Source organism: Clarias gariepinus, chromosome 27, assembly GCF_024256425.1.
Source record: "Clarias gariepinus isolate MV-2021 ecotype Netherlands chromosome 27, CGAR_prim_01v2, whole genome shotgun sequence".
In the NCBI taxonomy this organism is placed as follows: domain Eukaryota; kingdom Metazoa; phylum Chordata; class Actinopteri; order Siluriformes; family Clariidae; genus Clarias; species Clarias gariepinus.
In genome coordinates, this window is record NC_071126.1 from 1,338,945 (window position 1) to 1,483,123 (window position 144,179).

The 144,179-nt window shown below is 38.0% G+C and overlaps 9 protein-coding genes across 10 annotated transcripts in view; 5 read left to right on the forward strand and 4 right to left on the reverse strand.

The window, feature by feature from the left end:
- The first annotated feature begins 946 nt into the window (after positions 1-946).
- On the forward strand, positions 947-14,760 carry stmn4 (stathmin-like 4). 2 transcript variants are annotated; one of them, XM_053489542.1, is made up of 7 exons: positions 947-1,048; positions 8,468-8,629; positions 11,044-11,073; positions 11,195-11,290; positions 11,584-11,789; positions 11,900-12,091; positions 13,650-14,760. In XM_053489542.1, exons 2-7 carry the CDS (start codon positions 8,536-8,538, stop codon positions 13,707-13,709), a joined length of 678 nt encoding a protein of 225 aa, XP_053345517.1. In that variant the 5' UTR covers positions 947-1,048; positions 8,468-8,535; the 3' UTR covers positions 13,710-14,760. The 2 variants fall into 2 exon arrangements, with proteins under 2 accessions (XP_053345517.1, XP_053345518.1); XM_053489543.1 differs by lacking the exon at positions 947-1,048 and adding an exon at positions 1,056-1,077.
- A 123-nt stretch (positions 14,761-14,883) lies between these two features.
- il17a/f3 (interleukin 17a/f3) lies at positions 14,884-18,984 on the reverse strand. Its single transcript, XM_053489544.1, has 3 exons — positions 18,928-18,984; positions 18,542-18,765; positions 14,884-15,206 (listed from the first exon to the last, which is right to left on the reverse strand). The coding sequence occupies exons 1-3, from the start codon at positions 18,940-18,942 to the stop codon at positions 14,966-14,968; spliced, it is 480 nt and encodes a 159-aa protein (XP_053345519.1). The 5' UTR covers positions 18,943-18,984; the 3' UTR covers positions 14,884-14,965.
- Positions 18,985-23,678: 4,694 nt separating this feature from the next.
- mcm3 (minichromosome maintenance complex component 3) lies at positions 23,679-32,228 on the reverse strand. The gene is made up of 17 exons (XM_053489516.1): positions 32,059-32,228; positions 31,609-31,721; positions 29,855-30,063; positions 29,616-29,746; positions 28,946-29,184; positions 28,667-28,775; positions 28,152-28,305; positions 27,834-27,965; positions 27,544-27,752; positions 27,242-27,416; positions 26,916-27,042; positions 26,534-26,684; positions 26,240-26,380; positions 24,776-24,885; positions 24,600-24,688; positions 24,424-24,508; positions 23,679-24,152 (listed from the first exon to the last, which is right to left on the reverse strand). The coding sequence occupies exons 1-17, from the start codon at positions 32,131-32,133 to the stop codon at positions 23,954-23,956; spliced, it is 2,448 nt and encodes an 815-aa protein (XP_053345491.1). The 5' UTR covers positions 32,134-32,228; the 3' UTR covers positions 23,679-23,953.
- Positions 32,229-40,786: 8,558 nt separating this feature from the next.
- Positions 40,787-42,728, forward strand: paqr8 (progestin and adipoQ receptor family member VIII). Its single transcript, XM_053489360.1, has 2 exons — positions 40,787-40,922; positions 41,528-42,728. The coding sequence occupies exon 2, from the start codon at positions 41,537-41,539 to the stop codon at positions 42,605-42,607; it is 1,071 nt and encodes a 356-aa protein (XP_053345335.1). The 5' UTR covers positions 40,787-40,922; positions 41,528-41,536; the 3' UTR covers positions 42,608-42,728.
- Positions 42,729-45,097: 2,369 nt separating this feature from the next.
- Positions 45,098-54,569, forward strand: LOC128515291 (uncharacterized). The gene is made up of 6 exons (XM_053489412.1): positions 45,098-45,167; positions 48,048-48,192; positions 50,094-50,148; positions 50,884-50,935; positions 52,833-52,943; positions 53,592-54,569. Exons 2-6 carry the CDS (start codon positions 48,074-48,076, stop codon positions 54,197-54,199), a joined length of 945 nt encoding a protein of 314 aa, XP_053345387.1. The 5' UTR covers positions 45,098-45,167; positions 48,048-48,073; the 3' UTR covers positions 54,200-54,569.
- A 9,754-nt stretch (positions 54,570-64,323) lies between these two features.
- Positions 64,324-71,541, forward strand: znf395b (zinc finger protein 395b). Its single transcript, XM_053488590.1, has 10 exons — positions 64,324-64,644; positions 64,857-64,999; positions 65,127-65,269; positions 67,773-67,879; positions 68,136-68,344; positions 68,438-68,538; positions 68,643-68,874; positions 69,136-69,222; positions 70,337-70,455; positions 70,693-71,541. Exons 2-10 carry the CDS (start codon positions 64,964-64,966, stop codon positions 70,802-70,804), a joined length of 1,146 nt encoding a protein of 381 aa, XP_053344565.1. The 5' UTR covers positions 64,324-64,644; positions 64,857-64,963; the 3' UTR covers positions 70,805-71,541.
- Positions 71,542-71,877: 336 nt separating this feature from the next.
- Positions 71,878-80,669, reverse strand: pnocb (prepronociceptin b). The gene is made up of 3 exons (XM_053489295.1): positions 80,584-80,669; positions 74,451-74,643; positions 71,878-73,609 (listed from the first exon to the last, which is right to left on the reverse strand). The coding sequence occupies exons 2-3, from the start codon at positions 74,571-74,573 to the stop codon at positions 72,992-72,994; spliced, it is 741 nt and encodes a 246-aa protein (XP_053345270.1). The 5' UTR covers positions 74,574-74,643; positions 80,584-80,669; the 3' UTR covers positions 71,878-72,991.
- A 15,451-nt stretch (positions 80,670-96,120) lies between these two features.
- Positions 96,121-112,534, forward strand: si:ch211-63o20.7 (Serine/threonine-protein kinase pdik1l-B-like). Its single transcript, XM_053489154.1, has 4 exons — positions 96,121-96,281; positions 99,517-100,207; positions 110,821-111,046; positions 112,109-112,534. The coding sequence occupies exons 2-4, from the start codon at positions 99,593-99,595 to the stop codon at positions 112,339-112,341; spliced, it is 1,074 nt and encodes a 357-aa protein (XP_053345129.1). The 5' UTR covers positions 96,121-96,281; positions 99,517-99,592; the 3' UTR covers positions 112,342-112,534.
- A 4,354-nt stretch (positions 112,535-116,888) lies between these two features.
- The window catches only part of elp3 (elongator acetyltransferase complex subunit 3), a 29,259-nt gene continuing 1,968 nt past the window's right edge, over positions 116,889-144,179 (reverse strand). Inside the window, exons 3-15 of the mRNA XM_053489413.1 lie at positions 143,266-143,404; positions 137,982-138,052; positions 137,605-137,668; positions 137,447-137,515; positions 134,895-135,049; positions 128,248-128,409; positions 128,022-128,148; positions 121,193-121,386; positions 119,564-119,654; positions 119,407-119,472; positions 119,096-119,323; positions 117,512-117,593; positions 116,889-117,199 (exon numbers count right to left, since the gene is read on the reverse strand). Of these exons, the coding sequence (XP_053345388.1) occupies positions 117,123-117,199; positions 117,512-117,593; positions 119,096-119,323; positions 119,407-119,472; positions 119,564-119,654; positions 121,193-121,386; positions 128,022-128,148; positions 128,248-128,409; positions 134,895-135,049; positions 137,447-137,515; positions 137,605-137,668; positions 137,982-138,052; positions 143,266-143,404 (1,525 nt within the window). The 3' untranslated portion in view covers positions 116,889-117,122. The remainder of the gene's footprint in view (positions 117,200-117,511; positions 117,594-119,095; positions 119,324-119,406; positions 119,473-119,563; positions 119,655-121,192; positions 121,387-128,021; positions 128,149-128,247; positions 128,410-134,894; positions 135,050-137,446; positions 137,516-137,604; positions 137,669-137,981; positions 138,053-143,265; positions 143,405-144,179) is intronic.

Here is a 144,179-nt window from a genome sequence, read left to right on the forward strand (position 1 = left end):
AACACTGAGCTGCTCCTGTTTGTCTGAGGGACAGGGGTCTTTCTGAAAATCATAGCAACACTGCTGTAGCTGAGGAATAAATAAAGCAACATTACAGCACCACTTGTGTTCTAATGTACTGTATAAATAACGTCTATTTTAGCTTCCTCTCTATTAAAACCTCTAAGCTTAAGGCTCTGACTAAATAAACAGTTTGATGTGCAAAATCTGTATTCAGCTTCATCCATAAAGTTAAATGCATGTGCAGTTCACCTGGCGTCCTTGTCCTTTACTCTCTGAAATATTCAGTTTTATAACACTTTACATAATTCTATGCATAGTTGTGTATGTTTCCTGTTAATTTATTGAACCACTGAATCTTACCTGGATATAATGACATGAGAGTTTTTTCATTGTACACGTCTCTCAAAGGGGACATTGTACAACAACGTCATCTTCACTTTATCGTTCTCTAGGACTCTGACATTGTCCCGAAAGTGTTCACATTTTCGAAATAATTTTGAAGCTGTCTCCTTTTACTAGCATTTGAAAATCTGTAAGAGGGCAATAAGATTTATTGTGTTTCATTTGACTGTGTTTTGAATTAATATAAAGATCTAACAGAATATATATACATTAAGACTGAACAGAGTTTTTCTATAGAGAAGAGAGTCTTTTCTCTGTGTAACTCTGTTTATGGTTGTCAAGCTCTGACTTATATGTGACTTGACTGCTTACATGTGTCTTCACATTTGTAATCTGAGTTCAGGTAATAGCCTTGTTAAATTTGGGAATAGCTGGTTTAGACAATTAGAAGCACATGTTCACCACAAGGGGGAGTACACAACAAACACCTGGGGGTTTAAGTAATGCTCACTGCAGAGGCTCTGGTGATTTATAAAAAGGCAGGTTTTCTCTAGTAGCAGATTGTATCTCACCTCCCAGGCTGCGAGGAGAAGTCACATCCAGCTCAGAGGCAGTGACTCAGACTGCCTCAGTGGAGCATAACCATGCTGGACATGAGGGAGAAGGAAGCCAGCTGGGGGAGACGGAGACGGATGGAGGGGATGTGGGTTTAAAAACAAAAATAGCTGTAAAGTACGTAATGAATTTAAAATAATTGAATGTGACACCAATAATCTGGTATTACATAAGAATAATGTTTGCCCAGTAAGCAGTAAGCCCCTACATTAATAATATGAAGCCTGTTGTAATATAGTTTTAAATAGCTATGAAGTCAGTGTGCAACATATTGGTTTGTTTAATATTGTAAAATTGAAAAGAAAGCAAGGCAGTTCAGCAGAACAGTTGATGTTAATTGATGTTAATATGGAGTCCAGTTAGTTATTGAAAACTTAGGCAGACTCGTATGAAGTTCCAGTCCTGAACTATCGAACAGTCAAGTCCTCAGAGAAACAGCTGCCAACACCAGTCGCGACACGAAACGCATCCCAAAGAGACACACAGGGCATCCATGTGACGAGATCTCCTACCAGAAGCGGGGCACCAGGATGGGTCAGACAGGTCCGGAGGGCAGAGGGAGTCTGGATCACTGGCAGCTCAGGAACGACATGTGTAGCTCGACAGAGAGAGAGAAAGAACGAGAGAGAGGGAGAGAGAGGGAAGAGAAAGAGCAGGAGAGAGAGCAGAAGAGAAGAGATAACAGTTAGGTCTGGTCACTTTCACATAATGTATTATAATACTACAGAGCATTATTAATTAAATATGTTAATGCCATTATGACACAATGAAAGCAAACATTAATGAAAAAAGTTTATAATCGAGCAGATCTGTGTTTATGTTTTTAGACACAGAACAGTACAAATAAAAACATCTATATACATGCCATTTCTATGCCATTTCTGGATGTAATATTTAGTTATTGTGTTTATTAAAGATTTTAAGATGACATCTTAGTTATTTTTCACTACAAACCACTGTTTTTATTTCCGTAAGGACATAAATTATACTTAATTATACTCTGACAAAGACCAAAAAGTTCCCACTGTGTCCTAAAAGTATTTAAAAATGCAGTGGGAATGGAGTAAAAATGGAAAAATGTTTGTTTATTTAACTGGTACAACTTCTTAGCCAGGTCCCTGTCAGGTTCTTGATGCAACTATCATGTTGTCAGTAATTTATTATCACATGTCCAAAAAAGCGCGGCCGCTCCACAACAAGGTTGCTGCTAGAATTTTTTTTTTTTTTAGCATTCCCACTAGCGCTATCATTACCCCTATCATTGTTGATAGTGATGATGCGTCGTTCATCAACGATTCATTCTTTAACATGACTCAGAAGAACAAGTAGGCTCAGAGAGTGATTTGTTAGTTTTCTTCTGGACAAAGCATTGCAAAACATCTTTAGGTCTTTTTCTGTACAAGAAACAGAAAAGAGTAGTTACCTTTAAGTCTTCAAGTCCGAATCATTTGTTTTTTGTCACATGAGTGGAATTGAGAGGCTCTTTTCATGAGTCTTCTAGTCCGAGTTGTTCATTCTTTTGTCACGTGACTCCCATAGACTCTATGCAGTGCAATAGATTCAAAAGAACGAACGACTCGTACCACAAGATATGAGAGGTGAGATGCTCATTCTGTTTATCATAATATGTCCTTAACTGCATTGTAATATTTTAATTACCGGAGCTACAGTATAGCTAACATGTGTGTACTGTATGTGGACATGTTGGGGGTCTGTTCATTAAAAATTTTATGTTTTATTTTATTTTTGATCAAAAGAACAAAATGAACTAAATGACTCAAAAAAGATTCATTCATTTTGATGAAAAAGCTTCAAAGAACTTAATCACTAAAGTGATCCAAACTTAATAGCACTGCCACTTACATTATTGAGAACGAAGCGACTTACACAGACGGACTCTCCAGTCCATGGAAGGTCATGTTCTTAGGAGGTCATGTTATTAACTGACCCTGAATCAGCACTATAGCACCAGACATGAACTAGCACCTGGTTTGCTTTGGTGGAAAAGGGGACAGGAGGGTGTTTTCCCTTACCCCCATTTGGTCCTACTTCTCCTTGACTGTTATTAACAATAACCTACAACTATCTTTAGTGGCCCTGATCTACTGTATAAAAACTTTCCCAAGATTAAAAGATCTTGTTTTTTGTCTACCCGCTGAACCAGAGCATTATATATAACACAAATTGGCATCTTTGCTGTGAGAGAGACAGTGTTGCTCTCTTTGAGATGCAGTGTGATACAAGCAAAGTACACTTGTTTTTTATAAGTGAAAAAAAAAGGAATACACTGACATGCTTGTGAAAGTCAAAACAAACAAACTCTTTTATTTATAGTTTCATAGATTTAAAAAGAATTAACCTTAAACATAGCATAGCTAATCTGAGAACAGTGTGTTCCGTCACCAGAAACACTAGGCCGCCTTAATGCATGGACTTACCTGCGCTAAAGCCCCAGTGCCAACGCAGACCAGAAGCCTATTACTGTATGGGCCAATAAAAAAAAAAAACAGTATGTTTTATATGTTTTGTACTTTGTCAAAATTTTTGTCCATCAAAATCTGTCCATCACTTGACATTCATGTCTGTAGCTGCTGATTGGTCCAAGTGACCCACATGAGCACCATACTGCAGAAAGGAGAGGAATAGTTTTGGAATGTGGTGTATCCAAATGCGACAACCGAAGCTTGCGGATAGCTAGGTTAAAAATTCAGACAAAAGGAAGTTTAAGAATGATGCTCATAAAAGAACAAAAAAATGTTACCAGAGATGTTACAAAAGCTTTCTGATAAGACTCTGATGAGTGATTGCAAAATGGATTCTAAAGCGTACAAGATTACAGAGGCAAGATATAATCAAAGAGCAGAGGCAGAGCAATAAATAGCATCGTCAACCTGTTACCTTAGGGTCTGAGTGTGCATGTGCATGTGTGTGTGAGTGTGTGTGTGAGTGTGTGTGTTTGTGAGAGAGAAAGAGGCCCTGCTAAGGACAAAAAATAAGCTATTACTTTGATTTGTTGTTTGCATGCTGTAATTATTGATGTTTCTGCAGACAGGATTTTTTCTGTAGCTAATATGGAGTTTCACACATCTTGGTTTTATATTCACTTTACCATGGTTATTATATGGAATGTTACTTAGCTAGTTAGTTTTTGTTAATTTATGTTGTAATTTATGTTAGGTCTCTCTGCTAGCCAGCAAACTAGGCCTCTTGGTTAGCTAGTTTAGTGTCTATGGTAATTTATATTGTAAATTTATGTTGCATGTAGCACCTTGGTCCTGGAGGAACGTTGTTTCGTTTCACTGTGTACTAACTGTATATGGTTGTAATGACAATAAAGCCTACTTAAACTTGAACTTGAACTTGGAAGTGCACTACATAATAATAATAATAATAATAATAATAATAATAAAATCTTTTATAACAAAAACTTTTTATATAAAAGTATATATATATATATATATAGTTTTATTCTTTTATATCACCATTCTAATCACTGAGCTTTACTGAAACCTACCTCATATCATATTCCTGGTTTTCTTCTGTTCTGCAAGTGCTTTCATAAATCAATAGTGTTTCATGTTAGTGCATGTTTAGTGCCTATAATCTATGCAAGCATTTTATTAAATTTATTCCTGAACTGTTCTTCATCAGGTGCAGTTCATTTTTCTGTTGCTGTGCAAGTGACCTGTTTCTCCTGGGTGGATGGATGGACAGATGGATGTTGTTCAGTGCAATCAATTATTTTTCCTTGATTTATTATAATATTATAACATTATGTTTTATTTATGGACTATGAAAAGATGAAGTGAGTCATGAGGCTCCATGTGAGAGATTTATTATTAATAACTCACTGTGGTTAAGGGATGCATAATACTATCATAATGAAGAAATATTATTACAATGATGGGGCATGGTGGCTCAGTGGCTAGCATTGCTTCTCCAGGGTTGGTGATCAAATCTTTCTTTGGGTGTGTGGAGTTTGCATGTTCTTACTGTGCTTAGTGGGATTTCTGTTCTTTCGTGGATCCATTCACATCTTATTGGTTTACAATATACCACTGGACTCCACTAAACAGAAGAGTCATTCTGTGATTTCAAAGGCAGTTTCTCATTAGGGTCGATTTGGCAGCTTGATGCCAGATTGTATCTGAGCATTTGAGGTTAAAGGACCTTGCTCAAGTGCTCAACAGTGGCAGCTCGGCAGCATTCGGGCCAACCAGGGACCTTCTGATCAGTAAACATCTTTACCACTGCCCCAAAGTGAGAAACAGGTTAACTCTGAGATTAGTGTAAAATGTGACTGTGGAGTGCAGCGTTAAGTTTGCAGTCCTGAGACTTGGTTGCTCTTCCTGTGGGGTCGAGGACATCAGTCGATGGGTTGTGTCAATTCTATAGGGTTTTTAACGAGGCGGGATTACTCACCCAACATCAAACCCTCCACTCCTAATGAGAATAAGATCATTGTCTCCAATTACAACCGTGTATGAAAAAAAGTATAAAAAGTAAATATAAACAGCAGTGAATCAGCAGTAACTGTCTAGGGTTAAAAAAGCTGAATATGCTGATTAAAGCTGATTTCGTCTGATTATACTCGCATTCAAAACATTTGTTCTTGGACTAGGAAAGCTATTAGTTACCTAATGAATATTAATGAAGGATTAGAGGCAGAAGGAGTGATAAGAAATAAATTGCTCAAAGTGTTAGTATAAATCAAGTATTATAATAAATCAGGAATAATACCAAAATTCATGAAAATAAATAAATAAATAAATACGGAAAGAAACACTGAGCATTCTTTAAAATGCCTTGAATTAATTACAAATCTCACTGGAATAGAAATCCATTTTCTGCCCTTTAGTCCCCTCATTCTCATTCTTAATCTTCTCTCTCTCTCTGTCTCTCTCTCTCTCTCTCTCTGTCTCTCTCTCTCTCTCTCTGTCTCTCTGTCTTTCTCTCTCTGTCTCTTTCTCTGTCTCTGTCTCTCTCTTTTTGTCTCTCTCTCTGTCTCTCTCTCTCTTTCTCTCTCTTTATGATCTGACCCAATAATAATTTGTAAATAGGGATAGGAAGCAAATGATTTATTTACCATGTGGTTTCAATAAAACTGAGGACAGTGTCACCTTTTAATGCATGACTTGAGCATAATTTTAATCGAATTGAAATCTGCAATGCAATTTGCTCCAGCGAATCGATAATGCAAGAGAGTGAAGTCATTGTAAAGAGGGAGTTGATGTCAGATTGCACTTCCTCCCTCTCACTACCTGAGTGAGTCATGTTTGGCATCTGTGCAAACCATCATCTGAGCATCCTGAAGAAGATTTTCAGTTTTAAGTCTCAGGCATGGGGGAGACTACAGCTGTGAGCCAGTACTGTAAATAATGAAGCTTGACACAGGCCTTGTGTGGATGATGTCATGGAACATCATTTATTCAAGTCTTTCTCACTTTGAGGATGTCAGTATGAGTTATTGTCTCTGACTCTTTCCTGTAAGGGAGGGATTATTATCAGGAATCTAAAGCATCTATGTGGAAAGTGGAGAAACAACACTGTCAGTATGGTAACCCCAGCACACATTCTTTTTTATTTCCTTTTTTTTTATTCTACACCATCGTTTATGATTCTCTCTCCATCTTTCTCTCTCTCTCTTTTCTCGCTCTCATCGCTACTGATAAAAGACATTTGGATGACATCATCTAGATTATGGGAATATAACTGCTGTAATATATCAGATTAACAGGGCTGGGTTTCTAATCTGCATGCATGTACTGCAAAAGGATCATGTCAAATTTTATTTAATATTTCTCTTTATTAGGCCATTAACTTACAGCTTTTTATTTTTTTTTACTAATTTCTTGCTTTACGTTGTTTTATTATTAAATCATTTTGCTTTTTTATAGAAATAAAAGGTAAAATGACAGGGTTTTAAAAACTTGAACATAAGAGGAAAAGATAGATTTATTAGATTTATTTGCCGATATTTTTGCAGTATAGATCAGTCACATGAAAAAGTGACATCTTGTCAGATGAACGCTGTCATTGTGAATGACGATCCCGGCCAAAACCCACTGCAGGCATTCTCGAGAATATTCAGTTCCCATGAACATTGAGTGGACCACCTGATCCTTAAAAATCGATGGATAGCTTGTCAACACCACTTGCACATTACATTAACTCAGTTGGGAGTTATTCCCACATCCCCTGTACAGTCCTGACCTCACTCCAAGACAGTTCCACATGTTTGTGCCATTAAATGAGTTCCTGGAAGACCCGCATTTCAGACGTGAAGTAGTCCAATGGTTCTGGTTTACTGGGAAAACGTTCTACCTTGATGGTATCCAAGCACTAATGAACTATAATTCTGATGATTCTCCCCATGCTCAATGGATTTAACTGAGCATGATATTGCATACATACAGTACAGTATACAGTAACAGTCAAAAGTTTGGACACACCTTCCACCTACCTTTTTGTTTTTACTAACTTATTTTTCGACATTCTAGAACAGTACTGAAGATGTCAAAACTAACACTTATGACATTAGTTAATTAGGTTACAACAACAACAGTCAGTTGTTATTTTAAGAAACGAAGGTCAGCTGTTCTGGAATAGTTCTTGCAAGAACAGTATTGTTATGTTCTTTTGCAAAACCCATCAAATACCATGACGTGACTGGCTCTCATAAAGACCGTACCAGGAAATCAAGACGAAAAATTACGTCTGCTGCAGAGAGGTTCATTTAGAGTTACCAGTCTCAAAAATCACCATTTAACAGCACCTTGGATTAGAGCTGTTATGAAGACTTTACAGATAATAAGTAGCAGATACATCTCAATATCAACTGTTTAAAGGAGATTATTGCATGTTTTAGATCAGACCTCAGTATTGTTTTACAATGTAGAAAAATCAGGTAAGTTATGGAATTAGAAGGTGTCCAAATTTTTTTTTTGTAGTGTATATTTCGTCTGGATGCGTCATAATCTCATAGAATTACTGAAAATTTGAGAAGTTTTTTTTTTTTACTTTAGAATTGTATCTTAGAAATTTAATATGCAATTTATTTAATTGACATGAAAAGTATCCAAAACTGAATAGTGGACATTTGGTCTATTTGAGTCAATGGTTTAAAACTGGATTTTCTAAAAAAAAAAAAATAATAATAATAATACATTTAAAAAAAAAAAAAAAAAGATTGGCATGAATTCTCATTTTCTTACATAAATGAGAAATGCCTAATTTATTCTGTGCATTGTTAAGCAGGTATATGAAAACAACAGTGTTTAGAGGCATTTTCCATCACTCCACTAGTAAGGCATTTCTGGTATTTTTTATCAATAAACCAAGTGGTTTGGAAAGCTTTCTGCTCATCTGAATCTCACTAAATAGCATAGAAAAATACACATCACATTTATCTTTTCCATACATACTTATACATGGATTCCATACATGGATTTATATATCCATCTCTGGCTTATATTGCTGCCCCTCCTTTTTCTCCATCCTCTGACAGCCCTGTGCTCCTCAGCCAATAGCAGCGTTGGCAGGTGATGTCATGCATTAAGAGTGGTAGTGCTGCTGATGCTGCTGAGCTCTTGTATCCGAGGACGTGCAAACTCTGAGAAAAAGCAGGAGAGAGGGAGACGACCAACGCGGATATTATCAAAAAGAGGGGGTGAGTGTGCACTGTACCAAAACAAAGCCCTAGTGACATAGACAAGCGTTTACATAAAGGTGTTTTATAATGTTTTAAAATGTTCAGCTTTGAATGACCTCGGATCATAGACTGATGGGTGTGCTCCATCAGACATTGCTAAGGAAGATTATTCACTAATGTCTTTGCTAGTGTATGTTGTTAATAGCCCATACAGTGCAGCTTGTGTGTCTATATAAAAGCCGATGCCGATGTTTATTGCTGGGTGAGGACGTTTATTCTTTTGTTGTACCTACTGATTGATATTTTATGGTCTAGGATGGGCATGATACGAACTACAGCAACTGACATTGAAATTGTGCCTGTGTGCCATTTTGGCCAGTAATCATGCTATATGTATAAAGTGAAATTTACAGGTATGTAACCTCAGTGTATGCTGTGAGGAGGAGATATCAGGCTAATACCAGCAGTACATGGTGGATTGGATAGGAGGTCATGAAACAAATGATTGAATTTGGATTTGTAAGAAAAATGGTAAAAATTATAAATTTATTTTTCAAAATAGTGTAAAAGTAGTTTAAAAGCACTTCAAAACAAAAAAAATAATAAGTATGTTTTAAATATTTTGCCATTGGAAATAATCTTATGTCTTGTATGTAACAAGAAAAGTGATTCCCTATGTCATATACAGACACCGTCTGCATTTACATTCTACTTTAAAAAAATATTTTTGATTCGTTAATGGTATCTTAAAAAAAGAAAAAAGAAAAAGTGGTGCTGTGACATGTCTAGTGTCCAGTGTTGTATTTCATTGACACCATTAACCTCCCAGACGTGGCTCATCAAAATAAACAGCAACGTCTGCAAGAAGCGGAGATATTAATCAGCGTTCTGTGTGTGGGGGCAGTTAAACAAGGTTAGCATCTGTATTAGCGTGTGTGGTTCAAAATCACAGTGTAATCAGGAATTCTTAAATTCAGCTTCATTTGTAATGGGGTACTGCTTTAGCAGTTATGCATCTGTTTGGGTAAAATATTTAGATGTTTTCAGATACAGTGCCTTTTAATCAAGTCAGTTATTTTACTAAGATACCAAATGTACACAGTGGTTATAGACATTTGTTTTAATGTAGCTATATTTTTTGTCCCCAAAGAATTTTTCACATATTCTGTATATCAGCTATTTCCAACCTTAACAAAGCTGAGGCCCAATTTGAAATGTTCGGCCCACCCAAACCTTTAACCCCTGAAACTCAAGCTGCCCAAATCCATTTCAAAGGCATGGTGAATTACTGTTGTTTTTTTATTATTCTCATCATTATTTATTTATTTTTAACTCATAACATGAAGGCTTTACGCATCAAACTGTGCATTTGGGGTCGTGCATATGTATAACCCAAGTTAACATGACTTTTAAAATTGGACAAATTATGCTCCTGGAATATGGGAATGACATCGCAAAAATGTTGAACTCACCAAATGGTTGTATTATTATTATTATTATTATTATTATTATGTTTATTATTATGATGATTATTATTATTAGTCATATAAATAATGGAAAACAAATATAAAAACACATGATCATGTGTATCTGTGCTATTTCTTTGCCTGTGTGACCCATTTTTTGCTCAATCATGTTTAAATAGTTAAAATAGGGAATAAAATTATTTTCCTCCATATTGCCTAGGTAGTTCTGAAAAAAAGGAATATTTTACTGTTTTTACTATGGACATTATATTTATGAGACTTAGAGAAATGAAGAATAATGTGTTTTTTACATCATGCGGCTTTGGTTTATTAGTTCTAGTTATGTTTTAAGTATAAAATACTGAAAGATTTTTTAAACCAATTAAAAACATTTTATTTATTTATCATAACTGACCATTAGGGGACGTGGCCCACTCTTTGGGAAACATTGCAATACAGTATACAATTATAATATTTAGCTGTAAGCCTTCATGCAGGGCTAAGACGTTTTGTGGGATCTAAATTCCAAGAATAAAAAGATGGAAATGGAAAGAACTTGAATTGTAGATCTTAGAAGCATTGTGAAGTTTTGTGTATGGTACATTTTGGATGTTCTGTTAGCATGGCTTACAATGAGATACATTTTGTCCTTTAAAAAAATTGACACTTAGTGTAACTAAGACTGATTGATCCCCTGGTTCATTGATTTATTGGCACCAGTTTTAGTCAGTGTGTTGATAAATAAAATAAAAGTAGAAAAACTATTAATAATGTATTATATAGAAAACATATACAGTATATACAGTATATATAATCAGTAGTGTTAATGGGAAAAATCTATTAAAAGAAAGCGGGCTCAAGAATCTCAATGTCAAAAATCTTTCTTTAAGGTTACTTGATACTTTAAAGCATCTGTAGAGAGTGATGTAATCCTTGTCTCTCTCTCTCTCTCCTTGCTACATGAAGTAAAGAAAACAAGCAGTATGACCCTAGCAGGTATGTAAACTAATTGGATTATTCTGCAGGTCTAGTTGTTCTGTATGCTCTGTAAAGATCCTTTAAAGAGAAGAAACCACTTTGTAGATGTTCTCTGTTTTGACGTCTCTTCTCTCTTAAGCATATCGGGACAAATTGAAGGAGCTCCCTCTGGTGTCACTATTCTGCTCCTGCATCAAGGCAGACATTACAGACAAGCCAACCTACAAAGCTGAAGGTAAACATCAGAACGCACAATAGCAGAGGCACAATAGTGTAATAGTGTAATACTCTTGTGTAGCAGTCAACCCATAAACACAAACTTTTCATCTTTCCACAGTCACTATAAGTCAGCATTGTGAACTGCTTCATGCTTTAAATTGCTCAAGAGTGCATTTTTATAATTACTGAATTAAAGTTACTTATCTGCTATCAGGCAGTAACTTCCTTCTAATCTGGGATATATGGTGGGGAGCTTTTCCCTTTTTCATTTGTAATATTGTAAAATAATTTTGAACCGTTCTTTATAAGATGCAGTGGATCTGAATTGGTGTGAGATCAAGGATGTGGAAGTGATTGAGCTGAACAAGCGTACATCTGGCCAGGCGTTTAAAGTTATCCTCAAGCCCCCTTCATTTGATGGCGTGCCTGAGCTGAATGCCTCCATGCCGCACCGCAAAGATCCCTCATTGGAGGAGATCCAGAAGAAATTGGAAGCTGCTGAGGAGAGACGGAAGGTTAGAATTCACAGACACACATTCTCTCCCTCTGTCTTTTGGAGTAATCAACTTTTTAAATCAGTTCTGAAAAGACTATAAAATACTAAAAGTCATAAGTCTTCGCTCAGTTCCAGGAGGCAGAGCTGCTGAAGCACCTAGCTGGGAAAAGAGAGCATGAAAAGGAGGTCATCCAGAAGGCCTTCGAGGAGAACAACAATTTCATCAAAAATGCAAAGGAGAAGCTTGAACAGAAGATGGAGACCAACAAGGAGAACCGTGAGGCCTTGCTGGCTGCTATGCTGGAGAGACTTCAGGAAAAGGTATTATGTATAAAATTTGTCTTGTTTTAATCCATAGTCACCACCCATCCGTCCAGAAACTTCTGTATGATCAATGTGATAACCATTGTATTTATTGTAAATATAACCAGAGGCAGAAATCAAAACCAGACCCTGGAGGTGCAAGGCCACAGTGCTAACCACTAAGCCACTGTGCCACCATATACAGTAGTGCACTATTTGTGATTTGGCCATTTTGTAGTGCTGTAAAGTGTTTATATAGGACAGGGGTAGCTTTATGGTTAAGGAGCACAATAATGCGTCAGAAAGCAATATCAGACACAGTAAATGATTAGACTCACACTCAGTGACGGTGCAGTTAGGGTTGGGTTTGGGCATTGGATGACTGAAAGTGTATGAGTCTGAATCATGACATCACAAAGCTGTCGCATTTAGACTCAGCGCTACCATTTGTATAAGCCATTCATAAAGCCTTTATTCACGAAAAAAAAAACTCAGGTGAAATACTATACATACTTTTAATGTAGTTATTTGACAGACATTTTGTTGATTTCTCGTTTGACGTTTCTTGATGTGCCGCTATCACAAGGCCGCATGCTCACTGCCCAACTTAGCTTATTTCTAGTGGTTAAAATAGGAACAAGAGGGAAATGAAGTAAATGACAGGTTTGCCAGTTTGAACTAGTTAAAAAGAACTTCACTCTTGTAAAAATATTTTATAAGAAATCTCTTCTGCAAAATGTCAACATATAAATGCAGAATGTGTATCTATGATCGATGAATAATATCTCATTATATTCAATTTTCTAATGACAAAATGCTTTGGGATAATTTTAGGTCTTTTGTTTGGTTTTTGGAAAGTTGGGAAGGAAATTCTATAGGAATTTAGTTTGAGGCTGTGTAGTCATTAATATCAGTATAGCCTAATAAAACATCAGTTCCCTGGCCAATTAATTCTGTTAAATTTTATTTGCATAGCACTTATAACAATGTCGCAAAGATTTGTTTACAGAATTAAAGCTAGAAAAATGTAAGAAAAAGAAAAAAATATAAATATTAATTAATGACCAATCCAGGGGGCGATAGTGGCAAGTAAAAACTCCCTGAGATGACAATAGAAAGAACCTTCAGAGGAACCAGACTCAACAGGGAACCCATCCTCATTTGGCTGATACTAGTCACTGCTGGTGGGTCTGATGAACAAGACCCTGTTCATTTAAATGTAAAAAGATGCAGTAGCAGAGACAGACTCTATAGTTCTTATAAATATGGTTTTTAAAAGGGTTTTACTTGTAGTCCAGAATGACTGAGTAACACCATGTTGTAGAACTTTGTTTAAAGAACAAATTATCCCAAATGACTTTAAAACAATAGCAGAAATGTTTTATTATTTTCATATTTTATCTCATTAATGCGTATTATTATTCCCCCCATTAGCAGTGGTATACTGTAACTGTTTTATTACCTAGAAAAGTTTTCTTAGTAGTTTCTTGGCTATGATGGTTTTTGGAGCCAAAATTGCCTTATTATGTCAGCTGCCCTTAATTGCTCTAATCAAGATTGTTTTTGATGTTTTTAGGACAAGCACGCAGAGGAAGTGAGGAAGAATAAAGAGTTGAAAGAGGAAGCATGCCGATAAAGTGATGGAGGAAAAGTGGACTGTGTTGGGTATGATTTACAGAAAAGGGGATGAGTGGGAGGTATATAAAAGAAGACAAGCAAGAAGTAGTGGACATTGCTAATGGCAAGTTAAAACACAACAAACCTTTTTTTTTTTTGTTCATGTGGTATAAAATGGCAAAACAAATTACTGTTTGGACAACCATGCAAGATTCAGTGAAGTTCTAGTGACAGTGGTTCAGGTGGAAGATATTACCAATTTTTCGTAAAACATTCATTTAACCTATCACAATCATTTGTACATACACAGGTGGTGATGTGGAGTATAGGAGAAAAAGAAGAAATAACTACTAAATAATACAGAATTACAGAGAATGGAGAATTACATTGAAACTTAAGATCAGTGATATTGGGGCAAGATCTTACGTAAATGTCTACACACATTGCAAAAATAAAATAAAAAAAGCAGCTTTTTCTTAAATTTATGCTGTCTAGCAAAGTGCAAGCTATGCATGTTTATTCACTTAACATTTCTTTATTATAGAGACACGAGTTTTCTCAAATAAAAATATTTACTCACATTGCAATTGTTCTCTAAGAAGTATTAAATTCCGGATGATGCATTTTAATGGATTTAATGATAAAAATATTCTAAGCTCATAACTTTTAGCTTTTGTCAGAACAATATTCCTTAGTAACTTAAATACAATTCAAAGCACATATAAGCTAATAAAAAAAATCTTTTTTATGATTAAGAGAGATGTCAGCAAAATGCAGAGCAGGGACATAAAAAAAACTAAACAGAGAGAGAGAATTAAGAAACACTGAGAAGCTGTGCTGATCTTTTAATGACGTGGCAATCACTTGTTTTGGTATGTCTCTGTGATTTTCTTTGTGGTGTTAATGTCGGTTTGGCCAAGATGACTTTACAAAATGACCAAACGTGCAGTGATGAGCGTTGTTGTGAACCGTTCAGGAAACCCCATTGGCTGTTTTTGTGGTTGTCATGAAGATGGTCCTGTTTCTGATTTTCTCTTTATTAAATGACAAAACATCTCTTTATTAAATCACTAATGTGTGCTTTGTTTTTATTGGTATTTGATTTGTTAACTAAGATTTAGAACTAAAAACTGCAAAGACTTAAAAAGACTCTTTTTGAGTTCAAATGTAAGGCTCTTGATAATGCTCTTCAAGTCAAACCCTTTATGTTTTATCATTTCCTGTGTTACAAAGAATGTGTGAAGCCGTATGCACATCAACTATAGCACTGCGGCGCTACACGTGGGAGATAACATTAGGTAAAACGCATGTGCAGCCCACGCTGGTGGTATGTCTCTCCAGTCGAAAGGAATAGTCTTTCTTTTTACCCTTCACTCTTCTGAGCACCAGGATTTGATAGAAGATGGGTTTCGATTCCAGACCAAGGTCTTCAATTCCATCTTTGTTCAAGCAGCCCATCCTCTCACACTTTGCCTCGAACATGTGGCTTGGAATGCGGGATTCATCGTAAGAGACCCTGGGATGAGGCAGGACTCAAAGATGTTAATTTACATTGTAGACATTAACCAAAAACATTCCTTATCTGCTGTTTGCTATGATATTTTATCAAATAATAACTTAAACTCTGCAAGCATGACATCTACTGTAGTTAATAAGCAGGTGTAGAATATATACACAAATATTCATATAAAAATAATTAATACAAAATATAAAGTAAAAAAATTAAAAATTTGCCTGCACTTTACCTATAAAAAGAATCCAGACATAGTGGTGTGTGTGTGCGTGTGTGTGTCTTTAACAAGAAACCTCTCTATTGACACTTGACTGTGCATGGGAGACAATTACCCAGAATCCCACAGCTCACAAGAGAGAAGAAACATTGGCTTTCAAATTTATTTGCTAATAAATGCAATTGAAAATTTAAGCAGACTGAATAATCGTATTTTATACTACTACTACTACTCATAATAATAATAATAATAATAATAATAATAATAATAAGTATTATTATTATTATTATTATTATTATTATTAAAATATTATCAACAATCATAGAATTACAACAGTATACTATATAGTTTTAAATTCTCAACTACTAAGTGACAAGAATAGGCCTCAGGGTAGGAAGTGGATGTGCATGATGTAACAGAGATTTTTATAGATTTTACAAGTGAAAATGGAGAGAAACAGGGCCCTGTTAATACAAAGTTGGTGTGCTATGGACCAGCTATAAGACAAGATTGTTACAGCAGTACTTCTGGAAAAACTAATCTGTATTCTACATGACTTTGTGAAATGCTCTTTTTTAAAACATGCACACACCAAAAAGTGGTTCTCTGATCCCTGGCATGATCATAGGACCACAATTTTTAGAGCATTCCCTGTAAACCTAGGCCACTCCTAACTCAATCAGGTCATTTTATAACAGGATGAATACTTTAAGAAATACTGTACAGTATAAGTGTTAACGTTGCATAAAAATCCATCAAGTTAACCTGACATGAAGCAATCCTGTTAAAGGTATTTAAAAAGCTTCCTGAACTTCTTTGAGACATCATTATAAATAAATAAATAAATAAATACAATAGCAAAGCACTCCAAACACCCCTGTGTGTACAGCAAGTCCAATAATATGCAGGTGAAAGTTTATGACATGATATCAGTGAATGTGGTCACTGACAAGGAAAAGGAAGGAAGGAAGGAAGGAAGGAAGGAAGGAAGGAAGGAAGACCTGAAATCAGCAGATCACACAGAAGACAATAAACTCCTCATCACAGTCATCTCCGTTTCTACCTCCCATACACAACCCATAAACAACAAGATAAGAAACAAGTACAAAAAATACATGAGTTATACAGTACTTATGATCTTAAGAAAACCAGAAACACAGTGAAGGCCAGTGTTCAGAGCTTTTTAATATGAACCTGCTTCACTGCAAACGGTTCTGGAGAATCTCATACTATTGAAGGAATTTAAAAAGCAATTTAACGGTAATGTACTGTCGAAGAAACTCAATCAGAGCAGAAGCTGAGTGTTTTAATGAGACTATTACACCCGAACATACAGTGCAACCTAAATATCTCGAAGGCTTCACATGGACTCTCCTAATCTCCTTAAATCTTGTGAAATTGAAGAAGATTTCTCAAGAGAAATGGGCCTGGACTGAACCGCAATGCAATAAAAAAAAGCTAATTCCAAAACAAGGAAGTAAAAATATCAAGACAAAATATATTACACCTTATTCTAGACATTTTATTAGCATTATTGTTTGAGTTTACACACACACACACACACACGCACACACACACACACACACACACACACACACACACACCCTCAAGATGATCATAATACCAAAAAAAACACGATTCCATATATGGACTTAAAACACTAATAAACTACAGAGTTTTGTATTTTGTATATTAAAGTGTATTTAAATATTTTATGCTGTAAGTAAAAATATCTTAAACTAAAACTAAAATTAAAACAAACATAAAAGCATGTGCTCTATTTTAAGTTATACGACACCTTCAGGTAGGGCTGCCCGATTTGATTAAACCACAGGTGATTTCGACACATATTGTGATTGCTTGAGAAGTGTGATACGTATCTATTAAATGTACAATTTTGTATAGAAAGTTTTTATCAAGACTAACAGAAAATAATAAGGCAAATGATCTCATTAAAAAGATGTTGGCCAGTATTTATTTATTACTAACTCACTCATCATCTACACCGCTTTATCCTGTGTACATGGTCGCTGGGGGCCTAAAGCCTATCCCAGGACACCTAGGCCATGAGGCAGGGTACACCCTCGACAGGGTGCCAAATCACTGCAGGGCACAAACATACATTCACACTAAGGGCACTTTGGCAGCGCCAATGAAACTAATCTGCATGTCTTTGGACTGTGGAAGGAAACCACAGTATCTGGAGGAAATGCACCAAGCAGCGGGAGAACATGCAAACTCCATGCACACAGACCCAATGTGACAGTGACAGTGCCTAACCACTAAACCACCGTGCCATCTTATTTATTTATTACTTCAAAGTTATTTTAATTGTTTACCATTATTGACTGGACTATATTACCTGTAATTAATTGCAGCCTTTTGCAATTAAGTAATTGTACAAGTCCATTGCAGTTTTGATTTTATTTTAGGTAATTAATTATCATTTAAATAGATTAGCTTGAGAGCATCAATAAGAATGCAAAGTATTAAGTGTTTTACGTTGAGTAATGTGCTGATTTTGATTTTAGATTTAATAGCAGGATTTTTAAAAGATAAACGAAATTGTAAATAAACTGTAAAACAAGCTACAGTTTGCTAAAAAATTTTACTAATTTCAACCTAAAATTATCTCTTTCTATTAATAAATGCTTTTTAGTAATGTCAATAAAGCAAGAACAATTAAAACTTGCAATTACTGAAAGAATGCAAAAAAAAATCTTTTAAAATGCTATTAATAAGCTTATATTAGTAATATTGTAAACTTAAAGCAGGAAATATAAGTTAAACTTGACCACTGGTAAGGATATTGTCTATATTTGCAGCATACCCCTTACATATAACTCATTATACTCTTGATATATACAGTACATAAATGTCTCAATGCTTTCGGAATACATTTTTCACTATTAGCTTTATTTTTTAACCATATCTTTTTGTTTATACTCATGAATACAAACTCTACATACATACTCATGTTATTGTGTAGAAAGTCAAAAGATTTAATGTGTATAAATATTCACTGGAAGTGCATTAAATAACAAGAATAAGTGTCTGTAAAATTATTTCTCAGTGCTGTATTAATATTACATACTGTATATACATTATTAATCAGACTCACTCATATGTCCATGGTGATGTTGACTGACTTGGAGATACTTGGTAGGTATCTGGTTGCTTTTCTACTGCAGGATCAACACCCAGCCAGAGTTTTATGGCTTTTCTTTGAGAGCTCTTTTTAGCTGGACTTCTTTTCCGTTCCTTCTTTCCTCTGCGTCCTGCAGGAGAATTATCAGCTCCGAGCAACAGTACACACAATGCTAACAACAGTAACACCCTGAGAAGCTTGTAGGACAGGAGAGAAGAACAGAGGAGATGAGATTTAATTTAACAAATAAATCCCTTTAATGCTTGTGATCAAAGTTTCCGGGAAACACACCTGTGTCTATGTATATCAGTTAACACTTCTGATGATTAAAATGATTAAAATTAGGTTCAATGACTAACCACTGAGATGTGCATCTTGAGAAAAACACATGCGTAGTCTGTCCTCAGTGTGGAACCGATCCATTCAGCGATTGGTGAGCGTTTGTGAATTCCCCATCTTTATATAGCTAGACATATCATGCTTTGCTTGGGTTATTTCTTTCCATTGACACACTTTTTTTTTTTTTTTTTAAATGTAGGTGAGCGGTTGAATATGTTCCAGTCAAACAACCAAATCAAAAGAGATGTTTCAGTTTTATTTCTAAATATTTTTTGTTTAACCCAATTCATTATTTTTGAATAAACTGTCTAAGGATAATTTATCTGTCTGTGTCTTTGCCAAAATACAAGAATATAATTTTAACCTGCTGGAACCTACAGTACTGTTTAAACCTTCTCATCAGAGACATTTGCAATTTCACTATGATGAAGATGTCAGGTGACTTAAACCCTTAGACTACAAAGGGATACTTTGCATTTGTTACATTTGGAGTAAAATATCAAAGTGAACAAAAAGACCAGTCAAAGAGTTCACTAAACTAATCACATTTAACCACAGTTAGAAGGGCTATTTCTGAAACTTCAGAGGATTTAAGTGTCTATTTTCAACTGAGAACATCCATCCCACTCTCCTCTCAAAATCCAGATTCTAAATTCCACATTTTTCCAAATAAAATAAAAATTGGAAGCAGTTACAGCACTGACCAAAAATGATTTTGTTTCTCTTCACATTAGCATTTCGTTTTTCATCTAACTTTACTAGCACTAGTAACCTTTAAAAGTTCTTTTTAAATCAACCATTCAGAGATATTTGCATTTTGTTTGTCACTATTATTTTAAAAGAATCTTATATAACATCAGTTTCATTTAACTGATTTAATTGTGTTTATTAAAAATGGCTGGAATGTTGGACCTGAGCACTAAGCATGTAAACTGTTCATGAGTTTAGTAAGAAGGATTCAGTTTTAGTAAATCCATGTCAGTAAGATTAATTTGCAATACTTAAAAGTCTCTTGCAGAGATTAAGGCTTAATGTTGAATGTCACTTATTAGCATATTAATAAAAGTCACAATTTAAAAAAAACACCACCAACAACAATAATAATAATAATAAGAAGAAGAATATTCATCATCATCGTCGTCATTTAAAAGGAATCATGGTCCACCTTTTTAAATGTGCAATACTATTATTGAAAAGTATTAAGTCATAATTTTCTTATCCTGTAAATGGTTAACCAGATTCCTGTTCTGAGCTGTTCACGTATGTCTGAGTCATGAGAGTCATCACTTGTATAATGAACACCATGTGTTAATCACATACTAAAGGCTAAACACATACATCATGAAAAGAAAGAACAATTTAATCTCCCAGACCAAGAAATTGAATCTTATGTGAAGCTGGGAGGTTTTTGTCTACAACAATTAATTAAATAAATAATAATAATAATAAAAAATTTGGGGTCATGCTATCCAAAAAACTCCTGTTTTCTCTTTAAAAGTGTTTCTTCAACCAGACAACTCAACAGGCAAAATAAATCTGCTGATGATCCCCTACTCTTGCACAAAATGCAAAAAAAAACAAAAAAAAACACACACACACACAAATGCAAGATTGTGAACATGTAGATCTACAGCAGACATGATGTCGCCCACTTTGCAGATATGTAGGTCACTGAAATGCTGACTGACTTCTTATAAGAACTAGCAAAGAATGAAACTACAACAGGGGATACAATCTCATGAGTCATTATCAGATATACTGTATAATAATAATAATAATAATAATAATAATAACAATAATAATAATAATAATAATAACAATAACAATAACAATAATATTAATAATTAAATGACCTTTTTTGCTATCTAAGTACAAACATTAGCAATCCATAATGGCAACACAAAAACAAATATATTAAAATCAAAAAGCAAAAAGTAAAATTTCGCATTTTAATGAATTATATAAATAAATAAGTAAATAAATAAATACAGTTATACTCTTGATCTATGAGCAAAGTCAATTGATTGCACACAAACACTTATTTTTAAGTATTTTTAAGATGACATCACTTATTTCAAGATGACATAACTTTATCAGATGTGTTTTCTTGCTGAAAGTGCTTCTGTGGCTGTATTTTTTTTAAAGTGGGTTTTGGCTCCGTAAACCCCGTAATTGATTCCAAAAGTATTTATTTAGTGATGTTAATTAGAAAAAACATTTAATTTTCCTAAGCACTCTGACTGAGTATGTTTTATACAGTACACTTGTGTCCATATGAAATCCATCTGTGTCTAATTGTATGCTTGCTCAGTAAATATCTTTTGTTTAGTTTTTTTTACTTAAAGTCTCATAATTAAAACGGCAGATCAGATCAGACCAAGGCACTCCATGTGAAGCTTCAGGATGAAGTTCCTAGGAGGGATAAAACCTGGAGAAGGTTCTTAAAACATCAGCAGAGCTTTAAACGTTTCTAAGAGAACTGTGAAATCCATTATACTGAAGTAGAAAAAATGTGGCACAACCCAGACACTATTGAGATCAGGCCAAACCGCCCAGGCACGGCAAGAAGAGCCATTGTCAGAGAAGTGCTAAAGAGACCAGCCACAATGCTAAAGGTGTTACAGATCTCACTGGCTGAAACACTAGAACCTGTCCAGACCTCAGTAACGTCCTCATGATTCTCTATGAGAGAGTGATATTTAGTGTGTGTTTTAGGAAAAGATTTTGTGGTCTAGTGAGACATGAGTTAAACTGTTTGGTCTAAAGCCAAAACACAAAGTAAATATGGCCCAATACATGAGTAACACTGTTATGCACGGTGGTGGTAGCATCATGTCCTGGGGTTGCTTTTCAGCTGGATATTTTTTAAAGCTTGTTGGCGTTCAAGCAAACTATAAAATATATGTTCCAAAGAAGTGTCTCGAACAATAAGAAATGATTTGGAATGGCTGAAAAGCCCAGATTTAAATCAGGTTTAAAATCTGTTGTATGACCTAAAATTGGCGTCCACCATATTTCTTTAAAATAGGAAGTAAAGATCATGCAAAAATGTAAATATACGAATGAAATAAGTCATTAAGATGGATTATGGACTAAAAACAGTTTAATCTCTGAAACAGCAGGGGGGAAATCCCACTCTGATCTGCTTAAATCTGATGACACATGAAAAAGAGGAATGATCGGGGAAGGTGTACATACTTTCTGATATATCAGAGAGTACATACATCAGAGTGTACATAGTTTCTGATATATAATAAGAGAGTGGACCATTTCTGATCTTTAGGTAACCCTGCATAAAAACTGTGTGTGTGTGTGTGTGTGTGTGTGTGTGTGTGTGTGTGTGTGTGTGTGATACGCATTAGCTACACTTTCACTATGAACAACATGACAAGTCATGTCAGTTTCTACCCACTTTGCTTTACCGCTTCAGTATGAGGTCAGTGGAGAGAAGGTGACATTGGGTGATTTTTGTGAGAACCTGCCGTCGGGAAGTCAAGTTACGTGACGATGCTTGTGTATCGCAGGCTTTCATGATGTACACTGCAGAGGAATAGTATGCAAATTTTAAGATTTTTTTGAAAAATGCATATGATGCAAACCCCATAGTTCTTTTTCTTTCAGGGTAAATTCTGTGTGACTGTTCGAGAATGTTGAGATAAGTTGTGTTAATAAACCTGTGTACCTAAAGTGATGTGAAAAAATATTTATACCCTGCTCATTTCTTCTGTGTATGTTAAAATAAACTTGTTTAACCTGAATAAACACAAAACACAAGCTTTAAATATTAACTGTATTGATTGACATAAAAGAGGTTATGCAATACCTAAATCAGCAAAATGTGAAAAAGTAATCACCCCCTCACTGCAGGCGAGGGCTTCCGATAACTGGAGATTATGACATCACATTGGCACTGTGGAGGAGGATTTTAGCCCACTCTGCTTTGCAGAACTGCTTGAGTACAGCCACATCGCATGCTCCTTTCATCTACAACCACAGCATCTTGGACTAGGCCACTCCAAAACCTTTATTTCATTTCTTTTGAGTGGTTCCAAAGTTGACTTGGAATGATTATGCTTAGGATTATTATCTCGCTGCATAACCCAGTTGTGCTGGAGTTTTAGCTCACAGACTGTTAATATTACATTTGGCAGACGCCCTTATTCAGAGCGACCTTCAGAAACTGTAGTCCAATGCCTTAACCACTGAGCTACTTGTTGTTATAACATTCACTTATAGCAACACGGTTCAACATTTCAATCATCAGTTCATAGAACATTTTTCATAGAGGACGTGTTGGTCAAGAAGTGTTGTGGCAAAATTGACCAGATCCTTAATGTGCTTTTAGGTTAGTAGTGGCTTTAGCATTGAACACAGACCTTTATCAAAATGAGAAAGAGTTCTCTTAGGATCTTGGTCCAGTCTTGTTCCAGGTCATATCCATTTATCTATGATGTCTCTCGCTGTGAATCTGTTGATCTCCCAGAGTACTTGTAACCATTCCCAGACCCATTTACTTTAATCACCTTCTTCCAAATCTCTAGTGGAATTTCTGCACAGTCGGAATTTTGGCTCAGTGTGCTACTGGTGAGACGTTTCAGACAACTATCAGACATGCTTCTCAAAATGCTCTGTTTATCTGATGATTTGATTAAACATAACTGGCAGCAATCAGGCCTGGCTGTCTCTAATGCAATTCAGCTGCAACCAGTTAGCAATGTAGTGTGGTGTTTTTGTATTTGGTTATATTAAGGGAGGGGCGGGGGATCAGGTGACAACTAAATAATTTTTATTGCATTGAAATGAAACATACACGCACGCACGCACACAACTTTTTTCTTTTAACCTGTCAAACAAACAGTAACAGAAAAAGCAACTCTATGAATAATACACAATGCCACCCAAGGGGTACAATTAAAGAAAAATTTTTAACATGTACATAAAAAAAGAACTTGCACGTCCAAATGTGCATCGGCAACAAAAGTCCACACTCTGCAGTGATATCGCTTTCTCTGTTTCCTCTCTCCATCTTTTGTTTTTTTGTCCATTTTAGATGAGGAAAATTATATCATCAGCCACCATGACCTGGTTGTCGTCCTGCATGCGCGCCAGAGCAGCTCGGACCTCGGCCTGCTCGAACGGAGTGGAGCGGTCCTTGTTGATGTCTCCCATTAGCGCGTTCATGCCCACCGACTGAGCGTGTGCGGCACGGAAGACCTCCAGCAACGCCGATTTAAACTCCTTCAGCCTATTAAACACACATCAGGGATAACACTGCATAAGACGATGTTATTCAATTCAATTTTATTTGTATAGCGCTTTTTACTATTGTCATTGTCGCAAAGCAGCTTTACACAATTAAAAGAATTATTTAAGTTTGTATGGAATGTGAATGTGTATGAATCAGAATGATCAGATTGTCATTCAGTCATCCTCTATACTGCTTATCCTATGCAGGGTCACTGGAGCCTTCGGTACTGTTTATTCGTGTGTTTACTCTGACTTTGCTTTACACCTACCTGTCCTCTGACAGCTCTGTGTGGCCATTCTGCTCAGGTGTCTCCATGGGCTCCTCATCGAGTCTTGCAGGAGCTGGAGATTGAACTAGATACAAGAACACAAGCAGGTTTTTTTAATAACAATCATGAGATGTGTACTGGTCACTATGATAATCAGATGGTGTAACTCTGCTCACTCTGAGGGACGTCTGCCTCGGTGGTGAAGTCATATGGGTCGTAGGGTTCGCTGCTCTGTGACGGCCTGCGCTCAGTCGAACGTCGCCTCCTGGAGGACAGAAAGAACATTCAAATTTCAATGGTAAAAAAAATCTGCTTTCTTTCTACAGATGATTATTATTGTAAATATCCGGACCTCTTCCTTTGTTGTTTGGGGGTGCCCTGATCTTCCTCCTCTTCCTCTTCCTCATTCTCAGAGGCTTCATCATGGTCTTCCTGCCTGGTGCGCTTCTTCTTTTCCAGAACCTAGAACATCAGAAGGAATGATTATTATCTATGGACACATATATACAATATAAAGATGAAGTATATAGAATCAGGCTTTTACAGTGGAGCAAAAAAGTATTTAGACAGCCAGCAATTGTGCAAGTTCTCCCACTTTAAAGATGAGAGAGGCCTGTGATTTTCATCATAGGTATACCTCAACTATGAGAGACAAAATAAGAAAGAAAAAAATCCAGAAAATCACATTGTTGAATTTTTTAAGAATTTATTTGTAAAGTATGGTGGAAAATAAGTATTTGTTTACCTACAAACAAGCAAGATGTCTGTCTCTCACAGACCTGTAACGTCTTCTTTAAGAGTCTCTTATTTCTTATCTATGAACTTGTTATCAGTATAAAAGACACCTGTCCACAACCTCAAACAGTCACACTCCAAACTCCACTATGGCCAAGACCAAAGAGCTGTCAAAGGACACCAGAAACTAAATTGTAGACCTGCACCAGGCTGGGAAGATGAAAGACGAAATCAACTGTGGGAGCAATTATTAGAAAATGGAAGACATACAAGACCACTGATAATCTCCCTCGATCTGGGGCTCCACGCAAGATCTCACCCCGTCGGGTCAAAAAGATCACAAGAACTGTGAGCAAAAATCCCAGAACCACATGAAGAGACCTAGTGAATGACCTGCAGAGAGCTGGAACCAAAGTAACAAAGACTACCATCAGTAACACACTGCGCCGCCAGGGACTAAAATCCTGCAGTGCCAGACGTGTCCCCCTGCTTAAGCCAGTACACGTCCAGCCCCGTCTAAAGTTTGCTAGAGAGCATCTGGATAATCCAGAAGAGGATTGGGAGAATGTCATATGGTCAGATGAAACCAAAATAGAACTTTGTGTTTGGAGGAGGAAGAATGCTGAGTTGCATCCAAAGAACAGCATACCTACTGTGAAGCATGGGGGTGGAAACATCACGCTTTGGGGCTGTTTTTCTGCAAAGGGACCAGGATGACTGATCCGTGTAAAGGAAAGAATGAATGGGGCCATGTATCGTGAGATTTTAAGTGAAAACCTCCTTCCATCAGCAAGGGCATTGAAGATAAAACGTGGCTGGATCTTTCAGCATGACAATGATCCCAAACACATAATTATTTTCTACCAAAATTTGCAAATAAATCCTACAATGTGATTTTTCTGGATTTTTAATTTTTTTTATTTCGTCTCTCATAGTTGAGGTATACCTATGATGAAAATCTCTTCTTTTTAAGTGGGAGAAGTTGCACAATTGGTGGCTGTTTAAATACTTTTTTGCCCTACTGTAAATTGTAGACATTGCAGTAGGTGGGTATACAGTAAGGAAGGTGCTCCGATCTGACCTTTTTAAAGTAGGCGAACTGAACGAGCTCCACAGCCACTTCTGTGTCCTCCAGCTCCACGGATTTGCTCATGCGAGCTTTGGCATGGGCCGTGGCCAGACGGATCAGAGTCTCCAGGGTCCTGACTGTCACCGGGGAGGTCTAGCAGAGGGAGAGAATGGGTCGCTTATTAAACTCTGTTAGCAATTCAACAGTGTTAATGTTACTTTCAGGTGAATAAACATGCAATGATCAATTTAAAGATCCTATGACTAACTAAGAACTAACAAGCAAGAAAGTGTGTGTTTTCCTCACCCGAGCAATGTCTGTGCCGAGCTGCTCCTGGTTGCGCAGTCGTGTGTACTCCTCTGCAATGTGATTGGCTGCTTCTTGGGTCAATACAGGAGAAATCGCCTTGGCAACGTGGATGTACTTCCTCATGAACTGTTTGCTCACCACGCGCTCCCTTAAAACAAGACAAAAACAACAATTTATTACACCTCTTCTTCTTCTTTACAATCATAAAAAATAAAAGGTCATGCACGTTGAGTAATTTTGATCAGCCTGCAAACTCTAAACATATCAACACACATTAAAATGGGAGGAGAAACCTTAATGCTAAACTAACACAATAACACACCTAAACTCCTGTGTGATGTTGAACAGGTCTTACTGCTGGGTTATTTTAAGAGTTTACCTCTGTTTCCGGTTGCCATGCAGAAGATGGTTGTGTTTCTCATACACCTGTAGCTCCTGCTCCTCTTCCTGTGCCACATCAGGGTCATCGGTTGCCAAAACATCCACCGTACCACCCAGAGGCAATGCTGGAACACAGAAAAGGGGAGATGGTGTAAGTATACAAAGCTGGCAGTCAAAGACCTGCAGGCGTCTGATATACTGCACGTCATGACAAACATCATAGTGTTTAAAACAGCAGAGGTAGTTCCTGACCGATTCGGGCCTCAGTTTGAAGCTAGGTTTTTCACAAGTTTCAACTGAACAGTTTAAGTGACGCGAGAGTACCTGCTCCGTCTTGTTCACGAGGGTCGCGGTAGCGGTGCATGCGCAGAACATGGTCAGAGATCTCACGATCCTGCTCGGGGTCCATCTGATCCAACATGATGAAGAGCAAATCGAAACGAGACAAGAGGGAGTCCTGCAGCCCGATGTTCTCCATGGGAGTCTTATACTGGTCGTACTGCAGAGAGAGAGAAAGAGAGAGAGAGACTCAACTGTTGTGGATTCATAAGCAATCACTATATTTATGATCATTACACAAATCGTAGTTGTGCTTGTTGGAGCAGAGTATTTAATAAAGCGCTCACCCGGCCGTAGACGGGGTTGGCTGCTGCCAGGACGCTGCAGCGGGCGTTCAGGCGGGCATGGATACCAGCTTTGGCAATAGTGACACGCCCCTGCTCCATGACTTCGTGGATGGCGGTGCGGTCCATGTCTGACATTTTGTCGAATTCATCAATGCAGACCACGCCCCGATCAGCCAGCACCATGGCACCTGCCTCCAGACGCCGCTCACCTACGACGCAGAGCGCATCACACAGGGTGAGACTTCTGAGATACAAGGCACAAGTTTAAGTTAACATTCACACCGCAGTACCTGTCTCCTGATCAGTGGTGACCGCTGCGGTGAGACCGACACCTGACGAGCCGCGGCCTGTGGTGGGGATGGCACGCGGCGCTGTATACAGCACATAGCGCAGCAGCTGTGACTTCGCAACAGAGGGATCCCCTGACAAAAGAAAGAACACAGGAAATCTTCACCTAATCAGCAGTCGCTCCAAACCACCAAACATTTTTTCTGGCCGGGATCAGTCTGCATGTGCAACCTTTATTTAACAGTATCTACACTTTTACAATTTAGAAGTTTTTATAATATACATTTCTGTAAATGTATTGAGCCATTTGTGACACACACCTATGAGGAGGACGTTGATGTCTCCACGGAGGCGTGATCCATTTTCTAGAACCTTCTCTACTCCTCCGAGCAGCATACACAAGATGGCTTTCTTAATGTAATCATGACCGTGGATACTAGGAGCCAAGGATCGTGCCAACTGGTCAAACACGTTCTGTAGAAACACATGAGAGAGAGAGATGTGAATCTATGATGTCACAAACAAGTTTAACAGCGAAGAGTAGTGACAAGCCTGTGTTATCGGATAAGACGTTAAATCCCAATAAATCTATGCACACTGTATAGACAAATATCAAAAAGATACTCGCAAAAAATACATTTTGCTTAAAGATAAATCATAACGAGAGCTAAAATAATACGGATCATGACTCAATGACTGGGTGTCACAGGAATATACGAGTCCGAATCCTGAAAATCAGAATGTTATGCAGTGATGTTATGCAGAATGTTATGCTATTTGAACCCCAGAGATCCCAATCTGACCCCCACATGAACATCACCATCCACATCCTCACCTTGGTGCGAGACTTGCTGAAGTTCTTGATCTTCGCCACATCATCAGCAGAGAAGTATGGCGTGACTTCCTTGCTCATCTGCTTCACTTGGCAAGCTATCATAATGGTCCTAAATGTAGGAGGAACGAAGAAAGAACCGAGCATGCTCAGGGACTAGAAGCACAGTCATTTCATATCAGCTCTACTAAATCTGATGATAATAATTCTCTAATCAGTGGATTAGCCAGTGCCCCACATCCCCAAATGTTCAAATAAAGTGCTTTCGAGTGCTAGTCATACCTGAAGGTCCCTGAGGTGAAGCCTCCCTTCTTGCCTGGCAGGCAGCGGTAGGTGCCAATGAGCTGCACGCGATCTCCTGGCTTGGCAGCATCCACCAAGTCGTTGTCCAGGATGATGTCCACTGAGCGGGGCAGCTGGCCAGCCGGAGCCTTCTCAGGCATCTCCTGCACTGTGATGGTCTGATGGTCTTTATAAATAGACAGACCAAACTCGGTCTCCAAGGGGTTGTTCTCCTCATCCTGGAATGAAAATGAAGGAAATGTCACACCAAGCACGACTGATTTAGTACGACTGCTCCCTGCCTCATACTGCTGCTGTCATACCCACATGTCTTTACCCTTTTATAGTTTATTATTTTTTAAATATATTTCTCAGCAGACAAAAAATAATTTGAATACATTGAATACAAACTTTTAAAACTTGACATTCTTATTTTTTTTTGTTATTAGACTTCTTTACATTTGATCTAATCTTTATCTTTTAGGTCACACACAGTTGTATAAATAATATATATATACATAAATGGTGTATGTACGGTGGCGAAGTGCTTAGCACTGTCGTCTTGCACCTCCAGGGTCCAGGTTTGATTGGAAGGTTGAAGTTTCATTTTTTTTACTTTTTCTGTAGAAAAAAATTAGCAAAATGTAGCAAGTACACAAATGAGGTATACCTTGGTTGGGTAGATGGCACTAGAAGGGAAAGCTTCCAGCGAGGTCATGTCTGTGTATTTGCGTTCCAAAGTCTTCTTGGTGGCCGGGCAATAATGGACACTTCGTACCACCTTAGGGCGCACAAGAGAGCCTTGAATATAAACAACAAAATAGTTAGTATTTTTGTAATTATACTGTTATAACATCTTCCCAACCTTACTGCTTAAGTCTTGTTTCTGTTTAACAAACAGTGACCTACATTTGGTAACGATGCCCTCCACACACACCATGGAGCCCAGCAGACGGGAAGTAAGAGTCCGAGGAGTGACGTGCTTGCTCCCGAAGCTGCCCTCTAGCCCAATGAAAAACTCCTCGTACTGCTTGGCGTAGGTGGCATCAACGGAGGCAACCATATCCTTCAGAGCACGCTGGAACGCCAGGAGCTCCATGAAAGCATTGTTCAACAGCCTGTAAACAGAGTGTTTGGGCACCTTAATGAAGTAAGACATTATGCATTCGAACAAAACAGAACCTTGAACAAAATGCGGTCCATCATGTCCAACACCAGCTCTGTATGGAGCTTCTGCCAACAATAAGAGTGGCAGATTTCTATCACAGAGCTGCCCTACTGACAGACTCCTTTGTTCCCAGGGCCATACGCTGGAATTCACACATTATTACCAATGCCTGGGATTGTGATTGGTCGTGATCGTCCCTCAGCTTATCCTCAGTTATAAATGCAGTTCTCCTTCATAACAGACTGTTCACCAGAGATGGGGGGAAATCGAGTCAGTTATTTACCTGTGATTCTTTTGTGTGGTGATTCGGGTATCGAAAAGCGATTATTCGCTTATAAAAAAAGTGATTTACATTATCAAAAATTACACGATCAATGGTTTGATGAGTTTTGTGTCAAGCTGGCTCGCACAGATGAACCTTTGGAGGGAACTGGAATAGAGATCCAGGCCGTCTTATCCAACATCAGTGCCTGACCTCATAAATGCTCTACAGACCGAGTGGGCAGAAACACTCCAAAATCCTGTGGACAGCCTTCCAAGAAGATTTGAAGAGTTATATAAGTAAAAACAAAAATTTCTTTTAAGTAAATAATTTCTTATTCTAAGTAAAACGTCAGCTGCATAAGTGTTTTTAGATGTTTTGTCAGATGTCAGCGCTTAGACTTTGTAAAAATTTGTGGATTTTTGTTTGCCCACCGGCCTGTTGAGGACTGACCACAAGTTCTCAATGGGAACTTTCAGTTTCCTGGTCATGGACCCAAAATTTCGATGTCGTGTTTCTCAAGCCACTTAGTTATCCCTTTCGCCTTATGGCAAGGAGCTCCAATATGCTGGAAAAGGCATTGTTCATCAGCAAACTGTTCTTGGACGATGGGGGCAGGTTGATGTTTTGAGAATGTTTTGTACCATTCTTTATTCATGGCTGTACTCTTAGACATGTGTAAGCCTTGGCTGAGAAGCAACCCACACATGAATGCTCTCAGGATCCTTTCTTCATGGCGTGACATAGGACGGACAGAAGCCTTCATTATCAGTCCTGTCACAGCATGCCAGGGTGAATTGCAGGGGCCTCGATAAAGACGGGTCAACACTTCAAATATTGACTCTTTACACAAATGTAATTGTCAAAAAAGCCACTGATACTTATGACGTTCTTGTAATTATACTTCAGTATACCATAGTAACATCTGACAAAAAGATCTCAAAAACACTGAAGCAGCAGACTTTGTAAAAAATTAATACAGTATTCGTGTCAGTCTTAAAACCCTTGGCCACAGCTGGATGTACCTGAATGTACACTTGTGTCCATACAGTGTAGTGTATGTTCTAATAGTATTTACCCTGAACCAATCAATAAGCACGTAATCGGTATATGACGTCATCTGGTGCCTGTCTATCACTGCTCCTGAGTATCCACAGGATAAAGTTCACACTTTGCATGTGTCTGTGAGATTAAAAAAAAAAAAAAGGAAAAAAAAAATAAAGATGGACCTACTTGGCAGCGCGAGCCTCGTTCCGGCGGCGCAGGTCGTTAATGTTGACGATGAGGCGGAATTTGTTCTCACTGATCATGTCCCGCACTTTACTCTGATAGATCCCCTGATCCTGCTGCAAAACAGTAGATAACAACAAAACATTACACACAGAATACACGTGGAAAAATGGGGCCATGTATCCTGAAAGTGCACGTGGGGAAAAAAGTATAAATTCTAGACCTGGAATACATAGAACTGTTCTGCGATCAAAGTTCTACTGGTTTTAAAAAAAACTGATCTGAGAACGGTTTCCGTTTGCGCTTCTATAAATTTAAGTTTCTACAAATGAATTCCACGAGCCTCATCTGTTTAACAGTGAACTGGATCATTAGAACCAACTTCCTCCATCTTGACTTCAACAGCTACAGCAGGAACAATAGGGTGGACCACTGGTGTGGAGAACTACTTACATCGTCATCCAGAAAATCCAGGTAATCTCTCTGAGCTTCCCTGATCTCGTGATCATCCACAACTTCAGTAGCCATTTTAATACAATAATTAAAGTGGTTAAAATAAGAATAATAAAAGTTAAACAGTGAACAGAAGAGAACGTGTCTGCTCTCCTGCGCGCGGTGCTGACTCTGGGAGATTTTTCGCGCCACACGGAGTTCTGACGCTGCACCGCTCTGCACTTTGATTGGTTGAGACCTCGTCGACTCATTTTAATATTCCTAGGTCTGGGTCAGGCGTCCAATCAAAAGCAGCGCGCGCCGCCAAACTCTCCCTGCCCCTTTCAGGATTTCGCGCGAAAAGTTGAGAGCGCTGCGCATGCGCGTAGCTTTGCGACAAACGTAACGACTTTACAGGCGGTGTTTAGCTATACTCTCCGCTGAAGAGATTTTTACTTGTTTGTATGCAATAAAACGATTTTTAAAAAATCAACACTGATCACGCTACACCCACAATACGCTAGATGGAGTATCATAGATATATGGGCGGGGCGGGTAGGACAAATGTACAGTATAAAACACCGGCCCAAAAGTCTTAGCACTCCTACTGATCCTCACTCAGACACAACACAAAACATGAGACTCTGGGACAAACAGTGCCACCATTAGGAAGAAGTTGGACATAACAGTTATACCCCCTTATACATTGTTTATGCTGCTGTGGAAAGAGGTAGAAGTGTTAGGTTATTCAATTTTACTACAATGTATTGTAATGTTTTTCTCTCACTCACTCATTTACTCACTGTCTATACTGTTTTAGACTGTGGGAGGAAATCCACCAAGCACGATGAGAACATGCAAACTTCATGCACAGACGCTCGGTGGAATATAACCAGGACCATAGAGGTGCAAGGTGACAGCCACCAGGCCAACATTTTTTATAATGTAGAAATTAGCAAAAAAAATAAAAATTAGCAAAAAGCTTGAATGAGTAGGTGTGTCTAAACCTTTATCAGGTACGATACATGACCTACAGCAGAGGTGTCCAATATTATCCAGAAAGGGTCAGTGTTGGTGCGGGCTCGCATTCCAACCAAGCAGAAGTCAGACCTGATTCCACGTGTTTAAATAGTTGTTATTGGCTTTCAATACACTAGCGGGTATAATTGATAATAATTAAAAGCCAATAATTAGCCTCTTTCTTTTTACAACTGGCTTGTATCAGGGTCTACTGAATCATCAATATCAAAACTTGAATTATGGAAGACGGGGTTGAACGAGGATATATCTGAGGATGAATGGAGACAAGTTTGTAAAAACTCTCAGAAACAGTTAGGGAGCGTTAGCTTAAAACTACTTCAATATAACTGGTTGATGCAGACTTATATAACTCCTGTCAAACTAAATATTTACATTTACATTTACATTTAGGCATTTGGCAGACGCTCTTATCCAGAGCGACTTACATTTTTATCTCATTACATATCTGAGCAGTTGAGGGTTAAGGGCCTTGCTCAAGGGCCCAACAGTGGCAACATGGTGGTTGTGGGCTTTGAACCTGGGATCTTCCGAACCGTAGTCCAATGCCTTAACCACTGAGCTACCCCTGGCCCATAAATAGGTTTAATAAAAATATTCCTGATACATGTTTCAAATGCAGAGAGGCTCAGGGCTCATTTGTGCATTGTGTTTGGGAATGTAACATTATTAGAGACTTCTGGGTGGAAGTGATTAATATTACAAAGATAATTGTACCCTTGAATATTCCCTTAGAGGCAACAATGATTTTGTTACACTTATATCCAAAGAACCTTAAACTAAATCTTCAACAGCGCAAATTCATAAACTATGTTATATTACAAGCTAAAAGAACGATAGCTCTTAGTTGGAAAAGGCCTGATCCGCCAGCTATTGGAACTTGGATTAATGCCATGGCACAGTGTATGGTCATGGAAAAAGTAACATATTTTATTAAAAACAAAATGGATGTATATGAAGAAATATGGAAGCCGTTTAAGTTTTACATTAACAACAATAATTTTGGTCATTTATTACAAGAGGTGTAACTATGTATAATTTTTTATTTATTTTTTCTTTTTTGGAAAATGTAACTTTTATGTGTAAAGTACAGTAATAGATATTTAGTTTTTGGATACCTTGCAATATTTGTTTTGCATTTAAATTGTCTTATGTAAAAGAATTCTGTATATATCTAGTGTGAGAAGAGAGCGATGTTCTTTTGTTGGGGTGGGAAATAATTGTGACGAAATGGAAATGTGTTTCTATGCTACCTGTTTTGTATAATTAAAAACAATAAACACATTGTTAAAAAAAAAAAAAAAAAATTAGCCTCTTTCTGGACAAGATTGGACACCTCTGATTTACCAGCTGCTCCAAATACCATTTCCTGTTCATATCAGATATAGCATGGAGATTCCATACATAATAAATGAATCAGTGTATCAGTGAAGCAGATTTAATAGGTAAATAGATGAAATTGATTTCAAATTTATCTTAAGGTAAAATATTGTTTAAATTTCAGAGACAAATTACATAAAATAATTAAATTGATATTTAATATTAATTTTTCCACTTATAAACCTTTTGTTTGTAAGACTAACCCTAGGTGTGAGATCCAGTCATTATTTTGGAAAAGTTCAGACAGATTGAATTTTCTCTGTGAGTGCGGTGATACTCATCAGGTTGTTATTTTTTTATTTGAAGGAAGTTTATACAGGTATTTATTGTCTGATTTAAAACTTACATCATGGCATATACACTCACCTAAAGGATTATTAGGAACACCTGTTCAATTTCTCATTAATGCAATTATCTAATCAACCAATCACATGGCAGTTGCTTCCATGGTCCTGGTCAAGACAATCTCCTGAACTCCAAACTGAATGTCAGAATGGGAAAGAAAGGTGATTTAAGCAATTTTGAGCGTGGCATGGTTGTTGGTGCCAGATGGGCCGGTCTAAGTATTTCACAATCTGCTCAGTTACTGGGATTTTCATGCACAACCATTTCTAGGGTTTACAAAGAATGGTGTGAAAGGGGAAAAACATCCAGTATGCGGCAGTCCTGTGGGCGAAAATGCCTTGTTGATGCTAGAGGTCAGAGGCGAATGGGCCGACTGATTCAAGCTGATAGAAGAGCAACTTTGACTGAAATAACCACTCGTTACAACCGAGGTATGCAGCAAAGCATTTGTGAAGCCACAACACGCACAACCTTGAGGCGGATGGGCTACAACAGCAGAAGACCCCACCGGGTACCACTCATATCCACTACAAATAGGAAAAAGAGGCTACAATTTGCACGAGCTCACCAAAATTGGACAGTTGAAGACTGGAAAAATGTTGCCTGGTCTGATGAGTCTCAATTTCTGTTGAGAAATTCAAATAATAGAGTCAGAATTTGGCGTAAAAAGAATGAGAACATGGATCCATCATGCCTTGTTACCACTGTGCAGGCTAGTGGTGGTTCACTGTACTAAAAGGGCCCCCACAGTCACCAAATCTCAATAGAGCATCTTTGGGATGTGGTGGAACAGGAGCTTCGTGCCCTGGATGTGCATCCCACAAATCTCGAGGAGACGATTACCCACAATTTCGCAGCGCAAGAGAGAGAAAAACTGTTGGCTCAGTTGTAATCACATGATGCTCGGCGTCAAAACAAGAAGAACATGCGTGATACATGATACTCGGTACTCGTAAACCAAGACTTATTCATTTTCTGAAGACCTCACTTTTTTCTGAGGACAATGCACACGTTTTTTTCCCCTTTTTAAATAGTTATTTACATTTAAGACTAAGAGACATTAAAAAACATTTAATTAAAGTCATTCATCATAGTTTAAAAGCATCAGATTTGTATGTGTTTGTTGGTCATGTATTAGTAAATAGCGTACCTCCTGTTAGAAATAAATTTTTCTATTGACAAACCGACATGAAACTGTTAGTACAGTATATCTTTTTCTCTTTCTCTTTTCATAGTGTGTTCTCTGGAGAATGGGTTGGATGCAATTAAGTCCTATACCTTGCTTTCAATTACATGTTTTTAAACAGTAACTTTAATTTAACATCATGACATTTGATTTTTTAGGAAGGTTGCACTGACTAGTTTTGTCTAATTGTTTTGTGCTCTTATAGAAAAATATTATGAATGATGGTGATGATAATTATTGATAATAATTATTATTATTTGGCAAAAAAAATTTTGCAATACTTTTTTTTTAGCAGCTGTAAAGAGGCGTTTCAAATTCAAATTTAAATTCAAATTTTATTTGTCACATACACAAACATACACAGTACGAAATGTAGTGAAATGTATTATACGACTACTATTGACCCTAAAAGAGAATTAAAGTTTACAAATAAGAAATAAATATAAATAAAAGAATACGATAGAAATTAAATAAAAAAAATGAAACTAGGAAAAAATAGAACTAAAAATAAAAATAGAAATGTGCTAGAAAAAAATGGAACTAAAAATAAAAATAGAAATATGATATGCATAAAAATAGAAATATACTGTACATAGAAATATGATGTGTATACAGGGTCATGGGGGGCCTGGAGCCCATCCCAGGAGACTTAGTGCATGACGCGGGGTACACCCTCGACAGGATGCTAATCCATCGCAGGGCACACATACATACACACACTCACACACTCATTCACACACTGGGGGAAATTTGGGAATGTCAATTAGCCTAACCTGCAGGTCTTTGGACTGTGGGAGGAATATTATATATAATACAATATATTAATATAATATACTGTATTATACTGTATATACTGTAAAATTATAATATTATATTATATAATATTGTTTATCATAAATATGTGTTTTCTCACCAGCCTCTCTTTTTGGTGTTATAAAGCCCAAACTCCTTTCATGAATCTTAAATACACATCTCTTTACAAATCATATTTCTTTAAAAAAGGATTTCTTAATTGTGAAATCAATTACTTCACATGTTTTTATTCAATTTATGTGGCATGTCTGCTGTAAATTAGCTACAAACATAGAAATATGGTGTATTTTTCCTTAATCTTTGAGAAATCCATTCAAAAAAAATTCTCAGGGTTTAAACTCCAGCAGCACAAGGCACATGGGAGCCCAAAGTGAACATGATGAAAGCATGCTTCTCCAGCTCATGCACAGGAAGCCTTAACAGAAAAAAAGTGTTCTTTTCTTCATTTTCATTTTTACTATCACTATCACATACAACAACAACAGTCAAAAGATTAAAGGTGTCATGGTATAAATCCATGTATTCCATTTACCTCATGAGATTAATACATTAAAATAAAACTTATCAGATCTTATCAGTAAAGATCTAACAAAAAGAGTGATTTTGTAGTGGAGGGATGGGCGTGGTCACGTGCCGTACTGTGATAGGGGTAACGGTAAGGAATTTGTATTGTGGGAACAAGAATGTGACACAGCAGCTACAATTTATTGTAATATAATATGTAATATTACAATATTATATAATATAATATTATAATTTTATAATACAGTATATTATATTAATATATTGTATTATATATAATATTCCTCCCACAGTCCAAAGACCTGCAGGTTAGGCTAATTGACATTCCCAAATTTCCCCCAGTGTGTGAATGAGTGTGTGAGTGTGTGTATGTATGTGTGCCCTGCGATGGATTAGCATCCTGTCGAGGGTGTACCCCGCGTCATGCACTAAGTCTCCTGGGATGGGCTCCAGGCCCCCCATGACCCTGTATACAGGATAATGCGTTATAGACAATGAGTGAGTGAGTTTTACTGTTTGCAGTTCCTGTTAAACTGAACAGTTTCACATCCTATAGTTTGGAATCTTACTTAAGATAGCTTAAAATGTGCAAATACTGTTCTGCAATTTTCTTAAAGTTATGAATTATACAATTGACTGACTATATATATATATAGGCTATAAATATATATATATATATATATATATATATATATATATATATATATATATATATATATATATATATATTATGTTTGCATCACTGAATCTAAGCAGCCCAAACCTGTTCTACATGACAATGCCACAACACAGCGAGAGTCCCAAAGCAAGCTCCATGAACACATATTGTAAGTATATTATAATACTGTAACTACAGTGAATCTTATGAACTAGCAGCATCTGTATAAATAAAATAAAGATTTCGTCTGTACATTGGTCAGAACTCATTTTTTCGATAAAATCTTTAAGTTTTATATATTGGAGGATGCAAAAACAGTCTCAGAAAGTCTTTCTGTATGTCTGTATGTCTGTATGTCTGTCCAGCCAGATTTTGTCACAGAATCACGCAAAACTGGCTGAACAAAATTGAATGAATTTTTAACCTGCACTATAAGTTAAATTGAAATGTTAAGTTAAAACAATGCTACGAACAGTTATGTGCTGGATTTAAAAATCTACTTTATAATAAGCTTCTAATAAACACCTGCACCAATCAATATTAATTAGAGAATCTAAACTGAATATTTGTACAACAGCGCTAAAGTGGTAATGGTAGCTGAAGTGAATTTGAACTAGTTGGAGCTGTTTTAAGATAAAACTTAATCTTAATTCTATTTTTCATCTGTGATTCATTCTCTGATTACTGAACAGGGAGTGTGTTTGGCTGACAACAAAAAAGTACAAGTTAGTGTAAACAATGCATAAACGCAAACTTTTTCATATCCTCTTTTTTACATTAATTGTAATAAGATGAAAAGTCAGTAGATTTAAAATCTTGTCCTGAAGTAGGTAAATGTGTACAATTCACTCGTATTTAGCCACCAATACAGTGGAATCCAATTCCATATAATGTCACACCAAACTAAATTTTGTGAAATTACAGTTTAAAAAAGTACTGTAAGGGGTTCCTCTTTGTTTCAGGCAGACATGTACATACAGTGGGCTTCAACCTGAAATAATATCACTGATTACATTATAGCCGATCAGTTTATTTTGTAAGCAGCATGGGTGACATTTTGCTTTTAAATAATTTCACCACAGAATGTTTTTTTAAACATTTAGTTAAACAAACTGCACTATCAGTTGAGACTCAGTCGCTGTTTCAAAGACAAAAACCTGTAAAAATGTGAATTTCAAATATGCACTCCTTCTTAAAAACGCCATCCACACCCATAACTCATTCATTCGAATTCTCTTCATTGTAGCTGCCGGGTCACATAGTACAAATTTCTGTACATATATTAGATTCAGATTCCTTTACTGTATTGTTATTGTACAAGTACAACGAAATTGAGGCACAAGGTAAAAACGTTACTGATAAAATAGTAATAAATAATATAGAAAAAAAATTACATTAAAAAAATAATAATTACAAAATAAATATATACTAAAATAATAATAAAATAATAAATAATAATGTGTGTTTATTATTTATTATTTATTATTATTTTATAATTTTAGTACTAATACATACATAGTGTCACATATGCTGGTAAACAAAAAATTTGCACTTATTTGAACACATAGTAATGGGACATATTTCAGACTGGTGTTCAGTATAGTTTGTAAACATAATGATCATTATTTTTACCTATTTGAAACATAAGTAATGATAACTATTGCACCTATTTGAGACTGGCGTTCAGTATAACAATAGCTTTTTAGTAGAAGCCACTAAACAGTCTGGTTGTTCTAGTTCGAACTGACCTGTAACGCCTGCCTCAGGACAGGAGTTCAACATATGGTGTGATGAGTGGGATGAGTCCTTCAAAATATTTTTACCTTCTGGAGGCCACAGGAAATGAAAATGTCCTCCAGAGCTGCTCGTTGTGTTGTTGTATTTTTTATTCTCTCTGCAGATCTGATGATTCTTTCCAGGAGCTTCCTATCAGCTGCAGAACTGCTACTGTAGTACACAAGAATGCTTTTAGTAGAAGTGGTAAAAGTTCACTTATAGTACATTTTAAATAGTGATTAAATTCATATATATTATATACTGATATAATGTCTCAATTCATAAATGTGTGTATTCCTATTTCAAGTATCCACCATAAACCTTCCATTACTTAACTATTTTATAATTTATTTATTTCAAACTATTCATTCTTGTTGTCACTGTTTCACTACACACCATTTGAGGTGAAACAGTGTTTCTGGAGAAAAGTCCTTCTGCAGCTGGAGTGAAACCGGGGATTATTCCATCAGTCGAGGTATAATCTCCCACAACATACTGTAGCTGAATGCCGTTTGGTGGAATTTGTTAGCTGTGGTTTCATGCAGGAGAGAAAAAGAGAGAGAGAGATGTTTGATAGTAGTCATTTCTACCTCATTGTGCTCAGAAACATTTCTTTCTGGCTCCATTCATTATTTTTAGATCTTTACAATTCCATATTTCAGTAAAATATTAGCGGGCAATTTTGCTTATTTTATTTCTGCAAAAATCAAAAAATTTGCCAAAAGAATAAGACAATGTGAAAGATGTAAATTGTATTGTTTGTTTGTTTGTTTGTTTGTTTGTCTTTGTTTTGCCTTATTGTAAACTTATCATACAAAACATTGGATCAATTGGACAAAATTAAAGATATTTAATGACAAGGTGTCATTCTTGCAATATAGTAGCACATTTGCATTTCTATCTGGACTAAGTGCTCTTCATGGGTGGTGAAACTTGACTGGAACTGACTCCTCCCAGCTACCGAAACTTGCAGCTCACCTCAGCTCGGTTTGCAGCTCACCTCACCAGTTCAGTTGTGGACACATCCGAGGCTGAGCCGCTCTATTGCTGGGGATAATGCCTGCACACTCACAAACACTGCACAGAGCCCAGAAAGGAGATCAGCGTATTGTTTCTTAAACTACTCAAGAGTGAAAAGTGCTTCTCCAAAAGTGTCAGCAAACACAGGTGAGGTCATCATTAAGAGATCATTAATCATGCTTTATATTTATTAGAAACTTTAACTCTAAATCAGAGTGGAATGTTTTAGTGTGTCTTTGTAAAAGTCTTTAGGTATATTCCTTGATGCTTGGGTGTAAGACAATAAAGTAACAATGAATAGCCTGTAGATATCTGAAAAACAGGGATGTGTCCTGTAATAAGAGCTGGAGACTCACTGAAACAATACAAGCAGCACTTAAGGCTAGACGTTCCTTGTCTAATCAAAATGCATTTCTATTGTGCAAGAAAGGTGCGACAAACAGGTAATGCCGATTACTTACCTGAGCATGGAAAGGCAGCATGTGTTCATGCTGGTATCATGGATAAGGGAGTGATTATGCACATTTCAGTTGTTTCTTGTTTACCTGATAACTGAGTCATGTGCTTAAAATACCAGAAATCTGCAAGTAATTTAACTTGAATTTATAACTTTTAAAAAGTTGTTGCTACACTTGCATGCGCAGTCCCCACTAGCCTTTTGCTTTTTCTCTAAGTAGCAACTTCATACTTTAGTATCTTAATACCACCTTTCTCTGAACCTTCTTGACCCTGGAATTTTTTTCTCTCTCCAGGTTACCACGATGTCAAGCGGAGTTGTAGGTCGTCTGAGCACCTTGACGATCGATATTAAGCAGTTACTTGGCCTGCCTCATCCCTTCCTTTCTCTTCAACCCTTGCCGGCCCCTCAGGCCACAGTGGGAGCCTCAAACGTGCCCAGCTTGTTCCGTGAGCCCTATATCCATTCAGGTTACCGTCCTGTAGGCCAGCCGTGGCACTGCTATGCGCTCAGCCTCTTTCAAAGCCACAATGAGTTGCTGAATGTCTGGTCACACCTTATAGCTCTACCCGCTGTGCTGCTGCGCTTCTGGGTCTTTGCTGCAACAAGAGACCTGCCTCTGGACGCCTCATCGCTGCCCCTTTGCCTCTACATCCTTTCAATTCTGACCTACCTCACATGTAGCACTCTAGCCCATTTGCTTCAGTCTCACTCAGAGCTCTCACACTATTCCCTCTTCTTCCTGGATTATGTCGGCGTGGCTGTGTATCAGTATGGCTCGGCATTGGCAAATTATTTTTACTGCGCTGAGGAGGAGTGGAGCCAGAGCCTGGTAGGGACATTGTTTCTGCCTGGCGCTGCTCTACTAGGATGGTTGTCATGTGCCAGCTGCTGCTTTGCCAAGTTGCGCTATCGCCGTCCGTACCCGCTGCAAAGGAAGATCTTTCAGATTGTGCCTGCTAGCCTGGCATACATGTTGGACATCAGCCCTGTAGCACTCCGGTTAGCCACTAGATCCTGGCATGAGCCTGTGCTGGTGCTGCATGCCCTGCAAGTGACCTTCTTCCTGATGGCTGCCTTCTTCTTCTCATGCCCGGTACCTGAACGCTTTTTTCCAGGGAAGTGTGATATTATAGGACATGGACACCAGATCTTTCATATCTTTCTGGTTATGTGCACTATGTGCCAAATGGAGGGGATTTTTCAGGATTTCTTGGGGCAGAGGAGCACGGTAGTGCAGCTGCGTGGAGAGTCGAGCATCTGGCTAGCCACAGGCTTTTTCATTGTCCTGGTGCTATGCAGTACACTGACAGCAGTTGGAATGAGACAGAGTGTCCAAAGGCAGCTGCAGAAAGAAAGAATGAGGAGCGAATGAAGACAAATTTGGGTGTTCCGCAGGGCTACCAAACGGTGCTGTTCTAACACACATTAGATTCAGGACACAAAGAGTACTGTATGAATATGGGTAAGGATGTGCCTTGTCATATAACCTGTTATACAAGACGGCTCTATGCATGGCTGTATGACCTCAGTATTAAAAAGGTAATATTGGAGTTGAGAATGTATGGCAACCAAGAAATGTGTTTGCATATGTTTCTAACGCTTACATGTGTTTACTCCAAGAATATAAACAACCTTAAATTACTTAATAACACAACCCTAAAAATCGCCTAATAACCCTGATAACCCATTTCTGCTGCTTATGGCATGTTTACATAATTTAATAGTGTTGTCTCATAATGCATATAGAACAGTCATTATAACCTGTTGCTTAGCTAATATTCCTTGCATTATGCATTTATGAGTCTATGTGACCTATTTTCTACTAATCCTTTTCAGCCTGGGTCTATTTAATCACTTAAAAAGAACACAGGAAAAAAAAAGTTAGATTTGAAGGAATGTGTGAACAAAGGAATCAATTTTATTTTTTGAGACTAAAGAGTCTGTTAGATGCTAGCTCGAGAAAGGAGCAGATCAGATTAGTTAATCAGATTTACCTCAGAACCTCAAGAATGTGCCCTTCCTCTCAGTTCAACTGTTAGCAGATGCAGGAAACATTTGCATTTGCGGGTTGTTGAATTTTTTATTTCTATTCATAATGTACTGTATTAAGTTTAAAGGATTGTTATTACCTCATGTGGGTGGTAATGAAAGAAAGCTATATTAACTCTCTGGAGTGTGTGTGTGTGTGTGTGTGTTATGGATGCTGGTATTTTGCCTGATCGTCAGACTTTTCAAATAGAAAGTGTGTTTTCCATGTGACACAGAGTATAAAAAAAAAAAAAAAAAAAGTTTTCAGGCGTACTAATTAAGTGTTCCATCCCCACTGTGAATCTGTGATCAAACTGTATACTGTAAACAACACTTAAATTAAATAAAGCAGAACACTTCATGATTTTAAATAACACATTGTCATGCATTGATGTAGATACAGCAGTATAAGAATTATTGTGTTATTATTATTGCGCTGCACAGTATTGGTGCTTATAATCGCATATGAATATATGAGGCGGTGGTTGCTCGGTGTGTTAATGCTGATCAGAAGGTCAGCAGCTTGAGCCCCAGCTCTACCAGGTTTCCGATGTTGGCCACTTGAGCAAGAACTTTAACCCTGTCTGCCTTCGGGTCGCCGTATAATGGCTGACCCTGCGCGCTGACTCCAGCATCCTAACAGTAGAACATGCAAAAAATAAAGAATTTCACTGTGTAGTAATGTATATGTGACAAATAAAATCTAAACTAGAACACAGCAAACTTTAAGAGTGTGTATGACAGATAGATACTCGGTCTAATTAGTTACAGTACACGTACACTATATGGAGACAATGTTGTACATACTTGCCCGTTACAGTTTGGTGTACTTTCACAAAAACTACTCCTGCAAAGTTAAATAACACACAATTGTATAGGATGTCTTGGTATGCTGGAGGATTAAAGTTTCCATTCATTTGAACTGAGAGGCCCAAACCTGTTCCAGCATAACAATGCCCCTGTGCACAAAGCCAGCTCTATGAAGACATGGTGTGTTAAGGTTGGAGTGGAGTGAACACCTTTGGGATCTGGAACACAAACTGCACCTCAGACGGACTTATACAACATCTAATACTCTTGTAGTTAAGTGAAGACAAATCACCACAGCTACACTCCAACATCTAGTGAAAACATTAGTCAGAAGAGGGCAGCCTATTACAACAGCAAAATGGCACCAAATCTGTAAATGCTTGTTCAATAAGCACATATGGGTGCACTGTTCAGGTGTCCACATACTTTTGGACGTATAGCATAGTTTTGGGAAAAGGGAACTATCTAGTAGGCACTAAATATACAGTCTGCTCAACATATTTAGGTACAAATATATTTAGGTCTTTCTATTTGTGCTCTGTACACCACCACATTGGATTGGAAATGAAACACTCCAAATGTGAGATAAGTCAAGACTTTCAGCTTTAATTCATGGGGGTTTACAAAACTATTGCATTAACCATTTATCCATTTTCATACACACAACCAGTTTGGAGGGCTCATAAATAATGTAACAAACTAATATCATTAAAAGCATAAAGATTGCCTTTAATACTTGGCTGAAGTATTTTTTATTTTTATTTTTGCAATGATTGGGTGAAGTCTAGAACCCATGGACATGTTTTTGGACCCATGTCAGTGCATTATAGCAGGAACAATACAATATGTAGCTCCTAAGTAGTTACACTACATTAAACGGAGGCAAAGAAGAACTGCAGCATTTTTCTAACACTTGTCTTGATCACTGAGTTGAATGATAATAGCTCTGAAGGATTACACAACAAACAGGTAGGAGTGGCAAGGTATGACTGACTCTACATCTGGGAAGTTTGCAGACAAAATATTGACAGTCAGGTCACACGGGGTGTTGGCGACGACGTGCAGCACTTATCCTGATGTCACTGGGACTACGGGTAAGAGAATTTTCTGCCCAGATCTACTATATTGTTTTAAACTAAGCACGATAGTGTAGGTTGTTGAGTATTGTTCAGTATGTCACCATTGAGTAGTGTGTGTGTGTGTGTGTGTGTGTATAGCATACACACTTTGTTGTTTAGTGTGTGTTCCAAGAAATGTTAAATGTCTAAGATGTGCTTCCTCTGTAAGCTCTTGTTTGGGAAGCTACAGTGGAAATAGCTTCATAAAATTCGACCTAACTGACAAATCACCTAACTTTTCTCTATTAGCTAAGCATCCTAAAAAAAACAAAAACTAATGATAAATATGTATGTACAGCTTCTAACATATTACAGTTAAGTAGGCAAAATTACAAGATGGCTTTATAATTGTATTTATTCCTATATGTGAAAAAGCATGTTTCTCTTTGTGTTCACATAAATCAAAGGTGTGACCTGGAATGGAAGAGGGTTGTCTTCCTGTTGTGAAGTTTTCAGAAAAATCCCCAGCGTTCAATACCTAGAGAGTTTGTTTACAGTTTATAGTACTGTGTAAAAGTCTTAAGCCAACCCTCATTTTTTTTCATAATAAATTAAATGATGTAAGTTGAAATAAATTAAAGAAATGAGAACAAATGTTTTACTGTTTTACAGGCTGCAAAGTGCCTAAAGTTACAATTTTAGAATAGCTTCTTACATAACAACCTCAGCAGCAACTTCATTTCTCCTCTCATCCATTTCAACCACTCAGCATTCAGCATCACCAGTATACTTATCCCCAACCTGATCAGCTGTCACCATCTGCACCTGTTTCTCAATAGTTCATGCCTAAAGTAAGATGTTTTTGATGCTTTAAACAAGTCCGATATACAAAGGTCCCACTCCACAGCGCCGAAATGAGGGAGACACCACAGCACACCCCGAGGGGTCCTGTGGTGTCACAAAGGAAAACTACATACTATTGGGGATAATGTTTTGCATTGTAATGGTATGACTGATTAGTGCACCTTTAAATTAATGTTATCTTAACTGATATTATTTAATGCAAAACTATGAACATAACAATTCTTGTATTAATAGACTTTACAGTCCCACTAGGCCTGTCTGTACTCTCCCACAATCCTCACAAATTTCTTAAATTAAATAAACACTTTTTCAAACCCAACAGCAATACGACAGAAGTTCTCCTCATAGGGTCAAAATCTACTCTAGCCAAGTCTAACAGGTTCTCACTCTGCATCAATGGTTCCTCATTTTCTTCCTCTCAACAGATCAAAAACTTGAGACCAATATCATTCCAGTCATTCCAGTCTAATATCAACAATGTCTGCAGATCATGTTACCTCCAGCTCTGCAACATTTCTTATCTCCTCCCATTCATAACCCACAAACCACTGTGGCTCTCATACATGCATTGGTCCCCTCCCACATTAATTACTGTAATTAATTTTTTAATCATCTAAATATCCTCCATAAACTTCAACTTATCCAGAATTCTGCTGCCAGTATCATAACCCGGAAACCATTATGCATCACATCATTTCCTCTCTTCAACAACTTCACTGACTCCTTATGAAGTACTATATAGAGTTTAAAATTCTTCTCCTCACTTTTAAAGCACATATCTTTTAGAGCTCTTTACAGTCACTTTTCAAGTGAAGGTCACTTCTAATATTTTTTATCGTTATTTACTACTTGCTGTTATTAATTTATTGCTTTTTCATTTCTTCATATTTTTGGATGACGACTTTGGTTGACTAGAAAGGCACCTATAATAAAATGCATTATTATTATTATTATTATTATTATTATTATTTACTTCATTGTCTTTCGGCTGTTCCTTTTCAGGGGTCGACAGAATCATCTGTCTCCATCTAACCTGCACTCTAACCTCTGCATTCCCTTCTCTCACACCAACTTAACAACTTCATGCCCTCACTCACTGCATCAAAAATCTTTTCTTTGGGCTCTAGACCTTTCTCTGGACCTCCTGTCTGGCAGTTCCAGTATCAGCATCCTTCTACCAATATGCTCACAATCTCACCTCAGAACATGTCCAAACCACCTCAATCTTGGCCCCTCTGACTTTATCTTTAAAAAAAAACATCATGGGTTGTTACTCTAATGGACTCATTTTTAGATTACTCTCCATTCTGCATGTACAAAAAAAATAATACAATCCTGCTTTTTGTCATTTTCCAATTTGTATTGGCCATGGCAAACAAGCCAATCAGATATTCCCCCTAATATGACCTCATATAATATAAGGGAAACCCACCCCCAACTTGTTGCTTAGCTCTGCTCTTAGACACAGAAAAAGTGCATTCAAAAGAAGAAAATGTGCTTAATCTGATGGCTTCTTTAGCTAGAGCATTAACACACACACTTTGGGGAACGCTGAGACTTATGAATAACAAATATGGGACCTCTAAATGTGTTTTATTCTGTCCGAGGTCCCATCTCAAACATTCCTCACTCTTCCTAAATAGATTCAGGATTAAGTTACTGTAAATATCATCCATAATCATTACAAAGTAATATACAGTATTATAGATAAAGCATATAAAGATAAATATACATATAAAGATAAAGCTATACTTTTAACAGAAACAGTTCAAATAATACAACAATACAAAAAGTGGTATGCTAATAAAGTTTTCCAAAATTAAGGGCAACATATTTTTTACATATGCAATTTATTTTTGGACATATTCTCTTCATTGTTAGAATTTATAAATGTGTGAATGTTGTCTGCCTTTGGTTTTTGAGCCTATTAATATATATTTCTTTATTCATCAACAGATTGTTAACAGATCCTAGTTCTTAACATATCCTTCATCTCAGACTTTATCTCTGACTGTAAAACTGTTCCTCTTTCTTGATTTTGTTCATATGTAGTCACATCAGGATCTGTATGGAGCGCTATGGCTGCAGACCTGGGTTGGATGTCAGGACACTCTGCCTTCTTAGACATGACCATTATCTCCATCCTCTTCCTTATTGCCTTTATCACACTCTACACACTCTGCACCACCTGTTTCAGGTATTATTTTCTTCTCTGCACGTATATAGATTTTTAGTAGCTTTTAGTAGCCCGTGAGCATTTTATTGTACCGAAAGTTTGTGAGACTGTGATGGAAATGACAGACAGTCAGTTTACTGTAACTAAATGTTAATCAATACATGCTTTTTACAGGTAAAAAATAGAGTAAACTAATTAGGAAAAGGGACAAATTCTTAATAAATAAATTATTCATAATTCATTCTTTCACTAATTAATTCCTTGAGATGAAAGGAACATCCAAACATGATTCAGACAAATCATAAAAGCTCCAAAACCGAAAGTGTTCAAAAAGGTAGGGTTAGGTTGACTATTTAAAATCTGGACAAAATTTCCACACCTGACCAGTGATAAGACCAAAACCCTTCGCATGTGTACAAAATATTTCTGGCAGCTGTTCATTGAAAGAATGAATCCAAACTTCCTAAGAAGTGAAATATATGAACCCAAACTGTGGAAACCTGGTCACAAAACCATTTGGATGAGGTGAGGCTGCGTACCTTAAAGCAGTATGAAAAAATATTTTCAGCAAGCAAATTTTTTTTTTATTGAAATCTATATATAAGTTATAAGAAAGTAAGAAAAAGTTAAGAAACTAAGAAAAACATATGCTTTGCAGGTCACTTATTGTAATTGTAATGTGTAATCAAGAAGCCATGGATCAATAAATATTTGTCTAAGAGTCACATTTGGCACTGGGGCTGGACTTTGGACACCTCTGGATGGGTGTGTCTTTGTTGAATGCTGTTATTGACAGTGTTGGCTATATTTCTGAGACTAAAAACAGTACAAATTGTGGCCCAAAAGTGTCTGGATCCATAAGCAAAAAATCAATTTAAATTTTATATAAAGTAGGGCTGCATCATTTGATTTAAAAAATCCCAATGCAATTATGAAAAAAATGCAATTGTGAAAAAATTAAAGGTGCAAATTTAATGCAGTAAGTAAGTATTAAATGTACCATTTTTTAGTCAAGCGTATTTAAATGGGCGTATTTAAAATAACGGCACAACTGATCTGGTTTTGGTTATGAGTTTTTCATAAAGACATAACTAAGCTGATCTACACACCATCATTTACTGGTAGTGTGGTCACCAGTATGTAATGAGTTACATTTTAGACAGAAGGTCATGTGTTCAAGTCTCAGCACTGCAAAGCTGCCCACAGCTGTATTTATTAGCAAGATATTTTAACCTTCACATCAGTATTCCGCATCAGCCAGTTGAGCTGTATTATGTATTACATTATATACTGATCCCTCCTAACATCAACACCACCACCAGGTGACTACAGTGTTCACCAATTGTTCACCAGCAAACTAGTAAAAGCAAATTCCACATAACAGTCAGTAGGTGGCGGAATTCACACTTCAAATTCTACACACCACTGTGGTTATCTAACACAATGCCATGTCATAAAAGTCTAATAAAACAACTCAAGTACAAAAAACATAAAATACAGTAAGGAAGTAGTGGAAGCCATATAAAATTAATAAATGTAAAAAAAACAGTATCTCCTTTTTACATAATTTCTAAGTATTTACATTCAGATTTATTATTTGAATTTTTTATTAGACATTTTAAAAACATTCTGCTGCAACAACAGATTCTTGGGTCTACTGTAGGATAATCTTGCTTCCATATTTACACTCTGTTACTCTTGTGGCTCGTATAACGGTATATTATATTATATATATTATATATATATTATAACGGTATATTATAAACACTATATTTTTACATGTTATATAATGTTTAGGTTTAAACAATTTATCAGTTTAGACTATCAAAAATGAAAGCTTTTTATTTCCATACCCTCATTAAACAAGGTTTCCTAGTACAGTTTGTTGATATGTTCTGACGCTGTCTGTATTATTACACTAGTGAGACTCCAGAAGGTCCAGAACAGAAAGAAATACATTCATCTCTCTCACTGAGTGTAAGTGAACAGTTAAATGTTGTGAATTCTGTTTATCTCCAGTACTGTTTTAGGGGAATGATTTTGTTTGTTAAACCTACGAATGATTCAAGCATAAAAAGATCTAAATTAAGGCATGAACCATTGGGAAACAGGTGCAGATGATGACAGGTGATCAGGCCGGTGGTTAATATACTGGTGGTGCTGAATGGTTGGAACAGACGAGAGGGGAAATGGGGTTGAAGGGACAAAAATGCCTAGAAATTATTTGTACATCACGTAGCATAACAATTTGCCTCCACTGGAAATAAGAGGCCCAAGCCAGCTCCATAAAGACATGGTGTGTTCAGGGAGGACTGGATGAGGTTGAGTGCCCTGCATCTCAACCCCATTGAACATCTTTGGGATGAACTGGACCCTCCTCATAATCTCAGCATCAGCTCTTGAGCTCCCTAATGCTCTTGTTGCTGAATCTTGTAGCTAAATCCCAATTAAAACAGTAAAGAGGGCTAAATCTGTGTCTAATGACCAGGTGTTCAGTGCTATTTATTGGTAATAACAGGAAAAAAACTAGCATTTAAAAAAATATATATTATAGTATATTGCTAACCATAACGGTTAGGTACAGAAAATATTTCTGTTTACTCAGGCAATGCAAGGCATATTGCATTATGCAACAAATTAAAGTTTGTCCATTTAAAAACTGATTAAAAAATAAAACTGAAGTTATACACTTGTCTGTTCATCATTTTCCAGGTGAATGTACAAGAGCCCTGGAGGACACACAGAACCATGAACAGTGCTGGAGGTTTGTCTTCTTGCTTTTGGTCTGTTTTTGCATGTGATGAACTCTTAATTAAAGATGCACTAATCAGTGATGTTTTTACTAATGACATGGAAAGATCTGATAAAACAGCACAATAAAGCTAAATGAAATATAATGTAAACAAAGCTACACTCAAAAAAATGAACATGGCTACCTGTTACATGTACTAAAATGTAATATGTGTTTTGTACATATTAATTTCATGTTTCCAAGATAAACATGAATAAATTATGTTGTATTTACCTGAAATTCAACAACTTAACATGTATTAGATTTAATCATGTTGAGATAAACCAAAGAGATCTTGTCACTATGAAAACCGGAAATAGCAAAACCGGAAATATCGCGAGAAGACATCGCAAGAAGAGAACACAGCGTGTTGAGAAGACAAACGTTTGGCGGGCGTGTGGAAAAGGTAAGCAGGAATTAATTCACATCTTTCTAAATAGAAACGAAATACTGAACATAAATGTCACCTGCTGTTTAGCGATGTTTAGTCACGTTATTTTGGTTTAAGCAATTTCTGGTATTTTTAATCACACTTAAAATACCGACGGTTATATGCGCGTGCTTAATCTGCGGTTCGGTTCTGGTTTCGGTCTGTTCTCATGAGTTGTGAATCGAGAGGAAGAAAGTATAAATATTTTTCATTTGATAAATTAAGTATCATGAATTTTAATTGAATCTATCTCTGCATTTTTTTACAGGAGTTTGTGAGTGAAAGTGTCCTGTCTGCATCTGACTTCAGGAGTTTCCTGACCAACCGTCTCTAACCGTCATATTTAAAAGTCATAACATACAGTTATAAAGTACAAAACTTTATGTTGGTGTTAAATTTTTTTTCTATGATTAATACTTATTTGTGGTGTTTTATGTTTTGTACATCTTTTCACATTGAGACTTTATTTGTAAGTTGCTGCTGGTGTAAAATAAAAACCTCCGTTTTATCTCGTTTGTCTTATGCTTCCTTCCTTCACAGAATTCTGTTGACCAGGTCTTGAAATTTAAATTTACTTGAGTTGGATCAACTTAATTTACAACTGAAAAATGTGTTGTACCAACGCTATTCATTTATGTTAACAGTATTAAATTATGTTATGACGCAGCTGTAGTAAATAAGTTAAATGAACCTAATAAAATTAATTTGACTGAACCTAAGAACATTAAGTTGGGCCAACAAAATTGCTTAATGCTGAAAGAAAGCCATTAAATCAGGTGGAAATTCTTTCCATAATTTAATTACGTTCATTCAACAAGTTATTTTTTTGAGTGTAGTGAAAGGGGATTTTCATTTTAGTCTCCGTGGTTTAGCCACGATGAAGACATGTCCCTTTTTTTAATTCTTATTATTCATGAATTCTGGGCTAAGACTGTCTGAGTCATCCAGGAGATCCAAGGACACAAGGAAATGGCCTGCTTTATCGAAATATTCCTTTATCATTCGAGCAATGTTTTTTCAGAAGAAAACCCTGAATAAACCCACATGTTGATCAACATGCCAGTATGCTGGTCAAAACATTGGCTTTTGTCTTATGTCAAAGCATTTAATTGGAATTAGCTTCCTTGGTAGAGAGGATGGTAAGTTTTGTGTCAGACTCAACTGTAAGAATTTTGGAGGTGGTCATTCATGCTTATATATATAGACTGTAGGTAGGAGGAGAAAAAGTGAAAGAATAAACGCTTCATTAAAGCTTAAATTTTATTCAATAAACTGAAAAACTGATAAGCAGTAAGACTGTCATAATATCCATATTAATTTAATGGAGATCATTGATCAAAGTTTTTTGTTATTATTGTTATTATTATTAATACCAATACATGCCTGTCACAGCCATGGTTCATGTACTGTTTAATGTGGCTGTTTCGGTTATCTTTGCAGTTCTAAACTCCATGGCACAAAGCAACATGCCACAGGTTCCAGCAGAGCCACAGCACAAGAACCAGACTATTGTGTACAGCCAACAAGATAATGTTTATTCCCATAACAGAGGTGAGAGGAGCTTTTATTATTATTATTATTATTATTATTATTATTATCCAGAAATTATCTCACTTTTTGGTTCCTTTACTGTAAAATAATATAAAAACTTATCTTAATTTAAATAAATTAACTTATCTATATAAATTAATTTTGATTGATTGATTGATTGATTAATTGGATTTTGATTTTGATTCGCCCATGCGAATTGTAGCTTCGTTTTCCTATTCATAGCCGACTGGACTGACACTTGGTGTGGTCTTAACCGTCAGATGTGGCACATCTGCTTCAAGGTTCGATCTGTTGTACAACCAACAACCATGCCCTATTTAAAATCACAGAGAGAATGTTTCTTTCCCATTCTGATGCTTGTTTTAAACTTTAGCAGATCCTTGAGACCATATCTACATGCCTACATGCAGTCAGTTGCTGCCATGTGGCTGATTAGATATTTGCATTATCGAACAGTTAAACAGGTATACCTAATGAAGTGGCTAGTGAGTGTATATCTACATATGTGCATAACGAACATTTAAATAGAGCGTTTGAAAAGGTTTTTAATTCCTGCATACCTTGTAAATGTCAATTCTCTTGGTGTTCATGTTTTTTTTTTTCTAATTATTAGAGCTCTTGCTAAAACCAGGCCTGCTTCCTTTACAGATAATTCAGTGACAACCAGGATACCAGCTAGTCCTGCGTTCTCTGTCAGATCCACAGCTTCGCTGTCGCCAGAAGTAGGACGTCCTGCTCTTCCACCAATTCCACCAATTTTCCAGATGATCCAGGTGGAACCGCTAATGGCGGCATCTTCACAACAGCAACCCAATACAATCAAAAATATCACACCTCCACCTGAACAACAATTAAATATGAATATTGGGTGTACTGGGACACTTAGTGAGGAGCATCCCTACGCATGTATAGGAAATGTGTTATTCAGTGGACCATCCTCACCCTTCCCCTGTAATGTAGCTGACGAGAAGCAATGGGAGAGCGAGAGTCATTACCAAATGGTAACAGAATATACAGAGTCTACCACTAGAGATGACCTAGCCATACTTCTTCCTGCGATAGACAGCAAAAAGGTGGAGGAGTTCGAATTTATGGATGATCAGCTAGTAATTACTACAGACAAAACTGCCATCTATGCAGCAGTAAACAGGAAAAACAAAAGTCAAAAAAGCATCAAAGAAGGTTCAGTTGTACAAGAAACAATGGTGTTGGATGAGGACGAAATCCCACCTGTTCCAGAAAAAATATTTGACTAGTGAGTAAAGATTGGACTTGGCAAGAAATTGAACACTTCTGATCCTTTAAAGGGCAGGGTTTAGGTGGTTTAGATGGTTTTTGTAGGCTTGTGACCTTCGCTGACTGCGTAGACTACAAAAGCCAAACCAAAACAAGATGGTCTGGTCTATGAAAAACGTCCTGCTCATGTCACCAGCTGTTTCTGCCATTACTGCCATTACGGTTCGATGCAGGCATTAGTTACTACTGTTGGTTAACTTTGTCCAGCTACACTTAACCATGTTTTATGAAAACCTGTCAGAGTGGATTTCACATAAATGCCCTGTTTTTTGTTTATTGTCATGTATTTATATGTTATATATTTAGTTTTTATAAAATATTTATTTCTAATATTGTTGGGTCATGTGTCTACCATCATCTCCTTCTGTCTTTTCCCTGGCTTACATAGAATCTTGGGATAGGTTGGGCCATGAAGTATCCACCATTGCATCCTTCACTTTCAGGCTAAAAAAGATTGCGATTAAAGGAGACTTCCAAATGTGACAGCCTTGATCACAATGCTATGTCACAATCTGGGTTCAAATACATCCTTCAAAGTATGCAGTTCTGGATTTGAGACACATGGGCAACAATTTCAGAGAAGTTCCGCTCCCATCTTTCTGACTGGTTAAATAGCACATTTCCATTTTAAAGCTATGGTCACTAAAACAGTGCATTTGGAACAGGAGGAGGAATTGCAGGGATGATGTGATTATTATTTCAGCAAGAACATTAATAGACACATTTTAGAGACCTGAAACTTGTGTTTACTTGTGTTATCCTTTTGCCAATGCAGAAGTAAAAGCTGCATGAATAAAAGAAATGAACATCCAATCTGCATTCCCAAACCTCTAAAATTGTTCAAAGAGAAAAACATCTATTAGGTGCCAGGCAAAAAATATATATATATAGCAACTAACAATCCGGAAGACATGTAGACATGGTAAATACACAGGGACCAGCCAGAGCCAGTTGTCTAGCCATTACAATATGGCCTTTCTCACAGTAGCTACATTTTCAATATCTTGTTACAATGTATTTTTACAAAAATATTTTAGACAGCAGTTAAACCTTTTTTTCTGAAGTTTATTTGTTGGAAGCAAGAAGGAATAGGCAAGCATAGGGACTTGCCAATAACACGTCCAGGTGCTATTGTAATAAGATACAGTATATACTACCATTAGTACCTGTCGTAGATGGGAAAAGAAACAATACCAGAAAATGCAAAAAAAATATTTATAGAAATAGTTAAAAGGTTAAAAATAAAAATAAACTGCTTTAATGTACAGTAATCAGTGATATTATTATTTCAGATTGAAACCCATGAACATGCCTGCCTGTCTCTTCTGTGTGGCAGGACTCTATGCCAAACTTATTCATACAAATAAATGAAATTTTGTAAGCCGTTTTTTTTTTTTTTTACCTCTTTCGTCGACAGCCAAATACACTCCCTATTCGGTAATTGAGTGAATCAGAGATGGGAAATTTAAACATACAGGAAGTTTAAACATACTGTACATTTATCTGTGCTTCTGTCTTCATAGTCTACTTGCCTTTAAAGTAAGCCCTGCTGGTTCATATGAACATGCCAGTTTTGTGTGATACTGTGACAAAATTTGGTTGGACAAACATACAGACTGACATACAGTATAAACATATAGACAGAAGATTTTCTGAGAGAAAGTCCGGCAATGTATGAAACGTGAAGATATCATTGAAAGTTCTGACCAATGTTTAGATAGATACAGTCTAATGCCAAAGTTTAGGCACCCCAGATTTTGGTGATTTTTTATTTGAAGAGATGTTAACACAGTCTCTCTGCACAATGCACAATATTTTCAGCAAACAATGATGCATAGTTACTTTTTATGTCATTAATTAAATAAAGATAAAAAATAAAAAACATAACTGTGGCACTGTGCAAAGGTTTTGGACATCAGTACTAAGTAACACCTCCTCTGGCAGATCTTTCAAGTCTTTCAATCCTTGTACCTGGGATTTTCTCCCATTTTTCCACGCAAAAAGCTTCTAGTTCTTTAATTTTCTTTGGTCATCTTGCATGCACAGCTCTTTTAAGGTCTACCCACAAATTTCTAATTATGTTTAAATCAGGGTACTGTGATGGCCATTCCTAAACCTTCAGCTTGTGTCTCTTAAAGTATTCCAAACTGGATTTTGAGGTATGTTTAGGATCATTGTCCTGTTGTAGAAGCCATTCTTTTTTCAGCATTAGTTTTTTTTTTTTTTTTTACAGATGGTGCGATGGAGTGGAATCCATTCTTCCCTCCACCTGTGCAATGTATCCTGTGCCACTGGCTGCAAGATGACCCCAAAGCATGATAGATCCACCCCCATGCTTAATAGTTGCCAAGATGTTCTTTTCATTAAACGCTGCTTCTTTATTTCTCCAAACATGCCTTTGCTGATTGTGGCCAAAGAGTTCTATTTTAACTTCATCAGTCCACAGCATGTGTTTCTAAATCGCATCAGGCTTCTGTAGATGTTCTGTTGCATTTTATAATGGGACGCAGATAAGGTTTTCTTCTGCTGACTCTTCCATGAAGGTCTTGTCTGTAAGCATCGCTGCACAGTGGAACCGTGCACCATTACTCCTGAGTCTGCTAAATCTTCCTGCAGGTTTTTTGCAGTCAAATGGGAGCTTTGATTTGTCTTTCTTACCAGCATACGAGCAGTTCTCTCCGAAAGTTTTCTTGGTCTTCCAGATCTCATCTTGGCCTCCACAGTTCCCCTGAACTGCCATCTCTTAATTACATTTCTCACTGTGGAGCTCACAGCAAGCTGACAATGCTTTGCTATCTTCTTGTAGCCTTCTCCTGCATTGTGGGCATCAATAACTTTCATTTTCTTACACAGCTGCTTAGAGAAACCCATGGTTGTTGAGTGTCTACAAGTGTGTGCACAAGGTTTCAAGAATCAAAAAGTTTGTACAGCTTTGAAATTGGCATTTACTAATGACAGCTGTTGCCATGCATCAGATCTAATATGCTGATTAAGGTCTGAAACCTTGTAAAAAATAATCTGAGTCTCTGGAAGTCTGAGAGTGCCCAAACTTTTGCACAGTGCCACAATAATGTTTTTATTTTATTTTTTTGTTCAATTTATGGCATAAGAAGTAACTATGCATTAATAATTGCAAAAAATATGTGCATTTTTTCCATTTCCAAGAGAGACTGTGTTAACATATTTTCAATAAAAAATCACCAAAATCTGTTATTTATCAAATAAGACTGTAGATAGATAGATAGATAGATAGATATTACTGAATGACTTTTAATGGTGGGCATTTTTTCATGGTGACCTTTTAATGTGTGATAGACACGTTTGTGATGTGTAATTGTTTTAGGGCTCATGTGTACAATCTATAAACCTTTAAACCTGTATCACTTGCTATGAGCGCTCCTGAATAACAGTGACATGATATGCATGCAATTTTGCCCTTTTTGCAGCTCTCTGACATGTTGAATGAGACCTCCTAGACTCTTATGCAAGGCAACTCAGAGATTTCGTAGGCAACTGCTGCAGGCAAAGTTGCACATCACAGATTAAGTCCTGCAATATTTTCAGACAGCCTCCGCAAAAAGAAGGGATTGATGAGCCCGTCGTTTCAATTTTCTGTACCATCCTCTGCATAACACTCTTTAGGGTATGTCAGTATCCTCTCAAATTAGCGACCCGATAGGTTCATACTATGAAGACATGCTGCTCATTGCGGTACACCACCATCCTGATGAGAATTTGGGTGACTGAGTGATATGGTACGATATTAAACGGTGCGATAACTGCCTGACACCTACCTTATTGGTCCGACGTGTTCAAAGCTCCATTTACTGAAAAACACATTCTACATTGTTTCGTTCAGATTGCTTCGTCCTAGCGAGAGTTGTCACAGAATATTCTGGGTCACTTTCGAGTCTTTCCTGTACAGTAACGTTAACTTTACAATAAACCATATACAGTATTAGCTTAGCTCAAGTGTAGGTCGAGATAAGGTATACTTTGATAATTTTTTTCATTAACCATTTTGTCATGCTAACGGTGACTGTGTTTCTGTTTTGTTATCCGCAAATTAGATGGCAGAAGCAAATCCACAAACTACAATTTTCATCATTACATGAGAAAACTCATCAGCCCTTCCAGCCGACTGATACAGAGTCAGTCCACCTACATTTATGTTTCTGAGAAGCAGGAGGAAACCCACATGCGCAGCCGCTATGCCATTGTGCGGCTGGGTATGATAAAAATAAAGCTCTAAAAACAGCAGAAAAATCTGCTGATTTTTTTTTTTTTTACATTTTACCCACACCATTTGCAGACAACATAGCACAGTCATGATCATTTCACCACAATCTTCATTCCCCTTTTCACACTTACAATAACACAACCATCTCACAAAGACGTCTAGGCTGTCCATGAAAATTAACAACTTAACAGGAGCGTCTTCTGATGAGAAGGGTTGAAGAACATCGCCATACAAGTTCATGGCTGTTAACTGAAGAAGTAGAAAGCCAAATTGAGGTGATTGTTTCCTGTGATACAATACAGTGTACACTGCAGAGGAATGGGATGCATGAGTGTCGTCCATGAAGGAAACCTCTCCTAAAGGCCAGGCACAAAAAAGCCCGACCAGGGCCCAGGCTGAAAAAGAAGACTACTAGGACGCTGTACCCTAGAGTGATGAGACCAGGTTAAACTGTATGGCAGCGCAAAGGTGAGGAGTACAAAGAAAATACAAGCTTCTAAGGCCACTGTTGCATTTCTAAAGAAGAACAGGTCAAACTAAATTACTAGTATTTCAAATAGCATGGAAGGAGAGCATCCTGAACTATAGAAAAGCTCTTAGTGTAGCTAGATCAACATATCTCTCCACTCTTATAGAAAATAACAAAAATAATCCTAGATTCCTATTTAATGCTGTAGCCAAATTAACCAGAAATAAGACCACTGCAGAAATCTCCACAACAACATCATGCAATAGGGAGGACTTCATGAACTTTTTTAATAATAAAATTGTAAATATTAGGCATAAAATTAAGGTTTTTTTAACCGAACAATGTAATTGATGCAGATGTTAATCTAGCCATGTCAGATCAGAACCTAGAATACTTTACTCCCCTTGAAGAGAATGAACTAATTTCACTCATCTCTTCTTCAAATTCATCAACCTGTATATTAGATCCTGTACCGACACATTTTCTTAAACAGATAGTACCAGCAATAACAGAACCCCTGTTGAGAATAATTAATTCTTCACTCAGCATTGGTTATGTTCCAAAATCTTTTAAATTAGCAGTTATTAAACCAATAATTAAGAAACCTGACCTCGACCCCTGTCAGCTGTCCAGTTACAGGCCAATATCAAACCTCCCCTTTATCTCTAAGATTCTGGAAAAGATAGTAGCGGAGCAACTATGTTCATCTTTACATAGAAATGGCATACATGAACTGTATCAGTCAGGATTTAGGCCTCATCACAGCACAGAGACAGCACTTGTTAAAGTAGTAAATGACATTCTATTGGCCTCTGATCAGGGTTGTGTAACTATGCTTGTATTACTTGACCTCAGTGCAGCTTTTGACACCGTTGATCACGCTATTCTTCTTCACAGATTAGAAAATGTAGTGGGAATTAAGGGTACAGCCCTCTCCTGGCTCAGATCCTATCTGACCCATCGTTATCAGTATGTAGACTTAAATGGTGATTATTCTGCATGTTCTCTAGTGGAGTTTGGCGTTCCGCGGGGTTCAGTTTTAGGTCCACTGCTTTTTTCCCTTTACATGCTTCCTCTGGGCAACATAATCCGTAAGCATGGTATTAGTTTTCATTGTTATGCTGACGATACACAGTTATATGTCTCAGCAAAACCTGATGAGAAAAAACAGCTTACTAAAATTGAGCAATGTGTGCAGGACATAAGAAATTGGATGCTAATTAACTTCCTTCTGCTAAATCCGGATAAGACAGAAGTTCTAGTCATAGGACCGCATACAGCTAGGAGTAAAATTTTAGATCACACCGTAACTTTACATGGCCTTTCTGTTCCATCAAATGCAACAGTGAAAGACCTTGGTGTGATTATTGATTCCAGTCTTTCATTTGAAGCTCATGTAAATAATATTACCAGGATAGCATTCTTTCACCTCAGAAATATTGCCAGGATAAGAAATTTATTGTCGCTAAACGATGCAGAAAAACTAGTTCATGCTTTTATCACCTCTAGGTTGGACTATTGTAATGCCTTACTGTCTGGTTGTTCAGCTAGATGCATAAATAAGCTTCAGCTAGTCCAGAATGCAGCAGCGAGAGTCCTAACTAGAACCAGAAGATATGAGCACATCACCCCTATCTTATCTTCACTTTATTTGCTCCCTGTGAAATTTCACATTGATTTTAAAATACTACTCTTGACATATAAAGCATTAAATGGTCTCGCGCCGCAGTACCTGAGCGAACTGCTAGTGTCTTACGATCCGCCACGCCTACTTCGATCAAAGGATGCAGGCTGCTTGTCAGTACCGCGTATTATGAAAAATACAGCTGGGGGCAGAGCTTTTTCTTACAAAGCCCCAAAATTATGGAATAGTCTTCCAAATAGTGTTCGGGACTCAGACACAGTCTCAGTGTTTAAGTCCAGGCTAAAAACCTATTTATTTAGCCAAGCATTTTTATAAATAGATTAGCCATAGGTAAAGGAGCAGATCTGGGGGACTCATGGATGTAGAGTATTATGGTGAACTGGTATGTTTGGATGCTGTCTTCCTCACTCTCATTGATCACTCAGGTTTGCTGACGGTGAGGTGATTGTTTGCTTTACATGTCAGGAAGCCCTCATGTCTGTGTTTCCTTCTGGCTCTCCCTTTTAGTTATGATGTCATAGTTAGTCCTGCCGGAGTCTCTGCTTGCACTCTACAGTTAATATACATTCACATTATACATTGTGTGACTGTGACCATACCTAACTACCATCTCTCCTCTTTTTCTCTTTCTCCCCCTCTTTCTCTTTCCTCTCTCCTCCTGTCTCCCCCTTTTACTCTTTCTCTCTCTCTGTCGAGCTACACATGTCGTTCCCGAGCTGCCAGTGATCCAGACTCCCTCTGCCCTCCGGACCTGTCTGACCCATCCTAGTGCCCCGCTTCTGGTTGAAGATCTCGTCACAAGGATGCCCCGTGTGTCTCTCTGGGATGCGTCTGGTGTCTGGGAATGATTCTCTCTACCCAGAAAATGGTTCTGGCCTTGACTGGTGTTGGCAACTGTTTCTCTGGGGACTTGACAGTTCGATAGTTCAGGACTGAAACTTCTTACAAGTCTACCTGGGTCTTCAATAACTACCTGGACTCCATATTAACATCAATTAACATCAGCTATTATAGCTGAACTGCCTCCCACCCTACACACTGTATAAATGCAGATCATTTACTGCTTTCTGTTTCACCCAGATGAGGATGGGTTCCCTGTTGAGTCTGGTTCCTCTCAAGGTTTCTTCCTATTACCATCTCAGGGAGTTTTTCCTTGCCACTGTCGCCCTCGGCTTGCTCACCAGGGACAACCTGACCATTTTGAATTTATACAAATTCACATTTCATACAAACTTAAATAATTTTTTTGACTGTGTAAAGCTGCTTTGCGGCAATGAAAATTGCTAAAAGCGCTATACAAATAAATGTATGAATTGAATTGAACAGGGTGAAAGTAATTTCAAGTGGCCAAGTACTGTATGTCTCCTGATCTGAACCTAATCGAACATCTATGGGGAATTCTGAAGAGATAAGTTGAGCAGGACTCTTTATCCAGTATCCAGGCAAAAAAAGAGAACATTCTTGAAAAATGGAAAAAATACCAACTTGTTAGCAACTTGCTCATTTCATGCACAGAAGACTTGGTGCAGTCCTTACAAATTATGAAGGTCATATAAAATACTACAGTAGATTTAGTATTTTTTGTTGTGTGGTCTTTATTTTCTAACTAATTTGAGTAAACTGAAACTTTTTTCATCTAAGTTATATTACAATATTAACCTTATTTTCATTTAATGAGCTAAACAAATCTTCTATAAAAGACTTTCCTTGTGGTCATTAGGATTAAAAACTTCATTTTTTCAAACGGGTTGTACTCATTTATCCTCAGCACTGCATTCCTAAAACAAAACAAAACAGAAATACAAGCAAATAAAATATGTAAAAAAAAAAGACAAGCACCAGGTTCCAGCCATTTGCTGATGATGTGGAAATCTTTGCCGTGCAGCCCAAATGTTCAGACTAGCTAAGCCAGTTCCTGATGACATAGAAGGGCATTGTGAGGAGTGTGAGTTAAACTGAGGATTTAGTCATCTAAGTTATATTACAATATTAACCTTATTTTTATGTAACTGAACAGTGTGACTGATAAGTAAACACTTGACAGGAAGCCCATGAGCTCCATCGTCTTGCTTACTGTATGTGATACCTCTGACAGCCAGGATGCCTCTGACAAATTCGTCCCAGTGCAGGCTGTACAGGATTGGCCACGCCTTCCCCCTTACATTAACAGATTACGTTAAAATTCTGTAAATATCAAAATGATTCAGGGTTGCATTCACTTGTCGTAAGCACTGTCGCTGTAGACACTCTGCAATCTGATCCGTGGTTTGCGTAGATATGAGCTCAGCCTGACGTACACGTTTTTGCCAGAGGTGACATTGCCTACTGTTACATTTAGTAAGAACACAAAAGTCGATGATCACGCTCACAACTGTTACATCAGTGGTTAAGGCATTGGACTACGGTTCGAATGATCCCAGGTTCAAACCCCACAAGCACCAAGTTGACACTGTTGGGCCCTTGAGCACGGCCCTTAACCCTCAACTGCTCAGATGTGTAATGAGATAAAAATGTAAGTCGCTCTGGATAAGAGTGTCTTCTAAATGCCTAAATGTAATTTGCATTGTGATACACTTGTTATGTAGCCTTGTCACTTCGACTTGTTATGTAGCCTACACACATTAGCATCTCAGTAGTAGGTTTCTCCTCTACCATGCAGAAGAGCTAATGCCCAAACCCCAGCCTCTGGATGCCGTGGCGGTCCCAAGCCCTGTTAAATGGGAGTGTTCAGCATCAGGAAGGGTATCTGGCTTAAATCCTGCGTCAAGTTGTTGTGCGGATCGGATGGTCTACTGTCGCAATCCCTAGACAAGAGCAGCTGAAAGACCAACAACAAAACACACACAATCACATTAACCTACAATTAAGTTAGCACTTTGCTGCTAGTTGTGCCCCTCTCCCCCATCGACCCTAACACAAAAATGTTGGGAAAAATATATAAAATTTAAATTACAAACTCTACAGGCAGCTGGAGTTTTCTAATACTATTTAAAAACATGACAACACACACACACAGACACACACACACACCCTTTAAACATACACAAAAAACACTATTAGGAGTGCGCGCAGTCACGCACACACGTTCGAGCGCGCGCACATGCACGTACACACGCCCTGTGTGGAGAGGAGCGCGCGCGCAGACAGCCGCAGTGGCTCCATCACGGGGACTCACACTCCAGGTAAAATTACATTTAAAAACACTTTTAATTCATAATTATATTAGTTCTATACGATTTGTGGGCGTGTTGTTTTTATACAGTAAGATCTGTAATTTAAGTACAAGTACTGACATAATTAACAAAGTACTTCTGCAGCATTTATCAGCAAGGTAGATTTTTAAGTAACGTACTAATATAATAATCATCTAATCAACTAGTTTAAGTTGATTTGATTGTTATTGTATTGTTATAATAATAATAATAAAAATAATAATACATCTACTTTTGTGTTTATTACTATTTGTTAATTATGTCTGATAACGATATAAATGTAATGCGTTCTTACTTGAATTGGATCAGCTGTGCTGCTCACACACACACACACACACACACACACACACACACACACAGCCCCAGTTTAAAAACTCGTGTCTGTACACGTTGGTAAGCGAGGGCGTGTACGCGTAGGGGAGCCGCTCAGCCAATCAGAAAGCCGGACACGCCCCCGAGTAGGCGGGTTGTTTACGGGGCGCTCGCGAGGTAGCGGCGGCTCAGGGGAAGGTGCGGCGGTGGATCCGCGGAGTCGGTGCGCGCGAGAGTTTGACACGCGGAAACGATCGAGTGACGTCACACGCCGGGCCATGCAAACGTCCGAAGAGAGTAACAGCGATATGTTCGTTTATTTGACGCACATAAGTGACGCGCTGTGAATCCAGGCAGAGGTGTCGGTCTGATCCGGGATGTGTTCCGATCCTCTTCCGAGCTGGAGTCCGACTACGGCTCACTGAGGGGGTGTGTTGCCCTAAAAACAATCCAGTGCACTTTTGCGAAGACATAGCTGTTCCTTTTTTTAATTATTCTCAGACAAAGACTTAAGGATTTGAGTACAGGTTTGGTCTTATCATTCCTATTTAACACGGCTTACTTGTGTTCACAGTTAACTAAAATACTTCCAAAGGCTTTCCACATCAGTGTGTCCTGTCTGTGTGTGACTGTGTGAGGGACATCAAAGCTTCTCATGAGCCTACAGTATTATCAGCCATCTTGTGTCTCAGCATGTATAACATAATAATAATAATAATAATAATACATCTGTTTTCAGATTTTGTTGAGCTTCTGGTCGTCCCATTTGGTCTGTCCTGCTAAAAGACAGAGACAGAGAGAGAGAGAGAGAGAGAGTAGGGCAGCTGTGAAGTCCCAGACAGGGTCATGCATTCGGCAACAAGGCGAAAGAAGGCAGGCCTGGTACGGTACACATCAGCGTGTATTCCAGCATAACACTATCACCATTTCAGTTTTGATGGCATGAGTGATGTGCTGTGTCCTAATTTGGGACCCCAAAGCAAAAGTGATCTCATTCAGCTCTCCGCAGGTCAGAAATCATTCTCAGGAGCGTGCAGACGTACAGAAACACTGCCAAGACTCCATCTTTCAGGCATCGCCCGGTCTTGCCAAGTCAGAGCAGTCGAACACCGTGCTTTTCTTACAGTCCAGCAATGTCAATCTGCAATACCGGTAATCCCATTTGGTTTATGTTCAACTCCATTGTATTCAGCACATTTGTGAGTGTTCTGTGTGTTAACACTAAACCCAATAAATCATCCTACACACTAATACTTAATGCTTCTCTTAGTGTTGTCTGTTGTCCTATTGCTTGTGCGATGATGTGGGACATTGTATGAATTTGTCATGTCTTTGACAGTGTCCAAATTCTTTTTCAGAGATCATAAGAGTACATTTAGGAAATACGACTTTGCAGTTGGTCTCATTGGCTTGATGATATATGCTGATTCACAGAAACATTATAATCCCATTGTTTAACCCCATTATTTAAGGAATGTTAAAAATAATTAGTAATTGGTTCCTTATATTATTAACTACTTATCATTCAGGTTGGTTTTTTGCAACATTTCTAAAAGAAGTTGCTTCCCATTATCACTTACATTTACATTTGGGCATTTGGCAACAACTTACATTTTTATCTCATTACACATCTGAGGGTTAAGGGCCTTGCTCAAGGGCCCGACAGTGGCAACTTGGTGGTTGTGGGGTTTGAACCTGGGATCAAGCTAGGGAACAATAGAACCGTAGTCCAATGCCTTATCCACTGAGCTACCCCTGGCCCACTTGCGATTTAGCAGCTATAAACAGTATCTTCATCATGCCCTTTTCTTTCTTTTCTTTCTTTAATTCTTTTCTTTATTTTCTTTCTTTTGTCTAATCAACTTCCCTGAAGTACTAAGCACCTGAGACACCCAAGTCTTCTTTCATAAATGTTAAAAAAAATGCCTCTTTCCAGAAATCAGTGATTATATGAGTTTGTTCAATAATAACATGGTTCAAGGTGGAGGTGGGTCTGCATCAAGGATCGGCTCTAAGCCCCTTTTTGTTTGCTCTGGTGATGGACAGGATGACAGATGAGGTAAGACAGAAGTCTCCAGGGACTATGATGTTTGCAGATGACATTGTGCTTTGTAGCGAGAGCAGGGAACAGGTGAAGGAAAATTTGGAGAGGTGGAGGTATGCTCTGGAATGCAGAGGAATGAAGGTTAGCTGCAGTAAGATGGAATACATGTGTGTGAATGAGAGGGACCCAGGAGGATCGGTGAGGCTACAGGGAGCAGAGGTAAAGAAGGTGCAGGATTTTAAGTACGTAGGGTCAACGGTCCAGAGCAACGGAGAGTGTTTAAAAGAGGGGAAGAGGCGGGTACAGGCAGTTTGGAATGGGTGGAGAAAAGTGTCAGGTGTGTTGTGCGATAAAAGAGTATCAGCGATGATGAAAGGAAAGGTGTACAGGACAGTGGTGAGACCAGCGATGCTCTACGGCTTAGAGACAGTGGCGCTGAAGAAAAGACAGGAGGCAGAGTTGGCGGTAGCAAAGCTGAAGATGTTGAGGTTCTCTTTGGGAGTGACAAGGATGGATAGGATCAAGAATGAGTTTATCAGAGGGACAACCCACTTTAGATGTTTTGGAGATAAAGTCAGAGAGGCCAGATTGAGGTGGTTTGGACATGTTCAGAGGAGAAATTGTAAATATATCGGTAGAAGGATGCTGAGGTTTGAACTGCCAGGCAGGAGGTCTAGAGGAAGACCAAAGAGGAGATTTATGGATGCAGTGAGAGAGGACATGAAGTTAGTTGGTGTGAGAGAAGAGGATGCAGAGGATAGGGTTAGATGGAGGCAAATGATTCACTGTGGCGACCCCTGAAAGGGAACAGCCCAAAGACAAAGAAGAAGTTCAATAATAACATGCTTTGAACATGCTTATTATTCGTCTTGGCTTTCAGTATGTGGAGCTTCCATTCTAAATGAAAAGTGATTGCATATGAGGGCTGTCCTGAAGGTAATGCAAAAGTGAGCATAACTTTTTTTATTAACCGACATAGTTTGTCTCAGTTGCACATTTTGGTAGATTATCTCTCCCTCTATGCAAAGATACTACTCAACATAGTCTCCATCACAAGTCATGTATGTGTGCCATCGTTTAACCCAACTCTTGGATTTTATTGCAGTCAACGTTCTCCCACTGACTGGCTTGACTTTGATGCAAATTTCCACTTTCTTAAGCTTCTTCGTGTGCACATTGCTTGTGTCAATGGTGTAATTTCTATAAACATTCTGTAGCTCAGTGGTAGACCATCAACTGCTACAAAAGGGATTTTTATAGAGTATTTGAGATTTGGGTTAATGATGGCGCAAATTCAGGCTTGTGATGGAGACCATGTTGTGTAGTACCTTTGTACAGAGGAAGCATTACTCTACCAACATGTGCGATTTGAACAACCTATGTCAGGTAATAAAAATGTTATACCTACTTTTGCATTACTTTAAGTGCTGACCTGCAATGTCAGTCTGTCTCTGTCCGATCACAGTCGTGCTATAAATACATGTAAAACATTTTTTAATAACTTTATCCTGCATTTTGAATCAGAGACACATCACATCATGCATACTCTTGAAATATAGGTCTATTTATAAATAAATTTATTTATATCTCTGTGTCATATCTCTGTTACAGGAGTCTTGAATCAGTAGAGATGGATGAAATAATGGCTGCGATGGTCCTCACCAGTCTGTCCTGCAGTCCCGTGATCCAAAGCTCTTCACAGAGAGATCCTTTACCACGTAAATTATATCTTTATTTACTGAAGTCGTTTGGTGATTTATTGGCATGTACAGTATATAAATGTATATAAAGAATGAGAAGAGAAGTTATAACTGACACTGAAGGCATAGTCCTAATCAGTGACCCCCGATATATGCCCGGTATATGCCATGTGGTTGAAAGGACATGAAAGTGCCCTGGTATAGCATCCAACTAAATTACCCTCCATTCACCCATGTTCCTCACGACCCACGGTTCTCCATATGCACTTTCCAGATGGCTCACTGGATATGGAGTGTGGTGGAGGGGAGCTGTCAGACAGCGGCAGCAGTGGCTACTGGAGCTGGGAGCACAGCAGTGTCAGTCCTGCTCCCTCACCCTCTGTCACCGACACTGACAGCAGCATGGGGCAGCGGACAGATGAGGGGCTGCACATAGAGCTGGATCTGGCAGCAGGTGACGAGCATGAGATCAGACAGTGTATGGTGAGAGATGTGTAAGATGTGTAAGATAAAAAAAATCTTAAAAATGTTTAACATTATTAGACTGTTTAGGCTGTTTTCCTCCGGTTGTGATAGACTTCAAGCAGGGGAGTATATAGGTGTCTGTGGCCCGGCTGCGGCAAAGTGCTGACATCACGGGTTGGGATAAAGCGGCACATTCGCATTCTCCATCTCGGGTGAGCTTGTCACTTCAGGAACAAGTGTATGAAGGACTGTATATATTTGTCCTAAATCACATAACTGTACTGATGGAACCAACTCATATTCTTCTCATACACAGCGGAGCAGAACAGTCTCATAGAGAAGAAGATTTTTATTATACTGAAGTCTTCTCCGAAGAAGATGAACCAACGTCTCCGTCTTTATCTTCGTCATTCACCAGTGCACTTTGGTCCTCGTACAGCTCCGCCCCCAGCCAGCACACTTCCCGAAATGCCCGGTCATCTTCCAGCACTCTCAGCCAATCTGCCCCCGGTAGTGTGTGGCAGATACATACGGAACATCTCTACCAGGTGAAGCTCTCCTGTTTTAGCTCGCTTTGTCGAAGCAACATAGCACGAGAACAGAAGACAGTCGTGCAGACCAAAGAGTCTAGTTGCACTTGCACAGTTGTGCTTTTGAATGATTCTGAGTATGCATAGTTTACATGTTTGCTTCTCTGAGTTGATTATGAATTGCCCTTCTGTATGCCCAACTTGTGTAGGATTTTACAAAGGGACAGCCAATATTCGTTTATGTAGCCTAATTTTCATTTTTATAATTCACTTTTCCAGGCTTGTGCACCCATTGAGGTAACCACATCCCCAAACTCTTCATCCTCCTGCGATTGCACTTTAGCTGCATTCCCTCTGAGGCCTCAGGTACGTCTTACTGTACATACACACATGTACATGCACATATCGTTTAAACACCAAGGAGTTTTCTGCTGCTTGCATTTTAAGACCTCATGAAATGACACACATGCTGGAAGCCTAGGAACCAATGTGTAAGCCAATCAGACCGTAGTGAACTTGTGCTTCTGAATAAAAAGCACACTATTTCTACTGAATTATACAGTACATTATAAATAATGACATCTGCATGGTCTCATAACTGATTTTCCTGATTTCTTTATAATTTTCCTAGCAATACCCTATCTAGTTTTAAAGGTTGCTTATTTTACTAATTTTTTTAAACAATTGGACACATGTCTCAGAGCCCTCCCAAAGTATGTGTTAATGTCCAGATGAAGTACCGCTTCGATAATGCATTTTTATCACTTAAACCCTCTTTGCTTCACTCCACCTTCGCCGAGCGTGCAGTTTTAGTGTCTATTTAAATGAACAACTGATAAGCCACGCCCCTCCAGAGAACAGCAGAGCTGAGCACCAAGCTGTGGGGAGGGAATCTTCTTCATGAAGGGGACAATCAATGGGATTGTTTAAACCCCAGACAATACAAAAATGAAAAATTGAATTAAAATGAAATGAGACAAAGACAATGAATGATGTGTTTGTTTCTGCAGCACAACAGTACATACAACCAGATAATGTCAGTGTTCGGATGTTGTGTCAATTAGAGACATATAACCAGTGCAGACAAACCGGGACCTTTGATTGTGCAGAATAACAACACTTGAAGTGAGGTCAGCACTCTATGGGGGATTTGGGAATAAGTTCCCAAAATAAGTCTGAGTTCTTGTAATGTGCAAGTGAATGATTGTGTGAAGTGTATCCACGGACAGAAGTTATTCGTCATTCACTCATCAGGGACAAACTGATAATTATGATTTATACATATTTCCTTACACTTTTAAAATTCATTTCCACAATATTGTAATTTTGTCAATGTCCATTGTAAAAGCACCCTATATTAAAAACTGTCCTGGTTTGACTCCTCCTACGTTCTGGGAATCTTAACAGTTTAAACCAGCATAGTGGAAGTGCTTATTGCTGCAGGGTTTGTCATCGTCTTCCTTCATCGCCTGATTTACAGGTCAGCATGTCACGTAGCCGGTCCGTCAGCATGGGTGAGCAGTGGCTACAGCGGAACAACACACCTACCAGATCACACACTTTGAGTGCATCGCCATCCAGAGGCCAGTGCTCCAGCCGGTTTGTGCTCTCCATATTTATAAACGGATTACAGTGTTCTTTCCATCCATCCATCATATAACTAGCATGCATAACTCTTAACCCTTAATAAAGAACCACTGCAATCAACACGCCAGTGTTTGCTAACGAGTAATCATCATGTTTTTGTCTAGCCGGCCATGATGCCACTGCAGCAATTTCTTTCTGAGGTTATACTATAAAGGGTTTTATCCGTTCTCCATGTGTGTGTCCGTTCAGGAAAGGTCGGGGCGAGGCAAGAAAGTGCCGCAAAGTGTACGGCGTGGAGCGCAGGGAGCAGTGGTGCACGGCTTGTCGCTGGAAGAAGGCTTGTCAGCGCTTCCCTGACTAAAAAAATAACAATCCTTTCTTTTATTCGCCTCCTCTCGGCAGTGTAGAAGACACAGACAATCCCATTTTTACCTTTTGTACCTGTTTTCCATAAAGGTTAAGGCATATTTTTTATGATCTATTTCTGTGACGTGAGTTCCGGTCAGAAATGTGGCGCAGTCCTTGATCCCTTAAACCAATAAAGCTCTTAAAAACAATTTTTATAATTTCCTTGCATAATTTAAGTGATTTTCAGTTCTGTACAGTATATAGTTAACATCTGTACAGTCTTTTTTCTTTTGCTGAAACCTGTTAAAATTCATCTCTGGTTTGGTTTAAGTACATAAGGGTTAAAGGTACAGTATTGGCAAATGCTGAGCAGCTGTGCTATGCTTTTCCATCATGTGTAACAGTATTACGATTTGTGTATGTGTGTGATGTATTAAAATGTTAGACAATTATTATACACACACAGTACTCATAAAGAACAGGGAACTGTCAGGGTAAAGGCCAAAAAGACTCTGCTCTACTTTACCCATCAGCCCCGGGACATCACATGTCGACCACTCACCTGTCTCCACACCTTGATTAGTTTCCTTTAGTGTCCAGCTTCTGTCCTATCCGCCGTGCATGCCTTTTATTGCTCATAGTTTCTTTTTTTGCTGAATGTATAAAGTCCATGTTCATGATTTTTGTGTTCTCTGTTGTGTGTGTTTGTTTGCATTCACTCATTTGGTTAATAAAAGATCTGCACTTGCATTTGCCTTCACTAGCTTTTTAAAATGACATGATGATTAAAAGACAGTATATGCACAATGGAAAAGCTGATGGTTGCATGACAAGCCACAAGAGAAATAATAAACTATTTTATTGACATTTTATATGCTTTTTATGTACAGTCGAAAAAAGGAAAAGATCACTTTAGGGGGGAAGATACCTAAAAGAAAAGAAGTGTTTGAATCCTTCCACAAAGCCAAAGTGTAATATGTTTTAAAGGATAAATTTTCCACAAAAATAAAAATGAAAAATCAAGAATACTGTAATGGACACAGACCTGTATGCCAAAACCTTTAAATAGACCACTTACCTAAATAATATAATATAATAAATAATTATAATATTAATAATAAAGATAATAATAATAACAATTAAATGTTTTCTTTCCTTTTTTTAAATGAATACTATGAGGAAAAAATAATTACTTAAATAATTTCACTTTGATTCGTCCTTTATTGAAATTTGACCTAGAACAGGAATCATTTAAAATTTAAATCAAAGTCAAATCAAAGTGCTTGTGTGTGTAGATGAGTCAAAGAAAGCGATGGAGCTCTAGAGGGCAGAATTGCTCCACAGATTTAGGTTTGACGTATTCTAGAGGGGGATGAATCTAAAATGGCTCCCTTATTCAAAATTTGCTCACTCACTCATTGTCTATATCGCTTTATCCTGTGTACTGTGTAATCCTTTACTTAGTGCCCTAAGACTTAGGGCACTAAATAAGCCTATCCCAGGAGACTTAGGGCACAAGGTGAGGTACACCCTGGACAGGGTGCCAATCTATCGCAGGGCACACACAACCCACAGGTTATTCACAACCCACAGGGAATTTGGAAACACCAGGTAACCTTCTGCATGTTTTTGGACTGTGGAAGCGCACATCATGCACTATAATTTTTCATTTCGATTTTAGCAAACAACACAAAAGTTCTTGATGAGAAATGTTCTTAAATATGAGACTTAAATAAAAATAAATAAGACATTAAAAAAAAAAATCCATGCTGGATCATTCCCTTGTTTTGAACCCATATCAAGTGTTATCAATGGTGGAAAAGACAGGATGATAAAATAGATAAAGTGCTTTTTCCTTTATGACATTCAACTTCATACGACGAAAAACAAACGACCACAGTGCTCTGCGATTCCTCCGACATCCAGAGCTGATACTGATGATGGACATGCTCGATGGAAGATTCAGTGCATCGCTTTTATTTCTGCCAAGGTTAAAACCCAGCCAAGTGGCTGAAATTCAAAACCAACAGCTTGTTTGTTACTGAATTAGTGAGCACAATGAGCTCGAAATATCAATAGTGGAAGCAAACAACCAAAACAAAAAAATCCTCATTGGATATCAATGCAATATCTTTTAGCTCATCTTGGATGCGGTACATGATGGCGGTAAGAGGAGAGATCGGCACCTTTTCTATGGTGATTAAACCTCATTCTTTTGTCGAACCGCAGCTGTAGACAGGTTGGAGAATTGGCCCGAGCGGCCTGTGCGTGCGGTGAGACTCAGGTACTGCCTCAGCAGCTGGCTCACTCGCTTCTGGTTGTTCCACTTGCGGGCTGACTTCCGGATCCCGATGAAGCCACCGTAGCGCTTCTGCATGGGTCTCCCAGAGCTCACCAGCTTACGGAAGCCATGGCGGCCTTTCATAAAGCCGCCAAAGCGTTTGGAGAGATTGAGGGCGGAGGCACTATCTTGGTCCTGCTCTTCCCCCTTCTCGGCTCTGTCTTGCTCCTCCTCAACCTCCATACCAGAGTCGAGCCCCAGGTCATAGGTTTCCCCAAACGGATCCGGTTTTTGTGCCTCCTCAGAAGGTTCGTGACTGCTGAGCGCCTGAGCCATGTGACGGAATCGCTCCAAAGCTTCTGAATATTCTACTCCCTCATCCTCCATCTTCACAATAGCCAGAGGCTTTACTTCATCTTCTGAACGCTTTGATAGATCCTGTGGTGGCAATGCAGCTGGATTTAGACCCAACACTTGGTAGCAGAGTTCCCAGGTATGAGCGGGGAACGCCTGGGCCTCACATTCCAGCAAACACACCTGCCAAAACATCATGTCACGGGCCAGTTAGACACATTTGACTTTTTACCAGAATAGCCCTATTAGTGCAGCGATCAGAACTTAAATGAATCCTCATTTTCCCACTAACACAGCCCGTGGGTGTAGGAAAGGCGTCTAATCTTCGGAAAGAGGCACAATGTCTATTACTTAAGAAATAGAAATTGTCCCTTTTGAAGCGAGAGGCTTCACAAAAATGAGGCTTCATATAACAGAAAGCTCTGACCAGGATGTCTGTAAAAATTAATTACCTATTTCTAATTAAAAACAGCCTACAGACTGTTCTACTGTACGTGCCATGTAGGCATGGTTAAAAAAACAGGCACGAGAGTGCAGACATATTTGTATGTGTAAGTGCAGGTAGTTCAACATGAGCATGTAAGTGGCTGAAAGTGAAAAAATCATAAGGTAAGTTCTTTAAGCCTGAAAAGCCCCTTATGAGATTCGATATAGCCACTCGGTAAAATGCCATACACATAAGTGGCACACTCTTCTCTAACCAATTATGTGCATATATTAACTGAAGTGACTCGGGCACAGCATTTTGCATCTTCAAACCCATTAGGAACTTGATTAAAGAGCAAGTGCTGTGACACTAAAAGCTATTTTTTTGTCTGCAATTTAAACAGTGCTTATAACAGTCTGGGATTTTGTAGGGTAACAAATCAAGAGACTTTTTAATTTTTTCCTTGATGTGTACATTTATGTGAAATATAAGAGAAACTGAGAGAGAGACCGAGAGAGAGAGAGAGAAGGAGAGCGAGAGAGAGAGAGAGAGAGAGAGAGAAGGAGAGAGAGAGAGAAGGAGAGAGAGATCACTCACAAGGGTGTTGAACGTTTGCTGTGGAGGCAGGAGAAGTCCACAGGTTAAACAATCTCCCTGGCAGTCGCTTCGCCCAGGGACACACAAGCTCAATAAGAGAAGAACCCAAAGTGGCGTCTTCATGGCTTTTTTTTATGGAAAACCCTGGTGTAGAGTTTTAAGCGGTAGTGAAGGGTGAAAGGTCGCTGGATTACTGAGTAAAAAACAAAAGTAATGTGTCAAGCATCAAAATATAGTCATTTCTAGCATAATTTATTGTCTAACTTTATACAAGAACAGAACACAGTTATAAGAGTAAAAAACTTTATTTCTCTATATAATCCTCTGCAGCACTAATGCACTTATCCCAGTGTTTCCTTGGTGCTAAGAAACCATCAAGGTAGAAAGTTTTCTGAGTTTGCCAGAGCCATGATGTGACTACCTGCTTTACATTTGAAACCACAGCCACCCAGGAAATCCTTTATTGGCCCAAACATTTATAAACATAATTGAAATAGCTGGGAGCAAGATCAGGACTGTAGAAGTTCCTGTAATGTGCAAGTGGTGTTGGTGAATGATTGCGTGTACAGTTCCCACAAATGTGTGTCTTCTACAAATCGGTGACAAGTTATCAGTCATTTTATCAAAGATTAGAGATTTATCACTGAACATTCATTTACATACTTACAGCCTTTTTTAAAAACGTTTGTACCCTTCAAATGTTTTACTGCAGCTAAGAATATAGTATATATAGTATTGAAACCTTTGACATTGACATTTACAGAACGTTTCATCACAAGTCCCAGTCTGTCTTGACTACCCCTTGTGTCAGCCATTACATTATGACTACCTGCCTAATACTAAGTAGGTCCCCCTTTTGCCACCATAACGGTGATGCACACATTTACATTGGAACCAGCATTTACCTTTTCATCAATTTTTATCAATTTGATCTACACCAGCGTTCTATTGGATTAAACTACACAGGTCAGCATTTACTCCCTACGTGCACCAGAGAGCCTTGGCTGCCCATGACCCTGTCACCCGTTTACCAGTTTTCCTTTGTTAAACCATTACTGGGAACTTGTCATAGCAACTTCAAAAGCGCAGCTTTGTACAGATTTGTACAGATACACACGCTGTAAACATTGTATACACTGTATGCACTATACATAAAGCAAAACTATGATTTAACTAATTAAAAATATCTAACAAAAGTTATGATTTTAATATATGATGATAATAACATGACCATGCATATATATATATATATATATATATATATATATACAGTATATATTTATAAGTACAAGGGCAATGCTTGCATTTGGATTCATTTGGAGTACATGTTTGCATTAGAGGGGAATGGCATGATAATTTCACGGTGCGATAACTGTTGAACCCAATTTCATGGGTTTTTGATAGTGTCTGCTGCAAACCGAGGCTGAAGGACAACAGCAGCATCAAGATTAAATTACCAGGTTAGGGAAGATAGAAGAGAAGCACATCTTTCTTATATTATTTTTTAAACCTAAAAAATATATATTATAAAAAGATATATCATAGCAGTTATAGTAAGTGTAAGGAATAGTAAAATGTCTATAGTGTTTGTTTTATTTCATTATTTTTGTTAGTGTGGGTTATGAATATACTCTTCAGCCGATAGAGTACCAATAATACCAATACATACGCATAAAAGTAATTATTTATATTCAAATCCACACAATAACATTTATTTTCAATGATTTTTCACAACCATTTCCACCTTGGCCAAACATGACCTAATGAGGCATGCAAGAGGAAATTTTATGCCATATGCCATTTAATTGTGCATATCTCCAGCCTGCAGCAGATGCTTTATCAAGACATGTGTCTTTCTCAAGGGCAAAGTGTAATGTTGAAGGACATTGATGTAGGACGTTAGGGCTTAAGCTTTAATTGCACCCCCTTTTGCCCCTAGTCCACATCTATAAACCTAACCTCTGAGTTTATCAGTCTTCCCCACTCAGGATTTTTTATAGCACAGGCTGATTACACTTTCTTAGCACATTATGTTGTGGAAGGCAAAATTAAACATTCACCATCTGTTTTTCCTCTCGTTCTAAAGTTCATTAACAAAACTCATCATAGCCTTTAATTGATGTCTGAATTAGCATGTTGTATGGCATAATGAAGAGGAAATGAGAGAGAGCGAGTGACTGTGAGTAACAAGGACTCTGAGTCACTCTGCCAGCACACATTAGTCACGATGAGATTAGGGCCTCACACACTTTTTATCAACCTTTAACCAAAAATCAACCTCCAACTGTAATGAAGTCAAATCTTTTTTCTCTCTCTTTCTTTCCTTAGAAACTTTCTATTTAGTGAGTAAAAAGTGTAGGACTGATTACAGGCTAATAATATACTGTGTGATTGTGAGCAATGAAGCCATTTACGATGGCAGGATGACCAGAAAACATTTTTCAGTCAATTTAACACACTCACACTCATCGTTAATGCAGCTCAGTTAATTTTCTAAAAGCTACATGACAGAAGCTCTTTTTTTTATTATTATCTTCCTCTTTAAAATCTTTTATTGAAAGGGGTTTTGGAGATAATAAGGAAATAAAAAGCAGCCAGTGTGAGAACAATGCGAGATGTAAGTAACCATCAAAAGTGTCCCTTCAGTGCACAATGACTTTAATCAACTTTTTATTACTTTATACAGTACATAACACAATAATTCTACAGCTTACCAGAGATCTTAGTACCAGCTGGCTCACAGAATTGTACCTACTGTATGGTAACTTATAAAGTATAAAAAGGATAGATAGATAGATAGATAGATAGATAGATAGATAGATAGATAGATAGATAGATAGATAGATAGATAGACAGATAGATAGATAGATAGATATAGACACTTTATCCTCATTGTACAACGAAATTAGGTGTTACCCTTTAAGGTGCATAAAATATAATAATACGGATAAAGTATGAACACAACTATAACAGAGTACAAATAGAAAAATATTTAATCAGATTTACTCAATTCAACTTAGACATCAAAGCAGTCCAATTTATATATCTATATATCAATCCTTTTAGATATAAAATACATATGTATGTAGTATTTCCTATTATAATATTAAAATAAACCAAATATAGGATTAATAAGCCAATTTTAAGTAATTCCAACTTCAAGCATGCTTCTTAAAAAAAATTCTTGATATGTTTGACTATTTTTATTAAAATTGCTTGCAGTATAAAAACTAACTTTCCAGCAGGATTAATGCACTGACTACATGCCCATAGCTTTTGTTTTAAAAATTGGACAATTGTAAGGTTTTTTTTTTTTTTTTTAAAGTTTAATTTAAATTTTTTAACACTATTCCTCATTAATGTAGTGTTACGCTGAATGGGTTTGTAAAGGACTGCATGCTGCAGCGGAGAGATTGCAAGCCACCACTCACATTCCCCCAGGGAAGAGCTGTGAAATGATAAATCTGAGGCAATTTTAATCCGATTAAAGCAGCCCGCTCCCTTTCTCCCATTCAAGGAGCCACCTGATGCTATCAACTCCAAGGTAAACAGCTAGTTTCATTTTTCCTTCCTGAGGCCACACTCCATCTCACCACCCAATCTGTTAGCACTGTGTTGCAGGTTGAAGACAGATAAGCAAATCTGTACATCCTCACTATGACGTCTGGCGCTGCTTACGTAGAAGTGAGCGTAACAATCTAATTGTCCATGTCTCCCCCCCGTAACCCCCCCCCACACACACACCACCACCACCACCACCACACCAACCCCACCCCCCCATCACCCAGCCTATGAGTCTATAAAATAAAACGTATTAAGTAATGGCCCACATTATTTTACCCCGCATTCAGCAATTTCATTTTGCCTTTTCGCAGTGTCATTTTATTTTAATCATTAGAACTCTCATTGTCATAATGAGATACATTTTCAGTCAGCCTACAGACACATCATAAGCTCGGTCAATTTAATTGAGAACGCATCGATAGCCTAAAGGTACGGCATCTGTGAAGATGATTTTACTCCTCCTCCACTAGCAATTATTACATTATCTCCCAGTGCCCACGAGGGACTTTATCGTAAAAAAAGAAGCAATCCAAGGCAGTGAATGGATGCTTTAGGAACTCAGGTTGGTAAAGACATTTACAAAAACTGTTACAAAGTCAGTCAGCTAAACTTCAATGGAAAATGGATATCAAATTAATCTGTTATGTTGGCAGAAATTTCTCAGGAACTCATCTCAATGCTATTTTTGGACTAGTGATTAGGCAAGAGGCTAAAGTTGAAATGAAGAGCCAGCACAAATCACAAAGTTTAGATTCAAACAGCTGATAAGGACATATTTAAAAATTCTTCACCTTGCAAAAACATGCCACCTTGTAAGTTATCAATCAGCTAAACTCATAGTCAAAATGTGACAATAAATCACCATGTAAACTTCTCAGGCATTACTTGATGATACATTAACACATCAAATGCTTAAGTATTTGATCATGCATACTTTCCCATGCATATAGGAATGGCCCAAGAAGAGATTTTCTCCTTTTCTGTGTGCGCACACTTACGATTTACACATTGCGTATTTTAAAACTCACACTATATCAAGCACCTGCTTTGATTTATCTGTTAATTCAGGAGTAGGAAAGAGGGAAGTCATTGTGCACATTGCGCAGTTCACTTAGTTCACAGCTTACAAGCATTCATTTTCCTGACAGATGTAACTAATTATAAGGTGTTAAAAGCAATTACTGTAAGAAGCCACAGTCCTAATGGAAATGAGAATTGAACAATTAGGCAAAACATGACTGGGATATTAAATTAAATTATTTTCAAAATAGCACATTTTACTTGTATTCAGTATTACCTCCTAATTGCTTTTAATATTTTCTATATTCTTCATTATTTATGGTTTTTGTCATGGTTAATCATGCTCAGAGACATTACATTGGTTTCACAGGACATTTAATACATGTCTGACACAAAATTACTCCCAAAACGTATTTGACGGGCACAGGAAGATACGCATACTTAACCTTCAGATGAGGAAGAAATTACAGCTGTGTGTTTCAGTTCAGTCAAATGGAAAAAAAAATGTTGCTTGCGTCAGGATCATGGCAACAGCAATGTCAATAAGAATCAAGTAGCTCAGATGTGATCCATTTATACCCACAAGAACATTAGGTTTTACATTTTGTAATTCAAATGACTTTTGATGTTCAAAGGATTTTTCGAACATTTCAGTTTAACTGCTAAAGTCAGGAATCAATTAAACATTACACTCCTGAGTAGTATTTTGGATCGATATTATTAAGATTAAGATCCTTTTCCTCTTGTGTAATAATCAGGTGCTTATTCTTGGAAAGAAATGTTCCTTTGGTATGCACTTAAATAGAGGAAATGATTCCACAGTGATTGCATAACAAGGAAGAAGTGGAGGAACAATTCAGTGTTTTATCGTACATTGCTGCAACAAAGCTCTTGCAGAAAAACCCTTCTGTATAATTAGGCACAATTGGGGTAGGGCGAAAAAATCAAGCTCCCGCATCCTCTTTAAAGCCACTAAGGTGTTTGAGACGGAAGCTTGGCCAAGTGTATTTATACAGACCGTGGTGAGAGAAAGCCATGTCTGAATTTCAATTACCAAAGAAACTAAATTAACTAAATGTAAAAAAAAAAGACAAAAAGAGAAACCTAAGCCATAACTTTTTAATTAATTCTGTCACCTCTTCTGTTAACTGTGTCCCTACAAGTAATTTTATATATAAGAAAACAATATTCTGTATAAATCCCAAAAGTGTAATATTGCAGCAGCCAATGGAAGATCAGGTTTGTACAGGTAAAGTGATCAAACGAATGTGTTTTTGGAGACCTGCTTAGTCATTATAAACTGTCACATGGGAGTTGTAAAGCACTCCAATAAAAATACATTTCAGTCTGTAAACATTAATTACACTGCTTTCTTAGATTGTGATAATAATAATAAGGAGTAAACTGAAGCAAAAGGTACAGTAATCTCTCTTTCAGACAACTATATAAGGCAATTTAATACCACAATGTAATGTTCACACACACACAGACACACACACACAGACACATACACAACAGAAAAAGCTTAGGAGGATGTGCCGAGCCTTACCTGTGCTTCGGTGCTGAGGAAGTCGTGATCTCACTCACACACACACACTCTGACTCTTCAGCAGTGTACAACCCTCAGTCTTGTTCAGCTGCTTGCCTTCACGCTCTTTCCTCTCTTATAACAAACCCGCCCCTTCCCCTGGTCCCCCCCCCCCCCCCCTCCCTTCATCCCCCGTCCCTCGCTTTTCCACTCCATAAGCAGGAGCGCACTAAGGTGTGGAATCATGCATAACTTAGTCAACTAGCAACCCTTAGTCAATGCTTACGTATATACCTTCACCAACGACGTCACTCCTGCTCCTAAGCTCCCAAAAAACAACTTCAACACATACACAACCTCTGCTTAGGTGCGATAATACACACATAAAAATGACTCTTATTTTTTGCATAAAGGAGAAGCTTATAAAGGCCAATGGGTGCATCCAAGGAGAAAAACAAACACTCCCGGAGGTGAAGAATCGTCTCAGTGGGCTGTTGAGGCGGTACAGCTCAGAGCAAAGGACAGGGACAAAAAGGAAGTTCTATTTTGTATTTATCTATTTCAAAAATGTCACTCATTCACCATCATATGAAAGTCTTTCATTTAGTGTATTTAAATCCTTGTTTTCCTATAGAGTAAATAACCATGTCACTAATGTGAGAAGGCAGCTGCCTCGGATATTGAACATGCACCTGCTGGACTGTTGGTCATGACACAGACTCAACCCAAACCTTAAATTTGTGGAGCTCTGGTTATAGCTCGACTTATCTAACTCATTTAACTGGACTACGGCTCTTGTCTTAGTATGTCTGATTTAGGGACTGAAGTATATCTGACTGCACTACGATAAGTGAAGCAGGTTTCCAGTTGCCCTATTACATCACATGCCAAAACATTCAACAAACAAGTTAGCTAGTGGCAAATTGCTAGCATGTCGAACTGGGGAAACATGAAGAACTTTACAGCGTATTGTATGCTTTACATGCATACTATGTACAAATGAGGTGCTCACTACCTCCCGTGGTCATGGTGTTATCTGAAGGCTTAAGGCTCTTAAAAACTTTCCCGGGACTTGAGCCCAGTCCCAAGCAGGAGAAAATCTTCTCATACGGTATTGTGTTCTTTGAATGATCAGCTGTCTTGTTAATGCACAAACTTATGTTAAAAATTGACCTACGTTGTCCTCATTATACTGTTACACATTTTGTTATATGGTTTAGGTTATTGTATGTGAGAATTTGAGATTGTTGCGGGAAAAATGCTATTTTAATAGGGTGTGTAGACTTTCTGTATCTGTTATTAGTATGAATCAACTCACAGTAGTGCAAATATCCTGATTTGCCACAATGTGATGATTAATATTTTAAAACAGCATGAGTTGCTTGATTGTAGAGCAAATTAAAGGTTTATAAATCCACTGATCCTAATACATAATTTTATTTACATGCACTTGTTCGGCATTTGCTCAACATAAACTGATTAAAGCACAGGCCAAACTGAACTAGACATTTATGATTTAGTTTAACTCAGTCACTGCATAGAATGATGATGAAGCTCAATCATCCATTAAGGGCAAAGTATAAGCACACTACAGCTCATTGCACATTTAATTCTGTCCACAAGCCTCCAAAAAATAAGCAAAACTGGTAGAAAGGTGAAAGCACAAAATGACACCAAATGATTTGACAGGGAAATGCATTTTTGGAAATCTTTGGGAGAGTGAGCTATACAGCTGTTGCCTCAAATATTCTAACACAGGAAGGTTTTCAGAACTCATGGCTTTGTGAGACAACTTATAGCACTCAGTCCTCAGTTAGGACATTAACTGGTTATGTTCTTAAAAGCACAATTTAAAATAAATTGAACAAATATGGCTGTTATGGAAAAGCGTTTAATTAAACACCCCCAAAAATATGTAGCAGTATGAGTACGGTTTGCGGAGTTGTGTGGAGATGTCTGGTCATGCTTTCACGCTTCATTTTTTGTCAATAACCAAACACAGAATATCACACCAAGCAGGGTGGCGAAGGGCTGGTTATTTGGGGTTGTTTTGCAGCCACATGACCTAGAAAGCTTGAAGTCATTGAGGCAAAGATGAACGCCACGTTATACCAGAAGATATATCATTAAGACAAATTTGAGGAGCACATTCTGAGAATTATATTCAGGTTAGGCTGACACTAGGTGACGAAACTGGACAATGACCTGATCTCAAACCTACCAGCAAACCAGGATCTAAAGGCTAAAAAAAACAAAATGATAAAAATAAAGGTGTTGGAATGGCCAAGTCTAGCCCTCAAGCCTATTGAGATGCTGTAGAAGAATTTTAAGAGTGCTGTTATAATATTTCCTACGTGTTACAGAAAATTAAATGTAACAATAAATGTCGAAACAGTATGATGCCATTGTTAACAAATCAAAAATGTCTTATACCAAACTGCTGTGGTATAAGAAGTAACAATGACAGCCCATACAGAAATGTACTGTAAAATATAGACATAGATGAATTTCCTATATATTTAAGATATTGACATATGTTTTATATACAGGATACATACACTGTCCAGACAAAAAGTCACCGTTGGGAATTAGCTAATTGGATTTTTTTGGGTGCATTGGACACTTTGTGTTCTGGGGCCTGTGCTTGCCAGTTTAAGTGTTCTGAACCATTTAAATTACCTTAAAACGACTTGGTTAAATTACTTGCCAATATACAATATATGTTGTTTCCCCATAATTACATGTATGGGTAAAATTATAATTTTACATTTAGGGGCATACAAACATCACTATGTATTGTTTTAACATATATGTATAAAAAGCTCCCTGTGATATATCGACATACATTACATATCGATATGAGGCAGATGGCTAATAGTGGAAATAACGTCTAAGTGGCAAATGTGCATATGGAACATTTCAGTGAAGCCATTTTTTTCCCAACCTGATAAAACACTCCAACCAAGAGTCTGTGAAAAACAGATCAGGGTAATTTGATGTGCCTAATCATTTTAATTGCAAATACTGGAAGATCAATTATACTCTAATGTTAACCCAACATTAGAACCAAACTCTGTTTTCAGATCACTTATAGCTACATAGTTTATTTAAGGACAATGTAAGACATGCTGTTAAGATTTTTAATGTTAAGGATAACACCTTTGTAAAAATATCATACTGTATACAAACCCAACAGTTTATAAATGCAGCTGCTGAATATGCAAGAGATTATCAGCATATCATGTTACCATTTTCTGCTAAAGTTAATGCATTGATTAGAACCTTTTTTTTTTTTTTTTTAGCAGAATCCCTCCAAATACTTGAAGCAGTTTTCCACTCAGGCTGTTTTTCCCATAGTGTGTGAACTGCACCATGTTATATTTGGACTTAGATCTAAAAAAAAAAGCCCAAATAAAAAGCTTCCAGGTCTCTACAGATGAAATTCATCAGACGCTGTGTCACATCATATTACTCTGGCCTGTGAATCCTGGGCACTGCATCAAGGTCCAAGTATATGATCGAATAAAGCTACCTCCCCCTACTCCCTCACTCACTCGTCCAGCACCAAAGCGAAATTGAAAAGTCAATTCCCCACAAAATATGCAATTAGGTGAGCAGACATATTCACCTGTGTGACGCATTGTGCTCAGCCGACTCTGCTTGAAAAGCCATTTCGCTGCCTTTCATCATTCCCGGCAGGTTGTATTGTCTTATAAGGCGATGAAAAGCACCGATGCATGCCCAAGCCATTGGTGGAGACACGACTTTGGTTTATGGGGGGTGCGCGGCTGCCCAGACCTTGATGATGGTTATTACGACTGGACCTTTAATTGATTTCATCCGCCAGAAATGGAAAAAAAATGCATGCAAGTATTTAATGACGTAGATCAAAAAAATTATAAATTTCTGGGAAGCATTATTTGCAAGACTAAGTCAACCAAGGCAGGGACGACTGACACGTTTCGAATTTCATTATTCTGAAATAATTAAATAAATGGTGTGTGTGTGTGTGTGTGTGTGTGTTGGGGAGGCAATTATATATATATAGTCCCCTCTAAACGTATTTGAACAGTAAGGCCAATCATTTTTTGCTACACAAAAAGCAGATATGAAGTAAAGTGACAAGTCAGTAAAAGAAAACCAACAGCAAGTGATGACAGATACATTGTGAAGGAAAATCCAAAAATAACAGGCGGTGACATCACCAACAACAAGCAGCTTTTAGAAACTTAAAGGCAAAGATGCGAACAAATGACCAATACTAAGAACTCAAAAGCCAGATTGAAATTAGCAAAGAGATGAGCAGAAATGAGCCACAAAAGTTTGTGATGGAAAAGCCAAAGTGTGAAGAAACTTATGATCCGAAACTTACGATCTCATGGCTCATGGGTCAAGCACGTTGGAGGAGTCATGGCTTGGCACAGCATGTATTATGGCCCTTAAATTTTTTTTTTTTTTAAGATAAATTTGTGAATATCGGGAATAATCCGTTCAGAAATTAGAAATACCTTTATTCATCCCACAGTGGGAAATTTCTATTTCAAAACACAAAAAGCAATATGCAAATATAAAGTAGAGACAGTATCAATTTTGTATCAATACAAAAGAAAAAAAGAAACAAACAATACAATAGTTACAATTTCAAACAATTTGCACCAGGTAACATTGCACAGTATTAAATGGTGTTATTGCACAGTTACTATTGCAGTAACAATAACAGTAATAACAGTGTACATTATAAAGACTGGTTCACTGAGAGCAGCTCTGATTGTACAGTCTAATAGCAGCAGGAAGAAAAGACCTTTGGTATCGCTCCTCCAGACACAAAGGATGTTACAGTCTGTCACTGAAGGAGCTGCTCAGAGACGTTTCATACAGGGGGTAAGGGTCATTCTCCAGCACCAATGATAGCTTAGCTACTGTCCTCCTCTCTTCCACATCCTGTACTGTGTCCAGAGGAATCCCCGAGATTGAGCTGGTCTTACTTATCACTGCTATGTCAAATTCAACATCTCAGTGTACAATAACTAGGAGTCTACCTAAAAAGTTGTAGAAATAGGACTGACTATTACCAACTTTGGAACTCAAGTTTATCTGAACTCTGATCTTAATCACTAGCTGCTCCTCTATAACTAAACGAATGAAGTCATACATTTATGAATCTATACATTTCATATTTAAAAATGTATATCCATTATAATTTATGTTCATTATTAAATGTGCTTTATAAATAAAAGTAAATTGAAGGCGCAATTCCAATCCCTGCCACTGCAATCAGGGCATCCTTAGTGCAATTCCCAAGTCTGGATAGAATAAGAGGTTTGCATCAGAAAGGACATCCAGTGTCAAACCGGTGCTAAATTGTATGCAGATTTGATGGTCAGCTGTGGTGACCCTTTGACAGGAAGAACAACATTATAGAGTTAAGCAGCTCTAGGTGTCCCGGAAACTCCTGTGCATAAGCATCAATATAATTTTTTTAAAATCGGACAGAGCCTCACCCTCAAGTCAGTGAAATACAGCTGAAAATGTCCAAAAAGGTACAGTATCTTCAGCGAATCTTTGTAGTATCATTCACAGCAACCTCATGATATCCAAGGCAGCCGTTCTCAGCAGCTCCGGATGATTGTCAGGTGAAGGAGAATTCAAACAGAAATAGAGTATCAGGCTGAACTTAATTCATAAGGAACAGGCAGGAGTGGACTTTGGGGCATAAAGAAGCCATGCCACTTACTGTAGTCATCAACAGGGTGATTCAAACAAACCAGTGTACCAACCCACCATACCCATTATCTCTTTTGATTTATACCTTTACTCAAGAAAAAAATGTATTTAACTAAATATATTTCCAGACTTTTTATTTAATACTGTAGAGAATTTAACTAGGAATAAACCTACCACATAAACATGTTGGCTTATGAATGCAATTGCCTGACCATAACACTTCCGTACACAACCTCAACAAAATGGACCTAATACCAATAAAAACACATTACCTGTACCATGATCGCAAAATGGGAATAAATACATTGGTCTTTGTAATATTATCTACATGAGCCTTTAATAAGAGACTGGCATCAAGGTCTTTACTCCAACGTTTTTACTTCAAGGTCTTTACTCCAAGGTCTTTACTCCAACGTTTTTACTCCAAGGTCTTTACTCCAAGGTCTTTACTCCAGGTATTTTACTATTGCATATGATGTAATTGAAAAGGTCTTTTAGGTTTTTTTTATTACTACATACTGTTCTACATAAGCTCTCTTCTAGCTGCCTCTGGTCCTTCTGTCTTATCAGAATTAAGTAGCAGGAAGTCAACAAGCATCCAGTGTCTAAAGTTCTTTGACACATTCCTTAACTTTATTAAGCTGGTGTCTCTTATCTGGCTTTGCTGAAATATAGAACTGTGTGCCATCAGCATAGCCATGGAAACTGATACCATGCTTATCAATAATTGGATCAAGAGGTACCATATTTAAAGGGGAAAAAATGGGTCTAAAATAAAGCATTTTGGGAGATTAATCTGTTTTTTATTATGCATAAAGACATAACTATTTATTTCTATTAACTGATAATGATCAGTCAAATAAACCTGAGCCAGAAGAGGCCATTCCCTTTAATTATAACATTTAGTCGGTCTAGAGAAAAGTGAAGTATGAATCAAAAGCTTCCCTGAGATTAAACAACACAAGTAAGGAGACACATCCCTGATCAGAGGGCAGTTAACTTTAAAGTGCTCTGTACTTTGTAGTTATTTTTGGACATTCAGATGTACTAACAAAATATGTGAAAAAAACAAAACATTCCCTGTGTTTTGTCTTTTAATTTTTTTTCACATGGTGTGTATATACAGTACTGTGTAGTAAACGCAGTAAATATTGTGCAACATGACGATGCAGTATACAGAATATACAGAATAGATAGTAGAGAATATAAGCAAGTTATAATTATAGCAAGTAATTGTCCATAACAATCAGCAATAAAGCTCACTGATTTCAGAGCACCACCTGGATACAACCTGCTTCACTGCAACACCACATTACAGACCATATTACAAGTGAATTGGATGTCACTTTTGCTCATTTACACACCTCAATAAAGTTCCTTTGACTGATGATGGCATGTATTGTTAGCTCCTATATGAATTACTATCTTCTAAAAAACTATGCTTGCCTAAGTCCCTTAGATTACCTGGTATGTCCATCACGCTAGCTCCCAGAATACACCTTGCACGCGCAGGTGGCCATAAAAGCCTAGCTAATTTTACATGCTGTATAATAGAGCCTTCTATACCCAGAGCTCTTTCAACAAGCTTCTCAGCGGGTGCTTTACCGAGGCGAACAATTCTCATGACACATGATGAGTTTGACTGAGATGAGTGGTGCGCTTGTGGGCGGGCCTTAGCGATAGCTTTGCCTTTGCAATTATGCTTTTGAGTCGGCACCCATTTGCTCCTCTTTGAGGGCTCTAATCCTGGAATCAGGGGCTTTGTTATCGCTGCCTAAGGCACCTAGATATCCCCCCTACAGAACCCATGCTGCTCTCACTCATGTTAACCCCTTTCCAGAGCCTGAATGCGCACCTCTAATGCTGTAATCTTCTCCATCAGTGAGCTAACTGATATACACTTAGCACAAATAAAGCTATTAATAAGGATGAAGGAAGAATAACTAAATGGCCTGACACACTGCACTAGCTCAAATTTAGACTAGGGTGGCAATTACTGTACATGTGCCTTAGTTGTAGCTTCCTGGTGATGATTTTAGGCAGATCCGTCATGAAAAATAAAATACAACAGATTCAATTCAATTGTATTTGTATGGCACTTTTACCAATTGTCATTGTCACAAAGCAGCTTTACACAATCAGAATTATGGAAGTTTGTATAAAATGAGTTCGTACAGATGAGAATGTAAGTTCTGAAATTCATAATAAATAAGTTTTTGTTTAAATGCAGACACATTTGAAAAATTCCTGGTGAATGATTCGATAAGAGGAGCTATGGAGGACTGTAAGCAGGCATTTCGCTTTTTAACAAATCAGGAGCTTTGTCTGAAAAGTGTGCATCCCTTTCCAGGCTCATATCGAATGATACTTACGCATGACTGAGGCTTTTTATGTTATTACAGAAAAAACATGGTGAGATATGGCTTGTGCAAAGCAAAAGAGTCTGGTTTATCCTTGACACATGACTTTGTGTGCACTTGCAGAAGCAGCTGCAGCATTGTTCACATTATCTTACGTTGGCATTATCTTATGTATCTGGAGGCCTCAACGCGACATCACTAGACAGCACATTAGAGCCAAAATATTCTAAAACTGAACTCGAACTGAAACTCAAAATGTTTAGCACTTTTATTTCCTTGAACAGACTGACAACCTCGATGTCTTTAAATAAACTGTTAGCTGTAACATTAACACCATTTTAAGGTGAATTAAATAACTTCCATTATAAATAAACCAGTAAACTAGTGACAGGATCATGGCCACCCAAGGCTCATTTATGCCCACGGGGACCAAGAGCAAAGGCCAGGCTGTCTGGCCCAATCCCACAGAAAAGCCAATGAACTGAAAAGGGAGAGGCATGAACAAAAGGTATCACTCATTGCACCATAGCCCATTGTGCACAAGGCTGCATTGGCAGGGGGCAGGATTGGTGCCATGTGGCACCAACTATGTTTCACAAGTTGGCATTCTAGTTTAGTGATTTACATGTTGGTGATAATTGTGATGCATGTACATGCTCAGGTAAGACTGTATAGGTCTAGGTGATATATATACCTGTATATCATAGAGTTAGGCACGCGGTTGTCACTAGATGTTCTAGATTCAAGCTGTCTCTTATTTTACTCATGTTAAAAAGATTTAGTGTAAATAAATTTACATTATCAATCTATTTTTGTCAAAATGGTCCAGGCGAAAATGCGAGAAAACAACAGTGCCTTTGATTAGTCCAGACTCTTTCTAAACTTAACTTTGTGTAAATATAAATGTCCACAAAACAAAAAAATAAATAAATGTCTGATCTGTGTGGGTTTAAACGGTTTTCCTTCCACCTCCCAAAAATCACGCTGGCAGATGTATTGGCAAGGCTAAGCTGCCCCTAAGTGTGAGAATGTGCATCATGCATCATGCCCTTGTGATGGACTGGTGTCCCTTTTGGGATGTTTAACCACCTCTCACCCAATATATGCTCCGGATCAATGTAAACCCTGACCATGACAAAGAAATTATTACTAAAAGGAAAAGACAAAAAAAAAAAAAAAAAGTGAAATGGCAAAAAGTCTGGCTACAGAATCCCTGCTTTGTCCCCTGCTTTGCTGCTAATGTGCAACAGATGGGCATTTAGGGTGCAATGCATCGAGCATGATACTAAATCATACTGTGTGGTGTACCATTATTTGCCGTTCCCTTGTAACATGCAAATCCTATAATCAGTAACCATCTGTAATGTTAATACCACATACAGCTTCATTTTACCATCACCTTGTAAATCACAAGTCTCTGTAACTCAGGGCAAGGTACAAGCTAACTCCAATGCAGATGGAGCTTATTGACTGTATCTCGCAATCACAGTGGATTTCACAATGCTGTAACAGTGAAATAGAAAATGGTAAGGGAGAGAGAAAAAACTTTTTTCTTCAATTAAATGTCATTGTACACTGTGGCCTTACTTTTACAGGGTCCAGGGTTCGATTTCGGCCTCAGTGTCCATGGAGTTTGCACATTCTCTCCGTGCTTGGTGGACTTCCTTTGTATACTTCGGTTTCCTCCCACAGTCTGAAGCCATGCAGAATAAGTTAATTGGTGTTAATATGGGTAAATTTCCCATATTGCAGGAGTGTGTATGCTTTTTTTTAAAATTAGATTTCCACTCTGTCCAGGGTGTACCCGACCTAGTGCTCAGAGTCCCCAGGGATAGGCCCCAGGCTTCCCATGACCTTTAGAGAAGAAGTGGTATGGGGAATAAATGAGTGACAGGTAACGTCCGAAAACTAGCTATCACCTGCATGACACATAAATATGCATTTGAAGTCAGAAGATTACATACACTTAAGTTGATGTTAAAACTTGTAACACTGATTTTTTTTTAACCACTTCACAGATTTCATGTTAATAAACTAGAGTTTTGACAAGTTGGTTAGGACATCTATTTCATGCGATCACGCTATTCTTCTTCACAGATTAAAAAATGTAGTAGGAATTAAGGGTACAGCCCACTCCTGGCTCAGATCCTATCTGACCCATCGTTATCAGTATGTAGACTTAAATGGTAATTATTCTGCATGTTCTCTAGTGGAGTTTGGTGTTCCACAGGTTCCAGTTTTAGGCCCACTGCTTTTTTCCCTTTACATGCTTCCTCTGGGCAACATAATCTGTAAGCATGGTATTAGTTTTCACTGTTATGCTGACGACACACAGTTATATGTCTCAGCAAAACCTGATGAGAAAAAACAGCTTACTAAAGTTAAGGAATGTGTGCAGGACATAAGAAATTGGATGCTAATTAACTTCCTTCTGCTTAATCCGGATAAGACAGAAGTTCTAGTCATAGGACCGCATACAGCTAGAAGTAAGATTCTAGATCACACTGTAACTTTAGATGGCCTTTCTGTTCCATCAAGTGCAACAGTAAAAGACCTCGGTGTGATTATAGATTCCAGCCTTTCATTTGAAGCTCATGTAGATAATATTACCAGGAAAGCATTCTTTTACTTCAGAAATATTGCCAAGATAAGAAATATATCGTCGCTAAACGATGCAGAAAAACTAGTTCCTGCTTTTATCACCTCTAGGTTGGACTATTGTAATGCCTTACTGTCTGGTTGTTCAGCTAGATGCATAAAAAAGCTTCAGCTAGTCCAGAATGCAGCAGCGAGAGTCCTCACTAGAACCAGAAGATATGAGCACATCACCCCTATCTTATCTTCACTTCATTTGCTCCCTGTGAAATTTCGCATTGATTTTAAAATACTACTCTTGACATATAAAGCATTAAATGGTCTCGCACCGCAGTACCTGAGCGAACTGCTAGTGTCTTAGGATCCGCCACGCCTACTTCGATCAAAGGATGCAGGCTGCTTGTCAGTACCGCGTATTATGAAAAATACAGCTGGGGGCGGAGCTTTTTCTTACAAAGGCCCAAAATTATGAAATAGTCTTCCAAATAGTGTTCGGGACTCAGACACAGTCTCAGTGTTTAAGTCCAGGCTAAAAACCTATTTATTTAACCAAGCATTTTTATAAAGATTTGCTTTGGGTAAAGGAGCAGATCTGGGGGACTCATGGACGTAGAGTATTATGGTGAACTGGTATGTTTAGATGCTGTCTTCCTCACTCTCATTGATCACTCAGGTTTGCTGACGGTGAGGTGATTGGTTGCTTTACATCTCAGGAAGCCCTCATGTCTGTGTTTCCTTCTGGCTCCTCCCTTTTAGTTATGCTGTCATAGTTAGTCCTGCCGGAGTCTCTGCTTGCACTCTACAGTAAATGTACATTCACATTATACATTATATGACTGTGACCAGACCTAACTGTTATTTCTTCTCTCCCGCTCTCTCTCCTGCTCTCTCTCTTCCTTCTCTTCTCCTGTCTCCCCCTCTCTCTCTTTCTCTCTCTCTCTGTCGAGCTACACATGTCGTTCCTGAGCTGCCAGTGATCCAGACTCCCTCTGCCCTCCGGACCTGTCTGACCCATCCTGGTGCACGGCTTCTGGCTGAAGATCTCGTCACATGGATGCCCCGTGTGTCTCTCTGGGATGCGTCTGGTGTCTGGGGATGGTTCTCTCTACCCAGAAAATGGTTCTGGCCTTGACTTGTGTTGGCAACTGTTTCTCTGGGGACTTGACAGTTCGATAGTTCAGGACTGGAACTTCTTACAAGTCTACCTGGGTCTTCAATAACTACCTGGACTCCATATTAACATCAATTAACATCAGCTATTATAGCTGAACTGCCTCCCACCCTACACACTGTATAAATGCAGATCATTTACTGCTTTCTGTTTCACCCAAATGAGGATGGGTTCCCTGTAGAGTCTGGTTCCTTTAAGGTTTCTTCCTATTACCATCTCAGGGAGTTTTTCCTTGCCACTGTCGCCCTCGGCTTGCTCACCAGGGACAATCTGACCATTCTGATTCATACTCATTCACATTCCATACAAACTTAAATAATTCTTTTGATGTGTAAAGCTGCTTTGGGACAATGACAATTGTTAAAAGCGCTATACAAATAAAATTGAATTATAATTGAATTGAATGTGTGACACGTAATGTTTCCAATAATTGTTTACATTTTCCTTTTAATTCACTATATCTGCACTGTGATCGATTGGCACCACACCCAGGGTCTACCCCACCATGTGCTCTGGGATGGGTTTCAGGCCTCACCTGAACCTGTACAGAATAAGCACTATAAAGAATAAGTAAATGAGAATAATTCACCATATCGCAGTTCCGATGGGTCAAAAGTTTACATACACTTAATTGACTGTACCTTTACAACAGCTTGGAAAATTCTAGACGATTTGATAGACTAATTGACATCATTTGAGTCAAGTCGAGGTATACCTGTGAATGTATTTTGAGGCAAAACATCAAATTCTGTGTCTGTTTGATGTCATAAAAAAATTTAAAGGAAATCAGCCATGACTTCTACAAATATGATGCATCTTTGGGAACAATTTTCAAATGCCTGATGGTTTCATGTTCATCTGTACAAACAAAATTACCCAAGTATAAACATTATGGTACCACATATTGTTCAGGAAGGAATGCATCCCTGTCTTCATCAAAAGACCTTGTAAAGACACTGGAAGAAACAGGTATACAAGTATCTATATCAACAATAAAACAAGACTAATATGGATGTAATCTGAAGGGTTGCTCAGCAATGAAGAAACCACAGCACTAAAATTGCCATAAAAAAGCCAGACTATGGTTTGCAGCTGCACATAGAGACAAAGATCTTACTTTTTAAAGAAGTATTTCCTGGTCTGATAAAACAAAAAATTGAACTGTTTGCCCCCCCATGCACATCATATTGTCGCGGACTATGATGCACAATGGACAAGGGCACTTCTCAACATGAATGGCTTCATGAGGAACAAAGATCATAGAATAATTTGAAGCAACATCTCAAGTATGCATGTTCCCAAGCATACTTCCAAAATTGTGGCAAACTGGCATGTGGAAGGAAACTCAAAATATTAGATCAAAGATAAACAATTTAAAGGTAATATAACCTAACACTATATAACACTATACATTACTATGTATATGTAAACTTCTGGCCCACTGGAAATCTCACTCACTCACTCATCATCTATACCGCTTTATCCTGTAATTCAGGGTCGCAGGGGGGCCTGGAGCCTATCCCAGGAGGCTTAGGGCATGAGATGGGGTACACCATGGACCTGGAGGAAACCCACCCCGCACGTGAAGAACATGCAAACTCAGAGCCACGGAGGTGCGAGGCGACAGTGCTAACCACTTCACAACCGTGCCGCCTCACTGGAAATCTTATTATAGAAATAAAAGCTGGAATAGATATTTCTCTTTACTATTATTCTGGCATTTACACTTTTAAAATAAAGTTCTGATCCTAACTGACCTTTAACAAAAAATATTTACTCAGATTAAATGTCAGGAATTGTAAAAAAAACTTTGGTTTAAATGTATTTTCCTAAGGTGCAGGTAAACTTTACTAACAACTGTAATATACCTGGTTTCTGTAAATCCCCACTCACAACCAGGACAAGCTCAAGAAAACAGCCTCTGAACTGGAAGTTTTATCTTGTTTTTTATCTTATCAACTTCTGCAAGCATCTAAGTAGTCAAAAACCTTTTTTTATGATGTCGATTCCTAAAATGCATGCAATTCTTGTACAAAACTTCACTGTTTTTTTAAAAAAGTTTTTAGTAGCACAAATTAAAGTTTTAATCAAGTAAATGTAACGTGAAAACCAAATAGTTTAATTTCTTTCCAACAATATTTTTAGTTTTAAGACACCACCAGAACATCATATTTTTCATATTTATACCTCCTTTCAAAGGTTCTAATAATTAACCTAAACACAAGAACCTAAACACTGACCTGTTTTCACTAAAGATAATATATACTAAATAAAGCTTAATACTTACAATGGGCCCATAACTTAAGAGGTTGGATCATTTGTAACAATTAGTTATTAAATTGTTTGTCTTAGGCCCTGTGATGGATTGGCCCAATGTCCAGATTGTACCCTGCCTGGGTAGGGTACAATTCACTTGTATAATCTGCACATAGACAGTACACTAATATATGTATATTGATATATGTATATATGTGTGTATAGATATACTCTCTGCATTCCCTTCCAGCTGTTAAGTTATTCATATTTATTCATATATATTTTCATACTTTGCCCTTCCTGTAAATTCAACCATATATAATTTCTGTATATCTTTATTCGATATACTTATATTTAGACATATCTGTATATCTACACTTATTCAGTCAATTAATTCATCCATCTCTGCTCACTTTACACTGTATATTCATTTAAATATATACATCCTGTATATTCTTCTGTAAAGCCAATTCATACATAGCCTTTATTTTTATTTATTTATGTATAGTATATATAGATCTGTATATATGTTTATACCCCACTGCTAACTAATATTTCTGGTTAGATGCTAACTGCATTTCGTTGCCTTGTAACTATGTGCAATGACAATAAAGTTGAATCTAATCTAATCTAATATGGTCTACAGCCCTCCTGCTGTATAGCATAAGTGTTATAGAGGATGATTGAGTAAGTGGGAGTGTGCAAGTCCAAATCTTTTACATATTGGCTAAAAGGTCTCCAAATATTCTCAGACACTTTTTGTTTAACCTTCAATGAGTACTATATGCTGTTCACTCTAATGGAAGGCTTGATGACATTTGCCATATCGTGTGCAATTTATCTTTTGGCATTTAGTAAACCAAGAGCAATAAATGTTTTCTCATTTTTACTCTATGAATAATCCTTTATAATATAAAGCCAGTGGAAAAAAAGCATGGTGTTTTAATTAAAGTAACTCCTGTATTGTAACTCTTACCTCCAGGGGAAAATGTGTGTATATATATATATATATATATATATATATATATATATATATATATATATATATATATATAAAATTATCGTGAATTGTTTATATTATTCAATTTTTTATATAATTATTATATACTAATAATACAATGATATTAAATATAATCTTATATTTGTTTAGCTAACTGTTCAGTTTGATTTAGTTATTTTAAACTGAAATGACGCACTACAATACCTAATATATTTTATACGCTTTATTAAAATAATGATTTTTTTTTATAATAATAATAATAATTTACATAAATGTATAGCATTAGATCAAATCAACATGCCTGCTCACTCACTGTCTGTCCGTATGTTTATCATTACTTCATTGCACTGGTCTATTTAAATCCTTAGCGACGGCGCTGATTGGACAGAGGGATACAGGAAGCACAGGCTGACCAATAGGAGCGCAGATTCGGCTGAAGGCGGGAAGATCTAAAAGGTCAGCACTTCCGCTGAGATCAGAGGCAGATGATACATTGTATACATTTGATTTAAGTCTCGCTTTTTAGCTGCGCATTTTGTAGTACACGGTGTGTTTTTATCCGAGAATCGACCAAAACACCTTTGACAGCGTTCACTTGGATTTTTTTTTATGGGTGAGTAAATTCACAAGGCTTCTTTATTGAACACGGACCAGACTTTCACTTCTCCTTCGCTTGTTTTTTTGAATGTTGTTAGTTTATTAATCGTGATAAGAGGAATCTTGATAAGTTTAACTGAATGTTACAGATGATCTGGGTCACTCCTTGTATCAAAAGCATATTATTTACATGACATTAATCTAAAGCATAGTTTCTAACATTGTACTCATTACTATAGAGCTAAGTGCAAAAGTCACAACAGACTTATGCAGAGAAATACTGCAAAGATGCCATTATGATAATAATAATAATGATGATAATAATAATAATGATGATAATAATAATAACTTAAATGTTATGGGGAAAATATCTGTTAGCATTTTGTCAGCATTTGGTTTGACAGCTGCCGGGCCTCGTGAAACACCACCAAACATGCTCCCAGCTACATTGTGTGCAGTGTATATGCTTTGAACTTCCTCATACTGTATGAGATCAGATCTTTTGCCAGAGTACATTCTGTCTGAAGACGTTGATTAAGTACATTAGTGTTAATTAACAGAAACAGTAAAAAGAAGCTTGTCAGTTGTATTAGGTATCAGGAAACACAAGCACCACAGGTGATGATTACAGGAATAAAGCATGATGTGACATGCTCAAAATAATCAGCACCAGGAAGCTGTGGTTTTCCTGGCCATGAGAAGCTGAGCTACAGTTACCACACCGGAGTGTGTCACTACCCACTCACATTAAGAAATCCAACTTGTTTAGACTAGAAAGTGGCAGTTAACACATTAGTATGCAAAACATGGTGGTGTGTTTACCATGCAAAACTCAACATGGTCCAGAGTGTTTAATTCCACTTACACTTACACACATATACATTAGCTGATTGCAGTGTTTAATTACAATGCACTGTACAATTAAAAGATTTATTTGCCTAATTACACAAAATGTTTTGGAACGTCTGAGAGACGAGTTTTCGCCAGACTCGATCACGCCACAACCCAAATTACTGTCGGAGCTGTGCTGCTATATAAAAGTAATGCACACTTTCTGACCAATCAGATTCATGCATTTAACTGCAGAACAGTCAGCTACTGAAGCTCACTCAAGGAAAGAAATTAGTTGCAGGAGAAGGACATCATGTTTGCAACCTCAGTTTAAAATAAGGAGTACTCACGAGATAAGCAGATATTTGGTATCAGGAGCTGCAGTGTTCTCTTCTTATCTCATGAGCAATAATATCATCTCAGTCTGGAATAGCAATAGCATCTCAGTAGCTGAACTGCTGCGAGAGCTGATCAAGAATCTCAGAATTGAGAATTCAACAAAAGTAGAAAACCAAGTGTTGTTAGAACCAAACCTTAGTATAAGTACACACGGTAGGCACAGGTATCGCCTGGGACCACCAGATATGATATTATCATAATACCTTAATGAGGAATTCGATTTGTTTGATTTATCTATAATTTTATAAATATTATGATCACGTACAATTTTTTAAATAAAAAATTGCAAATAATTTTGTCACACAAAAAGGAGCACACAAAGGATTGATATACAAAGGATCGTGATCAATCGCTGAATCTATTCTGCTTTTGTTTTGTTTTTTCTTTAAGGTATTTTCTTTTTTACCCCAAATACTTTAAATAGCCACCTTTTTTGCACAATAATATATGTATTTTTGTGTGAGGGATATACAGTAGGTACGGATAGTATTCAGACCCACTTAAATTTTTCACTCTGTTATATTGCAGCCATTTGCTAAAATCATTTAAGTTCATTTTTTTCCTCATTAATGTACACACAGCCCCCCATATTGACTGAAAAACACAGAATTGTTGACATTTTTTGCAGATTTATTGAAAAAGAAAAACTGAAATATCACATGGGCCTAAGTATTCAGACCCTTTGCTGTAACACTCATATACTGTATTTAACTCAGGTGATGTCCATTTCTTCTGATCATCCTTGAGATGGTTTACACCTTTATTTGAGTCCAGCTGTCTATATAAGACCTTACAGCTCACAACGCATGTCAGAGCCAATGAGAATCATGAGGTCAAAGGAACTGCCTAAAGAGCTTAGAGACAGAATTGTGGCAAGGCACAGATCTGGCCAAGGTTACTAAAAAAGTTCTACTGCACTTAAGGTTCCTAAGAGCACAGTGTCCTCCATAATCCTTAAATGGAAGATACTTGGGCCGACCAGAACCCTTCCCCATGCTGTGGGGCTGTTTTTCAGCTGCAGGGGCAGGACGACTGCAATCGAGGGAAAGATGATTACAGGGATATCCTGGACGAAAAAACCTTCTCCAGAGTGCTCAGGACCTCAGACTGGGCCGAAGGTTTACTTTCCAACAAGACAATGACGCTAAGCATACAGCTAAAATAGCAAAGGAGTGGTTTCACAACAACTCTGTGACTGTTCTTAAATGGCCCAGGCAGAGCCCTGACTTAAACTCAATTAAGCATCTCTGAAGAGACCTTAAAATAGCTGTACACCAACGTTTAGTATCCAACCTGACAGATCTGGAGAGGATCTGCAAGGAGGACTGGCAGAGGATGTGAAAAACTTGCTGCATCTTTCCCAAAAAGACTCCTGGCTGTATTAGATCAAAAGGTGCTTCTACTAAATACTGAGCAAAGGGTCTGAATACGTAGATCCATGTGATATTTCAGTTTTTCTTTTTTAATAAATCTGCAAAAATGTCTACAATTGTGTTTTTCTCTTAATATGGGGTGCTGTGTGTACCTTAATGAGAAAAAAAAATGAACTTAAATGATTTTAGCAAATGACTAAAATGACAAAATTAACAAATAGTGAAAAATTTAAGGGGGTCTGAATACTTTCCGTACCCACTGTATATCCAGTGAGGGTATCTGTCATGGAGATATATATATATATATATAATCGTGTAAAAAAAAAAAAAGAAGAAGCAATGTAATCAAAGTAATACTATTTTTATCCAATGTTTAAGAGAACTTGGTGTATTCATATATTACATGTTGGCAATATAATGGCAGTATTTCATGCTGACTTTTTCGGGTTATTAAGAAATTAAATCAAGACAAGCTAGAATTTCTAGATTCCTAGAATGTAGTTTTGTGCCATTTAATAAAGTATCAACGCAAACATTTGGTGATGCTCATTAGCCCCTGGTTTGGAAACCCCCTGTCTGGAAAGCTAAGTTCAGTGTTGAAATGATCTGCTGTGGTTTGAGGTAAATATCTTTTTCCTGTTGTTGCAGCTCAAGCAAAAGAAAACATCATCGCCTCAGGCTCTTGTGTACCGCACAGACTCCAGTGAGGGTAGAGCCATCTGTCATGGAGCAGGTCTACAGGCTGCAGCGGGAAGTGGGACGGGGCAGCTATGGCGTGGTGTTTGAGGGTCATGTGATGGAGACAGGCTGGTGGGGCCGCAGAGGAGACACAGTGGCCATCAAACGTCTGCCCTGCTGCAGCCCAGAAAGCATTGAGCTCTACTTGCAGGAGCTTTGGGCCATGAGAGCCACTGCCAGGAGTCACCCGAATGTCATCGCCCTCCACAACTGCCTGGTACAGACTGGCCCTAAAACGCTTCAGCCACTAAAATCAGACAAGCTCCCTCTTGACCTCGTGGAGACTGCACTTAAAGGAAGGGTCGTGGACAAGGAGTCTAAAAGTCAAGCAAGAAACATAGCCAAGTCGAGGAGGGGCCTGGCATCAACAGGAAAGTTGCCAAAACGCTGCTTGGCTCTGTGGCTGGTGATGGAGTATTGCGATGGAGGAGACCTGAACCATTACATACTGTCTAGGAGTCCAGACATCCCGAGGAACCATGAGGTGGTTCGGCAGCTCAGTAGCGCCATGGCTTTCCTGCATGGATTGGGGATAGTGCACCGGGATCTGAAACCAGCCAATGTGCTCGTCTGCTTAACTAAGACCGGTCCAGTGATGAAGGTAAAGCACAGATTGAATCGTTTACACTCTTTACATGTCAAGACCTTGAGTGTTTCAATTCCACGTCACGTGCATCAGAGAAACGTGCGTGAAGCACAGCTTTAATGCTTTATATTCAATGCTAGTGCAAATAGTAATTATAAATAAATAGTGCAATTCTGTTTGCTTTTTGGAGCACTTTGCATCCAGTTTCTTGTATTAGACTATTAAGACCTTGGAGTTCTGATGCTTTAAGCAGGTTGTAAGTTTAAATCCCAGCACCACTAAGCTGCCCCTGCTGGGTTGCTGAGCAAGGCCCTAAACTCTGATCTGCTTAGCTGTAACGATGAGATGCATGTAAGTCACTCGGGATAAGGGCTTCTGTAAATTGCACAAGTAGCGCCCTCTTCAGGAGAGTTCTGCTCTTATGTAATAATAAATAATCCAGCAGTTAGACACTGTAGGGCAGATACAGGAAACAAAGGTCATGTCCACACACAGCCAGGTATTTTTTTTTTAACAGTTTTTTTCTACTTAATATTTTTTATATAACTCTGTCCACACGACCTACATGTTAAAAATATATTTGTCCACGTGAAAACGCCCTGTTAAGTGCTGTCAGGAGCACCCCTAATCAACAGGGGGCCAATCAGAAGCCTAGACGAAACATCAAGTTGATATGTCTCAAAATGAACCAAAAAAAAGCCAAAAATGTGTATTTTTCTTTTCCTTGTAAATTGATACAATACTGAATTTTGCTAAAACATACAAATCGCAGCATGCAATCTTCTGCCGGTAGCTTGGATAGAAATGCAGCCTAACACGACGCTTCCATGACAAGCCTGGGTTGAGTCCAGCGTCTCTCTCTCTCTCTCTCTCTCTCTCTCTCTCTCTCTCTCTGCAGCTCTGTACATCGTGTGATGTCAGAGACCATCTTTGAATGTGTACCCCTAACCTTAAGACCGTAACCCTAAACATCCTGGAAGACAAAATCTCAGCCTTAATCTCAAGTCTTTTTGACATGAAAAGTTTTTTTTATTAAACTTTATATTGATGGAGTATGTTATTACATTTGTTAATATTTTTATGTCGCAGTGCTGTTGTGACTCCATTGCATTCATTTTTTTTAATAACATCCTGAACCAGACAGGTTGAAGTTCAGTGCCAGGTGAATTTCTAATAGGTTTATGTTAATGCGTTCCTTCTAATACATTGTCTGATTAGCAGATGATGGATTAAAGAATATGTTATTTAGCAATATGCATGCTAAATAACATTCAGCAATATACCGAAATGATGTTTAACAGCTTACAGATATACTTAAAAAAATGTTTACATATTAATTGTTATATTACACGTACATTAGCAATGTTGAACATTTATTCTTCTCCAGCATTTCTCTCCTCTCTCACCCCTCTATCATGATGAGCTATGTACAGTATGCAGGGAAAGCATTACAAAGCACCTTGAGTCAAGCCAGACTCCTTCCATGAACATTTAAGATATTTCTCTGTAGGGGAACAGCTTGTTTATTAAAATCTTTTTTTTTTTTTTTTTTAAGATTATTATAATAGATGATCTATTATAAGATTTAGATTACGAAGCGCATCCATTGTACAAGTATCTGTGTATGAGCTGTAGCTATAGTAACATTTAATAATATATTTGGACAAACCTTATTTATGTTACAGCTGGAGCGGATTCAGTATGAAGCGTTCCAGCAGGTTGGTTCATCTAAGGCCGGACAGAAAACCCCTTGCCACTTATTAATATTAATATCTGGCTCAGTAATTTGCAGCATTAGATTTCAGTTTTTCTGTCAAAAGTGTCTCAAAAACTTGCATGCAATTATGCGATTGTGATCAGCATGCCGTATGACAGCTCAGAGCTTTTTTAATGGGTAAATCTATTTATTAGTTCAGTTATTAGTTCATTAGATCATTAATATAGCCTAATTGATTATTTATTTTAAAACACTGCTAATTGTAGGTTAATAAGGCCTGAAAGGAATTAGCATCATTTACACATCAGTCATCGTCTATGAACATCTTATAAATAATTCAACAAATTAAACAAGAACATGAACAAATTTGAACATTAGCCTAAATCTCTACCCACCAGCTCTCATCGTCCAGGATCCTACAGCATGTCACCACAGCACTCGCAAAATCATGAACATTCTGCACAGGAGCTCTGTTGCTCTGAAGTCAGATGTTTGTCATCTATAAGATATTTGCAGGATATGCATGGATGGATGGATGTTTGTTTGTTTGTTTGTTTTTAGTTTAACTTTTTTGTCGAGTGCACAGACACGTCATACAGTGTGTAAGAGTGTGTGCGCTTGCGTGAGTGGCAACTTGTCACTCGTTAGTATAGTGGTGAGTATCCCCACCTGACTGAGTTATTCAGTTCGATCCCCAGCTCCACCAGGTTGCCACTGTTGGGCCCTTGAGCAAGGCCCCAGAGGTGCTGAATCATGGCTGACCCGCACTCTGACCCCAGAAAAGCTGGGATATACGGAGAAAAGAATTTCACTGTGCTGTAATGTATCTGTGACAAATAAAAAGGCTTTATCTTTTATACTGTAAAAGAGACAAAGAATCTGTCTGTACTCTGTCTGAGTGGCACATTATAGTATGGTATATAGGATAGAAAATAGTGATTCATAGTATATGGTATAGTAAATGGTGATTTATAGTATATGGTATAGTAAATGGTGATTTATAGTATATAGTATAGTAAATGGTGATTTATAGTTTATGGTATAGTAAATGGTGATTTATAGTATATGGTATAGTAAATGGTGATTCATAGTATAGTAAATTGTGATTTATAGTATATGGTATAGTAAGTGGTGATTTATAGTATATGGTATAGTAAGTGGTGATTTATAGTCTATGGTATAGTAAATGGTGATTTATAGTATATGGTATAGTAAGTGGTGATTTATAGTATATGGTATAGTAAATGGTGATTCATAGTATAGTAAATTGTGATTTATAGTATATGGTATAGTAAATTGTGATTTATAGTATATGGTATAGTAAATGGTGATTCATAGTATAGTAAATTGTGATTTATAGTATATGGTATAGTAAGTGGTGATTTATAGTATATGGTATAGTAAGTGGTGATTTATAGTCTATGGTATAGTAAATGGTGATTTATAGTATATGGTATAGTAAGTGGTGATTTATAGTATATGGTATAGTAAATGGTTATTCATAGTATAGTAAATTGTGATTTATAGTATATGGTATAGTAAGTGGTGATTTATAGTATATGGTATAGTAAATGGTGATTTATAGTATATGGTATAGTAAGTGGTGATTTATAGTATATGGTATAGTAAACAGTGATTCATAGTATATGGTATAGTAAGTGGTGATTTATAGTATATGGTATAGTAAACAGTGATTTATAGTATATGGTATAGTAAGTGGTGATTTATAGTATATGGTATAGTAAATGGTGATTCATAGTATAGTAAATTGTGATTTATAGTATATGGTATAGTAAGTGGTGATTTATAGTATATGGTATAGTAAATGGTGATTTATAGTATATGGTATAGTAAGTGGTGATTTATAGTATATGGTATAGTAAATTGTAATTTATAGTATATGGTATAGTAAATTGTAATTTATAGTATATGGTATAGTAAATGGTGATTCATAGTATATGGTATAGTAAGTGGTGATTCATAGTATATAGTATAGTAAGTGGTGATTCATAGTATATGGTATAGTAAGTGGTGATTCATAGTATATGGTATAGTAAGTGGTGATTCATAGTATATGGTATAGTAAGTGGTGATTCATAGTATATGGTATAGTAAATGGTGATTCATAGTCTATGGTATAGTAAATGGTGATTCATAGTCTATGGTATAGTAAATGGTGATTTATAGTCTATGGTATAGTAAATGGTGATTTATAGTCTATGGTATAGTAAATGGTGATTCATAGTATATGGTATAGTAAATGGTGATTCATAGTCTATGGTATAGTAAATTGTAATTTATAGTATATGGTATAGTAAATGGTGATTTATAGTCTATGGTATAGTAAATGGTGATTCATAGTATATGGTATAGTAAATGGTGATTCATAGTATATGGTATAGTAAGTGGTGATTCATAGTATATGGTATAGTAAGTGGTGATTCATAGTATATGGTATAGTAAGTGGTGATTCATAGTATATGGTATAGTAAGTGGTGATTCATAGTATATGGTATAGTAAGTGGTGATTCATAGTATATGGTATAGTAAGTGGTGATTCATAGTATATGGTATAGTAAGTGGTGATTCATAGTATATGGTATAGTAAGTGGTGATTCATAGTATATGGTATAGTAAATGGTGATTCATAGTATATGGTATAGTAAATGGTGATTCATAGTATATGGTATAGTAAGTGGTGATTCATAGTAAATGGTGATTCATAGTATATGGTATAGTAAGTGGTGATTCATAGTATATGGTATAGTAAGTGGTGATTCATAGTATATGGTATAGTAAGTGGTGATTCATAGTAAATGGTGATTCATAGTATATGGTATAGTAAGTGGTGATTCATAGTATATGGTATAGTAAGTGGTGATTCATAGTATATGGTATAGTAAGTGGTGATTCATAGTATATGGTATAGTAAGTGGTGATTCATAGTATATGGTATAGTAAGTGGTGATTCATAGTATATGGTATAGTAAGTGGTGATTCATAGTATATGGTATAGTAAATGGTGATTCATAGTATATGGTATAGTAAATGGTGATTCATAGTATATGGTATAGTAAGTGGTGATTCATAGTAAGTGGTGATTCATAGTAAATGGTGATTCATAGTATATGGTATAGTAAGTGGTGATTCATAGTATATGGTATAGTAAGTGGTGATTCATAGTATATGGTATAGTAAGTGGTGATTCATAGTATATGGTATAGTAGGTGGTGATTCATAGTAAATGGTGATTCATAGTATATGGTATAGTAAGTGGTGATTCATAGTATATGGTATAGTAAGTGGTGATTCATAGTATATGGTATAGTAAGTGGTGATTCATAGTATATGGTATAGTAAGTGGTGATTTATAGTATATGGTATAGTAAGTGGTGATTCATAGTAAATGGTGATTTATAGTATATGGTATAGTAAATGGTAGGGATGCACCGAAATGAAAATTCTTGGCCGAAAACGAAACCGAAATTTTTGGATGCACTTGGCCGAAAACCGATACCGAAACCGAAAATGGATCATTAAAAAACATGTTTAAAATATTTTCTTTTTGTTTGTATTAAAAAAACTACAAATTAATTAAGCAATCAAACTTTTATTGATAATAAATAACAGTAATAAGGCTGTTTAACAATAACAAAACTTGCTTCCAAGTGCTTCAAACCGCCGACATACTCCGTGTTTGATGCGTAATGACAGCGCGAACGAAACGGGAGGGGCGTGGCGACAATTTCGGCTTTTATTTTCGGCGCTTTCTTACGTTTCGGCCGAAACCGATAATGCTATTTCGGCCGAAAATTTTCGGCGGCCGAAATTTCGGTGCATCCCTAGTAAATGGTGATTTATAGTATATGGTATAGTAAATGGTGATTCATAGTATATGGTATAGTAAGTGGTGATTCATAGCATATGGTATAGTAAATGGTGATTTATAGTATATGGTTTAGTAAATGGTGATTCATTGTATATGGTATAGTAAATGGTGATTTATAGTATATGGTATAGTAAATGGTGATTCATTGTATATGGTATAGTAAATGGTGATTTATAGTATATGGTATAGTAAATGGTGATTTATAGTATATGGTATAGTAAATGGTGATTCATTGTATATGGTATAGTAAATGGTGATTTATAGTATATGGTATAGTAAATGGTGATTTATAGTATATGGTATAGTAAATGGTGATTCATTGTATATGGTATAGTAAATGGTGATTTATAGTATATGGTATAGTAAATGGTGATTTATAGTATATGGTATAGTAAATGGTGATTTATAGTATATGGTATAGTAAATGGTGATTCATAGTATATGGTATAGTAAATGGTGATTCATAGTATATGGTATAGTAAGTGGTGATTCATAGTATATGGTATAGTAAGTGGTGATTCATAGCATATGGTATAGTAAGTGGTGATTTATAGTATATGGTATAGTAAATGGTGATTTATAGTATATGGTTTAGTAAATGGTGATTCATTGTATATGGTATAGTAAATGGTGATTTATAGTATATGGTATAGTAAATGGTGATTCATTGTATATGGTATAGTAAATGGTGATTTATAGTATATGGTATAGTAAATGGTGATTTATAGTATATGGTATAGTAAATGGTGATTCATTGTATATGGTATAGTAAATGGTGATTTATAGTATATGGTATAGTAAATGGTGATTTATAGTATATGGTATAGTAAATGGTGATTCATTGTATATGGTATAGTAAATGGTGATTTATAGTATATGGTATAGTAAATGGTGATTTATAGTATATGGTATAGTAAATGGTGATTCATTGTATATGGTATAGTAAATGGTGATTTATAGTATATGGTATAGTAAATGGTGATTTATAGTATATGGTATAGTAAATGGTGATTCATTGTATATGGTATAGTAAATGGTGGTTTATAGTATATGGTATAGTAAATGGTGATTTATAGTATATGGTATAGTAAATGGTGATTCATTGTATATGGTATAGTAAATGGTGATTTATAGTATATGGTATAGTAAATGGTGATTTATAGTATATGGTATAGTAAATGGTGATTCATTGTATATGGTATAGTAAATGGTGATTTATAGTATATAGTATAGTAAATGGTGATTCATTGTATATGGTATAGTAAATGGTGGTTTATAGTATATGGTATAGTAAATGGTGATTTATAGTATATGGTATAGTAAATGGTGATTCATTGTATATGGTATAGTAAATGGTGGTTTATAGTATATGGTATAGTAAATGGTGATTCATTGTATATGGTATAGTAAATGGTGATTTATAGTATATGGTATAGTAAATGGTGATTCATTGTATATGGTATAGTAAATGGTGGTTTATAGTATATGGTATAGTAAATGGTGATTCATTGTATATGGTATAGTAAATGGTGATTTATGGCTCTTTCTTGTGCCAATTAATTCTAATGTGACCATCATCCAAAACTCTTTCGAATATTTTTTTTTTAATTAATTAAAACACTTGGAGTAATACATTATATTTTATATTTCAAATTTAATTTGTCACATACACAGTACGATTTGCAGTGAAATGCTTATACGACTGCCAGTGACCTTAAAAAAAATAGTAAAAGCTTATACATAAGAAATAATATGAATGAAAGAAATACGTTAAAAAATAAAATTAACTAGTAAAATATGCTGTACAAAGTAAAATATACTGTAATAAGATAAATACAGTAGAAAAATTAGATTAACTAGTTAATGTACTGTTAACTAGTTAACTGCAATGTACTGTAAAAAGTAAAATATACTGTACAATATACTGTACAAATAAGAACAAAATATCTATAAAAAAAAAGCAAAATATCAATATATCAAATATAGAAATATAGATAAAGAAAATAGATATGGGAATTTGTCAAAAACAAATAAAAAAAATTTAAATGGCTGTGGTGTGCAAGTATGCATAAAAAGTGACTTTGTAAAGTGTCTTTTTTAAAGTGATTTGTGCAGTGGAGTTACAAAAAGATGGTAATTAGTCCTGTGTTGTGGTTGAGAGACCTTATCGCCTGCGGGAAGTAGCTCCTCCTCAGTCTCTCTGTGTTGGCCTTCAGGGAGCGGAATCGCTTCCCAGACCGCAACAGAGAGAACAGTCCATTGTTGGGATGGCTGAGGTCCCACTATCTTCCTGGCTTTGATCCAGCACCACTTGCTGTAGATTGAGTGCAGGTCAGGGAGCTCGGTGCAGATGATGCGCTCAGCTGAACGCACCACCCTCTGTAGAGCTCGTCTTTCCTGCATGGTGCTGTTTCCAAACCAGGTAGTGATGTTTCCCATCAGGATGCTCTCTTCGGTGCAGGAGTAGAAATTCCTGAGCACCTTGGAGGGCAGTCTGAAGTCTCTCAAGCATCTTAGGTGGTAGAGACGCTGCTGGGCCTTTTTTACCACTGTGTTGATGTGACAGGACCTTGACACGTCCTGCTTGATGTGAACACCGAGGTATCTGAAGCTGTCCACTCTCTTCACTGGGCTCTCGTTGATGACGGTGGTCTGGAAGTTCCTCTCCTGCTTTGTACAAAAGTCCACTATCAGCTCATTTGTCTTGCTGACGTTCAGGAGGAGATTGTTCCTCTGGCACCATTTCTCCAGATTTCCAATCTCCTCTAAGTAGGCCGACTCATCGTTGTTCGTGATCAGGCCCACCACGACAGTGTCGTCAGCAAACTTGATGACAGTGGTGAAGTTGGTAGTGGCAACGCAGTCATAGGTGTACAGAGAGTACAGCAGGGGGCTCAGAACACAACCCTGGGGGGCTCCAGTACTGAGAGTGAGGTATTATATATATATATATATATATATATATATATATATATATATATATATCTAATATGTATATATATATATATATCTAATATGTATATATATATATATATATCTAATATGTATATATATATAATATGTATAATTATATTTGTGATATCGTTTTATGCGTTTGAGTTTAGTTTAATTTATTTGTCAAATGCATGTCAACACAGGGCTAACAGTAAGAGAAAATAAAAAGCGTTGGATGAGAAAAGCCAGTCAACTTGTGTATGTGTATCTAAGCACATGTTTGTCTGCCTGTGTGTGAATATGTGAGGACATGTGTATTCATGTAATGTTTGAGGGTGTTTAAGATCTCCACATGGGAAATACTCCGTTACCTTACTTAGGTAGAAATTTTGGGTATCTATACTTTACTGGAGTAATTATTTTTCAGCCGACTTTTTACTTCTACTCCTTACTTTTTCACGCAATTATCTGTACTTTCTACTCCTTACATTTTAAAAATAGCCTTGTTACTCCTATTTTATTTTAGCTTGTCATTCAAAAAACAAACAAAAAAAAACCATCCGGATAAATCGTGCCATCTGGATGGAGCGAATTTGATTGTAGTTGGATGAGAAGTATAAACACACCACTCCGACACCCTATTGGTTGGTACGCGATCCATCGCACCTGCACATGACGTCACGTCACACACTCCAGCAAGGACGTTTGAATAAAATAGCATTTTTGGTTGATAAGGTTGTGATACGTAGACGAAGATGTCCGTGATAGAGACTCAAGATTCGAGCGAAATGTCACAACCAAGCACCAGCGAGGAAGGAAACAGCACCAGGAAGGGAACAGGAATCATGTGCAGTATCCCAAATCACTATGGCCGTTAAAAAATACAACAAAAAAACAACACATTTCTTTTTTTAATGAGGTGTTAGTGCAGTATATAGGCCCGTGGCACAGCCTAAGCTTTTTATCCTTAATGCTTTTTCCCCCTCACACTATGTAGTTTTGAAACCAGTACTTTTACACTTTTACTTGAGTAAAAAGCTTAAGTTGAAGTCTTTTTAAATCCTAGTATCTATACTTCTACTCAAGTAATGAACGTGAATACTTTTGACACCACTGAGGTTCACAGCAAGCTCAAGTAGATAAAACAGTTTTTCTTCAGTAGTGTCATTTCTGTTCATTATAAAATAATGCTACTTACTGTCCCCGCAATGGATTGGCACCCTGTCCGGGGTATACCTTAGCTAGTGCCGTCAGTCTGTTGGGATACGCTCCAGGCCTCCTACTGTATAGGATACACTGTGAGTACTGTATAGGCTTATGTTCAGCCATTCTGGGCCCTTGTTTTGGCTAGCTCAGTACGTCTGTCCAGGATTCTCATTAGTGCAATATCTTAAAAGCAGGTGTTTGAATGTTTGTGGGATTCAATTAATTTAATTATGCAATTCAATGGATAATCTTTTTGGGCAGTTGGTTTCATACTAAAATGATTTCCATAAACTATCAACAGTCTAAAATTAAAAGGCAATATACCACATCTTTGGCAGAAAATACAAACATCTTGATACACTCATTTATGTGCAGTTGCTGCAGTACCTCCACCTACCACTGGACTGGAGAACAGCAAATTGGCTGGAGAAAAAGGTTATTGCTTAGTACAAGACATGACATTTAAACAATGAACACAAGTTACACAGCATTTAAATTTTTATTAAATATGAGAGTGTTGTAGTCAAACCAGGATTCGAAATTTCTGCTGAATGAAGGTATAAAACAATGATAAATACAGCGATAAGACCAGAGTACAACATTTTAATGGCGCAGATTTTTTAAACAAGGCAATGATGATCCCAGCGGAGGTGGAGTCATTCAGCGAGTGGAACACCTGATCCTTAAAAATAACTTGGCACCAACTTGTGTGTGTCTAAGGGAACTGTATACACCATCGTTCACCAACACCACTTTCACATTACAGGAAATCGGCTGGGAGTCATTGCCACCCTTCGTAGTTTTTAATAAGAATGTCACAGATTGACTTTATCATCAAAGTTTGTGGTTCGAGGCTGACGCTTGCTTTCATTTTTTTTCCAGGTGGCCGACTTTGGGCTGAGCAAGATGATAGACGGCGCCATGGAAGGAGATCGGAGCAGACTGGCCCTGTCCTCCACGTGTGGCTCAGACTTCTACATGGCCCCTGAGGTGTGGGCTGGACATACCTACACGGCCCAGGCAGACATTTTCTCTCTGGGCGTCCTTTTCTGGGCCGTGCTGGAGAGGATCACCTTTCTAGAAGATGGCTCCAACGAGGAGCAGCTGGGTGAGCGCAAGACTTGTGAACAAGATCTCAGTTTAGTTTTGCTCGCCAGTAAAGCTGAAATCTACCTCACATTGTAGTCCATGTTGTTAAAAAACATCTAAATAAATGCAAGAAGGCATTATTTTCTAGGGTGGTAAAGTGGTTGATCCGGAGTAACAGGAGGTACATCACACTGTTATATACATCCTAACACCTTGGGATAAACTTATGCTGGGATGTTTTTTACCGCCCACTACTTTATGCCATGCTTTCAACCCCAGGTTCATTTGGATTCCTAATTCATGATAAGGATGTTTTAAAGAATTAAAGGAATCAGTCCCAGGTCACTGGGGCGTTTTATTCTAATTTCACATCTCAGTGGCTACACTGCTTATTTCAAAACTGTACTGATTCCCCATACATCCCTGACACAATGTCATTTGCTCATCTTTAGCCATGCACGTCTACAGAAACTATAAGACCAGTCTCGTTCTTGAAATCGACAGAGCCCATGTTTACCGATAATGTCTCTCATCTGGGGCCGTTTCGGCTGCGTGTGACCCCGAACTCACCCTCGCTAATGCCAGCCAGTGCATCGAAACTATATCAGGATGGTAGCTGTGCTTAATTTTATGTATGGTGGCATTTGAGTGCCTGACTTAAGGGTCCATTGACACAGTGTATTATTGGTGATGGACTAAATTAGTTTGAGCAAAGAGGCTTTGGATGGAGTGGCCAGCCAATTCAAGCAGCGCTGTAATTACTCAGAGCTGGCTACCACAAAGGTCAGATGTCTCAGCCTATTTATTAAAGGCAGTTTAGAGCCTTCAGTGTTGTTTGTTTTTTCCATCTCTCATCCATCAGCTTTACGGGGTGTGTTGTGTTTTCTCTGCGCTGTAGTGAATACTAATGAGTGGAGTCTTGTGCGTCAGCTTTGCTCTTACCCTTACCAGAAACACCCCACTAAACTTTGATCTTGTTGATTTATATTCATTAAATATCCTTGAATTTAGATGCTTAATAATTTGCTGGTCAAACAGAAAATGACCTTTTGACCTTTTGTATACTTTCGTCCATCTACAGGAGCATTTGTGGAGAAGGGTCGATGGCTTACACCGCTTGGAGAGGCTTTATGTCAGAATCCAGCTCTGCAGTTGGTAATACCCATGCGGACACGACGGGCACCGCCATTGCCTCCGACGCCGAGCCCTGACTTGTGTGCCCTGCTTTTGGACATGCTGGCATTTGACCCTGACGCACGTCCCACCGCGCTACAGCTGCAGGACAGAGTTTATATGGCCATAGACCTTCACTGATCTCTTTTTACTTGCATTCATTCTACTTCTGATAATTCTGTAAAATTTTAACTTAAAGTATTTCTTCATCCAATGCCTCATTCGGCCTTATACAAGACGTATCACGTGGTTTAAGTCTGTTGTAGATGTGTGTTGTCGGTGTTTGCTTGTGTTTATCATTGTTCAAATATTTTAAATAAATTCATGAAATATCTCTGGGGTACATTTATAAAATAATGCAAATCTACAGTCAAACTGACTGCCAGCGCATGCACAGGAGCACACAGTCAAATTGTATAAGAGGGGCAAAAATATAAGCGAAAAATTTAAAGGTGACGTTTTTCTTGTAAAGTCCTCCAAGAATTCAGTAAAAGGACAAGAAACAAACTTGTCGGGGAAGCTGCCCGAGTACCCTACAGTGACATTAAAGGAGCAGCAGAAGCGAGTGATCCTTACTCCCTGCATGTGGTAACAATCTCTAGAGCTGTGGGGTAGAGTGGCTCGATGGTAGTTCTAATGAGAAGAGATGAGAACAAAACATCCAAGCTTGAATCACCCCAAGCATGGGGCAAAGTGTGTTATGGTCTGATAAGACTGAGGTAGAATGTCATGAGCTTCCTTTCTAAAGGACACAATTGATCCTAGGGCAAGTCATCTGATCACCCAACGAACATAAAAAAAACAGTGAAGCATGCTGGTGGCAGCATCATGCCATCTTCTGCTTGGATTGGCACTTGTAAATGTGAATTATGGCTAGCTATGTAAAGATGCCAAAAGATCCATCTTATTTTTTATTTCACAAAAGCATAGAGTTTTAACTGTGTTTCCTGAAAAGGTCAACTTAAAAAGAAGCACATTTCTCCCAAAGACAACTCCATAATGCTGTAAGCATTTACATTTTTTATTTTAACTCACTGAATATTACATAAAGTTTTTGTTGCTTATGGACTTGTTTGTAAAATATTCATCCATCCATTTAGGAACATTTCTAGTCCAACCTGGGAGCATGGAGGCCAATTTTATTTATTCCCATTTTTATGTCTGTGGTAGGATCTCCAGTCAACATTTACACGTTTTCATGCACGGCAGTTTGGGAACGCCAGTTAGCTTAGTCTGCATGTTTTTGTGCTGTGGGAGGAAACCGGTAGACCAGAGGAAACCCCCAAGCACAGGGAAAACATGTAAAACTCCATGCACACAGACCCTGAGGCGGGAACTGAACCTGGACCCTGGAGGTGCAAGTCGACAGTGCTAACCACTGAGCCACCATGCAGCCTTGGGAAATATAACAGAACGCAAATGTGTGTATTAATTCTTCTGATTGGAAATGTGTAGATTATGCGTAAAGGATTTTGAGTCAGACAGAGGGATGAGATTAATACTGAATTCTGCATTAATCCAGCTACTGTAGGGTTCGAATGAATGCATTCACACTGATGGAGCGTGGATTAATTACTACACACTGATGAAGCAGTGTAATCTCAGGCAGCGAGTGCAGCCAAAACTCTAGCAGTGTTTTCTTGAGCACTGCCAGAATGCAGCTGGTATAAAAAGAAGACGTTTGTATCATTCAAAATGATCGCTCACGTATTTCCAGTGGTTCGGAAGTAGCTGCTGAGCTTTCTCCTTAGAGTTATTGCCCATTTTTTTTTGCCGGGCTGGACTTGTCAAACGTTTTTTCAGCTCAGAGCTTTCCTCAGTCTTCGCCAGGAAATGAAACTTCCAGTTTGATGGATCTAGATTAAATCTGCCTGGATCCAAAAGCGTTTCTTTGTTTGAGCTGTCATTCATCAAGATACAAGACAAGAAAGAATTTTGAATGTAGTTATTAATTCAGCTGAATCTATTCCACACTGAAGTATTTTGAAGTATATCTAAGTTAGGTGGCCAATTCATACAAGTGATACTTTTCGGAGGAGTAAAATCTATTTTTTGACAAAGAGAAGCAGCATTTTGCACTTTTTACATTTTCCACCATACGAGCAGCCATGACAACGTCAATCCATGATCTACAGTAGGAGTTGAGAAGACTAGTCCAAGTAAAAATTTCAGGTCGAGAACCATTTCTACCGGTTGTAAGTTGGGAAATTCATCTTCACCTCAAACCCTAAGCCCAGAAATGTCATTGTGGGTACTTTAGTAAAACTAAAATTAAACAAGTTGATGTAAGATGTCACCACCTGCATTTAAGTAAACAAATAATTCAGAGCCTTCCACTGCAATTATACCGCACTGCAGTGATTTACATGCCTCCTCGGCAACATATACAGTATATTATATGGATTTGACATATATGAGTAATAACACAAATTATATTAAGCTATTACTAAAAATAATTTTATTAATATTTAGGGACATTTTGTCTTGAAAATATTACCTTAAAGACTCCAACTACACCTGTTATTGACTGTATGATGACTTCTGATTCATACTTTCAACTTGAATTATTATGAAATTTGGTCTAATTGAAATCTTTTTTGTGTATTTACTCTTTAAAGTTACATACAGTAAACAATTGCACCAAATATCAAATTTGTGTATTATACATAATTTCAGTAAAAACAAATATGTTTTGTGTCCGTCCCTATGTTCTGGTCAACTGTTACCTCTGTTATAAAAAGGCATAAAAAACTTTAAAGCGTTCATAAATCCAAAAGCATGTGACTTGCACCAAATGATGTCACTTCCTCTGGCGGGAAATTCTGGAAGGTTTTGAGGCATGTCATTATTCTTCACTAACATTACAGAATTACATACATTTTTTAAGTGAAAAAGGCTTACATTTTTAAGGGAGTATAATGAGTGGACTGTGGATCAGTGGAAATGGGTCATTTGGTCTCATGAGTCCAGATTTCCCATTCCGAAGTGATGAGCGCATCAGGGTAAGAAGAAAGGTGAATGGAGTGATGAGCCCTTCACGCCTGCGATACAAGCCTGTGGAGACAGTGTCATGATCTGAGGTGGCTTCTGTTGGTCAGGTCCAGGCTCAGCAACAGTACGTGCCCAATAATCAGGTCAGCTGACGATCTAATGGTACTGAATGACCAGGTTTTTCCCATCGATCACCTTTTTGGGATGAGCTGGAGAAGACTTTACGCAGTGTTCCAATTTTCCCCTCACCAATACAAGTTTTTGGAAAAAAAAAAATGCAAGTTAATGTTGTGACATTGCATACGTTTATTGAAACGATGCCATGGGTGTAATCATAGCAAAAAAGATGGTCCACCGAAATATTAATGTGACCTTTTTTTGGCCAGGCAGTGTATTTAAATTATTTTATCTTACATAAAAATGTTTTTAAGTACAATATAACTCTTGAGCAACTTTAAGAATCAAATATTTATTAAAAAGATTCATAAACATATTGTTCAGACTGGATTCAAGAATGATACATGATAATAAAAACATATAACACTATCCAATTTCCCTAGAGCTCATGGACACACCCATACTGTTACCAGAGTATTTAGCTAAAAGAGCTCAGTAATTGTGAGCGTGGAAGTGTGTATATATACATATATATATATATATATATATATAAACTTTAAACAAAACCGTGTAGAGTCTCTAACTTTATGGCCTCTGTCCTCAAATGATGTGATGCATTTATAGGGCTTTAAATAGCTCTCATTCATGCCATTTCCCCCATGGCCTTTGCTTTTCGCTCCACAGAGTTTGTAGATAAAAAAAACACACCCATTTACGCTGTGGTCATCATCTCTGAGATTCCTTCTCCAATGAATGAACTGAAACAGTAATTATACAACTCTATTATGTCTAAAGCCTGGGTTATAAAGGTCCCAGGAGGGTTACCTGATGAATCTCACACGATACATACAAGCCATTCTTCATTGTTCCAGTGGCCGTCTCGCTGTCCAATAAAGTCACGACGGCGAGCCTTTGCTGGGAAATTACGAGCTCAAAGCATGCATGTAATCACACGGTGTACGGGGACAGGCACTAGAAAAGACCAAACAAAAACCTTTGCTCTATGAAGGATGACATTTTCCAGTTTATTGGAAACGATTTTTCAGACGCCAAACCCTACACGAGCAGTTTTAAAGACCATTCAGTCATCACTCGAGTGACACCTTGACTCACGGCGCCAGAGACACAGAAATAATTGGGTATTGCAATGTTAAATGAAGCAGCAAAAACCCATCAACAGAGATATCATGAGCTCTCCTACAAAGAAAAGATGCTTCAGCACCCCAGGAGACTTGTGATGGAAATTGGCAGCATGGCAACAGGCTCAAACGTAGATTTAGTGAAAAGTCAGATTGTGAGCGACGCAGATTGGACCTTTTATTGCTAACAAGAATGAAAGCAATTTAATTCCACATGACTACCAAGACTGGGTTTAAAAGCTTTTTGTCGTTCAGACAGTAGACCTCTGCTGCTACTTTAATCAGTTTTTTGATATAATTTCCATTGATGGTACGGAGTGATAGGTCTGTTAGTTACGTTCAGCTTGAATCTACAAAGTGTGCCAGATTTCTTTTCTTTCTTTGATGAATAACATGCAACTTATATCAATGTTCAATCAATGTTCAAACAACACATGGGATAAATATTTTTTATTTGTCAAATTTATATTCTTTATTTGATACAAGTACAGCAGGTCATACATTTATGCCATTTAAGATGCTCAGGAAGTCAGAAAAATTTAATTAATAAGAATTGTCTTGCCAGTTTTTTACCCATCTGTCTCTCTCTCTCTCTCTTTCATACACACACAGAACAGTTTAACCCCGGCAGTATACTCTTCCTAGAAAGCTGATAAAATCTCAGTGCATCTGCTTTCAGTCCAAGCACTTCACCATGTATGGCCCCTCCAGCTCGTATCCCAGCTTCCTGTAATAATTCCGAGTCCCAACACCTGAAAAAAAGCAACAATAATCAAAGACTCAATACACACTTCTCTCCTTCTTCAAAAAATGTCGCAGTTTAATCCTTCCAACAAAGAGACGGATCTGTGCGACAAAGTGCCAATCATGGGTTTAATACAAGTGTGGAAACCTGCATAATAAGTAAGAAATTCTTGCGCTTTCTTCTACCATTATCTCGGTTTTGCAGCTGATCCGGTGGGATGGGGGTTTATTCACCAGGAGAGCAAGGACGATTCAAGAGAATGATGAAAGCAGGGGTTGGTAATAATAATAAGAAAAATCTAGGAATATACTCTCAATACCTGAGATAACAGCGAGTTTGGCGGAGCCGTGTTCATCTCTGGCTATCCTCTCCGCCTCCTCCATCAACATCATCCCAAAACCCTGAGCGCACACAGACACACACACGCACGCACGCACACACACAAGGATTTAATAAAAGAGTCACATGTAAGGCAAAACCAAGGCACTGTCAAGTGTTTCTCTCTATGATTTAACAGGGCTATGAAAAGGGAAAAAAGGGCATTTACAACATGTTTCCTTCGTCGTTATCAGCATTTTTGTGCCGTTTTGAGATTTCAGATGCTCAGCATTTGACTTCACAATTTAATTTACCAGTAAAAGTTTCATCAATATAAGCAAACAGTTGTGTTCAAAATAATAGCAGTGTGTTGAAAAAGTAAGTAAAGCTCCATATCCATATAATACAACTGTTAATTTAAATCACACAAATGCATTGGACTCCCTGCACTTTCTATTCTGAATCACATCATGAAGAAAATGCACTAATTATTAGTTTACAGAAAGTAAAAAAAAATAAATATTAGTCTGTTCAAAAAAATAGCAGCATCATCATTCATCTTTACAAAGTGATGAACTTTGACCTGCTGGAACTGATCATTGGCTGAGTCTTTGCCAATTTTGTTATTCTTTGATCCATTCAAATGGTAGTTTCCCATTTTCTTTCAAATCTTTCTGGTTTTGATCTCCATTTTAAAGTATTTGATATCATTTTAGCAGAGCAGCCTACTGGATCATTTGCTGCACTTCTTTGTATGTTTTTTCCATCTCTAATCAACTTCTGAATCAAAGTATGCTGTTCTTCTAAATAATGTTTAGAACGACCCGTTTTACCTGATTTTCAGAGAGAAATGCACAGGACAACCTTTTCTGCATTTATCCTTAAATACGGGGAACTTGTTTGACATGTGGTCTGATGAGTCCAAACTAAACAGTGTAATGGGCGCGTCAGGGTAAGATGGGAAATGCAAGAAGTGATGCACCCATCATGCATAGTGATGTCTCTGGAAGCAGTGTTATTATCTAGGGTTGCTTCAGTTGCTCAGGTCTAGACTCAGCAACGTTATGTGCCAATACAATGAATCACATCTATGGAGTTTTTCTTTCCAGATTTCCTAGATTGGGAAAAGAGTGGTTCTGGGAGCGTGAGAAATCATTTTCACACATGAACTGGCCACCACATTGTGTGCTGTAATCAAAGAAATGTTAGTGTGCACAACTTTTTTTTTTTTTTTCCAGGCAGTTTATGTTCATTTCACAAGAGATTCTTTTTTCTTTTTTTTTTTTACAAATTGAATTCTTTTTCCTGCTCTTGAAAATGAACTTCATTTAATTCCCTTTACTACTGGTAGTTATAACTATGATTTTGAATAATGTGTGCATGTTATATGAGCTAGTTTTCAAGTCAAAAAACACCCCGACATACACCACTTGAACACACTTACAAGCCTGGCTGTAATTACTTTGTTGACATTTTAGTTTTCAATTCGGAAATGCCCTTTGATATTGAGAGACATCAGAAACAACACCCGATCTGTGCAGTAAAGTGTCAGATTTCTCAAAATGAAGTATTGCTTTATTCCTACCTGGTGCTGGAATTTGCTGGGATCTCGGCTGCTTATGGGCACCACACTGCCATACACGTGCAGCTCACGCACGATCGACACCGCGTTCTTTAGCTCCGGCCGAAAAGACTGTGCAGAACAGCGGCGAAGCCTCAGCAACCCGATCAGGATGTCCTGCTCAGGATCCTCATACGACAAGAACGTCTCCCAGCCTCCATTGGCCACATAGTCTCGTCGGATCAGCTCCACCTACATGACAAGAACACGGCTGCATTTACAACAAAATTTCAACAAACGTGTCAAATCCACAGACATCCACCACAAATGATTACCTGGTACGGTCGCACTTTATGATGGATCTCCTGGATTCCTACCTCTCTGGTTCTCACATCTCTACACTGAAGGAGCCAACAGATGGAAAATGTTCAGTTAAACCGATTCCACTGAAAAGATTTTTTAAGATTGTAAAATGAATTCGGTTCATTTCACCTCAGTTCCCATGTCCTTCATTCGGGCCAGTGCCAGCTCTCGCAGGTTTCCGTGTTCCACACCAGAGGTAACCAGTGGCATGGGGATGTCCCTGATAGAAACATCTCACATTATCAACCAAACTCGGAGTATATCCCAGATGATATTACCCATGATGATACTACAGTGCTGTGGCTGTTGAATTCCAGAGATGAATGGAAATGAAATACTGTGATATGATTCAAACTGGTTTTCACACCAAGATGCATTGCACCATTCATGATTATTACTTTCTACACCGTATGAAAGTATAAAACATTTTTATAGAATCTAAAGTGCCTAGACATATAATTAAATACAATTAAAAATAATTACTAGGCTCTAGTGTACTGCATGCTCAAAAACACAGCACAGGTTTGCAAATTGCTGTCATTACAGTCAAAATTCCAGATGAACAGAGTTTTTGCGTTCCAATTGGCTAACTACTGTACAACAATCAGCCATAACATAAAAAAAAAAAAGACAGGTGAAGTGAATCACATTGTGTCAATCACACTGTTACAAGGGCACCCGTTGGCAGCAGGAAAAATGGGCAAGGATCTGAGTTACTTCAACAGGGGCAACACTGATGTCTAGGCACCTGGGTCAGGGTGTCTCATAAACTGAAGTTCTTATGGGATGTTCTCAGTCTGGGTCATGGGCAGTCAAGGCTCAATGATGCACATGGGGAGTGAAGGCTGGCCTGTGTAGTCCATTTCAATAGTAGAGCTACTGCAGATCAAACTGAGGAAAGGGTTACTGCAGACCGGTCAGAGCGCCCATGCTGACCTGAGACCCCAACTTAAAACTCCTAAAAATGGGCATGCAAGCGTTAGAACTGGACCACAGAGCAATGACAGAAGTTGGGCTGGTCTCATAAATGATGTTTTCTTTTACATCATGTGGCCGTGTGTGTGGACAATAAGGTACCAGGATGCATGGGAAGAAGGTGACCAGGCAGAGCCAGTGTAAGGCTTTGGGCGATGTTTTGCTGGAAAACCATGAGTCCTGCTCAACATTGTCGCTGGCTAAGTACATCCCTTTATTGAAACGGTGTTCTCTGATGGCAGTGGCCTCTTTCACCAGAATAATGCGCCCTGATGCACGGCAAACACCATTCAGGAACATCATAAAGACCTGAAGGTGCTGACCACCCCCGACTTCTACAGTCTCAATCTGTGGGATGTGCTGTATTAGCAACACAAGGGGACTTACAGTAATCCCACAATACTCGGCATGTGGTCAGAGGCTTATACAGTACTGTAACTTCTAGTATACATGGAGGCAGAATATAAAATCTGTCCGGTTTTATTCAACTCTGCACTGCCCATCCTTTGGTGGATTTAGGCGAATGTCATAGCAGCGCTCTGAGACGGTAATCAAAAGTCACGTGACACGACTCTCAGTGATATTATGTCGTCTGCTGACGGGCATCTCATTATACAGAACAAAACCATTTCCCCTTATGATGTGTGGTTCTGTAGTGACAGCAGCCCTGAACTAAAAGTTATACAGTAGAAAAGTTAGGCTGTTATGTATAGATGAGCAATCTGTTAAGCAAAATTTCCCTCATAGGAGCATCAGTATCTACAGAACCAAATACTATACAACCTCTGCACGCGGTACACTCGTGTCCAGGGTGGCACCAGTGCCAGGATTCGGGCCACCAGGTCCACCAGAGTGCTTGGAGAGTAGCTCTTGTAGCGTCCCGTCTTCCACAGCTCGTACAGACCTGTTCCACGGATCACTAGCGTAGGGTAGAGCTTCAAACCATCTGGGCGAAATGCAGGATTCTCAAAGAACTCCTGAACAGGACGATAAGGGTCTCTCGTTAGACAGTGGAGCAAAAAAAACTAGGCTACATTTGGCTGACGGCACGGACAGCTGTTTGGCAGACTTCACTCATGTCCTAATACTTGTATTTCAGGCCGTCTAACCAAGTCATTAGCGGGAAGCCCTGAATCATTCCGTCTGCTTCATGTTCTGAATAGGTCTTTTTGAAGTCTAGCTGAGTGTAAGACAAAACTCCATCACGTCTGCCATTGAACTTTTGATGCTTGTGCTTATTCGAGTGAATGCTCATGCGGCTGATGAGCTTCATCATTAGTTCGAGTGGCTCAGTCTGGAGTCCTGCATTTATAGTAACTCTGCTTGTAAAAAGATTAACGGCACGATTTTGTGCTTTTAAGTGTTTATATGAAAAGCGTACATGTGTAAGTGTGTCATAATACTGTTTAAAGCAGATGGCAGATGATGCAGTGTGTGTGTGTGTGTGTGTGTGTGTGTGTGTATTACTGAATTCTGGCTCATCGCATTGTAAGCATTTGTTATTCCACTCCCCATTAAGCAGCTTCATGTGTCAGACCATGATAATGGTGATTGAAGCATTGCAACCGAAGCGACAATGTCAGCACGCATTTAATTGGGATTGTCCAAACCAGTTAAAGCTCCGTTCTCTTTCGGAACCAAATTAACCGAGCCTTTGTGTATTTGTTTATTTTTTTATTTATATTCTGTAAATGTTTTTTTTTTTGGGAACGAGTGCAGAAGCCTGCAAGGACTCTGATAAGTGTGAAGCGGGTACTGCTCAAGTCTAATGGGATTCCATTATCGCCCACCTGTGCTGCTCCCTTCACCAGCACACGGGTTCTGGAGATAGCACTGACAGGTTCTTCTCCCCTCCGGAGACAGAAAAACAGAGCACAAGAGAGCGAGGGGGGTGTGTGGGGGGTTGAAGGAGAGAGATAAACAGATGTCGGCAGTGGTGGGTGACGCGGGTGAGGTTCGGCGGGCGGGGCTTTGCAGGCGGGCGCTGGGAGAAGACTGATAGGAGCAGGCGGGATCGGCAGGGTTAGAGACCAACGCACGCAGCCATTAATCTCCCTTCTCCTCGCTCCGACACTCCTCCTAATGGAGCTACACAGCTCTGATACTGCTGTTTATTTGGAGAAGCTCATGCTGGATCCAGCACTCTAACACACAAATACAAGAGATCAGTTTGAAGCTGGGATGGGGTCTGTATAACAATTAAAAGAAACCCAAACTGGATTTAAATAAGAGAATTTGCCTGAGCTTGTGTTGGTTTACTGTGTTCAAAATAACGCTATGGTTGTGTGTTAGACCAACATCATCACACTGAAATTAGTTTCAGCTGTGACGGTGTCTTTTTCTGCTTCCAGCACTAATCAAATGTAATTGGGTGATTTAATCTATAATAGATTGTTTTAATTATAAAAAAAAATAATAATAATTTTGTAATTGGGGTGAAAAACTATTATATTACACCTTATCATTTAGCCAGCGCTGTTAGTGGTTAACCAGACAGAAGTTTACAGTCTGCTGTTACTTTGTAACTTTAACAATGCAACTGCTGGAGATCTCATTCTGCAAAAACTACAAACCTAATAACATTTTAATGTGGGTTAAAAAAAAAACTAAATTACTGACTGATGTGATTAACTGACTTGACTGACTGACGTTACTGACTCGACTGATGTGACTGACATGACCGACAAGACCAAAGTGACTGATGCGCAACTGACTGAACCGACTGATGTGACTGACGTACCAACTGACGTGACTGACGTGATGCGAGTGTAGTTGGATTAACGACTCTGATTGCTTTTGGGAAGGTACAGTATGTGTGTGTGCCATGTGTGCGTGCATGCGCAGTGCCTGACCAAGAGAAAAGTTTACTAAAGATGAATACGGAGAAGGCACATGACTGATGATACTCACTGAACTCGTCATCTTTTTACTGGCTGATACTGATGCTGATTTCAGCTGCAACTTTCCATCATTTTTGCTCTAATGATAATTAAAATGCACCTACTGTTTTTAAAATCGATATAACTGTAACGACAGGGTGCATGGGGAAGAACCTGTTGTCAGCCTGAGCGCTCTCAGCTGCTGTTTTACACACGAGCTTTCACAGGGAGCCACCATGCACAATGGCCTCGCAGATTGGATCTTCATTCTTTGCTAATGAAGCCCCCAGTAAAATGGGCTCTATTCATTTCCCGTAATGGAGCCCCTGATAATGCGAAGCAATGCGTCACAGCTGGACACCGACTAGTGCCATAAAAGAGTCCCCCGCCAACCCCTCCTCGGCACAGCGTATCACTCGCCACTTCATTTCCATTCCTCCGTCATGCCTGCTGCGTGCCAATTACCTACTGCGCACCGAGGGGGTGGAATTTTCCAAAAGTAGCAGGCCAGCTCAACGATGAGCACTTTGGAGTTCGTTTCTTTTTTGATATTACTTCAATTTCTTTAAACTCTTTTTTGAATTCCCATTTGTGGTCACCACCAGTACTCCCAGTATAGTCCCAGTATAGTCCCTGCTAACTATCATATTACTGCTTAATCATTGCCTTTTTCCTTTGTACACATTTACATTTCCTGTAATTTTTAAAAATAAAAATAAAAGTATAAAAATTCAATAAAGTCTCTTCCGTCGCTGTTGTGACTCAGATCTAAAACCTTTTCCGTTTCCTTTTCAAAGGTTTTTAAAGAGCTTTACATAATCCTTTAAAAATGCACGTGAGCTTGAAATGATAAACTATGAAGTGTCGTGTGTGTAATATTTAGCCCCGAGTACGTGACTGCCGAACGAGCTTATTCTTTTTTCCGAGCTGCTGAACAGAAGACGCGATGATGCCACGCTGCACGGGGTGCTGGAGGATGAGCGAACGATTGCATCAGTCAGACGTCAGAGGCATAAAAGACCTTAAACTCTAAGCTGCTGAGGTTTTAACAAAAGAACTGCCAGAAAAATTTTAATGGGTGTCATTGTGCAGCATTGATGAACAAGAGTAGCATGCCATGCGCTTACACTTTACACAATTATTAAATCGAAATGAAATATTTAATATCCTTGGCGTTAATATCTTAGATGTTATCTAATATGTCTTAGTATGTGATTATAATCAAGGCTTTTTTTTAAAATTCTGTTTAGACAGATAAAGATTTATTAGTCAGATAGACAGATTCTAAAACTTCTTGCTCTGGAAGTCAAAAAAAGTAAAAATCATTCAGTTAAACATCCCTTCTGAAGACTGAACTCACGCGAGATGACGTTAAAACTCCACGTGCACCCAGGTACAAAGCTCACCGGGAACCGGAGCAGCTTTTAGAAAAGAAAGCTTGTCGACGTAACACTATTTACCCTCAATTTTTGCCTCAATTCACAGAAAAGCTTTTGAAAAACTGTCTCTAAGAGATCGCACCTGGCCCTGCGGAAAATTAAATGCTTTATAAAGTCCTGGATAAAGGCAAAGTCAGAAATGACACCTTTTAGGATCCAGGAATTCAACAGATGCTTTTGAAGGAACTCAGTATAAGCCCTGGCCCTGAGGTGCAGCAATGCATCACTCTAAAGGAGAAAAGCCATTTAAAACTCTCACAAATGACATTTGCACTCGTGTCCTGCATGTTAAGACACACAAACAGGGTGGGAAATAAGCAGAGGGGTAAAAAGTCTCATGAGCTAGACTGGAGAGAATCATGTCTCTCCGTGACTGGAGTTTTGTTAAACAACATGGGTGAAACGTAGTGCAGGTAACACAAAACAAAGGAACATTTTGAAGATTCGGGAAGGGGCGGGCTATAGGGGGATAGTGTACTACTGTAGACCTCTGGGAATTTAGCATTTAAAAATCATTAGGTTGCATTTTCATCATTAGGTGTCCAGCATGTGTGTCGCACAAAGTCAATCAGATTGATGATGGTGATTATGAAGAAGGATCAATGCCGATGTTTATATTCTACAGATTGTTACTTAGCAAACAACACAGGTGTGTCAGAGTGTGTGAGCACACAGGCCTCTATTCCTGGGTAGAAGGATGTGGAATGTACAATATTATCAGCTTAATAGTTCTGAGGGAAAAACTGGGTAGTGATTATATTGCATTTTTGTAGGCATCTCGATTTTATATAGATCCTGATTCAATGTGAATTTTTTCCAACTTTGTTAATAATTTTAAGAGGTTGAACCATAACTCAAGACTCAACACTTTTATACCTCATCTCTATTCAACATCTTCACAACTGAATTGAATAAGTAGCCCGTCCTTTATTACATAAGTTTTCTCAAATAAAAAATAAATCGCAGCATTTAAAACAAAACATACATAACTATTACTTTAAAACAAGCGTAGCGAAAAATCCACTCTTCCTTCACATGGGATGCCAAAGTGTAAATAGTTTAGAGCGCCACCTGTAGATTCATAAAGAATGGTGACATTTTACCACCTTAAACCTTTCTAAACTCTCAAATCTCAGCCTGATACCAAGCGTGTGTTGAGTAGTTGTGAGCATGCAGCGGTTCATGACGTTCAAGTGGTCACAGAGGATGATCCACTGGTCAATGGTCATGGACACTGAAAACCTGCCAATCTCTAATAAAAAGTATATAAATGCATATAAATGTAAAAACAAAACAAAACATATTTTTAAAATAAATAAATAAAATCATAGTAGATAATAGAATGCAGCACTACTGAACAGTGGAGCCACTGGGCGCTGCAGCAGCACTTACTGTTAAACTGGTGTAACCAGACCAACTGATTTCACTTACAACATTCAGACTCCTCGCTTAGATAACAAGAAGCGAGACGTCAAACTAAAAGCAAAAAAATTTTAATCTGAATGCTGTTTAGAGCCTTGTTTGTGTTTACCTCAATGCAAATTCATGACCTTTAAAACCATGACTGAAAAAGCCAGCAAAATAACCTGCACAATCACGGACAGAATTTTGAATTAAAGGGCAACTGATATGCAAAAATCCCTTTTTTATTTTTTATATTTAATTGGGTCTGCAGTGTGTGAGAAAAAATGTTTTCAGACCTTTTTTCTGTTTTTGAATGTGGTTAGGGCTTAAACAAGCCAATCAGGTTTTCCTCTTAATGTGACCTCATGTAAGAAAAGCCCCTCCCCCAAGTCTGCTGTTCTCTGAAGGGTGTGGCTCAGCAGTAGCTCATTCACATACACACAGAAATTAAGTGTTTGTTGGAAGAAAGAGTGAAACAAAGTGAGTTTGGGGGACGATAAAGTGCATCATTTGAGGGATATTTCAGCTGGAGCATTATTAAACGTGCACACACACACACACACACACACACACACACTTTGGAGGAGATCAGAGACCTGCATTAGCCTGTGTTAACCAGCAGGAGTGCCAGAGATCCCATTTGTGTATCTCAATTTAAGTGCCAATAAAATCATAACCAAATAAAGTGTGCATGCTACTGTGTTTGTCATTTATGGTGACGAATTCTTGTGCATTCTCTGGTGCTACATTAGAAACATTAGCATAGTGTTTAATACTTTGCTTTCTTTATCACTCTGGCCTTGTGCTTGCTCTCGCTCTCTCTCTTCCATACACACACACACAATCATTGTGTGTGCATAAATAAAATGAAGCTATCCTCTTTTATCCTCTTTTTGTAGATTTATGCACACTTGTGCGAGCATAAATAAAATGCAACTAGGCACAAGGCACAAGGCTCTCTGTTGGTAATAATCACTGAGCAAAAGGAGGACTTGTACGGCTGCTCATTAACGCCAGATCGTCTGTGTTCAACATCCTCCAAGAGCAACTTCTTCTATCAAGAACAGTTTAGTAATTCACAATACCTTTTCTAACATGGAGAGATAAAGTGGCTCGTGGAACAAAAATTTGGGTGATAAAACATGGCCAGGAAACTCTCCAGACCTTAATCCCACTGAGAACTTTTGGTCAATCCTCATTAGGAGGGTAAACAAACAAAAGCAAACTAATTCTGACTTTTGGCCACAGCTGTATGGTTATTCTTTCTGCATAAAGGTTTATCTCTTATGTTCCATCACCATGACGACGATAAAAAGCAGTATTGTGAAGCGCCACTATGAGATAAAACAAAGGTCATTTGAGCAAACATATCAAAAGCAGTCTGAAGTGTGTGTGTGTGAAAATACTCAGAAAAATACTCTGAGAGCATAAGAACAGAACAACCAGAGTCCTTTCACAGCCCAGCAGCATGTAATCCTGCTTAATCAATTCACTAAAGATTGATTAAAGATTGTTGTTTGTATTCCACACAAATACACAAACATACACACGGCCATCAAAGTTCAAAGTAGTTACTGAAAATTGACCAAGGTTATTGAAATGCTATGGAAAGTTAACATTACTTATTTTTTATAGACTTACACTGACTGCTTACAGAATACAGAGAACTGAATCCTAACACAAGCATGAAATTAGTACCTCGGCTGTGATTGACAGACCAATTAAATTTATTACCCCTGGGCTTGTTCTTGTTCATTTGTTCATTAGAACAAATAGACAGTTTAACAACTCGCCTGTACGTGCTTGTGTTTAAGATCTTAATAGTTTAATCGTGCTGTCCAATTTGCCAGTAGGAGAGATGAGGCTGTGGTCTGCACTGTGTTCACTTACTATAAACTGCTCCACGTCTCGCTCGATGCCTACATTGGGCAGGTCAGGCATCATGTGTGACACCACCTTAAATCCTGCATCTTTAGCCAGGTGAAAAGACTCGCACACAGCTCGCACAGTATGGCCCCTGTCAAGTACAAACCGCTTCAATTAACATTAGGACAGTTTAAATTGACTCAGAAAGTTACCGTTAATAAATAAATGAATAAATAAATAAAGATCTGACCTGTTGGTGTCACGAGCCACGTCTTCATAAACGCTCTGCACGCCGATCTCCAGCCTGGTGCAGCCGTACGCCAGCATGTCACTCAGATGCCTCTTCAGACAGTAGTCTGGCCGGGTCTCGATGGTGATCCCCACACACTTGGTGTTACTGCGCTCCGAGTACCTGGAGGAACAGATACAGTGAAATCAGCACCTACTGTAGGAAACCCAACTCATCACAAAAGACTAGACTGTTAATGTTAATCAGTAATTAACTGATTAAAAACGTATTAAACGATAAGGTTCAAAGGTTATTGTGACAACGAAGCTGTAATATAACATTAGCTTAGCTTTCCTCTACTAGCCAGGCTCATTATACTGTAAGCTCACCAATAACTTGTATGAAGAGTTTGATCTTTGTGATTCCTTTTATGAACACGGGACTGAGTCATCTGCTTACACTCCACTTCCTCTTACGCCATCTTTATTTTTATGAAATGATATTGTCAATGTTGTCAAGTGTCAATCCACCTTACACCCAATGTGTGTATACATAGAGTGGGGGACTAAGGGACAGGTCTGTGTCTGTCTGTGTGACAAAGAGGAACTGTGTGAATCAATGCTCTGAATACAATTAAATATTTTTTAACCATGTAAAATAGTAAAAAAATAAAAAAATAAAAAATAAGTGGAGGTTAGTGTCGATACTCATGGGGAAGAGTGGATTGTGCCGCTAAAACTGTTAACATGAACTGTAATCTAAGGGGGAAATGTGTGTCTGGTTATCGTTAATTAACAACAATTAATCGATTATTGATTATACACATGTTCAACTATTAGTACATGTACAGTGATACATAATGTGGAGGTCTATCACATGCAAAGAGGGTCGTACACATGAGACGTCCGAAAAACATGACGGAGCTACAGCAGTTCTGCCAGAAGGAATGGGTTAGAATTCCTCCTGGACGATGTGTAGGTCTGATCCTCAGCTACAGGAAGCAGGTGGGGTTATAAGGAGGTTATTGCTACCAAGGTGGGGACAACCAGTAATTAATTCCTAGGGTTTACTTTAGCCACAACCATTCTGAATGCTGAATGAGTGTGTTCAATAAGGACATTAAAGACCAGAATGTTTGTGGTATTAATTTAAGCACATTATATTTGACAATACACTTAACTTAGAAGATCAGATTAAACCTTAGGAGAAATGAATGCAGAAAACCATGGAATTCCCAAAGGTTCATATACTTTTTCTTGCCACGGTACATACATATATAGTATACTGTATACACTACTACTTGCACTTCTGCTAGATACTAAACTGAATTTCATTGCTGAGTACCTGTACTATACATGCATCCGTCTATCTATCTGTTCTTCTGTCTGTCTATCACCACAGCAACTGAGAAATGAATACTCTTAAACTCTAACATACTTACTCTTTAAGGCACTAAAATTAATGGTTTGATTTTTTTATTTTACATTTCATATTTATTACAGACAGGTTTTAAATCACTGCAGAATCCACTTAGAGAGTTTAATCTTAAACTCTCACAAAACGCTCACAAATTAGTTGTTTTCTTAGTTTTATTAACCGAATCTAAACAAAGAAATATCAAATTTTGGTTGGTGTTGTTCAAAACCTGTGTCTAAATTTCAGACATAAGCCAGGACCAAAATAAATGAAAATAAATAAATAAATAAATGCTCGTCTAAAACAAGCCCGCAGGTTCACTCATCTTTTTTTAAAATAAAAAAATGCAGATGGCAGCAGGACAGTCCTAATGACCTCAGACTCTATAACGAAAAAGTGCAGAGGTGGAACAAATCAGAGTTTTATGAAGGAGGTGAGCAGACAGAACAGAACAGATTGCTATTCCATATGTGATCATTACTCGTGATTTTCTCCTGCGCGGATTTATGCTTCAGCTTTGGGAATCATTATTTAGATCTAAGATATGGATCTCATGTGTTAATGGTTTAAAATAGGATCTGAAAATGTCATCTGCCATCATGCTGTCCCTCTCCTTCTCTGTTAAATAGAATTTGTGTCTCTCAAATACACACACACAGCAGAGATAAGGTCTGCAGCTGAAATCGAACTGTCGCCTCGCTCGGCTTTGCCTGATTAGCAGCCAGAACAATTACTGCAATCATGTCATCTTAACAAACCCGCAGATAAAATGGGGTGGGCCAGTAATCCTGAGGACGCACTGCCTCCTACGACACACACTCACACTCACACACACGCACACAGTTTCTGGTAGCCAGAAAATAAATACATAAACTAATGTCTGTAATAAAGTAACCCAGGGCCAGCAGTGACAAGCTGTGTGCAGCTCACAATTATTTCTCATCACTATAAACCTGATGCCTGAGCTGCATCTGAGTCACGACTTCCACTCCAAAAAGACAGAAAGAACACGAGGACATAAACCGTCTTACACACGCTAATGAAGTAAAAGGTCCACAGAAAGGAAAACAAATCAAAAAACACTCCAAGCTCTGCCAAAAAGCGCGGAACTAACGCGACGTAACCGTACACTAATAAGCGCAAAGCGCTCCCGTCTTTCTGCACTCTCGCTACTCTCACACAACCAATCATTGGTCTTCGTCTTTGGTTAGATTGGTACAAGGTGGTTACTTTGTGCAGATAAAGTAGGAATTAACCTAAGGTTAGGGGATCGATCCTGGCTTTTCAAGGAGACAAAAGAAAGATTGAAAGCAGATAATGTCATGGACTGAAGGGGACTTCTTACTCAAAATTCACTTCTTATTTATTTTTAGACATTTATATTCATCTCCAGGTGTGTGTACAAACAACAAATGTGAGAGGAAAAAGTCTCTCCCTGCTTTTTGTCCTTTTTTTTTTTTTTTTCAACAGGCCAATTAGATTTCCCTCTAATGTGACCTCATAAGAAGAGCCCCTCCCATTTGATCAGTAAAGCTGTGAATCAGGGACACACTGTCAATTTAATCCAGTTGACCAACTGCAATTTTCAATTTGATTTAAGAGCGAGCACTAGTGCTTATTAGCTGATTCGTCTCAAGCAGCCAGATTTCTAAATTAATTTTACATCAGTTTTATTTATATAGCGCTTTTAACAATAGTCATTTTCACCAAACAGCTTTACAGAATTAAAAAAAAGCTTTCCCAAATTTTGCTCACTGGCTACAAGGAAGTAAAGAACAGACTTGCAGGACACCCTGCTGTTCTGTCAGAATATCTGATCTAATCTGCGCTCTCTATAAACCATCTGCCGTCAGTTTTAAACTTGCATCTGGATTTAGGAAAATGTCACTATTGAACAGATCACGCTGTGTTGTGCTGATAACAGCGATGCAGATCCCCACCTTCCAGAGGAATTAGACTTTAAATTTATATGTAAAATGCCAAATTTCAACTGAGCAGCTCTGTCATTTTGAGTGATCCAGGTTATAAACGGCTGGAGATGGGGTCTAGAAGAAGCCACGTCACCAGTACAACACTCGTGCATAGGACGGCACCCGACAGCGCTTTTCCACTGGACAATCCTGCACAAGAGTCGCTGTTTACACCCAAGTGCTGAGCTTCTTCTTGCTCCAGGTTCTACGGAAGACGAACCACAACGTCCTGATAATTAACGCCTCTGGGTCGAGCTGCTTTTCTGTTGGATACCGAAAAATTACACATTTTTAACAGCATTTTCTACTGTATGTAACTTCATTCGTTTTCAGATGGATTTTAAAATCCATCATCCATAGGGTACAACGCGATGAGGATACATGCCCTAACCAGTGCCCTACATCCATCTTTTGGCATTTAAGATTAAGCCATGACCAATAAGTACATGGTCCTTAAACAGGTGTTTGATTATGGTGCATTTTTTAGCTAAGACTATAGTTAAATAACTTAAGCCTTTATTTGTCACATAAACATTACAGCACAGTAAAATTCCTTCTTCGCATATCCCAGCGTAACTGGGTTCAGAGCGCAGGGTCAGCCATGATCATTACTTTTTAAAGTAACTAATTACATTACAAAATTACTGTCTTTAAAAAGTAAGCAGTTCCATTTCAGCGTTATTTCTGATAAAAGTTACTGATAAGAGTACTTTCCCTTTGCATAAAATTAAAACTCCTCATGCATGTTGTTTATGTCAAGACCTTTATAATTATTCTACCATCATCACTCAGTGAAGTTTGGCCCATAATCTGTTACCTACGAATACCCCCATCTCACCTACGTGGTTTCGCGCGGTGGCCGTAAGTACGGTTCATCATGATTCACCGCGAGTTTTGGCGCTGTGATTAGGTTTCCATCTTTCCGAGAGTTGGTCTTCGCATAGTGACGTTGGCTGGCTTATCAGAAACAATCTCATTATTATATAGACACATTTTTCTCACACATACACACTTCCATAAATTTTCTTTTTTTAATTTCCCTTTCATTTTTGTAAAGCTGCTTTGAAACAAATGACCATTGTTAAAAGCGCTATATAAATAGAATTGAATTAAATAGTCCAACCGCATGGGTGAGATAGGGGTATAACAGCAAGAATAACAGAGGGGGCGGGTTATCGTGTGTGTGTGTGTGTGGGGGGGGGGGGGGGGTCTTGTAGGGCGACTTTTAGACACACGCTAACGGATTGGGAATGACTGCTCTCTGGCTTACAGATTACATAAATTGTCTGAATAACGGATTACATTTTTGAAAAAATAACTAAATAACTGAGCACTTAAGTGGTGGACCTAACGCGCGAGATTACACGTTACATGAAAATAAATTGCCAAGTTTGCTTAAAATTGTAAAAAAAAAAGTTATATTATTAAATTGGGATATTTGTAAAATTTATAATACCTAAAACAAATAAATAAATAAATACATTTTTTCAAAATCGAAACACAAATTGAATCGACACCTACAGTAGGTATGTTGAGAATATCATAGAGAGCTCCTCAGGATTCCCCTCCCTATTAATCAGTACAGACATCTTGGTGTTGCTAAACATAATAACTACTGTACCACTGACAAAGTGAAAAGCTTTTGGAAATCTTTTTCTTTTTATATTGAGAGAATGTGATGATGATTAAACTTGCTCTTCTATAAAAAAAAATACAGGTGGCACAGTTTACCCTCCAAAACATTTAGTCTGTATACTTCACCCTCACTGTCACCCTTAGTGTCAATGTTGCTTCATTTTGGTTCTGTAGAGCTTTATTTTATTGACTGGGTGAAAAATGCCTCTTTAATATTATGGACGTGTAATAAGACGCGTAAGTAAGAAGCAGCTGCACCCATGTTATCAGACTGTCTACAAAAATCTCAGTTCTGGTGTGGAGCCTTTGATTGAGTTCCTACTGTTTTGTTTATCACGGTTTGGAAAGTGAGCACTACACAAGCCGAGGCGGTTATTAGGACATGGACGTAACCAGTGATTTTCTCCATTTTCTCTGAGCCAGCACAGCTGCTCTTGTTAGCACAACCTCTATAAAAACCTAAGGATTAGCCTCCTCATGGCCTTTTACAAACATCTGCCCATCTCTTGACGAGACCCATTTCCGATAATAACTAATGGAGCGTGCTGCGTTATTAGGTTAAAAAGATTTATGTGCTCTTGTGACGTCATGCTTGCCTCTTCAACCCCACTGCGCCTTTAGATATTGCAAGATCTTGACTCGGGGAACACCACAGACACACAGACATGAGAAGAGGTCTTACGTAAAATGTTATTTTTCTTATTTGTTATTAAGGGGAATATTTATAGGAAAGATATATGTGCAGGTGTGCATCAGAAGCAGTGGGCAGGCAGGAGGTAAAAGTGACAGAGTCGCCATGGCTATCATGGTCTAGTAGCGGCGACAAGACAAAATTCAGGGCATAATAGCTGGCCGTTTGCAGTGTAATGTCCAGTATCCAGAGAAAAATCAGACGCGCTCATTGCCCTCCTATAGCTGTAGATTAGGGGCCTTAACCCAGGGGCAGCAGCCGGTTCCTTGATGGCCAGCTGAATCGCTTTGACTGGCCATAAGCCATAAGTGAAGGCATGGAGGTAGTTAGCACAAGCCCTTGGTTGCTGACCCTCGGTCAGCTGCTGATCAGAGATGAGCACTCCTCAATGGTAAAAGTCAGAGAGGCGCAAAACATGGCCCTCAATGCCAATCTAGCTCAGCTCTCCACTCGTTTCTCCTGACTCTGTTCTCTTTACTATTAGCTTGCATTTATTGAAGAGGGGAGAAAGTCCATTATTAAACATCAGCCGTGTCATGTTTAGTGCCCCCTGCCCCTTACATTCCTGCTGATGGGCAGGCTGCATGCCAAAGAGCTCATGGTTGTAAGTGAGCAGGAAGCAAAACAAAAGTTTGGGCGTCTGTCCGACCTGCAGGATCCATATTATCCAAAATATATTTAAAATATAAAAAAAATTGTGCATAACCCCTTGCTGTAATCTGACATTTGGCATCTCGTCATGGATTCGCAAAGAGCCAAGGATTATCCATAACCAAATCCAAATGCATATCTGAAATCCCCCTCCATACTCATTAAGCCAACACTGCTCCATTATACTCAGCAAATAATACCCTTTGGTAAATTAAACTCCTTACGATCTGAGTCAGAAGCGTTGGCTGAAACTAAAGTGGCCTGATTCTGTCACTCTCACACACCCTCCATACACACACTCGTACCTGACAGCCTCAGCTACGTTGTTGGAAGTGTGTCCTGAAAGTGCATCGTGTAGGTTGCGGATGAAGTAATCTCTGTAGTCCTCAGGTAGAGCCATGAATGTGCCGCCCATTACGATAAATTCCACCTTATCCACGCTATGGCCCAGCTGCTTCAGCTACACAAAGTTGCAGACACACAAACACACATACAGAGGGTATTTTATAGCACTTCAAACATTTAAACTTTCAGTCCTCCACTAATATGAATATTAAGCCCATCATAAGAAAGATTTTGATTTACTATAGGTTTTCTGGAACATGAAGCTACAATGGGTGCACGGTCATTAACTCTGGAGAGATACACTCCCTGGCCACTTCAATAGGTATACCTGATCCACTTCATTAGGTACATGTGATCATCAGCTCATTAACGCAAATATTGAATAATTTGATAAGATGGCAGAAACACAATGCATTTACGGTAAGCATTAAGACACAATCAAGACTATCTGCTGAACCCAGACTTTGAATGTGGCTTGGAAGTTGGTGCAGGAAAGGATGGTCCGCACAATCCTGAATCTACTGGGATTTTGGATTGTGAACAGGCACGGTGTCAAATTACGCGCGCACACACACATAACGACAGGCTGGGGGAGAAAATGGATTTTTAACCTTCTATTGAGACTTTCTTTTGCTTTACATGCACGCACACACGTGTAAGAAACCGTACACACGCGCTGTACAAATGCGGTTACAAACACAAAATAAAAAATGTTTTACGCACACACACACACACCCGTGGTCAGTGTTATAGTAACCAGTACATGCGTGCACTGATGTTGATTATACCAGTGAGAGAGCCGCACCAAGACCCAGCAGGGGAGATGATTACCCACAATTCTGCAGCACAATACACAATAATGATCATGTGACGCTCAGCGTTAAAACAAGAAGCGCATGCGCGATACAGGATACTCGGTACTCGTAAACCAAGACTTGCTCGTTTTTCAAGTCAAAATTTATTAAAAATCTTTACTCGTCTTGCGGAACACTTGCAAACCATGTTACTCGCAATCCGAGGTTTCACTGTACATCCTTCTCTAGGGTTAACAGAGAATGGTCTGAAGGAATTTCACTGGGTAAAAATGTCTTGTTAATGCCAAAAAAAGGGCACGGTTTAAAAGCCACCGCCAACCTAAGTATTGCTGACCATGTCTATCCCATAGGATAATGCGCTATGTCACACAGCTAAAATCATCTCAAACTGGTTTCTAAAACATGACAATGAGTTCACTGTACTCTAATGCCTTGTAAAAAAAAACAGATCTTAAGCCAATAAAGTATCTTTAGAATGTGGTGGAATGAGAGATTCAAATCATGCATGTGTAGCCGACAAATCTGCAGCAACTGTGTGATGCGATTATTCATATATTGACCAAAATTTCTCAGGAATGTTTCCAGCATCTTGTTGAATCTATCGCATAAAGAATTAAGGCAGAAGTGGCCCAACCCAGAACTAGCAAGGTGTACCTAATGAAGTGGCCGGTGAGTGTATATTTCAATATTCAACTCTCCAGTTTTGGTGAAGCTCTTGATATGTATCTGCATGATTTTATGCATTGTGCTGATCAAATAATTCTACTAATGAGCAGGTCAGCCGTCTAAAATGTCTGGTACATGTATATGCAGTCTCGAATAAGGCAAAAAAAAAAAAAAAAAACAGAGAATAAAAAAACCTAATGCTAACATACTTAAAGGCAAAGATGCTATCTGTTCATGACTTCTGAATTAATAAATATTAAAATGTACTGCCATGTTAGCAAAATGCCTATGGAAAAAAAAGTGTACAAATGTGTTAAAGGAGTTTGTGTTGCATAAAAACAAATAATTTTTAATTAATCATGGAGTCTCAGGATTCAGCAAATATAACCTCAGACGAAGAACAACATGTTATTTTATTTTAACAGTGTAATCATGTATTTAACAAACATGACCCCCTCCTCCCTTACTGCTTCCACAGGATTTAAGATGTAAGTTGCAGCCGGGTGCTGCTAATCATCGGCCCTTGATTAACTGATCATCAGCAGGTGTGCAGACCTCTATAAAAGCAGACGTTTTGGCTGTTTGCCAGTCTGGAGCATTCAGGTGTGTGTTAACAAAATACATAAGCAATGGTCTTATAGAAGCAATTGTTGCTGCACATCAATCTGGAAATTTCCAAAAAATTTGGAATTCAACATTCTATAGTGAGAGAAAGAATATTCAAGAAAGCATTCATGATAGAATCTTCCCAGGAGTGGACAAAAAACCTAGAGCTATATCTAAGACCCTACAGGCCGCACTGAGCATGTTTAAAGTCTATGAGAGTAAAATTAGAAGAAGACTGAACAAGTACGATTTGTTTAAAAAAAAACACGGAAGCATGAGAAACGTTTGCAAAACTGAAAAAAAAAAAAGAATCAAGCTTTTGGAATGGTTTAGTCAAAGTCTAGATATAGTAATCTATCTTAAACACTGGACTACTCAAACATATATAAAGTAAAACTAGTGAGAAGTGACAGACGATGCCTCACCTGCTCCACCCTGTGTCTCGTCTGTAAATAGGGATCGTATCGTGCTCGGATGGCCCTCATTGACGTTGGCTAGAAAAAAGGCAATGAAAAAAAAAAACATCACAGACAGACAGTCGCACTGTATCGACAAGCATGGCAGTGTCCAAGCACATCATTACCTCATAGCCTGTGTACGACTGTGTCGAATATTCAAAGTCAGAGTCTGGACCACCTGGACAGTACCTGTTAATGTGAGCAGGAAAAAATTTGTCGAAATGAGATAAATATGAAATACACAAAAATCTAAGTTTTCAGTAATAATTACAGCTAAATGAGGCTCCTTTACATCTGGCAAGTACTGGTTACTTCCTGCATACTCAACAAGGTCTCACATTCATGCAGGGAATGTGTAGACTCTTACACAAAACCAGTGGATACACTTATACAACTTGAAATATACTTGAAGGTGGAATTATTTTAAAATATCATACAAACATGTAAATTTAACACTGATGTGAGTGTATAAACTTTTAACATTTACTGTACATCTACTTACACACAAATGTTTCCTGTAAAACTGATGTGAGGACAGCGATGGGGCTTGCACATCACAGCAACTACAGCAATCTACACAGAGAAGTGAAAAAATATGTTAGTTTGCATGCAAATATGAACTTTTAAAGTTCTAGAGTTTCATTTTATTCAGTGACTTTTGATCTTAAACTTCAAGTTAAAAAACAATACCACCTTAATGCAGAACCGGTGTTCTGCCAATTCTGCAACTAGCTTGGGAATCGATTCATTCATTTGTTTATTATATAGTGGATCTGATAGAAATATATGACTATCAAAATATGCTGCACCTAATTCTGCAAAACATACGTTATAATAAAGCATCAAAACATCCTTCACTAAGTCTTATAGTACATACCCCTTTTGCGTTTTTCGATAGGGTAGTGTGAATCGATAGCAGGGTCTATAGAATACAGTAGCAGTAACACAACTGATACTCACTACACAAACTGCCCCTTCTTACCCTCGTGTCACAGCAACTTGAGAGATGAGCGACTGAAGTGGAACTATATTACTAGTCCAGAACAAAAACAATCAATGTACCAAAAAGAAAAAACCTGTGGGAGTACGTAATCAGGTCAGCTTGCGTTTCCTCCTTTTCCAGTTTAATGTCAGCAAGTAAAAGTAAGGTTAAGATGGTGTGCTAGCCTAGCAGAGCATTTTTCTAGTTGGTCTGTATTGCTAGCCAAGCTTAGCAGTGCATCTCTCCTCTTGGTCTTTCAGTGCCTCATTAGAGTCGTGTCCTGTGACAATAGTGACAAACGTAAGAGTGACAATTCATTTCATTTGTTAAATGCAAATGAAAAAAAAAAGCGTTATTCATTCTCCCAGGAAAACACATCACTGCAAATGAATATGCAATGAATGAATTTCAACTTGTGACGTGGCATGACAAACCAAAGCTGGCAATTTCCACAACACAAGGGTGAGTCAAAAACGATCTACACTCTGGATGTAGAATTTATTAAATTAATAATTTAAAATGAAATTTAAACAAACTCGCTTTCTAATACACTTTGTCCATGTGTCAGCAAGCTTTCAGAGTCTCTCTTTAAAAAAAACGTTTAAGGCTGTGCGAGTCACGAACGCAAATGGTTGTGCTCGTAGGGCTGCTTTCAGGGGAACAAACAGGTGAAGGTCTGATGGAGCAGTTCCATACTCTGTAGTTTACTAACAGGCTCGTAGTGATAAATAAATGGCTTGTCACAGTAACAATTCTCTTTAAGAAACTTTCACCTTCCTTGGAGTATTCCTGCATGAATTCTGAATAACTTTTCAGGAATTCAATTACAAAACAGTCTGCACAAATACAGTTAAGTCAATACTGTCTGTCACTTTTCAGAAAGACAGGAAATAAATTGAATGAAAATTGGCTTTGTGGCTTACCAGGTTAATCTTACATTCGGAAATGAAATAACCTTTAATTAAAGTGATATAATAAATATCTCTAACAAGTCCTACTGATTGATACGTGTGCGTTTAATATTTGCTCGCTTCCTTTGCCAACACGAGGCAGCACTGCGACTTCCACAATGCATTAAAAGAACAGAGAGTGAGGAAACTGAAAGCATTCCTCAGTACACACTCTTTTCCACTCTCCTGTCAGATCTTCTCTTTAATTCCTCTCCACACGTTGTTAATTTTCGTCATTTATTTTAGAGGATGAAGTCAAAAGCATGATTCCAGAGTCAGTGAATAATTTTCATGTGGATTTGTGAGCTTTATCTATCTCTCTTACAAATCTACATGACTGGAGATTAATTACAGAAGAAGTAAATTAAGTGTGAGAAACGGCGCACAGTTGTAGCAATCGGAAGCAAGTTATACTCCAGCTGAGGAGCTGCAGTGAAATGAAGTGACAAAATGTGCATGAACGTTGGGTGCAATTGAATAAACAAGTTCTTTGAACCTGCACGTATAAACCTACAGTGACTTAGCACTAATTATATGATTCAGAGCCTATAGATTTACACGCTTTGGAGCTCATGTAGAATACCAACATATTTGTTTTTTTCCCCCAAACAATGACTCATGAACATTACAAATTTTTTACAATTTTTTAGATCATTTTTTTTTATGCAAGTGCTCAAACAAACAAGTTACAAACAGTTTGGACAGCTTTTTTCCTATTTAAATAAAATTATTTAAATCATCATCATTTAAAAACTGCATTTTGTGTTTACTTGGATTATCTTTGTGCAATATAAAAGGATGGGGAAAAAACTTCACAGTACTTATAATTTTTTTATAAAATCAATATTTGTTGTACCAACCCTTTTCCCTGCAAAACCGGAATAGCCATCAATACTTATATGTACACTCAGCACACAGGTTTTGAAGGATCCTGGCAGGTAGGTTGTGCCAAAAACCTTGGAGAACAAAGCACAGATCTTTTGTGGATGTAAACTGTCCTAATTCCATCCGTCTCTTCATGCAATCCCACACAGACTCGATGATCAGGACACTCTGGTGGACAAACCATCACTTCCAGGACTCCTTGTCCTTCTCTGCATTGTTTTTCATGACATTGGCTGTATGTTTAGGGTCATTGTCCGGCTGGAGAATAGATTTGGGGCCAGTGAGACGCCTACTTGATGGTATTGCACGATAGATAAGTACAGTAGAGCATCTGCCTGTATTTCTCAGCATTGACAACAGCACTGTTGCCTGCAGAAACTCATTACTGTACCACTCTCCAGTCCCATGGAGAATAACCTGCCTCCTGTTTTGTTCCTCACCCAGTTTTAACCTGCTTGGTATAACTGGTTAAATCACTCATGATGCTGGTCTGAAGGCTAGTCTTTTAGTTTTTTATTTAAGTTTCATCTCAGTAACATGTAGCCTTCAGAAATCTTTTTAAATAATTCTCTGAAATAAAGGTGGATTATTATTGGAGATTCTGAACGTTTTTGACCGGATACATTCCACAAATTTCCAAACATGTAAAATGTCATTTTAAATCCACTGTCTGATTTATGAAGGTTTTAACACTTTGAAAACAATGCATAGCCAAATCCCTAATCGTCACACAACTCAATGTCTAAGGGAATCTGTTTTCTGGTGAAAATGCAAAAATCCGATTTTTGGCATGTCCATTGAAATCAGTTTGGCATTAGATTGCTTTCATGTAGTCTTAACAGTAATGTTCAGATATGAAATCTAATTTTTGTTAATTTGATCTGAACCACATCCAAAAACATTTTAAATTTAGATTCAGATGTGTCTCAGTCTGGATGCTCCAATAAGATTTCAAGCCGTTCATTACATCACTCGCAAGTTCACAAGTGGTATGGGACATGGATTCATTGAGATACCTCGATGCAAAGACATGTGGGGTTATGATGAAAGAAACAGAGATGGCAGTAAAAAATATATATATTGCCAAGTATGTAAAAGCTTCTGAGGATGTACAGTATCAGTACAGGCATCCGTTACCACAGCAACCAATGGTATGTAGACAGGTCGACGATATGTCTTAGATTTAAGCTCTAAACAGAGCCAAATCCAATCTGATCATTTTCAAATGATAGTTTGGAATGTCAGTCCTAAAGATCAGATCTGTAAAGCAAACCATGCAGACCTGCAGTCTGAACAAGCCCTATGACTCCCTAAACACTCTTACCTCCAAAGTTCAATATAAACTGAAGCCTTTAAAGGGGTCATACAGGCCTACATGCACTTTTTTAAGCTGTTTGGACTGAACTGTGTGTTAGGAGAGTGCGTACACAACCACTCTACGATGATAAAGAGCCGCCCAGTGGTTTTCTTTTCATTTATTACAATAACATGCCCCTTCTGAAATCAGGCCAATCGCAAATGCCTGTCGATGTGACGCCAAACCGACAGAGGCCGCTCCTACACTAGTTGATTGACACTGGTGTTTTAGCAAAGACCCGCCCGGAGTGAGAAGAAGCTGTCGGCCATAGTTTTTCGCCGCTGGAGCAAAATGTCGCCTAAGCGAGTGTGGTGTACAGTTGTTGGGTGTAATAGCGAACACAGCAGTCGTCATTCACTACCGACATCTGAGCCGCTGAGGACGCAGTGGCTGAATTTAGTTTTTAAAGCTAACGTTCCCGCCGATCTACCCAAATGCGTTTATGTTTGTACTAATCATTTTTCACCAGACTGCTTTATAAACGCGGGTCAATATAAAGCAGGTTTTACTAGGAAGCTGCTCCTAAAAATGGATCTGTACTAACGCTTCGTGTTCTTGCTTCATCTTCACCAGGCTCAGTGAGTGTAATTCCTTTTTCTATGAATCTTTGCAGGTCGCCTTTTTAATAATCACGATGAATGCGGAGTGTAAGTTTACTTATACTCTCATAGAACATGGTTATGGCTTCTTCTCTGTGTACATCCGTCTCTATATAATCCCTAATCGCCCGTTTATAATAAACAATGCATTAAGGTGATTGTCTAGTTGCAAACTGTGTACGTAGTCAGAAAACTATATTATGCTTACCTTTGTTACGTTAGATGGTTTATAACGATGTCTGTTGAAGATTAAGAAGTCATGTAAACACATCAGTAAACACATCGCGTCCGTATCTCTCTCAGTAAGTTTCTCTGCTTTTGTTGTTGTTGCTTGCGGCAGCGTAACAGCCCGTTAATTCATGCCCATGCAGTGATGAGAAAGACAAACGGGTCGATCCATGTCCATTCTTTTAATTTCTGCGTTGTCAGGCGATATTACAAACTTCTGCATAGGTTCCGTACTTAAATCAAACCAAAAACGACTGAAGAAAACAGGCTCAGGCTCTATATTCCAGCGTTTTCCAGTTTGGACTGCATTACCCACAAAGGACTGTGTTGTGGGCAATGTTTTGTGGGTAATGCAGTCCAAAGCATTGCCCGCACTGGACTACACTTCCGTGGCTATACCCCACGTGTGTTGTGAAGACACGCCCCACAGAACTGGGGGGGGGGGGCGAGCTCAGCAGAGATTATAAGCATTTAAAGGAGCATGTACTGAAACAGGTTGCTGAGAACAGAGCTAGTTTTTACCAGTTAAAAGTAGTGTTTTTTTTTAATAAATTACAAACTTTTCATTAGGACCCTAAAGATCATATTAACATTTAATGAAAAATGTTTCTGGATGACCCCTTTAAGTACATTTTGTTAAGATGATTTTCTGTTTGTGTAAATAATTGTGATGTGGTTTTGACCGACTTTAGCCCTAAAACATCTATAATAACTTTTTTGGTGCCAGTCATTCTTAAGACTCAGTCATAAACTCTGTGATAGCTTTGTTAAGAGGGAAACCGTACCCCACTGGCTGTGCGGATGGGTTTGGCCTTCAGTTTTGGCACGAGAGCTCGTCGGTACTGGGGCGGCACAGCAGCAATGATGTCCACTAGACGTGGTTGTGCTGAAAGGCCGTACTTTGCTGACGTCTTCGTCTTCACCCTGAAAAGTTGCAACACATTTGATTCTGGTTTAATTCAGTCAGAAATAGAGTGAACACAGTTAATTTTCTTCTAACAGATCTGGAACTGAATTTGGTGTCAGATGGTAAAAACATTTAATCTAAACTAACTTTGTTTGCCTTGAACTTATGTGAACATACAGTAACACATCAAGGTTTTTCTATACCATGGAACAGTGTTTCTCAACCAGTGGGCCATGAACCGGTAAGGTCCACACAAAAAGTATATAAGTATATATCACAGAGTGTTTTATTTAGAAAAATTATCAGATCATCTCCCATTCGATTCTGTCTGTCCATCCACACTTGTCTCTGTATCGGTTTTGATGTCCGATAAAATGAAGCTAATGTTAAAAGCTAAAATAAGTAAAAAACATTCTTTGCTAGAGGGCTTTTTTGAAAAAGGGAAAATGCCCAATGGTGAGCCAGCAGAGGAGACCCTGAGACTGCCAACAAAAAGAAAGCTGCATGTAAAAGAAACTAAAAACCCTGCTTCCAACAACTTTGTGAAATGGGGTTGTCTGCAAAAAAAACTAAAATTATGGAGCAGACTGGACATAAGGAATACACCTCAGATGTCATTGTCTGCCATTACTCTTAGACAGAACCGTCTCATCAAAGGGAATGAAGCTTAGAGCTCACAATGATTCTGCATTATGGTACGCTGTATTTATTATGCATTGTATTATGCTTTGTTACTAGTGTACGGTGGCCAGTCTGTGGAAAAATGACTCGCATAAATCTGGTCGGTGGTGC

Excerpts from the sequence above, each read along its gene's own strand:
- stmn4 (XM_053489542.1), top strand. The coding sequence starts at position 8,536 with ATGCTGCTGAGCTCTTGTATCCGAGGACGTGCAAACTCTGAGAAAAAG. Across the intron at positions 11,790-11,899 it reads CTGCTGAGGAGAGACGGAAG|TTCCAGGAGGCAGAGCTGCT; the intron begins GTTAGAATTCAC and ends GTCTTCGCTCAG. Across the intron at positions 12,092-13,649 it reads TGGAGAGACTTCAGGAAAAG|GACAAGCACGCAGAGGAAGT; the intron begins GTATTATGTATA and ends TGATGTTTTTAG.
- il17a/f3 (XM_053489544.1), bottom strand. Across the intron at positions 15,207-18,541 it reads ACATCACCATGGACATATGA|GGTCTCTTACGATGAATCCC; the intron begins GTGAGTCTGATT and ends GCCTCATCCCAG.
- mcm3 (XM_053489516.1), bottom strand. The coding sequence starts at position 32,133 with ATGGCTACTGAAGTTGTGGATGATCACGAGATCAGGGAAGCTCAGAGA. Across the intron at positions 28,306-28,666 it reads TCAGCAAGTCTCGCACCAAG|AACGTGTTTGACCAGTTGGC; the intron begins GTGAGGATGTGG and ends GTGTTTCTACAG. Across the intron at positions 24,509-24,599 it reads CGAGGCAGACGTCCCTCAGA|TTCAATCTCCAGCTCCTGCA; the intron begins GTGAGCAGAGTT and ends TCTTGTATCTAG.
- paqr8 (XM_053489360.1), top strand. The coding sequence starts at position 41,537 with ATGTCAAGCGGAGTTGTAGGTCGTCTGAGCACCTTGACGATCGATATT.
- LOC128515291 (XM_053489412.1), top strand. The coding sequence starts at position 48,074 with ATGGCTGCAGACCTGGGTTGGATGTCAGGACACTCTGCCTTCTTAGAC. Across the intron at positions 48,193-50,093 it reads CTCTGCACCACCTGTTTCAG|TGAGACTCCAGAAGGTCCAG; the intron begins GTATTATTTTCT and ends TTATTACACTAG. Across the intron at positions 52,944-53,591 it reads TGTTTATTCCCATAACAGAG|ATAATTCAGTGACAACCAGG; the intron begins GTGAGAGGAGCT and ends CTTCCTTTACAG.
- znf395b (XM_053488590.1), top strand. The coding sequence starts at position 64,964 with ATGCATTCGGCAACAAGGCGAAAGAAGGCAGGCCTG. Across the intron at positions 65,000-65,126 it reads GGCGAAAGAAGGCAGGCCTG|GTCAGAAATCATTCTCAGGA; the intron begins GTACGGTACACA and ends AGCTCTCCGCAG. Across the intron at positions 70,456-70,692 it reads AGAGGCCAGTGCTCCAGCCG|GAAAGGTCGGGGCGAGGCAA; the intron begins GTTTGTGCTCTC and ends GTGTCCGTTCAG.
- pnocb (XM_053489295.1), bottom strand. The coding sequence starts at position 74,573 with ATGAAGACGCCACTTTGGGTTCTTCTCTTATTGAGCTTGTGTGTCCCT. Across the intron at positions 73,610-74,450 it reads AGCAAACGTTCAACACCCTT|GTGTGTTTGCTGGAATGTGA; the intron begins GTGAGTGATCTC and ends ATGTTTTGGCAG.
- si:ch211-63o20.7 (XM_053489154.1), top strand. The coding sequence starts at position 99,593 with ATGGAGCAGGTCTACAGGCTGCAGCGGGAAGTGGGACGGGGCAGCTAT. Across the intron at positions 100,208-110,820 it reads AGACCGGTCCAGTGATGAAG|GTGGCCGACTTTGGGCTGAG; the intron begins GTAAAGCACAGA and ends TTTTTTTTCCAG. Across the intron at positions 111,047-112,108 it reads CTCCAACGAGGAGCAGCTGG|GAGCATTTGTGGAGAAGGGT; the intron begins GTGAGCGCAAGA and ends GTCCATCTACAG.